General features: G+C 59.6%; 6 protein-coding genes, 1 non-coding gene and 1 pseudogene across 19 annotated transcripts; 4 read left to right on the top strand and 4 right to left on the bottom strand.

Moving 5' to 3' along the window:
* Positions 1-22,632: 22,632 nt before the first annotated feature.
* EPOP (elongin BC and polycomb repressive complex 2 associated protein) lies at positions 22,633-25,680 on the bottom strand. Its single transcript, XM_062216158.1, has one exon. It carries the CDS (start codon positions 25,245-25,247, stop codon positions 24,111-24,113), a length of 1,137 nt encoding a protein of 378 aa, XP_062072142.1. The 5' UTR covers positions 25,248-25,680; the 3' UTR covers positions 22,633-24,110.
* A 13,120-nt stretch (positions 25,681-38,800) lies between these two features.
* Positions 38,801-42,223, top strand: LOC133746818 (myb-related protein B-like; annotated as a pseudogene).
* Positions 42,224-50,809: 8,586 nt separating this feature from the next.
* On the top strand, positions 50,810-68,062 carry MLLT6 (MLLT6, PHD finger containing). Of its 8 annotated transcripts, none has more exons than XM_062175618.1 (20): positions 50,810-50,961; positions 52,086-52,165; positions 52,590-52,644; positions 52,846-52,955; positions 53,795-53,898; positions 54,114-54,207; positions 56,096-56,266; positions 57,125-57,223; positions 59,304-59,520; positions 59,965-60,579; positions 60,909-61,090; positions 61,243-61,351; positions 62,242-62,308; positions 62,480-62,625; positions 62,910-63,107; positions 63,189-63,277; positions 64,052-64,401; positions 64,758-64,848; positions 65,836-66,165; positions 66,699-68,062. In XM_062175618.1, the coding sequence occupies exons 1-20, from the start codon at positions 50,853-50,855 to the stop codon at positions 66,738-66,740; spliced, it is 3,258 nt and encodes a 1,085-aa protein (XP_062031602.1). In that variant the 5' UTR covers positions 50,810-50,852; the 3' UTR covers positions 66,741-68,062. The 8 variants fall into 8 exon arrangements, with proteins under 8 accessions (XP_062031602.1, XP_062031605.1, XP_062031604.1 ...); XM_062175621.1 differs by having other exon boundaries at positions 56,093-56,266; positions 59,304-59,439; XM_062175620.1 differs by having other exon boundaries at positions 56,093-56,266; positions 62,495-62,625.
* A 2,516-nt stretch (positions 68,063-70,578) lies between these two features.
* Positions 70,579-73,387, top strand: CISD3 (CDGSH iron sulfur domain 3). Of its 2 annotated transcripts, none has more exons than XM_062215641.1 (4): positions 70,579-70,652; positions 70,938-70,973; positions 71,487-71,606; positions 72,991-73,387. In XM_062215641.1, exons 1-4 carry the CDS (start codon positions 70,605-70,607, stop codon positions 73,174-73,176), a joined length of 390 nt encoding a protein of 129 aa, XP_062071625.1. In that variant the 5' UTR covers positions 70,579-70,604; the 3' UTR covers positions 73,177-73,387. The 2 variants fall into 2 exon arrangements, with proteins under 2 accessions (XP_062071625.1, XP_062071626.1); XM_062215642.1 differs by having other exon boundaries at positions 70,596-70,652; positions 70,876-70,973.
* A 519-nt stretch (positions 73,388-73,906) lies between these two features.
* Positions 73,907-87,058, bottom strand: PCGF2 (polycomb group ring finger 2). Of its 4 annotated transcripts, none has more exons than XM_062215639.1 (10): positions 87,004-87,058; positions 80,622-80,773; positions 79,804-79,900; positions 79,484-79,539; positions 79,357-79,407; positions 78,422-78,530; positions 78,283-78,337; positions 78,099-78,197; positions 75,826-75,906; positions 73,907-75,442 (listed from the first exon to the last, which is right to left on the bottom strand). In XM_062215639.1, the coding sequence occupies exons 2-10, from the start codon at positions 80,731-80,733 to the stop codon at positions 75,065-75,067; spliced, it is 1,038 nt and encodes a 345-aa protein (XP_062071623.1). In that variant the 5' UTR covers positions 80,734-80,773; positions 87,004-87,058; the 3' UTR covers positions 73,907-75,064. The 4 variants fall into 4 exon arrangements, with proteins under 4 accessions (XP_062071623.1, XP_062071620.1, XP_062071621.1 ...); XM_062215636.1 differs by lacking the exon at positions 87,004-87,058 and adding an exon at positions 86,514-86,620; XM_062215637.1 differs by lacking the exon at positions 87,004-87,058 and adding an exon at positions 86,514-86,617 and having other exon boundaries at positions 78,099-78,194.
* A 2,299-nt stretch (positions 87,059-89,357) lies between these two features.
* Positions 89,358-89,431, bottom strand: TRNAN-GUU (transfer RNA asparagine (anticodon GUU)). Its single transcript has one exon. It is a non-coding gene; the product is annotated as a tRNA-Asn (tRNA).
* Positions 89,432-90,144: 713 nt separating this feature from the next.
* On the top strand, positions 90,145-99,401 carry PSMB3 (proteasome 20S subunit beta 3). The gene is made up of 6 exons (XM_062216293.1): positions 90,145-90,251; positions 90,512-90,696; positions 93,856-93,963; positions 97,255-97,432; positions 98,702-98,796; positions 99,285-99,401. The coding sequence occupies exons 1-6, from the start codon at positions 90,249-90,251 to the stop codon at positions 99,331-99,333; spliced, it is 618 nt and encodes a 205-aa protein (XP_062072277.1). The 5' UTR covers positions 90,145-90,248; the 3' UTR covers positions 99,334-99,401.
* Positions 99,402-100,575: 1,174 nt separating this feature from the next.
* On the bottom strand, positions 100,576-135,213 carry PIP4K2B (phosphatidylinositol-5-phosphate 4-kinase type 2 beta). Of its 2 annotated transcripts, none has more exons than XM_062215512.1 (10): positions 134,990-135,213; positions 118,774-118,871; positions 116,264-116,360; positions 112,506-112,658; positions 111,671-111,817; positions 110,031-110,069; positions 109,463-109,576; positions 104,600-104,858; positions 104,247-104,350; positions 100,576-103,873 (listed from the first exon to the last, which is right to left on the bottom strand). In XM_062215512.1, the coding sequence occupies exons 1-10, from the start codon at positions 135,146-135,148 to the stop codon at positions 103,793-103,795; spliced, it is 1,251 nt and encodes a 416-aa protein (XP_062071496.1). In that variant the 5' UTR covers positions 135,149-135,213; the 3' UTR covers positions 100,576-103,792. The 2 variants fall into 2 exon arrangements, with proteins under 2 accessions (XP_062071496.1, XP_062071497.1); XM_062215513.1 differs by lacking the exon at positions 134,990-135,213 and adding an exon at positions 119,350-119,413.
* Positions 135,214-135,543: the final 330 nt, after the last annotated feature.

Raw genomic sequence — 135,543 nt, 5'->3', positions numbered from 1 at the left:
AGCCGCGGCGCCGGCCAAAATTGTCTTTTTTGAAAGGTGTCTAGTCTGGGCCGGTGCTATGGTTAGCATGTAAAGCTGCTGCCTGTGGTGCCGGCGTCCCATATGTGCGCCAGTTTGAGTCCTGGCTGCTGCACTTCCGACCCAGCTCTCTGTTATGGCCTGGGAAAGCAGTGAAGTATGGGCCAAGTGCTTGAGCCCCTGCATCCACGTGGGAGAACCAGAGGAGGCTCTTGGCTCTTGCCTTAGGTTTGGCCCATGGGGCCGACACTGTGGTGTAGCGGGTAAAGCCACCGCCTGCAGTGCCGGCATCCCATATGGGTGCCAGTTTGAGTCTCAGCTGTTCCACTTTTGATCCAGCTCTCTGCTGTGGCCTGGAAAAGCAGAAGATGGCCCAAAGCCTAGGACCCCTGTACTCGCGTGGGAGACCCGGAGGAAGCTCCTGGCTTTGGATCAGCTTAGCTCCGACCACTGCAGCCAGTTGGGGAGTGAACCAGAGGATGGAAGACCTCTCTCTCTCTCTCTCTCTCTCTCTCTCTCTCTCTCTCTCTGTGTAACTCTGACTTTCAAATAAATAAATACATAAATTTGTAAAATAAAATTAAAAAAAAAAGGTTCGGCCCAGCTCCAGCTGTTGCAGCCATCTAGGGAGTGAACCAGCAGATGAAAGATCTCTCTCTCTTCAACTTTACCTCTCACTGTAACTCTGTCTTTCAAATAAATAAAAATAAAGCTTTAAAAATAAATAAATAAATAAATAAATATCTTTGAAGACAGAAAGCTCAGAGGACCAATTCCCAATTCCTCCAGGCGACAGGGACCTCAAAGAATGCAGACTTAAGAATGGACACAGGGATTCCCATTCAGAGCGCCTGACAAATGCCGGTCACGACGATGGGTTTTCTTGTTGAAGCATCCCAGTGGCTCTGTGAAGTAAATGCCATTGGCCCCATTTCACAGATGAGGAGACTGAGGGACAGCAGGGAAAAGCCCAAGCCTGAGATCACGCAGCTTGCGTGGGGGACACCGATGGCCATGGTCTCCACCCCGGAGGGCAGATGCAACTCAAGGGGCCTGCCTGCTTTTTGCATCTCAGAATTAATGGTTTCCCAGGGTTTCTGTGCACCAAACCCTGGCTAATTTAAGGGACTGTGGGCCCAACAGGGATGTGCTCCCAGAGCATAAACAGAGAAACGGGGGCCGGGAGAGCTGCGCCTTTTGACTTTAAAGGAGCAACATGCAAATCATATTCAAAACAGCATGCAAATGAGATGCAAATTGCATCGGGAATGAGCATCTGTTATTTCTAAGTCAACAGCTCAGGCACTTTTGGGTGAGCCCTTCCCAGCTTTCTTCCAGGGCTTCCTGGAGGTCAGGATCCCTTGCAGGGCCTGTTAACCAAACTGGAGGAGCGGCCTGTGCCTCCCCCCAAGGCAAAGCGGCTGTGGCTGGGAGGGGGAGGGCTGCCTCCACGTGGACAGTGAGTCATTTCTCCATGCATTCATCTGACAGAGGCTTGTAGAAGGGGCTAAACAGACACAGTGGACAGTGGACTCATTATTTCCAACTTCCAGGAACACACCCTCTAGTGGGGAAAGCAAACAGATCAATATGAGTTCTTCTAGAATGTAGACCAGGCTTGCTCACCCCTCAGCCCTGTGGAGGTTCTGTACTGAGGAATTCCGTGCCCCGGGGAGGGGGGGGGGTTCTCCTACAGCTGTTCAGCAGCACCCCTGGGCTCCACCCATTGGATGCCAGCAGCATCGTCTAAGCTGGGACAATCAAATATGTCCCCGACATTGCCAAACGGGGGGAGGCCGAGATCACCCTGGCTGAGGACCATTGCCCGAGACCCTCCGGCTGTGAGCCCTGGAGGGAGCCAACCAGCTCAGCCAGCCAAGGGTTTACCTTCAAGGACCCACACTGTTCCCTACTGTGCAGTTCTGACCATGTGGAGGGCAATCGTTCTCACACATTCATCTGAAAAAGCAAAGGAACAATGTTGTATGTCACAGGTAAAGCGCCTGCAACACCAGCATCCCATGTGGATGCCAGTTCGTGTCCTGGCTGCTCCACTTCTGATCCAGCTCTCTGCTGATGGCCTGAGAAAGCAATGGAAGATGGCCCAAGTGTTTGGGCCCCTGCCACCCACCTAGAAGACCTGGAAGCAGCTCCTGGCTTCAGCTTGCTGCCAGCCCTGGCTGTTGTGGCCATCTGGGGAGTGAACCAGCTGACAAAAGATCTCTCTCTCTTTTGGGGCCAGTGCTGTGGCATGGTGGGTTAATGCCCTGGTCTGAAGCACCAGCATCCCATATGAGTGCCGGTTCTAGTCCTGGCTGCTACACTTCCCACCCAGCTCTCTGCTATGGCCTGGGAAAGCAGTAGAGGATGGCCTAAGTCCTTGGGCCCCTGCACCTGCGTGGGAGACCCAGAAGAAGCTCCTGGCTCTGGGCTTCAGATCGACGCAGTTCCGGCCATTGCAGCCAGTTGGGGAGTAAACCTTTGGATGGAAGACCTCTCTCTCTCTCTGCCTCTCCTCTTTATGTGTAACTCTGACTCTCAAGTAAAAAATAAATAAATCTCGGCCGGTGCCGCGGCTCACAAGGCTAATCCTCCGCCTTGCGGCGCCGGCACACCAGGTTCTAGTCCCGGTAGGGGCACCGATTCTGTCCCAGTTGCCCCTCTTCCAGGCCAGCTCTCTGCTGTGGCCAGGGAGTGCAGTGGAGGATGGCTCAAAGTCCTTGGGCCCTGCACCCACATGGGAGACCAGGATAAGCACCTGGCTCCTGCCATCGGATCAGCGTGGTGCGCCGGCCGCAGCGCGCCTACCGCGGCGGCCATTGGAGGGTGAACCAACGGCAAAAGAAAGACCTTTCTCTCTGTCTCTCTCTCTCATTGTCCACTCTGCCTATCAAAAAAAATAAAAATAAGTAAATAAATAAATAAATCTTAAAAAAAAAAAAGAGGCCAGTGCCACAGCTCAATATGCTAATCCTCTGCCTGCGGCACCGGCACACCGGGTTCTAGTCCTGGTCGGGGCGCCGGATTCTGTCCCGGTTGCCCCTCTTCCAGTCCAGCTCTCTGCTGTGGCCCAGGAGTGCAGTGGAGGATGGCCCAAGTGTTTGGGCCCTGCACCCGCATGGGAGACCAGGAAGAAACACCTGGCTCCTGGCTTCAGATCAGCACGATGCGCCTGCCGCAGCGGCCATTGGGGGGTGAACCAATGGAAAAAGGAAGACCTTTCTCTCTGTCTCTCACTGTCCACTCTGCCTGTCAAAAAAAAAAAAAAAATAGAAAGATCTCTCTCTCTCTCTCTCTCTCCGTAACTCTTTCAAATAAGTAAATAAGTAAACCCTTCATTAAAAAAAAAAAATTAATTCCTTTCCACCAGATGCAACCTAACCCTGCCACCCATGCTGGCACTCAGAGCCTGTGCTGAAATCCAGTTCCACCCCAGAGAGTCTTTTTTTTAATCTGCAGCTATTTATTTTTATTTTTTACTTGAAAGCTAGAAAAAACGATAGAAGGAGAGCTCCCATCCACGGATTCACACCTCAAATGCCCACAGCTGCTGGGGCTGCGTCAGGCTGAAGCCAGGAGCCCGCAACTCCACCCAGGCCCCCCCACCAAGGGTGGCAGAAAACCAAGCACTCGAACCATTGTCACCTGCTGCTCCAAGGTGCTCATTGGCAGGAAGAAGAGTTGGGAATGGAACTGGGACTTGAACCCAGGCTCTCAGATACGGGATGCAGGTGTCTTAACTCCATTGTGCCAAATGCCTGTCCCCATCTAGACAGTCTTAGCAACCATCCAGGACACCCCCGGACCAAGTGGCCCAGGCTGCTGAGCCCTTCGGCTTTGCCTGTCTGCTCTTTTGTGTCCATCGACCCCTCCTTCCCTGTTATCCACTGGGCACCTGCGACACTGACAGCTCTACTTCCATTCCCTTTCATCAGCAGCTCCCAGGAGTTAAACTGGAGTCTGGGGTTGGCATTGTGGCATAGAAGGTAAAGCTGCTGCCGGCGCCGCGGCTCACTAGGCTAATCCTCCGCCTTGCGGCGCCGGCACACCAGGTTCTAGTCCCGGTCGGGGCACCAATCCTGTCCTGGTTGCCCCTCTTCCAGGCCAGCTCTCTGCTGTGGCCAGGGAGTGCAGTGGAGGATGGCTCAAAGTCCTTGGGCCCTGCACCCCATGGGAGACCAGGAGAAGCACCTGGCTCCTGCCATTGGAACAGCGCGATGCGCCGGCCGCAGCGCGCTACCACGGCGGCCATTGGAGGGTGAACCAACAGCAAAGGAAGACCTTTCTCTCTGTCTCTCTCTCTCACCTCACTGTCTACTCTGCCTGTCAAAAATTAAAAAAAAAAAAAAAAGAAGAAGGTAAAGCTGCTGCCTACAGTGCCGGCAAACAATATGCGCATGGGTTCCAGTCCCCGGCTGCTCCACTTCCGATCCAGCTCCCTACTAATGTGTCTGGCAAAGCAGCAGAAGACGGCCTGAGTGCTTGGGCCCCTGCCGCCCATGCAGGCTACCCGGAAGAAGCTCCTGGTTCCTGGCTTTGGACCTGCATATGTTCCAGCTGTTGTGACCATTTGGGGCATGAACTAGCAGATGGAAAAATCTCTCCCTTCAGCTGGTGCCACGGCTCACTTGGCTAATCCTCCGCCTGCGGCGCCGGTACCCCGAGTTCTAGTCCTGGTCAGGGCACCGGATTCTGTCCTGGTTGCTTCTCTTCCAGTCCAACTCTCTGCTGTGGCCCGGGAAGGCAGTGCAGGATGGCCCAAGTGCTTGGGCCTTGCACCCCATGGGAGACCAGGAGGAGGCACCTGGCTCCTGGCACCGGCCATGGTGGCCATTTGGGGGGGTGAACCAATGGAAAAGGAAGATCTTTCTTTCTGTCTCTCTCTCTCTCACTGTCTAACTCTGCCTGTCCAAAAAAAAAAAAAAAAAAAAAAAAAAACTCTCCCTTCTCTGTCTCTCCAAGGAAGGAAGAAGGAAGGAAGGAAGAAAGAGAAAGAGAGAGGAGAGAAAAGAAAAGAGAAGAGAAAAAAAAACCCTAGAATTTACAGATGGGTGTGTTTCAACTGTGCCCTGCCAGATCCTAAGAGTCCTGAGGGGGCTTCTGAAGTCCCTGGGGATGGGGAGGCTTCCAGAAGGTAGGGGGAGAAGAGCAGGTTGTTTTCCTACCCCTGCCCCCACCCCTTGGCCTAGCCAGCTCTGCTTGTCCTGGGTTTGCTTCTGTCTGCTTCTGCATGGTATCTTTTGGAAAGAAAGTCCCCAAAGACATTTGCAAACCGCTGGAGAGCTGGGGAGGTGTGAGCAGAGGGCTCCCCACTTGCAAAGTGTCTGTGCAGGAGTGTGGGGCCTGGTGGTGCCCAGGGTAGCTGCCTGGGGACCTTGTGGCCCGTGGAGGGCCTGCCTTCACACGGCGGCTGAGTGCTCCTTGGGTGTGGGCGGGGTGGACAGCTGAGGCAGACCATAATGCCGCAAGCCAGGGCGCGAGGAGCCCTCACTGCCCCCGTAGTGGAACAGTCACGGCACGGAAGTGACCGAGAGGTAACCGCAGAACCGCCCTGCGTGGCACACGGAGGAGATGGAAGGAGAGCGGATGTGAAGCGGCGTGGCACAGGAGGACGTCCCGGTGCGGGCTGAGGGAGGCTCACCCCCGACCTCCCGCACACCCCTTCCTGGCCCCTGCCCCCACCAGGGCTGAGCGCAGAAGCTCTGCACAGATAAAGCGCCAGGCTTCGCCACTCAAAGCGGCGGTGGGGGCAGGCCCCGGGGCCGCGCCCTGTCCCACTGTCTCTAAGAAGCCCTTTCTGTCCAAGCCTTGCCAGGCAGCTGCAGAATGTATGGGGATCTTGTCTCCAGGGGTCCGGGGGGTGGATCACAGGCCCCTCCGGACACAGGCACAGTCAGGCACTTCATGGCCAGCGAGGGTCCCAGTGAAGGGCCTGTGTCTGTCTGCTCCCCACCCCCCCTCCAACCTGTGTTTTCCCATGTGCCTTTAGGCCAGAGCCTGCCTCTCCCTCTGCTGCCTGAGAGTTCTTTACTGGGGTCTGGGAGCAGAAGGCGCTGCCTTCAGGGCTGGGCGTGGCCTCCACAGACTCCGCCTCTCACTGCCGGGGCAGGGGAGATGCTCATGCCACCCCCCATGCACACTCAGACACACACACCCATCAGCTCAGGAAGGTCCAAGGTCACCGGCACCGCCCAGCTCTTCCCACTCTGCACTTCCTCGTGCTGTGCCCTGGGGATGGATGGGATGCACCTGGCTGGGCATGGGTTCCTCGCCACCTTTCCAAGGAGCCCACGGAGCTTTTCTCCTCCCTGGAAAACCTCCCAGGGCACTGAGGGGCCACTGAGGAAGGGGGCGCTCTCTGTGCGGCCAAGAGGGCCGAGCGCCGTCGTGTTCACCTGCCACTCCAGCTCAATGCCGAAGCTCAGACGTGCAGCCAGGAGCTGGCGTCACCAACGTCACACACCCGGCCCACCGCCGCCACCCGTGAGCAACCGTTCTGGGACCTGACATTTTGACGGCTTCACACCACCGCCCGGAGCCCCAGCCAGAGCGCTTCCTGGATAAAATATTAAACATGCAAATCTGAGACAGCGCCTTAGCGAGAGACAGACTGCACGACCGACCGCAGCCTGGCAAGCGAGCCACACGCCGTCCGGGGGTGGGGGGGGGGGGGAGGTATATATAGACACAGAGTTGGGATCCGTCTGTGCAAAGCAGAGAGCAGCCGGGATGGAAAACTACTGCAGCGGCCTCCAGCTGGGGTGGCCTGAGGTCGCAGGCGGGAGGCTGGTGGGGAGGGGGGTCAGGAGGAGCCCCACGGCTGACCTCAGAGTGGGCAGTGACAAAAGGCCTCTGTGCTTGGGCTCCGTGCGGAGGGGGCCCGAGACTCAGGGCAGGGGAGCAGGCATTGATTTTGGAGAAAGAAGCTGGTTAGGGGTAAGGCCGAGGGAGGAAGAAAAGAAAGAGGAGAGGCCGGCGCCGCGGCTCACTAGGCTAATCCTCCGCCTTGCGGCGCCGGCACACCAGGTTCTAGTCCCGGTCGGGGCACCGATCCTGTCCCGGTTGCCCCTCTTCCAGGCCAGCTCTCTGCTGTGGCTAGGGAGTGCAGTGGAGGATGGCCCAAGTCCTTGGGTCCTGCACCCCATGGGAGACCAGGAGAAGCACCTGGCTCCTGCCATCGGATCAGCGCGGTGCGCCGGCCGCAGCGCGCTACCGCGGCGGCCATTGGAGGGTGAACCAATGGCAAAGGAAGAAGGAAGACCTTTCTCTCTGTCTCTCTCTCTCTCACTGTCCACTCTGCCTGTTAAAAAAAAAAAAAGAAAGAAAGAGGAGAGACGGAGGAGGCAGAGGGCGACCGCAGGGAGAACACCTCAACACACATGGGCACCGGGCCACTGTAACGTGGCCTCGCGTGCTGGCCCTGGGTGTCATGGCGCTCACACGGCGGGTGGGGCCAGTAGCAGGTTAACAAGAAGTTGACAAGGGTGCTTCTTAAACTGGTATGTGTGCAGGAATCGCCAGGGGTCTGGCTGAGTCAGCACTTCCAGCGAGTCTCCATGACGCCGGTGCTGCTGACCGCAGACCCCGCTGAGTGGCCAGGAGCTAGAACAGCACGGAGATCCGTGTGGCTCAGGCATCCAGAGTGTCTTGAAGCCCAAAAGGACGCAAGCCCGTGCCTCCAGGGTGACGGGCAGGTGGAGCAGTTACAGCCCTAGGCACCTCCTTTGGCCCAAGCTGACCTGGAACCACCCAGGGAGCCCACGAGGGATCAGATGCCAAGTGGAGCCCACTTTGGCCCAGAGGGAGACGGAGTCCGCCGTGGCCACAGGGGCCTGGACTACGCAGAACACACTGATGCAGGGGATGTCCACACTGGCTTAGGGAGAGATAGAGCTGTCACCAGGGCTGGGACCCACCTGAAAGAGGGAGTGGAGTGGGGGGGAGGTGCTCTTCACAGAACTCCAGGATGCAGAAGGGAGGGCGGGGAGGCTGGAGGGGAGGGTGGCCGAGGAGCTGCCAGCTCCGGGCTGCTGTGAGCCTGCTGCCGTGGGCTGAGTGCTGCTTGGCTGGGCCCGGGCTTGGAAGGTGCTGGGAGAGGAGGTGCTGATGCTGCCGGCAGCGCAGATGGAGGAGGAAAGTGGGAAGCTGGAGGCGGGGCAGGCACGGGGCCCTGGCACGGGGAAGGTGCTCCTCCCCCCAGGGGGCCTGGTGTTGGGGGAACTCACTGCCCCATCCAGGGCCCAGCATTCAGATTCACTGGTCCCAGCACGGGTGGCGGGCGTGGAGGGTCACGGGGTTAGGGGTCACGGGGTTAGGGCTTATGGTCCCCAGGTGGAGGGAGGTGCAGCCGGCACCAGGGGAAGAGACAAGCAAATGCCCCCCTGGCTGGAGCAGTCGGCAGTCCGAGTCCCTGGAACGGGAGGCCCTCGCCACACTGCCACGTCCCTGGGCAGGACCCCAGGGTCCCCAACCATGGTGGCCTCTCCCAGGGAAGAGGAAAAAAAAACAATGCAGGTTGCACCACCTGAGGACCGTGGCAAAGACACCATCAGTAGCTGGAGCTTGGTGTCCAGACCTTTTTGTTTTCAACATTTATTTTAGCGGCCAGCACTATGACACAAGCAGGTGAAAAGCCACGGCCTGCAGCGCCAGCATCCCGAATGTGAACCAGCAGATGAAAGATTCTCTCTCTCTCTTTTCAAATAAATAAATTCATAAAATCTTTTTTGGCCGGCGCCGCGGCTCACTAGGCTAATCCTCCGCCTTGCGGCGCCGGCACACCAGGTTCTAGTCCCGGTAGGGGCACCGATTCTGTCCCGGTTGCCCCTCTTCCAGGCCAGCTCTCTGCTGTGGCCAGGGAGTGCAGTGGAGGATAGCCCAAGTGCTTGGGCCCTGCACCCCATGGGAGACCAGGAGAAGCACCTGGCTCCTGCCATCGGATCAGCGTGGTGCGCCGGCCGCAGTGCGCCAACCGCGGCGGCCATTGGAGGGTGAACCAACAGCAAAAGGAAGACCTTTCTCTCTGTCTCTCTCTCTCACTGTCCACTCTGCCTGTCAAAAAAAAAAATCTTTTTTAAAAAGAGTCATTCTATTTACTTACCGTGGCTCAACAGGCTAATCCTCCGCCTTGCGGCGCCGGCACACCGGGTTCTAGTCCCGGTCGGGGCACCGATCCTGTCCCGGTTGCCCCTCTTCCAGGCCAGCTCTCTGCTGTGGCCAGGGAGTGCAGTGGAGGATGGCCCAAGTGTTTGGGCTCTGCACCCCATGGGAGACCAGGATAAGCCCCTGGCTCCTGCCATTGGAACAGCGCGGTGCGCCGGCCGCAGCGCGCTACCGCGGCGGCCATTGGAGGGTGAACCAACGGCAAAAGGAAGACCTTTCTCTCTGTCTCTCTCTCTCACTGTCCACTCTGCCTGTCAAAAATAAAAAAATTAAAAAAAAAAAAAGTAGAGTGATGGGGGCTTGGGGGAGAGATCTTGTATCCTCTGGTTTGCTCCCCAAATGATCTCAACAGCCAGAGCTGGTCCTGGCCAAAGTCAGGAGCCAGGAGCTTCTTCCAGGTCTCCCATGTGGGTGCAGGGGCCCCAGCAGTTGGACTATCTTCTGATGCTTTCCCAGGCGCATTAGCAGGGAGCTGGCTGGATCAGAAGCCGAGCAGCCAGGACTTGAATCGGCGGCATTCTGATATGGCAGGCAGCTGTTGCAAGAAGTTTAAGGTGCTGTGTCACGATGCCCGCCCCAGTGCCCATATCTTTGTCTTAACTCAATCTAGCCCTGCTCCCCTGTCTGATGAGACGCCCCCCCCCACACACACACCTGGCCTTTGTCCCAAGGCAAGAGGCTCCTCAGGGACAACCTGGTGTTTCTGCAGCCAGGAAGACGTGGAGGAGGAGGGAGCAGGACCGGCCCTATCTGGCGGGAGGGCCACAACCTTTATTCCAAGGGAGGAGGGACCTTCTGACTAGGGCCTCAGACAGCTGTTGCTCCCCAGGCAGGGACACGGGGCTCCCCATCTCCGCCTGCCTCCCACCCCCCACAGTCCCTGCCCCCAGCTCTCAGTCCAGGGCAGGTGTGTATCAGGAAGAGGCTGGGGGTCCCCGGGACCTCAGGGCCCCCTCCCCAGCCCCTGCCCCTCTTCCCCGACTCAGGAGACTCCACCCTAACTCCATCCTGCCTCCAAGGCGCCAGTGCAGATGGGAGCTGCCTTATATGCCCCCCACATGGCTGCACACACCCAGGGCACACACAGGAACTCGGCCTGCCTTCCCAAACCCTGGCAGCCGCACACACATGCACATCCAGACACTTGCCCTGCTCATGGACACACACACACACACAGGCCCTCAGAAGCCAGACACGGCTCCCCTGGGGCTCCCCCACCCTCTCCATCTCCTGCTGGCCATGAAAGCCCCCAGGAGGCTGTACGGCCAGGCTGCCACTGCCATAGGACAGGGGTCACCCCAGCCTGGCATTGGCCCCCCAATCTGCCCCCATCCTGCCACCAAGCCTGCTTGTGTAGCTGCAGGTGCCTAGCCCCGCATGACAGGAGCTTGTACCTCCAGGGACAGACTCAGGGTGGGGGATACTTCCCATGCATGTTCACCACAGACTCAGGGGCCTGTGCCGGTCTGCGGAGGTGACCACAGAAGGGTGCTGCGAGGCCTTGAGCACGCCGCCCGGCCTCGCTCAGCAGTCCCGCTAACTCCTGGGCCCATCCACTGTCACAGGTGGGGAACACAGTGGCCCTCGGTACATGGCCCAGGGTGGCGACAGAAGTAGGAGAGCCTGTGGGGGTCTCCTCCCTCCATACTGGCCTTTCATTCCCCAGGAATCCTGGCCCCGGGGAGCAGGCAGGGGGCCCAGGAAAGGGCAAAGACGCCCCCACGGGCTCCTGCTCTCCCTGGGAGCACCCCCTGGCCGCCCCCTTCATGTCTCAGGATTCAGGCTCTGAACTCCCAGAATTCCTCTGAAAGCCAAATCCTGCCATCCTCCTGGTCAGACGGGGCGTCCCTGCCAAATCCACCAGTCCCTGGTTCCCAGCGGCTTCCGTCTGTCGAATTCACGCTTGCTCTGAGCTCCCACCATGGCCCTTAACCCAGTCTCCCCCTTCCCCTAGGGAAGCTGGTGGAAGCACTCCTCCCTCTGCCGGCCGCCGTGCACCTGTCTCATGTTCACACACTCTCCCGTCTCGTTCTCAGCGTGGGTGCCTGGGTCATGGGGGTGCCTGGGTCGTGGGGGTGCCTCTCGGGGAGCACACTTTCCCCTCCCAGTCCAGCTGAGCTCTGGGTCCCAGCCCCTGCCCCTCAGCAAGGCTCTCGCTCAGCCACTTCCCAGTGTCCTCAGCGCCTCACTACCAACTCACAGCAACCACGCTGGGTCCCAGACCCCCTTCTACATGCTTTCCCAACCAAGTCCTCAACAGAGATGCCCGCACTTGCTGTGTCCACTTCTTCCCCACCCACTCCACCCCCCGCAGCCCTGGCAGGGCTCCCTGCCTTCCACCTCGCGGCACGCCCCCTGCAGCTCACCTGCTGGTGAACATGAGTTATGTTGTGCTACTGGGCCAGCCTGTCATCATGTGTTTGTTTTCTATGGTGTCAGGGCAATGATGTTTCACTAACAGGCTAATTGGTTGTATTGGTTGGGTTGTGCTAAACTGTATTAGCTCTGTTAGGCTAAGTTGTATTAGTTAAGGCTAAACTCTCATCACAAAGAGATCCCAAAAAAGACGCAGGAAGGTTGGGGGAAGGCTTTTTTTTTTATTTTATTTTATTTTTTTGACAGGCAGAGTGGACAGTGTGAGAGAGAGACAGAGAGGAAGGTCTTCCTTTGCCATTGGTTCACCCTCCAATGGCCGCTGTGGCCAGCGCACCGTGCTGATCCGAAGGCAGGAGCCAGGTGCTTCTCCTGGTCTCCCATGGGGTGCAGGGCCCAAGGACTTGGGCCATCCTCCACTGCCTTCCCGGGCCATAGCAGAGAGCTGGCCTGGAAGAGGGGCAACCGGGACTAGAACCTGGTGTGCCGGCGCCGCAAGGCAGAGGATTAGCCTAGTGAGCCACGGCGCCGGCCAGGGGAAGGCTTTTAGCCCCATCACCCATCAGCTAAGATATGAGTTAAGAGGGCCAACCTTGTTGCTCAATGAATTAAGCCGCCTGCGATGCCGGAATCCCATAGAGGCGCCGATTCGAGTCCCAGCTGCTCCACTTGAGATCTGGCTCCCTGCTAATGCATCTGGAAAAGCAGTAGAAGATGGCCCAAGTGCTTGGGCCCCTGTGCCCATGTGGGAGACCCGGATGGAGCACCTGGCTCCTGGCTTCGGCCTGGCCCACTCCTGGCCTTTGAAGTTACTTGGGGCATGAAGTAGCAAATGGAAGATCGATCTCTCTCTCCCTCTCTCTCTCCCCTTCTCTCTGTAAGTCTGCCTTTGAAATAAATATAAATCTTAAAAAAAAAGATACGAATTAAAATGCCTGAAGCCACATTGACTCCAGCTCTGTGTGTGTGTGTGTTTCTGTCTCTAAAAAAAAAAAAAAAAGAAAGAGAGAGACACACACACACACACACACACAACAGCTTAAAGAACATGGACTATGGGGCCGGCGCTGGGGTGTAGCAGGTAAAGCTGCCGCCTCCAGTGCCCGCATCCCATATGGTGCCGGTTCATGACCCAGCTGTTCCACTTCCGATCCAGCTCCCTGCTGTGGCCTGGGAAAGCAGTAGAAGATGGCCCAAGTCCTTGGGTCCCTGCACCCGCATGGAAGACCCAGAAGAAGCTCCTTGCTCCTGGCTTCAGATCTGTGCAGCTCCAGCCATTAAGGCCAATTGGGGAGTAAACCAGCAGATGGAAGACCTCTCTCTTTCTCTCTCTCTCTGCCTCTCCTTCTCTCTTTGTGTAACTCTGATTTTCAAATAAATAAATAAATCTAGAAAGAAAGAAAGGAAGGAAGGATGGAAGGAAGGGAAGGAGGAAGAAACATGGAGTTGGGGCCAGTGCTATGGCATAGTCGATACAACCACCATCTGCAGTGCCGGCATCCCATATGGACACCGGTTCAAGTCCTGGCTGTTCCACTTCCAATCCAGTTCCCTGCTAATATGCCTAGGAAAGCAGTGGAAGATGGCCCAAGTCCTTGGACCCCTGCATTTGCATGGGAGACCTGGAAGAAGCTCCTGGCTCCTGGCTTTAGTTCAGCCCAGATCTGGCCATTTTGTGGACATCTGGGGAGTGAACCAGCAGATGGAAGACCTCTCTCACTCTCTGTCTCTGCCTCTCTGTAACTCTGCCTTTCAAATAAATAAATAAATCTTTAAAAAGCAAAAGAAAAGACTATGACGTTTCTGGGGCCGGCACGGTGCAGCAGGTTGAGCCCCTGCGTTCTGCCGCTGGCATCCCACACAGAGCGCTAGCTCACATCCTGACTGCTCTCACGCACCTGACAAGGCTGCGGACGATGGCCCAAGCGCTCAGGCCCCTGCCACTCACATGAGAGAGACTCGCGTGGAATTCCCGCCTCCTGTCTCTGCCCTCTCTCTCTCTGAAGCCCTCTCTGTCACTCTGCCTTTCAAATAAATACATCTTTTTTAAAGTATAACACGAAGTTTATTTCCTCGTCCTGTTTCCAGTGACCCCTCTGCGTCAGTGAGGAGTCAGCTCCCAGGGGCTGGGGGACGCCCAGGTTCCTTCCCCGGTGTCCCTGCGCTGCCCCCTCCAGCACTGTTGGGGACTCCCGAGCAGTGCGGGGCGAGCAGGGAGGGGGGGCCAGGTTCCTCGGCCCAGGCAGCCAAGGCCACAAAGACAGTCCCTGGCAGCCCATGGTGGGGGTGGGGGGGGGAGGAGTCCATGGCCTGACCTTGAGCGCATGGGCGGCCGAGGCCCCCTCCCCCACAGTCCTCTCACTGCCTTGAATGGCTTCAGGGCCCTGGGCCCCGCCTTGTCCCACTCTGCACTCTCCCCGGGCAGATTGGGCAGATTCGTCCAGTTTCTGCGAATTCCCCAGCAGCTTAGATCTGGCTTGAACGGCAGGCCCAGGACCCAGGGCCAAAATCCAGCCTCCCGTTGGCCTCCTGCTCGGCCTCACCCTACAGGGGGTCTGTCTCCAGGGCCAGGGCGCCCCCTGGCGGCTCTACTCTGCCCTCCCCGCTGTCCCTGTGCTCACGTAGGCCCTACCCGAGCCCGCATGTCTGTCTCTGTCTCACGGTTTATTTATTTATTTGAAAGGCAGAGAGATAGAGAGAAAGAGATCTTCCATGCCCATTGCTGCGATGGCCGGGGCTGGGCTGGCCCAAGCCAGGAACCTGGAACTCCATCCAGGTCCCCCACATGGTGGCAGGGGCCCAAGGACTTAGACCATCTTCCATTGCTTTTCCAGGCACAGGAAGCAGCAGCTGGGACTCCAACTGGCGCTCCAATATGGAGTGCGTGTCTAAGAGCAGCCTATCCCGCAGCGCCACAGCGCTGTCCCGCCACATCTCCTCCCTTTCCACCCTTCCCTGGGCCACCAAGCCCCGCCTCCCAGCTCTGCCAGCACCGACACCCAGGCCTCCCGCAGCAGCACCGCTGGGCCCAGAGTGCCAGACCCAAATGCTGCCCACGTGTTCTGGCTCAGGGACCTCAGCCCACACACACCCCAGGCTGAGCCCAGCTTTGTCCCCAGGCATTGTCAACCCTGGTATTAGAGCCAGACCCCCAGGAGGCTTCCTCCATGTTTTTATTAAATATTTATTTATTTATTTGAAAGGCAGAGTTGCAGGGAGAGATGGAGAGACAGAGAGAGATCTTCTATCCACTGGTTCATTCCTCAAATGGTTCCAATAGCCAGGTCTGGCCCAGTCTAAGGCCAAAAGCCAAGAGTTTCATCTGGGTCTCCCACGTGAGTGCAGGGGCCCAAGCACCTGGGCCACCTTCTGCTGCTTTCCCAGGCTCGCTAACAGGGAGCTGGATCGGAAGTGGAGCAGCCGGGATTAGAACAAGCGCTCATATGGGATGCCGGCAGCACAGGTGTCAGTTTAACCTGCTCACCGTATTTGGGTGACTGCACCTGCACCCACCACGCCACTCCACACACAGTCGCTCCTGTCCTTCCCACCGGGACCACCACAGCGGTATCCCCGTCAGTCCCCACACCTGCCCCTAATCGCACAGGCACATGGGCCACAGTGGTGGCTGTCACAGTCCGGCCTCACAGCAAGTCCAGGCCTCACCTGGGCCCTGCCCCGCCTCTCCCCGCCCACTCCAGCCTCCAGCCACCCCAGATGGCTGTGACTCCTGCTGTTCCCGCTGTCTGGGGCGCCCTCCCTCCCTCCCCTGTCATCCTTGCAGGTTCCTCTCCAGCGTCACTTCCCTGGGGGGCACTGAGGTCCCCTCACTCTCCTCTCTGTGACAGCTCAGGACAGTCACCATCACCTACACCCAGGGCCAAGACCCTGCCACTTCACCCACTATTATCCCTCCCACCCCCACCTCGGGGCTGACACCATGCCCAGCACAGAGCAGGTGCTCACTTAATAGCCACTGATACATCAGGAGCCTGTCTGACTACTGCCTTCAGGAATAAACTCCCTGATACTTGAGATCTTTTGTGAGCTGGCCCATGTCTGCCTCCTCTCTTGCCACTTGCACCCTTGGAGCCAGTCTGAAACGCCCCACTCGCTCAAGCAAATCTTGGGGTGTTTGCCTGTGCTCTGCCTGCTTCATGCTCTACCCTCAGCACCTCCCAGGCCTTCCTCACGCCCCAAATTCCAAATTCCCACGGCTCCTCCGAGACTCAACTCGGTCATCGCTTCCCCTGGGAAGCCGTCTCCCACGGGCGCATCTCACCACCTCCGCCCCACGCTAGTCTTCTCCCTGGAACTGTTTGCTTCTCTCTCTCTCCGCCTCCCACCCCCCTTCTAGGCTGTAAGCGCTCGGGACGAAATGTGGAGGCTTAGTCATTTATTTCACAGAGACGTGTGCTCTATCCAAGTGCTCACTCCCCAAGTGCCCACAGCAGCCAGGGCTGGGGCAAGGCTGAAGTCAGGAGCACCACCCAGGTCTCCCACGCAATTTCTTTCTTTTTTTTTTTTTAAGATTTATTTATTTATTTGAAAGTCAGAGTTACACAGAGAGAGGAGAGGCAGAGAGAGAGGTCTTCCATCCGCTGGTTCACTCCCCAGATGGCTGCAACAGCCGGAACTGCGCCAATCCAAAGCCAGGAGTCAGAAGCTTCTTCCAGGTCTCCCACACAGGTGCAGGGGCCCAAGGACTTGGGCCATCTTCTACTGCTTTCCCAGGCCATAGCAGAGAGCTGGATCGGAAGTGGAGCAGCCAGGACTAGAACCAGCACTCATATGGGATGCCGGCGCTTCAGGCCAGGGCATTAACCCACTGCACCACAGCGCCAGCCCCAAACACACAATTTATTTCAAAATTATAGAACTGTAAAAAGCACAGTCAGGGGCCAGCACTGTGGCATACCTAGTAAAGCCACCGCCTGCAGTGCCGGCATCCCAAATGGGCGCTGGTTCAAGTCCCGGCTGCTCCATTTCCAATCCAGCTCTCTGCTATGGCCTGGGAAAGCAGTGGAAGATGGCCCAAGTGCTTGGGCCCCTGTGCCCACATGGGAGCCTCGGAAGAAGCTCTTGGCTCCTGGCTTCGGATCAACCCAGCTCTGCCCATGGCAACCGTTTAGGGAGTGAATCAGCGAATGGAAGATCTCTCTCTCTCTCTCTGCCTCTCTGTAATGTTGCCTTTCAAATAAGTAAATAAATAAATCTTCTCCTACGTGGGTGGCAGGATCCCAAACACTTGAGCCATCGCTGCTGCCTCCCAGGGTCCACATTAGCAGGAAGCTGGACCGAGGAGCCAGAGCCCAGGATCCAACCTGGCACCCGAGTGCGGGCATTTTTTTTTTTTTTTTAAGATTTTATTTATTTATTTGAGAGGTAGAGTTAAGGACAGAGAGAGGGAAAGATAGAAAGAAAGGTCTTCTTTTTTTTTGACAGGCAGAGTGGAGTGGATAGTGAGAGAGAGAGACAGAGAGAAAGGTCTTCCTTTTTGCCGCTGGTTCACCCTCCAATGGCCGCTGCGGCCGGCGCATTGTGCTGATCTGAAGCCAGGAGCCAGGTGCTTCTCCTGGTCTCCCATGGGGTGCAGGGCCCAAGCACTTGGGCCATCCTCCACTGCACTCCCTGGCCATAGCAGAGAGCTGGCCTGGAAGAGGGGCAACCGGGACAGAATCCGGTGCCCCGACCGGGACTAGAACCCGGGGTGCCGGCGCCGCAAGGTGGAGGATTAGCCTGTTAAGCCACGGCGCTGGCCCGAGTGCAGGCATCTTAACCTCCAGGCCGAACGTGGGCCTTTCATCATTCCTCACGCAGGTCAGTGAACACGTTAGGAATGTCAGCTCGCCTCACTTCCTCTTCCTTTAAAACTGTGCCAAGCAGCTTTATACATAACGCTAAAAACCTGGAAACAACCCAGGCCCCATCAACCGAACACGCGCTGGGGAACACTCATCTAATACAGCAGAAGACAGCCCTGAGAGTTAACTGCTGCTTCCCCTAACAGCACGGGTGAGCCCCACACGCACATTCTAAACACACATGTTTACTTATTTGAAAGGCAGAGTCTCTCCCTCCCTCCCTCTCTCTCTCTCAAACACACAGACACACACACCTTCCACCTGCTGGCTCACCCCCCCCCCCCCCCGAAAATGGTCACAACAGCCAGGGCCAGGCCAGGCTGAAGCCAGTGTTAGGAAACTGGCACAGTCTTATCTACGGAGCGATCTACACCCTGATTTACATCCTAGGCCCTGGCTCTGAGCCATTGCTGAAAGCCAGGTGGCCACAAGGCCCAACCACCGGTGTCAAGCTCCACCCCCATCCTAATGGGATTCACTGCTCCTGCTTCCGTGCCCACCCTCCCGCAAAGTTTTAAAAGGGCCAGTTCCTGAACACACGGCTCTCTTGGCTCCTCTGGTCTGCTCTCCTCTCCTCCTCTCTTCTCTCGTCTCTCTTCTCTCTGCTCTCTCTCCTCTCTGTCTCTCTCTTATACTCTCCTTCTCTCTCTATTTCCCCTCTTCGCCCCTTCCCTCCAGTCTGCTGGGTTTTCCCCAATAAACCCTTTCCCTCACTCCGGTGTTTGGTGTGTTTTGTGACAGCCTGACAGAAAGACATAACAGCCAGCAGCCTGGAGCTCCATCCAAATCTCCCACATGGGTAGCAGGGGCCTAGGCATGTCAGTCATCATCTGCTGCCTTCCCAAGTGTGTCAGCGGGGAGCCAGATCAGAAGTGGAGCAGCCAGGATTGGAATCAGGGCTCTGACACAGCGGCAGCTTAGCCCATGGCACCACAACGCCAGTTCCCCCACGCACAATGCTGAGCAAAAGTCAAACCCAGACAGGTACATTCTGTCTCTACCAAGGCCAAAGACAGACCCGATGACTGTCCAGTGAGAGAGGAGCCAACGAGGCAGCCATCTCGGGCTGGGGACATGGCCCGGAGTCGGCTCAAAGATGCTTCTCTGTGTGGGTGGAGACCACAGGGAACGCTCACCACGCTGGACTTCCTGTGCGCTTTGTGGCAAGTCACTTCTCCACTATTTGTTTAAATCAATTTATTTGAGAGACAGAGAGCGAAGGAGGTGTATCTCCCAGGCACTGGCTCACTCCTCAGATGAGTGCAATGGCTGCAGCTGGGAACTCCATCCAGGTCTCCCACGTGGCTGGCAGGTTCCCTTGAGCCATCAGCAGTCTCCCAGGGTCCCCTTAGTAGGAAGCTGCAGTCAGGAGCCGGAGCCAGGAATTGAACCCAGGCACACCGACATGGGCTGGGGGAACCTTAACTGCTAGGCTAACAGCCCACCCCAGACTCTATTTTTTTTAAGTGCTATACTTTTGTAAGAGATCGTCCTGGACGAGCAGCCTCCTGTGAGAGTCAAAGCCCCTTGGTTTGAAGTGGTGATGCTGAGGCCCAGAGAGGGTAAGGTGCGCAGCTGGAGTCGTCCAGCGTGGGGGTGGAGCCTCCACACCCTGAGAGGGGAGCGCACATCCTGCTGTTCCCTCACTGGGAGCAGGCTCCGTGTCTTGGGCACAGAGCTCTGTGGTCTCCGTATCGATGAGGGGGTGGGGGAGGTGAGGGGCTACTCCCCCTGCCCCCCGTCACTGGCTGCTGCTGGGTGGGAAGACGAGCAGCGGTGTGGTCATGAGGAACACAGACTTGAAAGGCACAATTCTGCAGCTGAGAGGGCTCAACTAACCCTGGGGGCCTCAGTTTCCACATCAGCAAAATGGGGATAACAGTCCCCACCTCAGACAGCTGCTCAGGATTGAATGAGCGGCGAAGCACAAAGGGCTTAGAAGGATGCCTGGCTCCCTCGCTGCAGCGGTCACTACTGAGGGACAATTCAATCAGAGCTGGACTCTGCTCCTCCACTGGCTGTGTGACCTTAGACAGGTCCATTAGCCTCTCTGAGATCCATTTCCTCATCTATTATCACGAAGGCAAAAGAATGCACCGAGGGGCCGAGCTGTGGCACAGCGGGTTAACGCCCTGGCCTGAGGTGCTGGCATCCCATATGGGCACTGGTTCAAGTCCCAGCTGCTCCACTTCCCATTCAGCTCTCTGCTATGGCCTGGGAAAGCAGCAGAAGATGCTGCTTGGGCCCCTGCACCCACATGGGAGACCCAGAAGAAGCTCCTGGCTCCTGGCTTTGGATCGGTGCAGCTCTGGCCGTTGCAACCATCTGGGGAGTGAACCATCAGAAGGAAAACCTCTCTCTGCCTCTCCTCTCTGTGTAACTCTGACTTTCAAATAAATAAATAAATCTTAAAAAAAAAAAAGAATGCACCGAAAGCCTCTGACACCGACCTCCCGTTCCCTGAGTGCAGGGCCCATGCCTTGGGCTTCGCTGTCCCTCAGCACTGGGAAGCCCGCGAAGGCTTGGGAGAACGAATCTGTTCCCCACCCACCAGTTTCCAGCCAGCGACTCCTTTCTGGTGCTGGCAGACAGCAGCATCTAGTGGACAAGACTGGGAACTGCATGCTGGCCGGTACCACTGGCCAGGCTCCTGGGTCGTGCTCTCAGGAACAAGCCTCTTAAACGCACTGTGCATGGGGCAAGTGTCCATTAGCTCCTTCTGTGTACGGGACACTGATCCAGGACCTAAAACAATGAAGTGAGAGATCCAAGATGACTGTAAGAGGGGCGCAAGAAAAAAAAATAGACACCAAGGATGACAACCTTGTCATTGATACCCTCGCCTTTCATCTTAAATAAATAAACACTGTATAGGTTGACTTGGCGCACTGGACAGTGTTGTCTTAGGAAGGGTTTACAACTGCAGCAGTGATTGGGAAGTGGCTGCCATGTCTCAGCCGAGGCAAAGAAATGAAAGCTTCTCCCAGCACACAGATAGAGAGGGGAGTGGGCAGGGTTGGGCTCCAAAGCCCGGACTCTCCATCCACACTGCACTGTCCCTCCCCTCCAGACACAAAAGAATGACGCAGGTCTAGAGGTGACAGGGGCCACATCCAGCCCGAGAAACCAAAGAGAACTTCATGGAAGAGGAGGTGGTTCAGATGAGCTTTGGAGAATAAAAGTCGAGAAGGGAATGGGTGGCTGGGGAAGGGTTCAAAGCAAAACAATGGCGACAGGGCTGGACAGGAGGGCTTCGGTCACAGAAGGCCTGGCAGGGTGCATGTAATGAAATCAGGGAGCTCACTCAGTAAGAAAGTGGCCCGATCCGAGGGGAGCAGAAAAGAGGCCATAATCCACCAGGCTGCCATAATCCGGGTGGTGGGCTGATTATGAACGGGGAGGGGAGAAGCGGAGGGAGGTCTGGAAATAGGTAGCCGTGGGCTAGATGGGAGACCCCGGCCGAGAATTCAAGGTGTGAGCCTGGGGAGGCAGTGGGACACAGGTGGAGCTGTAACTTGATCCAGGGCATGGGGGTGGGGACCGCTTGGCCTCCGGAGTGGCCAGTGTCCACGTGCAGGGGCGGGAGGGAGAGGCGACAGGGTCAGTCCTGCGGGAGAGTCCCAGCTCCGCAGGGGCAAGTGGATCATCAGCTTCCTGCTCTCTCAGCTTCCTGAGGACAGAAGGGAGCCAGAGAGGCGGGAGGAAGAGGAGGAACCCGGAGAGCCTCGTCAGTGCTCAGCAGTGTCACGGGCCAAGTGCAAGGCCAGGGCCAGGGCAGAGGTGGCCACTGCGTTTGCTGTTGGGCTGCCCCGGAGACCCTGGCACAGGCAGCTCAGAGGGCGGAAGCCAGGCTGCAAATGCTGCGGGGGCAGGAAGTAGGGGGTGAGGAGACAGCCAAGGCTCCCAGGAGGCAGAGATGGCCAGGGGCTGGGACAGCGGTGGGTGGCAGTGCGGAGAGACCGAGACCCTGAGGAAGGACACAAATCCAGAGGCTGGGGGGAGAGGAAAGAGAACCCAGTAAGGGAACTTAGGGACCCAAAGACCTGGCGACTCCACGGTCCTGGTAAACGCTGGAGGAGATGCTGGAGAGCGAGCCCTGGGACTCCTGGGAGGGAGAGCAGCTTCCGGGGACCCTCGTGTATTGGTGGAGAGGAGGAATGTGACATCCTGGGGGTCCACCTGGGGGAGGCTCGGGGTCCAATTTTCCCCTTTCCCCAGGCTGCTCCTATCCAGGGACAGCTATGGCCCAAGCTCAGGAGGGTCCACAGCCCCTTCCGACCTCCCAGGAAACCTAGCAAGCTGTAGCGGGTTAAACAGTGAACCCCCAAAATGTATATCCACATCCCAACCCTGACCCCACAGCCTGCAAATGCGACCTTATTGAGAAAAGCCGGTCTTTGCAAATGTAATTCAATCAAGGGAGCCCGGATGAGCCCCTTCAGGGTGATTGGCTGGGCACCCTCGGAAGAGACAGAGTGGGGCAAGGAAGATGTGGCCGAGAGCCGGGTTCTGTGCTCACAGCTGGGGGCCACCTGGGCCACCAGAAACCAGAAAGGTGAGCCAGGGGCTCTCTCCTGGAGCCTCCGGAGGGCGCGCAGCCCAGCGCAGTTTGCCGGGGCAGCCTGGACTTCTCTGACTCGGCTTCGCCCTGCCCCGAGGGTCTCCAGTCAAACCTGATCCAGTCCCCAGATGGCCAAAAGGTGTGTTTTTTAACTCACCGCCCGACCCTCCTAGGTTCGGGATTAACCCGTTCCCTAGCAGGGGGCACCCCCAGCTTCAAGCTCACCCCCACCCCTCTCCTTCGCCTGCCACCCCACCCCCACTCCAGCCAGGGCTGCAGGGCTGAGGCCCGACATCACCAGGTTACTGAAAGCAAGGAGCTTGGGAAAATTCCTCCGGGCAAACACCACCCCTGCTACCCAGTGGGCCTCCCCTACCCGTGCCTGCCTTCCTCCTCTTCCTCCTCCTCTTCGGGCAGGACAAGCAGCTATCCCCCCCCCCTCCCGGCAGAGAAGGGAAGGCACTCTCTCACACTCTCTCATCCCTCCTCCCACCCTCCTCCTCCTCCCCAGGGCACAGCTGGAGGGGGAGGGGAGGTCAGCAGGGTTCATAAAGGCCAGATGTTAAGGAAAGAGAGAGCAGCGCCCACCGCACGCCCACCACCCCACCCCCACCCCCAGGGGAAGAAAAAGCAAAGGAGACAGCTTTTCCGGCAAACAAAACTTTTGAAGTACAAACAGTTTTTCTCAAGAATCTGCTCTACGCAAACAATAACAACTTTTTACACAGCATTTTCACAGAAAAGGAGACAAGTCCTTCCCCAGGGTCGCGTGAGGGGACCGTTCCCCCCTCACCCCATCTTGGGGGGAAAGGGGGTGCCATTCACCAGTGCGGAGGGCCGAAGGGTCACGAACGCCCCAGCCCTCCTGGGAAGGGAGGCCCAGCGTCCCTGCACACCTGGAAACTCCCCCGGAGCTCTGACCGCACCTGGCTGGGGAGCGAGGCCACCCCATCTGACTCGAGGGTACCCTCCCGGCTGGAGGGCGAGAGCCAGGCCGTCCCTGCCCTCTGCCTGGAAAACAGAACCTCTGACCCCAACCCTAATCCCCTGGCCCTGCCCCCTTCGGATCCATCAGGTCCCTGACAGCTCCCTGGCCGCGGCCACTGAGGGGGCAGCTGAAAGGACCTCAGCCCAGGTCCCACTCGAACCCCAGCTCTGCCCCCTGGAAATCCAGGGGCCCTGTACTTAGGCCAAGAGCAGCTTTTTCCGTCCGCCCCCTGTAAGAGGCCTGAGACTGGGCTCGGCCAAAGAATGGACCGGGGCCTGTGCTCTACCTCTGCCCCTCCCAGCCGAAAATCGGTGGAGACCTCGAAAGGCAACTCGTTTGGTCTGATTTTATTGATTTCTTCCACCTTCCATTACTTTCCCTGGGACGTCTCTAGCCTTTTCCCTAGGCGAGGGCTGTGTTTTGGGTCCAGGACCGGTTCCTCAGCCCTGCCCCTCTTCGTAGGGAGATCGAACAGGGGCTGGGGGATGATTTCTCTAGGTGGAGGGAGGGTCTCTCCCACCCATCAGATCTTGGGAACCAAAAGCAAACAGAAAACTCAAAGGTAAACTCCAAAACCCGACAAAAGGGGAAAGCTGGCGTCTGGGGCTGAAGGTCTCACCAATTCGGGGTCACCTGAACTTGGGGGGGCTAGGAATGGGGCAGGAAGTGGGGAATCTTGCCTTTGCCCAAACTGCCCCTCCCCCCTCAAGGCTCCAGAGGTACTAGGAAGGCCCGAGGGGGAGAGAAGGGTTAAAGGCTTGGGCCATGGGGGTGGGGGATGCCCCAGGGAGCTGCCAATCACCTTCCCACCCCCACCACAGCCCCCACACCCCCAGGCTCGCCCACAGACACAGAAACAACCGGTTTGTCCATCACCGAGGTCCCTCTCTTTTTTGGTCTTTGCGCGGTGGTCTCCTTTGCTACCCCTGGGGTGAAGGCCCTGCCCCCAGAGATCCGAGGGAGAGGGGGAGGGAATGGAATCTGCGTCGCCGGCCTCTTTCGGTTGAGCCCCGGTTCCTCGGCAAAGGGTGGGGGGGAGGGACTGTCATCCCGGCCCCGGTGCTGGAAGATCACGGTCATTTGCCCACGAAACGTGCAGGGGACCGGCAAATCCAAGAGGCGAGGCTCGGCCCGCGGCCCACGCTCAGGGCTCCTCCACGTGGATCCCCCAGGACCTGAGGCCGGGGGGCTCGGGCACAGCGGGGCCCCCTACCTGCCACCTCCACAGCGGGTGGGCAGGCGGAGGCTTGGCGTTCCCCTGCAGGCGGAGCGAAGACGCCGGCCCCAGGTCTCCGTCCTCGCCCACCACCAGGGCCGGCGGGCAGGGGAAGCAGTCGAGGAGGCTGAAGGTGCTGGCGGTGGGCAGCGTGGGCGCGGGCCGGCGGGGCTGCGCGCTGCGCTGGGGGGGCGCCGGCCGCCGGCGTTTCTTGGCTGCCCCCCGCGCCGGCCCCTTGGAGGGCGGCCTCTCGGACCCCCGGCGCACAGTCGGCGTGTCCAGGGCGAAGCCCTTCGCGTAACACCACAATTTCGAGCGGCGGATGAGGCGGTCGAAATGCTCCTGCCGGAGGTCGGCCGGCGCGGCGGCGGCGGCGGCGCTGGCCGTCGAGGGGCCGGCGGCTGTCGTCTCGGGGCCGGTCGGCGGGGCCTCCTCGTCGACGGCGGCGGCCCGGTCCGGCTGGGCGGGCTCCGAGGCCGCCCCGAGAGCCGCGGGCTCGGCAGAGGGGCCCGCAGGTGGCGGCGGCGGCGGCGGCCGGGAACCGCGCTCCGGAGGCGGGCTGGCTGCTGGGCCCGGCTGGGACTCGAGAGCCGAGGCTGGCCGAGGCGGGGCCGAGGCGGAGCCGGTCGGAGACTCCCGAGGGCGCCGGGGCGCAGGGCAGCGGCCCGGAGGTGCGCAGGAGCGAGCGGCGAAGTGCGGGAAACTGCCTCCGCCCTCTTCCTCCTCTCCGCCGCCCGGGCACACGGCGTCGTCGGCATCCTGGCCGGCCCGCCCGGCCTGTCCCCCGAGGTGCTTCAGGCCCTCCGGGGCCCGGCCGCCGGTGCAGAGCCGGGCGCGAGGGCCCAGCAGTACCGGTGCTCGCGGCGGCGGCGGCGGCGGCTCCCCAGGCCCCGGGCCCTGAGAGGGTGCCCGGGGCTTGGCAAGGGCGCAGAAGGCAAGGGCACGCAGGCACAGCGGAGAGAACTCCTGGGTCCCCCGACGCGGCTTCCGGGGTGCGGGGGAGCAGGGCGACCCTCGTGGGGACGCCGGCACTGCCAGGCGGGGAGGGGTGCACAGAGTCTCCATGGAGCAGCCTGGAGAGGTGCCCGCTGAGGGGGCCCCGGTCCCAGCGGCGGGATGCCTCGGCTGCCCGGAGAGCCCACGGGCGTGGCGAACATCGCCCCCCCTGGACGGGGAGGTCTCTGCTCACGGGCGCCCCCGGCCCGCGAGCCCGGGGCCGCGGAGCTCCGGCTCCCTCCTCGATCCCGTCACGCGGCCCTCCCGGCGGCCGGACTCCTGGGTCCCCCCGCGAGTCCCGGCGCGGTCGGCTGCCCTTCCTGCCGCCGCGTCCTCTGCGCAGCCTTGGCGGGAGCCCCTCTCCACTCGCCCGAAGCGCAGAGGCGGGGCGAACAAAGCGGCCGGCGGCCGCGGGAGGCGGGAAGGACCCCGACCCCGGCGCCCGGTGCCCGGGCCCAGGCGGCGGGGAGGGCGCCTTCCGCCCGCTCGGCTTCTTTCTTCCCCGCTGGCTCCCGGAGACCGCGTTATAGAGAACTGCCCCCTCGCTGCCCCAATACCAGCGCCGGCGCCGCGAGCGCGCCGCTGATTGGGCCGCACGGCCCGTGACGCGCACGCCGACCCCACCCCTCCGGCGGCACCGCCCCCGTCCCCATTCCGCACACAGACACAAACACGTGGACCCGGCGCGGCGGCGGCTGGGAGCCGGCGGAGCGGGCAGCGGGCGCGGGTGGGCACGGCCGCACGTGGCCCGGCGGCGTCCCGGGCGGCGCCTTTTACATCCGTGAAATGGGAATGCTGTTCCTCCGGGCTCCGACCTTGGGGGGGGGGGTCCCGGAAAGTGAACCGAGGCGGCGGCGGTGCGCGGGGCGAGGACCCCTGCGGGCAGGAAGCCGCCCGGCCTCCGCACACCGGGAGCTGGAAGGGCTGTTCCTAGAGTGAGGATTTGGGGATTTCACGAGTGTGCGCTAGGCGAACAAAGGAAAAGTAAATTTGGGGGGGAGGGAGTGTCACTAGACCCACGAAGACGAGGCATAGGCTTTGCCATGTACCTGCCCTCTGTCTCTACCCGACCCCGCCTCTGAGGCCCGAGACCGTAAGGTGGACTGAAGCGGCTAAAGGGTCTACACAGACCCTGGCTGTCCCTTGGTAAGAATACAGCAAAGAACACACACACACACCTCCGGGAAAACTCTGATGCAGCTTCCTCCCCCAGGCTCACAGTAAGGGTCTCAGCTTCTGTCTCGGCCACTGTAGGTGCTCGAGAAACATTTGTGGGTAAATAAATCCCCAGGCTGCTTCTTTCTTGAAAAAAATGAGGGGTTGGAGTATGGCTGCTTCTCAACTGTAGAAATACGATGGGTTTGGGGGCTGGAATGAGGGAGGGTGGAAGGTGGGTGGGGATGCCGGGACAAGGGAAGGTTCCCTAAGGGCACCCTGACCGTCCCAGCAGAGATAATGTTCCCATTGTCTGCAGATATTCACTTAGCAAGGGGGAAGAAAGGCCAGGAGGGCAGGCCTCCCCTTTCCAGGCCAGAGGTAAAACCCCCTGAGGCGGGTCTTGGAGGGTGTGGATGCTTTGTTGGTCTCAACAGCCCTAAGGTCATCTGCAGGAGAACCCTCCAGGGCAGCTGGCCTCAGGGGCCTCTCCTGGGTCTGGACCTCTCCTGAGTGCCCCGAGGGCCCTGACCTCGGTCCACACTCACACCCCCCAAAGGACAAGGACATTCATGGCTGCCTGGGTGGGGGGAGGGGACAGACAGGGGTGCCAGTTTCCTTTTGCAGTGGGACAGAGGGCCCTCCATGTCAGTACCGCTGGACTCCAGCACCTGGCAGGGGGCTTGGGTCCCAGCTGCAGGGACCCGCACTGGGAGGTTGCTTCCCTGTTTGGGTTCCCAAGTCCAGGACAGTGTTGATGCAAGGAGACGGCACCGTCGAAGATTTTCCAGTCGGAATAAGTGAGAGGCTGTTACCTAACCAGGCAGAGCCAGCCCCACCCCTACGCTGAATTCAGAGGCCCTCCTGAAGGGTCCTTAATGTGGAGAGCCCCTCCCTGGAGGAGGCACCCTCCCCACCTCCACCTGCCTGTCTTCCAGGCCTCCAATCAGCACCCCCAGAACGCAGCGGGGGCCGGGGGGCACGGTAGCAGTAGGAGGGGTTCCTGTGAGTACCTCTCCAGCTGGACCAGCCGGGGCATCGAGCCACCCTTTTCACGAGACTTGGACTCAGGTGCCACCTGTGCAACCCTGAGCAGACCTCTTGGACACTCTGGGCCTCAGTGTCCCCGTCAGCGAGAAGGGGACCACGGTGGCCTCCCCGGCAACACTGTGAGGGTTTCACCAACATGTGAGTCACCACCGCTCCCCAGAGCAGCCTTCCTGCTGCAGTTCCCACCACATACAGTAGAGGGAGCTCGACCCCGTTCTCAACCTAGGAGGAGGGGCATATGCCCTTCTCAGCAACCTGCCCCGCCCCACCCTAGCAGAAATCATGGGTGCCATCTGACGCCTCCCGTTTAAGGGGCAGGAGGGACCCTAGGGCCCTCGCCCTTCTTTAATCCTTGTGGGGCAGGGGACCCAGTAGGAAGCACCCCAGGGCATTGCACCCCAGATGTCCAGCCCTGCGATCACTTTGGTAGCCATCTCTGTTTTCAGAGCTATCACTCCAACCCCACCACAGCTGTGCGAAATCGGGACTGCCATACACAGCCCATTTTAAGTGTCTGGTTCAATGGCTTGTAAATTTTTTCCCTAAGATTTATTCATTTGAAAGGCAGAGTTACAGAGGGAGAGAAAAGAAGAAGTCTTCAATCTGCTGGTTCCTCCCCAAGTGGCCGCAAAGGCCTGGGCAGGGCCAAGCCAAAACCAGGAGCCAGGAGCTTCCTCCGGGTCTCCCATGTGGATGCAGGGGCCCAAGCACTCGGGCCATCCTCAGCTGCTTTCCTAGGCCAAACAGCAGGAAGCTGGATTGGAAGTGGAGCAGCCAGGTCTCTAACCAGCGCCCATGTGACATGCTAGCTTCGAAGGCATAGGCTTAACCTGCTACTCCACAGCACCAGCACCATAAATAAATCTCTTTTTGGAAAGGTGTATCTGTGCCATAGCATGTCAGTCGTCTCATTTGATACACCACGTTTTGTTTATCCAATCCAATTTGGGTGGTTTCACTTTTTGGTTATTATGAGTAATACTGTTATGGACATTAGCATATATTAAGTGTTTTTTACATAACATATTTTTACATAACATTACATAACAGCAATACTGTTATGAACATTAGCATATATTAAGTCCTTTTAGTGGACATTTTTCTCATGTATCCTAAGTAGGCAGTTTAATTTTCTAGGACATATGTTGTATTTTTTTAAAAAAAGATTTATTTATTTATTTGAAAGGTAGAGTGACAGAGAGAGAAGGAGAAAGAGATATCCTTCATCTGCTGGTTCATTTCTTTTCCAAATATTGATTTATTTGTTTATTTAAAGATTTGTTTTATTTTATTTTATTTGAAAGGTAAAGTTACAGAGAGAGAGAGAGAGAGAGAGAGAGAGAGATCTTCTATCTGCTGGTTCATTCCCCAAATGGCTGCAATAGACAAGGCTGGGGCAGGCCAAAGCCAGAAATTCTACCTGGGTCTCCCATGTGGGTGGCAGGGGCCCAGGGACTTGGACCATCCTCCACTGCCTTCCCAGGTGCATTAGCAGGGAGATGGATTGGAAGTGGAGCCAGTACTGAGATACAGGTCACAAGCGGTGGCTTAACCCACTGTACCACAGCATAGGCCCCAGTACTCTCACGTTTAACTTTCTAAAAAGCTGCCAAGTTGTTTTCCAAACTGGCTGTACCATTGTATATTCCTATTATTGTCGATGTTATAAATGACATGGGGGGGGGGGGCAGGTGTTGCACAATAGTGAGTTAAGCCACAGCTTGCGATGCCCGCACCGGGTGCTATAGCAGAGTGCGGCTGGTTGGAGTCCCGGCTACTCTGCTTCCCATCCACCTCCCTGCTAATGTTCCTGGAGAGCAGCAGGTGACGGCCCAAGTCCTTGAATTCCTGTCACCCACACGGGAGGCTCCCAGCTTCAGCCTGGCCCAGCCCTGGCTGTTGTGGCCATTTGAAGAGTGAACCAGCGAATAGAAGAAATCTCTCTCCCCCTCTCTCTGCCACTCTGCCATTGGAATGAGTAAAGAAATAAACCTTTAAAAAAATGCTATTCTGGAACATTCTCTCAAAATAAAAAAGAAGTTAAGATGTTGCCCAAGTTAGATGGCTAGCAAGTGGCAGCACGAGACCCACGTTGGTGACCATAACGGACTAGGAGGGAAGCCCTTCCTGCTCCAGAGTACGCTGAGCCCCCCCCCCCCCGCCCCGCCCGGCATAAAGCCACGCACTTGCGCACCAGGCTCAGGTCTGGAACATTCTGTTCACGGTGCAGCTTCATCATCTGCCCAGCTCCGTGGCTTTGGCTGCTGGCTCTTACCTCTCAGAGCTCTGGCTTTATCATCTGGAAATCAGGAATAGCATCTTCCCTTGTTTACGGAAAGTTTCAGACCCATACAAAAGCAAACAGAGGAGTAGAAGGAACCTCTGCATACCTAACGCCCCCCCCCCCATCCCTTATCAACTCAGGGCCAAGGTTGTTCCATTCTGACCCCCCACTTCCTCCTCTACCCCCACTTAAAAATTCACCTTTACCAAAGTGTGATTTACATACAATAAAATGCATATTTTTAAAAAGATTTGTTTACTTACTTGAGAGGTAGAGTTACAGAGGGAGGGAGAAACAGAAAGATCTTCTATCCGCTGGTTCACTCCCCAGATGGCCACAACTGCCAGAGTTGAGCTGGTCTGAAGCCAGGTGCCAGGAACTTCCTTTGGGTTCCCCACATGGGTGCAGGGACCCAAGCACTTGGGCCATCCTCCACTCCCTTCCCAGGCCATAGCAGGGAGCTGGATCAGAAGAGGAGCAGCAGGGACAGGAACCAGCACCCATATGGGATGCCGGCGACACAGGAGGAGGCTTAGCCTACTACGCCCTAGTGCCAGCCTCCAAATGCACATTTTTAAAAAAGATTTATTTATCTATTTGGAAGGCAGGGTTATATAGAGAGAAGGAGAGACAGAGAGGTCTTCCATTCGCTGGTTCACTCCCCAAATGGCCACAATGGCCAGAGCAGGGCCGATCAGAAGCCAGAAGCCAAGAGCTTCTTCCAGGTCCCCTACTTGGGTACAGGGGCCCAAGGGTTTCCGCTGCTTTCCCAGGCATGTCAGCAGGAAGCTGGATCGGAAGTGGAGAAGCCGAAACTCCTTCCGGCACCCACATGGGATGCCAACACAGCAGGCAGCAGCTTTATCCAATATGCCACAGCGCCGGCCCCAATACATAAATCTTTAAAAAAGTAAACATAAACCAACATTATTATCAAACCTAAAAAGAAGGAAAGAGATCACTCATCCTTTAGCATCATCAAATAAAGAGTATTCAAATTTAAAAAAAAAAAGATTTATTTTTACTTACTTGAAAGGGAGAGTTGGCCGGCGCCATGGCTCAACAGGCTAATCCTCCGCCTTGCGGCGCCGGCACACCGGGTTCTAGTCCCAGTTGGGGCGCCGGATTCTATCCCGGTTGCCCCTCTTCCAGGCCAGCTCTCTGCTATGGCCCGGGAAGGCAGTGGAGGATGGCCCAAGTCCTTGGGCCCTGCACCCGCATGGGAGACCAGGAAAAGAACCTGGCTCCTGGCTTTGGATCAGCACAATGCACCAGCCGCAGTGGGCATTGGAGGGTGAACCAACGGCAAAGGAAGACCTTTCTCTCTGTCTCTCTCTCTCACTATCCACTCTGCCTGTCAAAAAAAAAAAAAAAAAAAGAAAAAAAAAAAAAAAGAAAGGGAGAGTTAACAGAAAGAGAGAAAGACAGAGAGATCTTCCATCCACTGGTTCACACCCCAGATGGCCACAACAGCCGGAGCTGGGCCAAGCTAAAGCCAGGACCCAGGAGCTTCTTCTGGGTTTCCCACATGGGTGTAGGGGCCCAGGGACTTGAGCCATCTTCTACTGCTTTCCCAGGTGCAGGTGGCAGCTTTACCCACTACACCACAGTGCTGGCCCCTCAGATTTCTAATTTCTTTGCAATTTGTTTAGCTTATTTGAATTAGGATCCAAAGAAGGATTTCAAATGATTCATGTGTCACTTAACTCTTTTCATCCATAAGTTCCTGCTTTACCTCTTTTTATTTTCCCCTTGCAACTTATTTATCGAAGGTACTAGATTGTTCTCCAGTGCATCCCCATGGTGTCATTTAGTTAAGCAGTGTTTACTCAACATATTTAATGAGTGCCTGCTATATATAGGATTGCCAAATGGAGCACAAGAAAAAAAATACAAAAATACTTGTATCCCAAAAAAAGTGATTTATGGGACTGGGTTTGTGGAAGAGCAGGATAAATCGCCTCTTGGGACAACCACATCCCATATCAGAGCACTGGCTCAAGTCCCAGCTGCTCCACTTCCACTCCAGCTCCCTGCTCATGCATCCTGGAAGGCAGCAGAGGACGGCACAAGTGCTTGGGCCCCTGCCACCCACATGGAGACTCTGAGGTCCAGGCTCCTGGCTTTGGCATGGCCCAGCCCTGGCTGCTGTAGGCATTTGGAGAGTGAACCAGCAGATGGAGACCTCCCTGTGTCGCCCTGCCTTTCAAGTGGATGCAAATAAGTAAGCATTTTCCGTGCTGTATTATTTTCTGTAAGTCCAGTTTAACTGGGCATTCTAGGGGATCCTACGTACCAGAGGGATTCTTGCCCTGGAGGCACGGCCCTGTGCAAGGCAGACACTCCTCTTCGTCCCTTCGCGGAGTTTCCACTCAGGTAAACTGGGGGAGCCAAGCCATCCACAGGGTAGCAACGGGGCGAGCATCCAGTGAGAAAGACGGCGTGTCCGAGCTCTCGTCGTCGCTTAGGCGGCCCTCTCCCTTTTCTTCTGTTTCCTCTCTTCCCCGTCCCTGCTCCCCATTGCCCCAGGATGTATTCCTGGCTGCCCTCCTCGGGCTCTGCTTCCCCAGGTGTCCACAGCAGGGTCCTCCATCTACTCCTGGTCACTGAGCCGCGACCAGGGAGCAAGCCCTGTGTGCCTGGCCCCGGGGATTCGGAGGCGACAAGACGCACCCTGGTGGCGGAAGGTGGGCATTACAGGCTAATTCGAGAAGAAGCAATAAAGCGATGACCACGGCCAGCTTACAGGAGGCCTGGCCGTTGTGGAAGGCAGCGTCTTCCCGAGAAGGAGGCATGAGGGAAGGGTTCCAATCGAGGAACCAGCAGAGGCCAGGAATGGGCAAGCCAGTGCCTGTCCGCGGGCCACCAGCCACCCCCCATCAACACCAGGCCCTCCTGATAGATTGAGGGGGCCTGGGTTTGGTCCCTGCCCTCTGCCCTCCCTGTCACTCACCTGTCACACAGCCAGCGACTCTCCCCTTGACCCCGGAGACTCCCGCCCCATCCCTCTCCCCATCACAGCAGACAGCTGTCTACACCCTCTGTCTTGCTGTTCTCACTTCCCACTTACTTCTCAACCCACTTCCATCTGCTTCCACCCCCAGCCGCCACTGAAATAGCTCGTGCTGAGGCCCCAGGGCCTCTGTCGCCTCCAAGCCAGTGGGCTCTCGACACAGGCTCCCGCCATGGGGCTGACCACTTCTTTCTAGAAGCTCTGGGCACTGCGCTCGTCCGCTGTCAGCTGCCTTGCTGTGGCTCCCTCTGGGTCTCCAGTGCAGGCTCATTCTCCCCTCTCCTCTCGCCCCACTCTGCAATGACCACGGGTCCCCCAGGGCTCAGCCAGCCCCTCCCCGCCAGCTCTGACCCAGACGCCCGCAGCTCCCTACAGCAGCACCTCCAGGGTCCCTCAGACTCAGCCTGTCCCAAACCACCCGTGTCCAGGTCCCTGTGCTGCCGGGGCAGGGGGTGGGAATTCTCCCACTTCCGCAGAGAAGCATCATCTGGGTCATGGCGCCACCCTGAGACAGTCCCGCAGGTCTCACACCCAGAGCTGCAAGGTGGACAATGCTGAGCGTTGACTCAAGACCCCTGCACGGTCTCCCCTTGCTCTCGGGATAAAGACCTGAAGTCTGCGCTTGCTCCCAGGTGAGGTTACCTGAGGCTGACAGCCCCACCAGGCCTCCTCCCCCTCCTCCTCCCCCCTCCCATCAGCACCTGCCTCCTGGCGGGCACCAGCTCCTGTTTGCAGCCGCACTGGGTCACCCTTCCTGGGAGACTGCCCAGGTCAGCCCCGCCGGAGCTCCAGAGCCAGGCCTGCTTCCTCCCGGAGCCTGGCCCCCCACCGCTCGCTGTTGGTTGGTTACTGTGATGATCTGTCCACCCACCCCTTCCCTACCTCAGTCTGTCTCATGGGGATAGGGACCACTGAGAATTTTGCCTTAGCTTGGTGACTGGCGCATAGAAGATGATCAAGTGGATTAAAAAAATTTGTGGCCAGTGCCGTGGCTCAACAGGCTAATCCTCTGCCTTGCAGCGCTGGGGCACCGGGTTCTGTCCCGGTTGCCCCTCTTCCAGGCCAGCTCTCTGCTATGGCCCGGGAGTGCAGTGGAGGATGGCCCAAGTGCTTGGGCCCTGCACCCCATGGGAGACCAGGAGAAGCACCTGGCTCCTGCCTTGGGATCAGCAGGGTGCGCCGGCCACAGCGCGCTGGCCGCGGTGGCCATTGGAGGGTGAACCAACGGCAAAAAGGAAGACTTTTCTCTCTGTCTCTCTCTTCTGTCACTATCCACTCTGCCTGTCCAAAAAAAAAAAAAAAAAAAAAAAAAAAAAAAAAAGTTAATGTTTATTTGCAGGACTGCTGTTGTGTTGCAAGGGGTTGGGTAAAACGCTGCTTGGGACCCTGGCATCCCAAACTGGTGCTCCAGTTTGAGTCCTGGATACCCTGTTTCTGATCCAGCTCCCTGCTAATGCACCTGGGAAGGTGCATGGCCAAGTACTTGGGCCCCTGCCACACATGTAGGAGTCCCACACGGCGTTCCTAGCTCCTGGCTTGGGCCTGGCTGAGACCTGGCTGTTGTGGCCATTTGGATGGCATGGGGCATGAGTGGCATGTGGGTGGCAGGGACGAACTTGAACCAGGCACTCCTGTAGTATCCGATGCAGGCATCCCAAGCAACATCTTAACTGCTATGTCAAATGCCAGCCCTTCAAATACATTTTTTAAATTTTTCAAAGATTTCTTTTATTAATTTGAAAGACAGAATGACAGCAAGAGAGGGAGAGAAAGAGAGAGAGAACAATCTTCCATCTGCTGGTTCATTCCCCAAATGGCTTCAACATCCAAGGCCAGGCTGAAGCCAGGAGCCAGGAGCTCCATCCAGGTCTCCCACGTGGGTGCAGGGGCCCACCATCTGCTGCCTTCCCAGGTGCATTAGCAGGGAGCTGGATGGAAGCAGAGAAGGCAGGACTCGAGCCAGGCTCCACTGCAGGATGCTGGTGTTGCAAGAAGCTGCCTAAGGTGCTGTGCCACAACGCTGGCTGCTCAGGGAGATTTTTAAAAACTCTTTATTATATAGTTTTCTTTTTCATTTGAGAGGCATAGACAGACAGATAAATAGGCAGAGAGAAACAGAGTCTGGTTTACTCCCAAACACTCTCAACAGCCAGGTGGCCAAGGCTGGGAGCTGGAAACTCAGTCCAGCTCTCCCACGTGGCTGGGGGGACCTGCTCTCTGGAGCATTCCTGCTGCCTCCCAGAGTCTGCATTGGCAGGAAATTGGAGTGAAGAGCTGGGCCAGGCTTTGTCCAACCGGAGTCTAAACTGTTAGGCCAAACACCCAGCCCACAGACTTTTTTTTTTTTTTTAAGATTTATTTAGTTGTTATTTGAAAAGCAGAGAGAGAGAGAGAGAGAGAGAGAGAGAGTCATCCATCTGCTGGCTCACTCCTCAAATGGATATAACAGCCAGAGCTGGGCCAGGCAGAAGCCAGGAGCCAGGAATTCCATCCAGGTCTCCCACATGGGTGGCAGGGGTCCCACACTTGAGCCATTGTCCACTGCCTTCCCAGGTGGGTTAGCAGGGAAGGGGATGGGACGCTCAGAGCAGCCGGGACCCTAAGCCAGGGCTCTGATGTGGAAGTGCAACATTGCAACCGCAGCTTAGCCACAGTGCCATGCTCTGTAGGCACACTTTATCATCTAAAAAGGCAGAGTGAAGGGAACCCCAACACACCTATCAACTGGATCTAACAATCAGCATCTTAGTATTCTTGCTGAAATACTTTAAAGTGATTTAGAGTTTGTGTCGCAATTTACTCTAAATGCTTCAGGGACTTTTCCTGCTGTTTAGTATGACCACCGCTTACAAAACTAACAGTCATTCCTCAGTATCAAGGAATGTCCTGCCCACATTCACATTTGCTCACGTGTTCCCCTAAAATGCTTTTTTTGCGTTTGGTCTGTTCCCCCGGGAAGCTAAATAAGGCTTGTACATTGCAGTCGACTGGGTCTCCTAAGTCTCATTTAAATCTCCAATAACTTTTCTCCCCCCGTGCCACTGACTTGTTGAATTACCAAAGTGTTTAAATTACAGACATCGTGTCCCACCGTCTAGATTTCTCTGATTGCTTCCTCATGGTGTTGTTTATCCCATATTTCCTGTAAACTGGAAATTAGACCTACAGACTTGATTAACTTCAGGTGGAGAACTCTGCACACCACTCTAGGTGGGGTGGCTGCGACGGCACGGAGGGGACACGCCTGGCACTGGTGGAGCCCACCGGCGACTGCAGAACCTCCTACTGGGGAAGCTGTAGCTCCTTGAGGGCCAGCGAGTATTCTGCAGGGTGAAACCTTGGAATGATTGCGCTATTATTCAAGGAATGATGAACAGGAGAGAGGATGGTGGGCAGAACTCCAACAGCCCGATGGTTTGATAAGAAATTTGGATTTGGGGGTCAGCTCCCTGCTTGCTAATGCATCTGAGAAAGCAGCAGAAGATGGCCCAAGTGCTTGGACCCCTGCACCCACGTGGGAGACCCGGATGGAGTCCCTGTATCCTGGCTTCAGCCTGGCCCAGCTCTGGCCATTGTGGCCATCTGGGGGAATGAATCAGCGGATGGAAGACCTCTCTCTCTCTGTTATTCTGCCTTTCAAATAAATTTTTTAGAAAGGAAGAAAAAATATTTATTTAGATATTTGGATTTGCTCCTGTAGGATGGACAGTTAGGACCACTTTGACGCAGGGGAAGTCACGTGGTCAGTCTCAGTAGGGAAGGTGCGGGGGAGGGAAGGGCGTGGGAACCAGCATTTCCTAGATGCATAGCTCTGCAGGGGTTGGCATCCTTGATCTTAGTGAATCCTCAGCTGTGTCTCATAGAAAATTCTAGAGATGCAAAGTGGAGGCTCTGACCAAGGAGACGGGGCAGAGAATCAGGCAGTGGGGCCACAGGAGGGAGAACCCTCGGCACCTGCCAGCCCTGGCTGGGGCCCGGCTGGTACGAGGAGGGGACGCAGTAGCTGGAGGGTCGGATAATGAGCTCCGGCTCCCAGCTGCCCAGAGGTCTCCAGACCGCTCTCGGGAGCAATGGTGTTTAGAGCATGACAATGTCTAGGATTTGGCTTCCGGCACGGCTCAATAATTAGCGTGAATTCTCTCTCCCTGGCACTTCATTCAAAGCAAAGACACTCTCCCATTCATCCCGAGCAGGCCTGCTTTCTGCGGGGGCTGCAGGCCGGCGGAACCTGGCGTGGTGTGGACTCCGAGGCCAGGGGGTACTGACCTGGCCCCACGCCCAGCCAGAGCTGGCCTTGGGGCTGGCGCGTGGGCTGGGTCCCCCCCCCCAGTCACCACTGGGCGGGAGTGTGGCCCAGAGACCGGCTCCCAGGAGCAGTGCGTGGACAGACGTAGAGAGGAGGACGTGGCAGGTTCTGCAGCGGATGGGAGGGATGCTAGGCGGGGCCGTGTTCAGGATGCGGGGGCACTTGTAGAATGAAGAAGGCGGAGAGTGCAGGACGTAGCGACTGGTTCAGGGGATGGACTGTGCGCAGAGCTGGGGACCTACGGGAGGGAGGGTGCGACTCGGGTGGGAGAGGTGGAGTTGAGTTTCTGACTCAAGGTGTGATCTGGGGAGACCCAGGGAAGGAGGTCAGGGATGGAGAGAGGTCAGGGCCAGGTCACAGGCGCCCAGGTCAAGGTCGGGAGCACAAGCAATGGGGGGTGGGCCTCCTGGCTAAGATGCCTTCATCCCATCTGAGATTCCTGGCTCTGACTCCTTGCTAAAGCAGACCCTAGGAAGCAGCAGTGATGGGTCAAGTTGTTGGATTCCTGTCAACCAAGAGGGAGACCTGGATTGAGTTCCTGAAGATTTGGGGAGTGAATCAATTTTAAAATATTTATTTATGGGCCAATGTTGTGGTATAATGTAATACCGGCATCCCATATGGTTGCTGGTTTGAGTCCCGGCTGCTCCACTTCTGATCCAGCTCCTTGCTAACGCGCCTGGGAAAGCAGCAGAGGATGGCTCAAGTCTTTGGGCCCCTGCACCCATGTGGGAGACCTGGAGGAAGCTCCTGGCTCCTGGCTTTGACCTGACCCAGCCCTTGCCCTTGTGGCCATAGGGAGTGAACCAACTGATGGAAGATACATCTCTCCCGCCCCCGTCATTCTGCCTTTCAAATAAATAAATCTTAAAAAAATGTCCTTATGTACTTATTTGAAAGGCAGAGTGACAGAGAGAGGAAGAGACAGAAAGAGAGATCTTCCATCTGCTGGTTCATTCCTCAAATGGCCTCAACAGCCAGGGCTGGGCCAGGCCAAAGCCAGGAGCCAGAAGTTTCATCGGGGTCTCCCACGCGGGTGCAGGGCCCAAGCACTTGGGCCATCTTCCTCTGCTTTCTCAGGCCACAGCAGAGAGCTGGCTTGGAAGAATGTGAGTGCTGGCACTTGAACCAGCGCTCCAGGATGGGATGCCGGCATTACACTGGTGGCTGCTTCACCTGCTGCATCACTGTGCTGGCCCACAAAGACTAATCTAGAAGAGAAAGTACAAGCACGGAGAGGCCTTTCCAGGGAAAGCCATGCACACCCAGAAGAGGCCAACCACCCCCCGGCTCTGCTGCAGGGGGTGGGAGCCGGAGGAAAGGACCCTCCCACAGGCAGGTGACTGAGCAACAGAGACACGAGGAGCGAAAGGCTGGGGCTTTCCAGAGCCATGGAGAGGCTAAGGAGGACGATGGTGGAGGAACCACCGGTCTTAGTAAGACGCAGCCGTGATTCTAAGCCTTGGACGACTCTGGCTTCTTAGCAGACACGGGAAGCAGAGGAACTGCCCGGAGTCTGGCACGGCAGTGGGAACAGAGCACATGGCACCTGCGGGGCACTCGCAGCAAAGCCATCCAGAGAGGCCCCTGGGGGCCTCTGTTCTGGTCACTTGCCCCCCAGAGCAGAGCATGCGCGGGCCCCGGGCCCATGAGGATAGAGGCTCGGAACCCTTGCTGAGTCCCACATGTGCCAGGCCCAGTCCTAGGCCCCTGAAAACAGCAGCAGAATCCCTAGAGACCTCTGTCTTTGTGGCACTTACACCAGCGGGGAAAGAGTGACAACAGACAACATGGAAGGTCAAGGACAAACGGGGATGGCGCGCATGGCGACGGGGGGTGGGGGGTGGTGGGGTGGGGGTGGGGGGTGGGGGTGGGGGAGCAGGGTGCAATTTTGAATGGAGTGGTCCAGGAATGAAACAAAGAAGGCAGGAGCAAGCCGGGAAGTGGCAAGGAGGCCGGGTGGCTGCAGTGCAGAGAGACAAAGAGTGGGCTTCCCTGGGGTCGTCTCCCGGTGGAGCAGGAGCACTCAGATCCCTGGGTGGGGACAGAGGCGGGGTAAGGAAGAGGCGTGATCAGTGAGGAGGCAGCCACCAGGACCTGGGAGAGAGGACGAGGTGGAGACTGTGGGAAGGCAGCAGATCTGCACGCAGTCTGAGCCAGAGCCGACCGGAAGCGCTGGCAGAGTGCACGTGGGAGGGAATGATGGAAAGACAGAGGTGGGGGAGGCTGCGGGGGAGGCAGCCTGGGGGAGCGGGCAGGGGGAAGGGTGGAGCGAGAGCTCTAGGTGGTTCTAGGGAGACCCAGGACACTCCCCCATGTTTGCAAGGGGCACCCTGGACAGCCAGACTTCAGAGAATGCCCACGACAGGTGGTTCCAGGTGACATTCGGAGAACAGTTTCAGCAGCAGGGCTGAATGTGACAGCCGTTGGTCTCCTGACACAGGACGCAGAGCCTGTGACAGCGAGAGCTGGGCAAGGGGCCCGTCTGGAGGCCAAGGGGCAGCGGCAAGGCAGGGAGAGGTTGCAGACCAGGATCGGGTGGTTCCACGGGAGGGAGGGGAGCTGGACCCCAGCTGAGGCTCGGCTAGACAAGAGGAGGGTCAGGCTCGCGGCACTGAGAGTCTGGGACAGAGGAAAACCCAGAGGTGGCCAGGACACAGGGGGTGTAGGAAGCCCGGTTTGCGACTCCAGGATGTTGAATGCCAACCCAGGCATCATCCTGAGGGCCTTTTGTGATGCGGCCATGTGGGAGTGAAGCAGTGGGTGGAAGATCTCTCTGTCTCTCCCCTCTCTCTGTAACTCTGCTTTTCAAATAAATGAATAAACCTTAAAAAGAAAATAGGGGGCCGGCACCGTGGCTCACTTGGTTAATCCTCCGCCTGCGGCACCAACAACCCATATGGGCACTGGATTCTAGTCCCGGTCGCTCCTCTTCCAGTCCAGCTCTCTGCTGTGGCCCGGGAGGGCAGTGGAGGATGGCCCAAGTGCTTGGGCTCCTGCACCCACATGGGAGACCAGGAAGAAGCACCTGGCTCCTGGCTTCGGATCGGTGCAGCGGCCATTTGGGGAGTGAGCCAGTGGATGGAAGGCCTTTCTCTCTCTCCCTCTCTCTGTCTGTAACTCTAACTCTCAAATAAATAAATAAAATCTTTATAGAGAACTGAATTTTTTAAAAGAAAATATATGTGGCTTCTGTGCGTACAGTTCCTTAGGCAGGTGCCATAACCTATAGATGCGCTGAGTGTAGCCCAGGGCCGGAGCAGCCGGAGCAGCCAGAGCAGCGTCCTGACCCCAGCCCCGCCCCCATTCCAGGCTCAGCCGGTGGGCAGGGGGAGAGAGCAGCTCAGCCTGGGCTGGGGTGTGTGTGTGTGTGTGTGGAGTGTCTCTGCAGAGGCACGGCCTGTTCTCTCTACAGAGGAGCTGGATGAGCTGCTCTGCCAGGACACCGACTCAAGATGCGCTGCAGCAACGGAACAGCAAGTGCAAGGTCACACAGACCCACCGGGAGGAGCAGCAGCTGAGGGCCCCAGTGTGGCAGTTCAGACAGCAAGACTGGCCAGCCACTTTCCTAACTGCGCTGACCATCAATGCCAGTACTGGTGGCTGAGAGTTTTGAATCCAGACCTTGTCAAGGGGCCCTGGGCCAGAGAGCAGGACCAGAGCTGGTCAAGAAGTATGGCGCGAAGCAGTGGACATTGACCGCCAGGCACCTGAAGGGCCAGCTGGGGAAGCAGTGCCGTGAGCGCTGGTACAACCACCCCAACCCTGCTGGACCGCATCACCTGTGAGGCCCATAAGGTGCTGGGCAGCCGCTGGCCCGGATCACCACGATGCTGCCTGGGCGCATGGACAGTGCTGTGAAGAATCAGGGGACTCCACCCTCAAAAGGAAGGTGGACACGGGAGGCAAGTCCAGAACTGCAAACCCGTGTACTTGCTGCTGGAGCTTGAGGACAAGGAGAGCCACCAGGCTACAGGAGGCCAGGCGATCCTGTGACCAGCTGGCCCTCAGCGCCCCCTAAAGGAGGAGGAAGGCAGTGCAGAGCCGGAGCTCGTCCCTGCACAGCCAGAGGGCACAGCGTGCAACTCCAGAGCCCTCCCAGGAACTCCCCGGGTGCGAGGACCAGCAGGACTCCCGTCGGAGAGAGGATCCTGCCCTACAAGTGGTGGTAGAGGCTGCCAACCTCCTCATCTCTGCCGTGGGCCAGCTTGTCCAAAGCCCTGAACCTGATCGAGTCGGACCCCGATGCTTGGAGCGATCTGAGTAAATCTGACCTCCCGGGGAGACACCTGCAGACGGCAGTGTCCACAGTAGCCCAGTACAGCCTCACGCACCACCCCAGCAGCAGGCACTGACACTCTGTCAGCCGGTGAGCCCTGGGGCCCGATGTGACCGAGTACCACCTGGAAGCCACGCCATCTCGGACCTGAGCCGCAGCAGCCGGGACGAGCTGATGCCTGTCTCCCCCGGCACAGGCACACCACCCTCGGTGCCCAGGCGGCAGAGGAAGCAGTGAGTGGCCCTGTCCCCTGTCACGGAGAGCAGCGCCAGCCTGTCTGCAGACTGCAACAGCCGCACACCCAGGACCACGCCTGTCCAGACGCTGCCCTTCTTGCCCTCCCAGTGTCTGAACTTCCGGAACAAACAGGACACCTTGGACCTCGAGAGCCCCTCACTGACGTCCACCCCTGTGTGCAGCCAGAGCTGGTGGTGACCACGCCCCTGCACCAGAAACATACTCTGTGTGACCCCAGATCAGAAGTACTGCATGGACAACACCCCCACATGCCCACCCCCTTCAGGAACGCCCTGGAGAAGTACAGCCCCCGGAAGCCCCTGCCGCAGACCCTGCGCTGGATGAGGACCGTGCACTCGGAAGCCAGAACTGAACTCACTGTCGAGGGCAACTGAGGCCTGAGAAGCAGGAGAGGAAGCCTGGGCCGCCGCAGAGCCCCAGCAAGAAAGTGCGCGAGCTTCTGGCTCTGGACGTCGCGGACGAAGATGCGAGGCTGGTGACGTCCACGATGCCCCAGGGTCTGGCTATGCCAACCAGCGTCCCCTCCGGCTCCGCAAGCCACGTCCTGTCCGGAGGGCAACGGCCTGCTCAGCCAGGGCTTCCTCCAGGCCAAGCCTGAGAAGGGGGGCGGTGCCCACACCCCTGACTGCACCTGGAAGATGGTGGCCCGCGGGGGACCAGGGACCAGTGGTCAGTGCAGGAGAAAGCCCGGGGTCCCTGAAGCCCAACCTCATCCTGTGGTGCTTACAGGGGCTGGGGGCTGGGAGCACCCTCAGGTGAGCGCCTGCAGGGATCCTTCTGCCGCCAGCCTCTCCCCAGACTGCTCAGGTCGGGGCAGAAGAGCCACACACTATGCAAAGCCAGCTGTGGGCAGCTCCCAGCGCTCACAGAACAAAGTCCCACTCCGGGCCTGCCTGTCCCCTCCCCAGCGTCACAGAGAGCCCTGGTCAGGCCTGGCCTCCTCTCAGACCCCTGCTGAGGGCAGGGAATGTGGCCAGGGGTGCTCCTTTCCTTGTTCAGTCCCGGTTGCTTCATTTCCTTGAAAGAATAAACTATTTTATTCCATGTTTTTTAAAAAAGAAAATATATGCTATGCAGTAGGAGTATTCACACACACAAACACACCTGTGCCCAACCTTGCCCCCCCCTTCTCTCTGGGGAAGCAGAACACCCACTCTGGTTCACCTGCACTCTCACGCCCAAGGTGGTTTCCACTAAAACACACTTCTCCCTTCCGATCCTGTCTCCCTCCAGCTCACACCCAGCCCCTAGCAGGGATGATCTATACCCTGCCTCCACCATGCTGGACCAGTTTCTGACACACCTGCCCTACGGACTACACTCCCTCCTCCTTTTTTTTTATTTTTTAATTGTTAATTTTAATTGTTAAATTTTGTTTAATTGTTTTATTTATTTGAAAGTCAGAGTTAGAGAGAGAGAATCTTCCATCTGCTGGTTCACCCCCTAATTGGCCGCAACAGCTGGCACTGGGCTAGGCTGAAGCCAGGAGCTTCATCTGGGTCTCCCACGTGGGTGCAGGGGCCAAGGACTTTGCCAGGTGCATCAGCAGGGAGCAGCGGGGGTGGATCCCGCACCCAGATGGGATGTCAGCACTGCAGACAAGCGGCTTACCCCACTGCACCACGGTGCTGGCCCCCTCCTTCCCTTTTTCCTGGAGCTTCTTCTAGCCTCCTCCTCCTCTGTATCCTTCTAGTGCCCTGTGCTCGGCTCCCCCCACTGTGCTATTAAATGTTGTGTTCCCTGGGCCTGGGCCTGCACCTGCAGCCTCCCAGCAGGCCCTCCCCTGCCTCAGGGCTCCAGTTACCACCCACTGTTAACAGTGCTCAAAGCCATCTCAGAATACTTTTCTTCAGAGTATCAAGGGTATGGCAGAAAAAGTAGACATGAATAGAACACATTATAATTTTTCAGGCAAAACATGTATTTGGCCCCCTCCAAGGACTGAACCTCTAACCCAGCAATGCCCATGCCAAAGTCATTAGCTTTGCTGAGCCTGCTCCTCCTCCCTTCCTCGGGACTGCAGGTAACACAGAAGCTGGGGCTCGTCCCACCCCATGACCGCCCCTGCCAATGATCCCCTTCTCCCGATTTCACCCCCTAGGCACCCCTCTCCAGCCCACCATCCACATCCACTTCCTCACTGCCAGAGACATTCAAACAGCCACTCAAGTATTTCCTGAGCACCTCCTATGCACCAGACATGGATGCAAATGCTTGAACATGACACAGAAATCACTGCCCCACGAAGTTGACGTTCTAGCGTTTGCCATCATTCCCAAAGTCACTCTGCCTGGCACCTCACACCAACCATAGCAAACTTCCTAACACGTGCACGTGCTCAGCATCTCCCCAGGACCCCCATCTCCTAAGGTCAAGTCTGGGCCCTGTGTGATGCCCGCTGATTGCTCCTGAACATGTGGCACGTGCTGGATGACCAGGCCAGGGTTATCTAGCAAATTCTGGCCAGCTTCAAGTCACAGCTCAGACCCTGAGCCCTCCAAGGAGCCTTGCCTGAGGGTCCCAGGCAGGCTCAGGACCTCCTGTCCAGGGCCCCGCCTTTCAGGGTAACAGATCATTCTGCACTGTGGCTTGTCAGCTGGCCACGCACTTTCTTCTCTCCCCCTGCACCTGCAGAGCCGAAATCCGTCTTCCTGCTTTCTGCATCCCCGGGGCCTGCCCATTCATTATCTGGCACATGGCAGGGGTCAATAAATGGCGACTGACCAAGGACATGGCCACGAGTCACAGCAGTGCCACAGACAGGGAAGAGAACCAGCTCTGAATTGGACCCAGGAAAGCCCCCATCGAGATCACCTGGACCCACCTCAGGGACACCCTGTTAAAAGCAGGGTGCAGATCCTGCTTCTGCACCCACCCTCTGGCTGCATGCTCTTTGGGGCTCCCTGAGCGTGTTTCTCCCCTACGCAATGGGAACAGGAATAGAAACCTGTCTGTTGTTGGGAGGAGCACATTATACGCGTGGTAAGTGTCCAGCATGTGAGCATCTTCTGCACCCCACCCCCGGCCTCTGGACCCACTGTCCCCCAGAGCCGTCTGCACCATACCCCCCCACCACCACCCCGCCACCCCCGCTTCCCACCTCCCAGGCTGTGCTCCGCCCATGTCCTTAGCCTCCGCCCCCGCCAGGGCCTGCAATTTTCCAGGCTGAGGTCATCAGCATTAGTCTTGCCTCCCTTGACCTCTGGGTGGTGTGTGACCCCAGCGCAGCTTCCTCCTCCTGAAATCTTCCTGACGTCCACAAGGGCGACCCTGCCACCCGGGCCGGCCTGCTCTGCGGCCTCTCTGGCCCAGTCTCTGTTGACCCAGGCCCCAACAGTCAACTGGCTTCCGACTAGCACCGGCCCCTGTGCCAGATGCTCTGCGCCCCCACCCTGCTCACAGAAGACCCACCCACCAAATCCCCAGGGGGCACCTAGGAGTCATCCCCTCAGCAGGGCTTTGTCAAGCAGACCCTAACCCATTCATTTTTTTTAAAGGCATTTTCTTTTTTCTTTTTTTAATTTTGGACAGGCAGAGTGGACAGTGAGAGAGAGGGAGACAGAGAGAAAGGTCTTCCTTTTGCCGTTGGTTCACCCTCCAATGGCCGCCGCGGTAGGTGCGCTGCGGCCGGCGCACCGCGCTGTTCCGATGGCAGGAGCCAGGTGCTTCTCCTGGTCTCCCATGGGGTGCAGGGCCCAAGCACTTGGGCCATCCTCCACTGCACTCCCTGGCCACAGCAGAGAGCTGGCCTGGAAGAGGGGCAACCGGGACAGAATCCGGTGCCCCGACCGGGACTAGAACCCGGTGTGCCGGCGCTGCACGGCAGAGGATTAGCCTACTGAGCCACGGCGCCGGCATTTAAAGGCATTTTCACTTAGTCGAGAGGCAGAGAGACAGACATATGACAGATGGACAGAGAAAGTTCCCATCCCTGGCTCACTCCCCTCAAAGCTGTAACAGACAGGGCTGGGCCAGGCCAAAGCCAGGAGCCTGGAACCCCATCCAGGTCTCTCACATGGGGGGCAGGGACCCAGGCAGCTGAGCCATCACCTGCTGCCTCGCAGGGTGGGCATCAACAGGAAGCTGGAGTCCCGTGGAGAACCTAGGCGCCCCCTGCCCACTGATATGGGATGTGGGCGTCTTAACTGCTAGGCCAAATGCCTGTCTCCCCTTCCCCGTTCCATTCTTAACATCTCATCTGTGGCTGGCGCTGTGGTGTAGCAGGTAAAGCCGCCATCTGCAGTGCCAGCATCCCATATGGGCGCTGGTTCTAGTCCCGGCTGCTCCTCTTCTGATCCAGCTCTCTGCTATGGCCTGGGAAAGCAGTAGAAAATGGCCCAAGCCCTTGGGCCCCTGCACCCACCTGGGAGACCTGGAAGTAGCTCCTGTCTCCGGCCATTGTGGCCATCTGGGTAGTGAAGCAGTGGATGGGGGACCTCTCTCTCTCTCTCTGCCTCTCAAATAAATTTTTAAAGCAAAAAATCTCATCTCAACCTCCTCCTGTGTGCCCTGCTCCGTCCCCTGTCGCTGCCAGCTTGCTCCCACCCTTGGCCCGGGCTCTGTGAGTCTCCTAACCCCACACTACGTGTGGACCAGCCGCACAGCAGCCCCTGAAATGCTGGATCTCAGATCAGCATCCGCATTTGAAGGAGACCCCTAGGAGATTCCCATGCACCTCCCAACCCAGACCGCCCTCCAACCCTCACCAGTCCCCAGGTCCCTCGATGTTTCCTGCCTCTGTGCTGTCCCCGTGGCCCTTTCTTCTGCCATGTGGTCACCACAACACACAGCTTCACCACACACACCACACTGTTCCCCACCTCCATGCCCTGGCCCAGAATGCTCTTCTGCCCACTGTCTGCCTGCACACCCCCCCCCCCAACCCCATCAGCAGTCACTTCCTTCCTGCCCGTGGTTCCCAGCACTGCCATCTCCCCAGGGCCTGGAAGTTCTCTGTGTGCCCATCCCCCTCCGTCCTCTGCCTATCCCCATGTTCAGGCCCTATGAGTCAATGTCGCTGAAGGACTGAACCACAGAACCACACGGCCCCCACCGGAGCTATCACAGGGCGGTTGCAGGTCGGAGCTGAGGAGGAACTGGCAGGAGGGGAACGGAGCAGGGCGAGTGTACCAGTGGTGTCACCCCTCAGCCTGGAAACTTCCCCAGCGCAGTCAGCAACCCACAGAGCGTTAACTCCAAGGGGACTTTCAAGACCTGGTCACCCACCCAGCACCACAGAGCCAAACTTCTTTGCCCAAGGACATCCTGCTGGCTAGGGGCTCGGGGCAAAGCTGGGGCAGATGCCCACCTCATCCCACGAACTTCCTCCCTTCCTCCCCACCCTAACTCCCTGGAGAAGCTACGATGCCCTAAGGGAGTCAAGGGAGCCCCTTAAAGCACCTGCTGGGGGGGGGGGCTTGCCAAAGCCTAGCAAGCCGCAGAAGGAAGCGAGGACCCCCATTCTACAGATCGCCTGACTGAGGCCGGCTACCCGCAGGGGCAGTTTGACACCGAGTGCTGTCTTCTTCCTGCAGAAGCCAAAAGTCCCCCAAGTGCAGTCACTGCCGACCACAGTCAGGACCATCCAGCTCCTCCGGCGAGGGGAATCCCCTCCCGCCCCCCAGCTCTTTCACACAGGCCTCCATCCAGCTCGCAACCGCGGCCGCCTTAGGAAAGAACCTGTCCTCCCACGGGCGAGCCAGCCAGGCCTGCTGCGGAGACCACCGCCGAGTCACCACCTTGGGCGGGGAAACCACCCTTCCCCGTGCGGGCACTCGACAGGCGCCGGCTCAGCTCCACCGCGAGGCGGGGGCTGCGGTCGGAGCCCCAGACCACACTCCGCCACCTTCATATCGGAGCCGGGAAGCGGCAGGGTTGGGGCAGAACCCGGCTGCGTCCCACTCCAGCGCTCCGCCCTCCGGCCACGCCAGACCCTCCCCCCCGCCAGGTAGACCACCTGAAGCCCCTCGCTGGCTGGGCTGCCTCGGGAAACTCACTTAACCTCTCCGAATGCGCCCAAGGTCAGAAGCTGTGCTTTGGCGGGAGAAAAAACCGTATGCAACCGAAACGCAAAGTCCAGGGCGCGGGCACGGTGCGCTGCTCCGAACCCGGAGCCGGCTAAGGGCGAAGAAGCACGGTCGCGCCCCCCCACCCCCCGCCGCCGCGCCCCGGCCCCCGGCTCCGGCGACACCGCGCGCCAGGCCAGCCAGAAGCGAAACCCCATCACCCTGCAGCCTCCCCCGCTCGGTTCCGGGAACCGGCCGGCCAGACTTCGCGGAAACGCGCCGGCGGCAGCGCCCCGGCCCTGGGACCGTCCCTCCGCGGCGCGGGGGCCGGCGCGGTCGGGCCCGAGCAGCAGCGCGACGCGCGCTTCCGCCCCGCTCGGCTCCGCCGGCGGCCCCACAATCCCCTTCTGGCTCCGGGGACTGGCGGGGCGGGGCGGGGCGGGGCGGGGCGGGGCGGGCCGAGCGTGCGGAAATAATTTTCTGTTTGGCCGCGCCTGCCCTCGTCCCTTCGCGGCGGGACGCGGGAGCGGGAGCGCGCTGCCCCGGCACGCTCGGTGGGGCAGGGCTCCCACGCCCACGGTGGGCCCCTGCGCTCCACAGAGGGGCTTTCGTTCGGCTTCGCTGCGGCCCGCGGTAGAGGGGCGTCCCTGCCCCACGTACAGAAGGGGACGCCGAGTCTCGGAGGGCGAAGTCGCTCGCCCACAGCCGCGCGGACCGCAGCAGGGCTCCGTCGCGCCCGGGGGCGCGCAGTGGACTCGATCCACTTGTTGGTCAGGTCCTGCCCCTGCTGCTTTTTGAGGACGGGCGCTCGGGGCACAAACGCTGGAAGCCGGAGAATGAGCTCCACAGCCCCGCCTGGGTGCCCGCAGCGAACCCGAGCCCGCGGGCCGCCGGCTGTCCTCGGACCTCGGCGGGGCACCTGCGCGGACGGCCGGGCCCCGTGCGGGACCTCGACCAGCGCGCGCTGGAGGAGCCCCACGGGAGCGCAAGGACCGGGTTCGAGTCCCGGCGCAGCGACCCTCGGGCTGTGAGTCCCTTCATCTGTGGGAACCTCCGCTGCTCCATCCACAAAATGGGGCTATGGACACCCACCCCAAAGGGTCTGGAGCGAATTAAACGAAACACTTCTGCGAACACCGGACGCACTAGCGTCGTGGCCTGCCCATCCCGCAAGCCTAGGGGCGCACGGGGCACGGGGGTGCCCCCGAACAAGGGCTTCCCGGACCCTGCTCCCAGGTCGCACACCCCTGGGACCTGGGGGCCTACGGGCCTCCTGGGGGACCCCTGTCCAGCGACACCAAGAACTGCAGCCGCTTTGGCGGCCGTCGGTCCCAAGAGCAAATATTCGCGTTTTCCGGAACGGGTGTATGGCCAGGGCTGACATTTTTGCGTTTGGTTTTCCGACAGTTTGATTTTTGCCCTAAAGGTAATTCGTTAGAAACTCCTAAATCAGACTCTCTCCTCCGTGTCCTGCTCACGTGCGCACTTGACGAAGCTGACCAAGCTACGGGCGCCTGGCCATCCTCGCCGGGATCCCGGCCCCTCCTCCAGGCACGGGAGCCCCAGGCAGAGAGGTTTCTGCCGCTCCGCCGGCGTAGACAGGTCTCTTCGTCCCGGCAGCCCTCCGGGATTCCCCTGGTCGGCCAAGAGGGGAAGGGGGGTGGGGAACAGGGCCTGGAGCCCGGAGTTCAGCTGCCCAGACTCCCGCCTCGCGAGGATTAAGGGAATAAATCCCCGACGCCACAGACCAGGTCAAGGACAAGTTCTCCCCCGCACCCCTCCCCCCTCCTGGGCGGGGATTCACCCCCCCCCCCGCCCGGATGAAAGGTACTAAAGAGGCGCGGGTAGGGGGCGGCGGGCCCTGGCCCCTTGATGTTCCGGTTGAACAGGTGCTGGTGAAAAGGAGGCGGGCGGGCCCGGCGGAAGGGCCTGCCGGGGGGCCGCGCGCCGAGGGGGGCGGCCGCCCCCAGCCCCCGCCGGTCCCCCTCCCCTCCTCTCTGCCCCTCCCCCCAGGAAGCGTTCCCGGCCGCTAGGGCTTTGAAGTGGAGCCGAAGCCCCCAGGGTCGCCTGCTTCCCTCCAGCGGGTGCGGGCGTGCGTGACCTCTGGTCCCCTGTAGGAAGCGAGTGGGGGTCCGACCTCCTCCCCCGGCCCATGTCGAGCCGACGCCCCTCGGCTCTTCCCCGCCCCACCCCCGAGGCCTGATTTCGGAGACTTAATTCTCCGGGGCTCTGTGAGCCGCGGCGACGTCTGTGTGTGTGTGTGGCTGGGGCGCGGGGTGACTGCCGGTCCCAGGCCCCTCACCGTTGCTACAGGTCTCTAACCTGCGCGTCGCCGGGGGCCGGGCGGCCCTGGTGCTCCGAGGGTCCCGGTCCCCAGTGCGTGCGCCCGAGCCTGGGAACTCCACGGGAAGCCCCCCTGCGAGGGCACGAGGAGATTCACGCGCTGTCTCAGCGCCTAGCACTAGGAAGCCACAGCGATAAATAAATACTTGTTGTGTGGCCGTGTGTGAGTGTCTGCTCTACAGAGTGGCCCCGGCAGAAGGAGCCCCCCACCCCACCCCAGACACGGGGGGGCGAGAGGCCCACGCAGCCCAGTTCATTCTCGCGCCCCTTCCCCTGGGGTTTAAGGACAGCCCCAGGGAAGAAGACCTGGGTGGGCGGACAGGGGCTGGAGCATCGCAGACCCCGCGGCCCGAGACGGAAGAGCAGGGGGTGCGGGAGCGGGCCCGGCGGCCGCCGCCGCGAGCCAAAAAGCGAAAAGGAAAGCAGGAAAAGCCGCGCGGAGCGAACGGGCGAAAAGCTCCCTACCAAGCCAGGCTTTGTTCCCTGAACCTAAGACTTTACCCGGCGGCGGGCGGGCTGGGAGCGAGCGAGCGAGCGGAGGCGCGCGGCCATGGCTGCCGCGGCCGGGCAGGGGGGCCGGGGGGGCGGCGCGTGAGCGGGCGGCGCGGGGCGGGCGGGCGCCGGGATGTGCCACTCGGCGCCTCCCCCGCCGGGCCCGGGCTGCGCGGCGGCCGGGCGGCCCTGGTAGCGGGGCCAGCGGCGCGGAGGGGGCGAGCCCGGCGCGCGAGTCTCATTGTTGGGGGGGGGGCCCGTCGGGGCATGAGGGCGAGAGCACGGCGGGGGGGGCGGCCAGACAGAGCGAGCGAGGAGGAGGAGGAGGACGCCGAGGAGGAGGAAGGAGGAGGCAAAGAAAAGAAGCGGCGGCGGCGGCGGAGGAGGGGGCGAGGAGGCGCGCGGCCCCCCGCTCCCTCCCTCCCCCCCTGACCCCCGACCCCCGCCGGCCGGCCCCCCGCCCCAGCCCCGGAGGGAGCTCATGGGAGTATGAAGGAGATGGTAGGAGGCTGCTGCGTATGTTCGGACGAGAGGGGCTGGGCCGAGAACCCGCTGGTCTACTGCGATGGGCACGCGTGCAGCGTGGCCGTCCACCAAGGTACGGGGGCGGCCGGCGGGGGGCGGCGCGCGCGGGGCGCCCCGGGCCGCACCCTCCCGAGACCTCCCGGGGCTCGCGCGCCCCTCCCCCACCCCACCTGAAGGCGCGGGAGGCGTGGGGGAGCTGCCCCCGCCGGGTCCCGGAGGCCCGGGTCCGGCATTGTTTTCTTGCCTATTGTTCCAGTCCCGCGCCCCCCACCCCAAGTTGAGCGAGTTTGGGGAGAGTCTGGGGAGCGGCGGGCGCGGGGTCCCGCGCCCCACACCGCCCCTGCCCGGGCCGCCGGGGGAATGTTTACCTGCGAGGTGTCCCCTCCCGCCCGGTTATTTTGGTCCGGGCTCCCGAAGGAAGAGGTCAAGGGGGGGTCATCCCCCCTCGCTTCCGGAGGCTGGGAGGAGCGGAATTGGGGAGGGAGGAGAAGGGTCCCGGGGGAGCGAGGACTCCCGGACGCCCCGGGGGCAGAGCGGAGCGCAGGGAGGAGAGGTGGTGCGGGGGGCCGGCGCGCGAGGAGCGAGGTTTGGAGCTTCCCCCGGCAGCAGCACATGGTTCGGGAGTTAACTCCTTGAGGAATCTTGCCGAGGGCCAGGCTGGCATCTCCCGCCGGGCTGGCACCGCCAGCTGGGCCCTCCTTCCCGGGACAGCCCTCTGCTGCGGCGGCTGCCGGCTCTTCCCGCCACTCTCCTCCGCTCCCTCCGCGCACTGCACCTGCCCAGGGCCTGGACTTCTGACCCCTACCTGTGCTAGTGGCAGAGGATGGGACTCTTGGACCCCCGACTTCCCCACTTTGTCCCTTACTGGCCCTTTAAGAATTGATGCCCCCCCCCCCCACTCCAACCTCATAACAACAAAACGTGTCTGACTTTGCTGTGGTTGTTTCTGGGTTCCGGGTGCTGAGGGCTGGCAGGGGCTGGGAGACAGGTCCCGAAGGGTGTGGGGGAGGATCTTCTGGAAGTTTAAGGTCAGGGACTCAGACTTCCCGCCCTGTGTGGAGTGCTTGGTTGTGTGGCTGAAGGCTGGTCTTGTGCTGTTGGGCATTGCCTGGGGGCTGCTGCCCAGTGCACTGACCCCCAGAGAGGGGGAAAAGCCCCTGTCTGCCTGCTGACTCTGCTCTCCCCCCCCCCCCCCAGCTTGCTATGGCATTGTCCAGGTGCCAACGGGACCCTGGTTCTGCAGGAAATGTGAATCCCAGGAGAGAGCAGCCAGGGTGGTGAGTCCCAGCTGCCCCCCGTTCCCCGCCCTCTCCTGCACACCTGAGCAGCTGGCTGGTCCACTGGAGCCCAGGGACTCTTGAGACTGAGGCTAGGGTGGGACTTCCTGTCTCCTGCACACCTCCCACCAGCCCCATCTCTTCCTGGGCTCATCCCTTCCTCCGCCCCACCTCTGGTGTGCGGTGGGGGGACACTTCAGGGGTTTTGTTTGTTTGAGCTGCGGCTGATGCAAAGTTCCCAGCCCATGGGAAAGCAGAGGGACCCTCGTGTGCCCACCACACTCGGCCTTCGTGATTATCACCCGGTGGCCAGTCCTGCTCCCCTCCCCTGCACCCGTCACCGCGGTGGTGGGCCCTCTGATCCCGTGCAGGGAGGGTCCCGTGCGGCACATCTCCCACTTCCTGTGACCCCTTGCATTGGCAGAGGTGTGAGCTGTGCCCACACAAGGACGGGGCGTTGAAGAGGACTGACAATGGAGGTGAGGGCTCCTAGAGCTCAGCCGTGGAGGCAGAGGCGCACAACCCCCCTCCCCACCCCCCGCAGGGTCTGGGAAGGCAGAGTGGGCTGGGGTAGAGGCGCTCTCCTCCCCTGGGGGCTGGCACCGGTGTGGGGGGTGGTCTCAAGGGGTGGGGTCTCAGGCTCGCCATCCGCAGCTGAGGCTGGCCCTGCACCGCCCCAGGCTGGGCCCACGTGGTGTGTGCCCTCTACATCCCTGAAGTGCAGTTTGCCAACGTGCTCACCATGGAGCCCATCGTGCTACAGTACGTGCCTCATGATCGCTTCAACAAGGTCAGCACCCCTGCTGGGCCCCAGGCCAGGCTCCGCCCTGGCCAGCCATCCTTGGGTCTCTCTCCATGCAGTGTAACTTGATTCTGTCCAACCAGCACTTTGTGGGAACTCCGGGCGTGGGCAGGTACCCACCATGGAACCAGGCTTCTGTCCACAGACACACACCTGCTTTGTGGAACTCGAGCCAAAAAGTAGCTTCCCTCGCAGTCCCCACATTCATTTCCTGGAGACAGTTTCTTGTGTACTTACTAGGCACACAAAGGTGCCAGGCACACGGTGTTCTGTGGCAGTCACAGTGCATGTGCTGCCCCCCGCCCCAATGGCACCCATAGTCTTCTATGGGAAGATCATCGGTCTCACTGAGCAGGCAAAGAGCCACTTGTGACGTGTGCAGGGAAGAGCCAACAAGGCACTGGCTTGCTGTCCATTCAGGTGGTCAAGGTCAGAGATGTTGGGGTCGAGACCTGGGAGGTGTGAGGCCAGTGGGGTCCCTGTCCCCGGGCAGAAGGGACAGTCTGTGCAGAGGTCCACAGGTGGAAGTGAGCTTGCCAGTGACCAAGGCAGACATGGTCCCGGGCTTGCCAGTAGACCTATGTCAGCTCCTTAAAATTGAGTACAATTTAGAATTCAGTCCCTGGGGCTCACTGACCCGTTGCCCGCGTGGCTAGCACCTGCTGTCCTGAAAAGTGCACGTTTTCCACTATTACAGAAAGTTATCTTGGCCAGCACTGGCCCAGGATGGTGGGGCGAGGGCCGGGTTGTGGGGGAGGACTGAGGGTTCCTTAGGCAGCAGGACAAGGGCGCCCCGGAGGAGGGGACAACCGAGCTGTATCCGGCAGACCTGCTACATCTGCGAGGAGCAGGGCCGAGAGAGCAAGGCGGCCTCGGGAGCCTGCATGACCTGTAACCGTCACGGGTGCCGGCAAGCTTTCCACGTCACCTGGTGAGACCCCTGCGCCCGGCCTGGCCCCCTCCCCCGCCCCGCTTTGCCACAGGTGGCCGTCCTGCGGGCTCACCCTAGCGGCTGTCTCTGGCAGTGGTGCCGGTGCCTTCCTTGGATGGCCCCGGCTTCACCTGGACACGGGTCCCTGGGGGCGGAGGCAGGTGGCTGGGCTGGCCTGTGGCCACGCCCTCCTCAGGCTCACCTCTCCCGGTCAGTGCCCAGATGGCAGGCCTGCTGTGCGAGGAAGAAGTGCTGGAGGTGGACAACGTGAAGTACTGTGGCTACTGCAAGTACCACTTCAGCAAGATGGTGAGCCCCTCTGCTGGGGCGGGGCACCGTGGGGGGCTGGCTGTCCGCTGAATGGGGAAGAAAAGAAAGGTTGGCTCCGCAGATGTGACAGCTCAGCCGAGCAGGCCACAGCACAAGACAGCCCAGCCCTGCCCGTTTGTCAGTCTGGAAGGCTTCAAGGAAGAGGTGGCAGAGATGAAACTAAGGCAGCGTGTGAGAGAGGTGCTAGCCTCCCCTGAGTTTCCTTAACGTGCTGCTGGCGGGAGCTCTCAACTCAGGGCTGTAGCTTTCCCATTTTATAGATGCGGGAACTGGAAGGTGCACTGAGGCTCCAGAAGCTGTCTCTCCGCAGGTGGATGGGGTTCAGAACAGGCATTTGGTTTCAAAGCTCCCTGGAGAGCCTGTGGAGCAAGTGCAGAGGGGCTGGCGAGGACGCAGTCCTGGGAAGAGAAAGCATGTGCGATGTTTGGTGGGGACAGGCAGGAGGCTTAGACAGGCCCAGAGCTTCAGAGGCCCAAGGGGATGCTGGCGAGGAGGCTGTCGCGAATTCGTGGAGAGACTTGCGTGTTCCAGAAGCCGGGAGGGAGGCTGCGGCTTGGACCTCACCCCCAGGCCACAGAAGTTGTGAGCAGGAGGGTAACATGATCAGATTTGTTTCTAGGAAGATTACCCTGGCAGCCGCTCTGAAGCGGATTGGAAAGGCCCAGGCCGGCGGCTGGGAGACAGCTGCGAGCAGGGGGACGGAGGGAGGAGGCACGATGCTCGCACTGTGTCTAGGTAGCCTCTGCCCAACTGTGGGGCTGGCTGTGAAGCAGCGAGTGGGTAAAGCCAGAAGCCGTGGGGGTGCCGTGGGTGGTGCGCTGCTGGCTTCTGCTGGCGGGTGGATGTCCTGATTCACATCCCTGCGGTCCCCGCGGTCCCCCCATAGCCCGTTGCTCTGATGCGGTTAGCTCCGCTCTCTCATTTTCAGAAGTGTGCTGGTTTGGGTCCCAAGGTGTGTGCTCGCCTTGGTTTCATGGTTTGATGATGACTTAGGACCAGCGAAGGGGCTCGATTTGATTTGCAGGAGGTGCGCCGTGGAGAAGATCTGATTGGAAGGATGTCAGGCCACAGGCAGGGCAGTGGGAGCAGCCCCAAGTCCATTGTGCATTGTGGCTGAGGCTGGAATCCCCAGGGTGCCCACAAGGACAGGGTGGGCCCGAGAGAGCACGTTTGGTGTTCACAGGGCAGGAGGGTGCCCAGCACTGGGGAGCCATTGGGTCAGACCAAACTGAAACTCCCCCTGGGGTTTGGCAGTCGGGAGGTGGTTGGCGACTTTAGAGGGAGCAGCTGCAAGCCCGGGACGGATGAGGCTGCCTGCCCAGGCCGGGAGGGCATTGGTGGTCAAGGCGAGGAGCAGGCAGGCCCTGGCTCCAAGAGGGAGCAGGAGGCTGGTTTGGGGTGTTTTTGGTGGTGTTTCTGCCTTGCCTTCTCTGGGTCAAGGGCCGCACATCTCTGGGGACAGGTGGAGGGGAAGGGGAAGGACCGGAGTCAGGAGAGGAGAGGGGGAGTATCAGTGAAGGATGGGATGTGGGGAGCCCTGTGCCCCAGGGAAGGAGGGTCATGGGCTGTGGCTCAGTGTGTTCAAGACAGGCCAGGAGGGCATGGTGGGAAGGGTGGCAGAGAGGGCCCTAGGCCACCTCCACCCGGGTCCTGCTGGGGGCCTCCCCTGGGCCTCGGCCATGGACTGGACCCTGGCTGAGCCAGCTAGGGCCGCTCTGGGCTTATGCTCTTTGGCTGAGCAGTGCGACACCAAAGGCACAGGTCTGCTCGGTGCTGGGCGGGGCCGATGGGGCGGCCTCGGAATCACTTAGCCTGAGCTGAACGAGAGGAGGGTTGGGCAACTCCTCTCCCTGCTCTCCCCCAGAAGACGTCCCGGCCCAGCAGTGGGGGAGGAGGCACGGGCGGTACAGGCGGCGGCGGCAGCAGCAGCAGTACAGGGGGAGGCAGCGGCTTCGTCACTGGCAGGAGGAGCCGGTCAGCCTCGCCGTCCACCCAGCAGGAGAAGCACCCCAGCCACCATGAGCGCGGCCAGAAGAAGGTGAAGCCCTCCCTGCGCCACTCCTGCCCACACCCCTGAACACCCGCACCAGCTCCCTCACCTCCCTGCCCACACCCCTGCACACCCGCACCAGCTCCCTCACCTCCCTGCCATGCCCCCTGCACACCCACACCAGCTCCCTCACCTCCCTGCCATGCCCCCTGCACACCCACACCAGCACACTCACCTCCCTGCCACGCCCCCTGCACACCCACACCAGCACCCTCACCTCCCTGCCCACACGCCTGCACACTCACACCAGCACCCTCACCTCCCTGCCCACACCCCTACGCACCCACACCAGCACCTGCCCCCACCTTTCCTCTGAGGTCACTGTGGAGCAGGAGGGGTCCAGGGAGTGAGATGGGGGTGTAGGGAGTGAGGTGGGGGCCTGGCTTCCCTGTGTCCACGTGGTCCTCCTTGTTTTCCCTGGGACGTGACGGTGTCCCCAGAGCCCCCGATACACAGGCGTGCATGTCCACAGTCCAGCTGTGTATGCTGGCCCAATTGGTGCCTGTGTCCCCTCATGCCACGTACCCTAGTGTCCCTGTCTCTCTGCACGGCTCCTGATCCCAGACGGACCCCTTGGCGGGTGCATGCTGCCATTTGTGCTCCTCTGTGTCACTGGCATGATAGTGGGACAGGCTAATTTTAGCAGGCAGTGAGGACGGGGAGGGGCACAGTTGACAGTCAGAGGAACTTGCCTGGGCCACTCCTGTCCAGCTGGAGCCCCCAGCCCTCCATGGGGTGTGATGACTCTCACCAAGGCCCATCTGAGAGAGTGCCTGCACACCTACCCCTCATGCTGCCTTCAGACAGCCCTCCAGCAACAATGTCTGCCCACTTCTCCCTCCCCAGAGTCGAAAAGACAAAGAACGCCTTAAACAGAAGCACAAGAAGCGGCCTGAGTCACCCCCCAGCATCCTCACCCCGCCTGTGGTCCCCACTGCTGACAAGGTACTGCTGCCCGCGGGTAGGAGGGAGGGTAAGCCAGGGACCCAGGCACTTGTCCCATGGCTTCAGGTCCATATCTCCCCTTGCCCCCCCAACTCCTCTTTCCCAAAGGGGCCTGTACCCCTCATGACCAGCCGTGACAGTGGGGTACCCCTGCCTGGTGGCTGCCAGGGCTCCTGTGGCAGTTGGGTGCAGCACTCAGGCCTGTCCTCTAAGTTCTTGGGGCCCCCAGAGATAGGCAGAGGCCCCTATCTCCCGTCAGGACGGCGCCCAAAGCCTGTCACCTAGCCTAGGCCCCAGCCATGCAGGTTGGAAGGCCGAAGGTGCTGGCCAGTGTGGCCTTGAGGGGAAGCCCTGGACAACATCCCCCCACTTCCCCGAGCCCCACCTTCCCCGGCAGGGGCAGGCACGTCAGGCCTGTCTCTGGAAATGGGCAACATCTGGGTAAGCAACAGGCAAGCCCGACCCTAGGCCAGGGAGTCGCTAATCCAAGCCAGAGCAGCCCTCCCTGCCCCTCCCTCCAGCCTGCCCTAGGCATAGGAGAGCCCCAGGGGCCTGGAGACAGGCTTCCTCCTGTGCCATTGCAGTTCAGCTCACCTCCCAGGGTTGGCAGAGCCCTGGGCATCTTAGCAGGAGGCTCAGGTATCAGGTTTCCAGGGTGATGTTACTGTGGCAACTGCCCGAGTCACCCTCTCTCCTCCCCGCCTCCCAGGGCTCACCTGGCCCAGCTTGTCATTCATGTCCTCTGACCCTTCCAGGGGCCTGCAGGCAGGTGGGAAGATTGGGAGTTCCTCCAGGACAAGCTGTCCCTGGGATGTGCCCAGCACTCTGCCCACCCGCCTGTACCCACCCCGGCCTTTTGGCCACCCTCCCTCCAGCCCCCCTCCTCCCTTGCTCTCAGAGCCACATCTGGCTCCCTTCAGAACTCCAGCTGTTGAAAAGAACAAAGAGGAAGACAGAGAGCAGGGCTCCGCCCAGGGAGGGGCAGTGTAGGGTAGCTCTTTGTGTCCCCACAAGCGTCCTCCTCGGGCTTGCTGATTCAGCACAAGTTCCCAGTACCTGGTCTCCACCTGGGGGAGCAGCCTCCCTTCAAGAACCCAGGCGTGCAAGGGGGATGTGGCGAGTCATTCACTTAATCCTCAAAATGATCCAATGAAACAGGTGTTTTATTAACCTCATTTAGTAAGAGAAGAAGCTGAGGCACAGAGAGGTTTAGTAATTTGTGGAAAAGTACCCAGCCAGTCAGTGGTGGAGCTGAGATCTGATGCGGGGCCATCTGGTTGGAAGGCTCGGGCTCCCGACCGCCGCCTTCAGCGCTGTGGCCTCTGACCGAGCCTGGAGCCTGCCCCCTGGAGCTGGCATTCTGCCCTGCTGACTCCTTAGTGTGCCATTTGCCCCACGGGTGGGGGTGAGATGCCACCCAACAGGGCATGAGCTCAAGGGCTCAGCGCCTGCCCTGCCAACCCCTGTGGCCCGGCTCATCCCGCCACCACCACCACCCCAGCAATTAGTGGCGGCCTGGCACGCAGGGACAGCCCGTGGCAGGACACAGTAGGGACTAGAAATAAGAGGACAGAGTGACTCATGCCACCCCCCACCCCCCAGGACCTAGGGAGGCTTTGGGGTAGAGGGGGTTTTGGAGCTGGCTTATGGCAGCAGCGAAGTTTCCCAGGGAGAGGAGGGCCGGGGCCTTGTGCAGAGGGCACGGTGCAGGCCAGGTCAGGCTGGTGTCCAGGAAGAGCATAGGGCAATTGGAGAGGGTGCAAAAGCCAGGCGGCCACAACTTCCAGTGCACAGGGAGGGAGGGGTAGCACAGGGGACCCACGGCTGGGTCTGCGCAGCTTCCCAGCACTGGGCCAACCTCAGGGGTCCCCAACTATTTAGGAAGGGAGGAACAGCTGAGCAGCGCATCAGTGCAGGCTCTGGACCATTCCCATCTCGCCTGCCCTGCCTCGGGGACTGGACGTAGCTCCCTGGGTTCAGCGCGCTCTTGCGGGCTCTCCCCAGCTTCCCGGTCCAGGGCTCCCAGGGCCTCACTCCCGTGTCCAGCCCCGGCTGAGCCATCCCTGCCCTCCCCGCCCAGGTCTCCTCATCGGCTTCCTCCTCCCACCATGAGGCCAGCGCTCAGGAGACCTCGGAGGGCAGCAGGGACTCGAAGGGGAAAAAGTCTTCCAGCCACAGCCTGAGTCACAAGGGAAAGAAGCTGAGCGGTGGGAAAGGTGTGAGCAGTTTTACCTCCGCCTCCTCCTCTTCCTCCTCCTCCTCTTCCTCCTCCTCTGGGGGGCCCTTCCAGCCTGCAGGTGAGTGGGGGCCTCCTGGAGGAGGCTGGGAGCAGGGACGGCCTTCTGCCCTGCGCTGTCCGAGCACGGGCCCTTGCATGTTGGTCGGAGGCCCGCTTACAGTAGTTCAGGAGAAAGATGAGGGACCCCCACTTGTGACTCCTCTGCGACCCTCCCCCTCAGGCCCAGCCCTCCAGCCCCACCCCTGTCAATCAGACCCCGCACTTGAGCTGCCAGCAGCAGCGTTACCACGGCCTCCAGTAATGCAGGGAGGCAAGTAGCGTGGGAGTGAACTCTCTTGCCGTTTTATTACAGGTGGGAAAGGTGCTGGGGCAGGGGACCCTCGTCCCAGGACAGGAACGCAGCAGAGCTGGGACAGGAAACCAGGCCGCAGCATTCCGCACAGGGGAGTGGGGGTGCTGGAGCCCGGGGTCCAGCTGAAATTCCCTCTCCCTCTGTGCACAGTCTCGTCCCTGCAGAGCTCCCCTGATTTTTCTGCATTTCCCAAACTGGAGCAGCCGGAAGAGGACAAGTACTCCAAGCCCACGGCCCCCACCCCTCCAGCCCCTCCCTCGCCCCCAGCCCCTGAGCCCCCCAAGGCTGACCTCTTTGAGCAGAAGGTGGTCTTCTCTGGCTTTGGGCCCATTATGCGCTTCTCCACCACCACCTCCAGCTCGGGTCGGACCCGGGCCCCCTCCCCTGGGGACTATAAGTCTCCCCACGTCTTGGGGTCTGGGGCCTCAGCAGGCACCCACAAGCGAATGCCTGCGCTGAGCGCCACGCCCGCACCTGCTGAGGAGATCCCCGAGGCCGGCCTGAAGGAGAAGAAGCACAAAGCCAGCAAGAGGAGCCGACATGGGCCAGGCCGTCCCAAGGGCAGCCGGAACAAGGAAGGCCCCGGTGGCCCGGCTACCCCCTCCCTGCCTGGGGCCCAGCTGGCTGGCTTTACGGCCACTGCGGCCTCGCCCTTCTCCGGAGGCTCCTTGGTCAGCTCTGGCCTGGGTGGTCTGTCCTCCCGCACCTTTGGCCCTTCTGGAAGCTTGCCCAGCCTAAGCCTGGAGTCCCCGCTGCTGGGGGCAGGTTAGTGGCCCCTGGAGACAGTGGGCATCTGCAGGCTCAGCCAATCCAGGGAAGGGACAGAGGCACAGACAGGCATGTCTCCAAGGCTCTCCCTGATGCCAGTCTCTGGCGAGGCCCTGGGGAAGTTGGGGTCGGCTGCCAGCAGGACTGATTGAGGAGAACTCAGAAACACGGAAGCCAGGTCTGGGCAGGACGTCTGTCAAGCAGGTGTATGGGGTAGACAAGGGCCATCTCTGAGTAGGAGGATTAGACAGCACGTCTGTGGCCGGATCCGAGGCGCGCACGCCCGGGAATGGAAGATAACACTGGGTTCCTTTGCCTCCCTCTAGGCATCTACACCAGTAATAAGGACCCCATCTCCCACGGCGGGGGGATGCTGCGGGCCGCCTGCAGCACCCCGCTCTCCTCCAGCCTGCTGGGGGCCCCAGGGACCTCAGCCCTCCCCCGCCTCAGCCGCTCCCCATTTACCAGCGCCCTCCCCTCCTCCTCTGCTTCTATCTCCACCACTCAGGTAAGGCCTCACTAAGGGGCAGGTGGGGGACAGGGTGCTGGGCGTGGGCCTGAGAATGCCCTCTCTGGGCTGTCTTCACCCCCACCCCAGGACGCCCCGCCGTGCTCTGGACTCTAGAGTAATTCCTGGCTGGATTCTCCCCCTCCCCTCAGGTGTTTTCTCTGGCTGGCTCTACCTTTAGCCTCCCCTCTACCCACATCTTCGGAACCCCGATGGGTGCCGTTAACCCCCTCCTCACCCAAGCCGAGAGCAGCCACACAGGTATGTGAGTCTCGGCCCCAAGGACTCCCGTCACCTGCCTGTGGCCCCAGAAAGGATGGGAGGGCTTGCTGGCTGCCCCGCCCCCTGGCTGTTACCCACCCTGCCCATGCAGACCCCAGATCTTCACATTCATCCAGGGAACACTTTTACCTTCCAACACAGTGCTGGGGCAGAGCAGGGCCCATCCCACAAAAGAAAAAGGCAGAGGGGTCCATGAGTTGCCCAGGCCAGTGGAGCGGAAGTGGCAGCACCAGAGCTCACATTCGGGTCTCCTGACTGGAGCCGCCGAGTTCTCACCCTTTTGGCATGGCTGGACTCCGCCCTTACCGGGGAATTAAGGGGGCCGGCCTCAAGGTCCCGCCCTCTCCCTGGAGAGTCTCCCCAGCCCCAGAGAGATGATTGGTGCGGAGACACCGCCTGTCAGGCTAGGGGATGGGGCCTAGAGCCAGGCCGCCGGTTCAGATCTAAGACCCAGAGAAGTAGGGTGATTTTCTCAAACTGAAATCGGATTGCAGGGCGCAGCCAAGTTTCGACTCGTGACTTAGGAGTTCGTGTATAACGTCTAGTAGCTGCAATTATTAAGGGCTTGCTGAATGCCCGCTGACCCCTTCAGCCACATGCTTAAGACCTTGATGTCTTACAGTCACTTCCGAGAGTTTAGTTAGCAGCCTGAAGTCACACAGCTCTCCTGACCTGGCATTTCTGTCAGTCTGGCTCCCCCGGGTAGCGGGGGCCTGTCTGCCTGGACAAATGGCCGAGGCCGCTGGGGCTTTGCCCCCCAGACGCGGGGGTTTCCCAGCACGGCTGTCCGTCTGGGGCATCCTGGGGAGGGAGGGTCCTTCCCGGGCGGGAACCCTCCCCTGCTGACCCCTGCCCTCCCTTCTTCCAAGAGCCAGATCTGGAGGACTGCAGCTTCCGGTGTCGGGGGACCTCCCCCCAGGAGAGTCTGTCTTCCATGTGAGGGAGGGGAGGGGCGGCGGCATGGGAGGGGGGTGGGGAGGAGGAAGACCCGCCCGGGAGAGGGAGAGCGACCGAAGGGGCCGGCCGGAACCCTGCGGGCGGGGGGCGGAGAGCCCTGGAGTTGGGGGCTCGAGGTGAGCCTGAGCCCGGTTGCCCTTCTGACCCCAGGTCCCCCATCAGCAGCCTCCCCGCACTCTTCGACCAGACGGCGTCCGCACCCTGCGGGGGCGTGCAGCTGGACCCCGCGGCCCCGGGAACCACCAACATGGAGCAGCTGCTGGAGAAGCAGGGAGACGGGGAAGCCGGCGTCAACAGTGAGGAGGGGTGGCCCAGGGCTAGGGAGCCCGGACTTCCCCTCCCTCCCCGAGGCCCCTGACCGCTGAGGGGTCCGCAGGGTCTGACCTCTAACCCCTGCTGGGCTTTGCTTCTGGCCTGGCTTCCTCTGCGCCCTGCTTGGGCCTCGAGCCTCGGGCCCCCGGGATCCCGCCTCTCGAGCCCACCTGCGTGGGCAGGCCGGGCCAGGCGAGCGCTGCTCCCAGGCCCCGCCCCGGCCCCCGGCCCCGCCCCCGGCCTCAGCCTCCCGCGCCCTCTCTCGCAGTCGTGGAGATGCTGAAGGCGCTGCACGCGTTGCAGAAGGAAAACCAGCGGCTGCAGGAGCAGATCCTGAGCCTGACGGCCAAGAAGGAGCGGCTGCAGATTCTCAACGTGCAGCTCTCCGTGCCCTTCCCCGCCCTGCCTGCTGCGCTGCCTACAGCCAACGGCCCGGTCCCGGGGCCCTACGGCCTGCCTCCCCAAGGTGAGGGGACCCGGCCAGCCTGCCCGCGGGGGCCGGGGGCCGCTTCGCACGGCTCCGCTGCTGACTTCCACTCTCCCGCAGCAGGCAGCAGCGACTCCTTGAGCACCAGCAAGAGCCCTCCTGGGAAGAGCAGCCTCGGCCTGGACCACTCGCTGTCCACTTCTTCCGAGGTGAGCGCCGCGCGGAGAGGCGCGCGGGGGGTGGGGTGGGGGGGTGGGCGGGGCAGGCGGCCTCCTGGTGGCTTCGGTACCCTGGCTCAGCAGCCAGTGCGCAAAGCTGGCGCGGCCCTGCCCCTGTGAGCCAGGCGGGGACCAGGGCCTCCTGTGTGGGTCCCCCGGGTGGTCAGGGCAGAGCTGTCAGAGCAGGCTTTCTGAAGGCTTTATTACAGCGCCTCACACGAAGCAGCTGCTGCGTAATTGGTGGTGGTTGGAGTAGCAATGGCTCTTATTATGTTGTGGTTCTTACTGGACTCAAACAAACTGGGCTCCTGCTCTCCGTCTGCCACCAGCGAGCTTAGTTAGTCTTCCCAGTCGCTGTGTGGAGCGGCTACCGCCGTGGTCCCCGATGGGTGACAAGTGAGTAGATTCTGGCAGGGGCCGCCCCAGGCTGCCAGGCTGTAGCCGCGGGGCCTGGCCTGGGTCTTCCCTCCCAGCTGTCGTGCTCTTGTTTGCGGAGTTACTTCACCTGTCCGGTGGGAGTGAGGGGCAGCACCTGCTGTCATCACAGTCCCTTGTGCAAGGAGACAGGGGTGCTGGGGCCCCGGGAGTGGCTCTGTGCGGGTGGGACTCGTGAGGACCCTGGCTTCTTAGCCCTCCGCCCCTGCCCTGGCTTCTCCCTCCAGGGTGCCTGCGGGTGAGGCGGGGGTGGCTGTGCTTTGTGAGAGTGCTGGTGGGTGCTGGGCCGGGGGCCTTCTGCCTTCTGACCCCTCCCCCCTCCCTCCCCAGGACCCACACTCAGGCTGCCCGAGCCGCAGCAGCTCGTCGCTCTCCTTCCACAGCACGCCCCCACCGCTACCCCTGCTCCAGCAGAGCCCCGCTGCCCTGCCCCTGGCCCTGCCCGGGGCCCCGGCCCCGCTCCCACCCCAGCCTCAGAACGGGCTGGGCCGGGCACCTGGGACAGCGGGGCTGGGGGCTGTGCCCATGGCCGAGGGGCTGTTGGGGGGACTGGCGGGCAGTGGGGGCCTGCCCCTCAATGGGCTCCTGGGGGGGTTGAATGGGGCTGCCGCCCCCAACCCTGCAGGCTTGAGCCAGGCTGGCGGGGCCCCCACGCTGCAGCTGCCAGGTTGTCTCAACAGGTGAGGGAGAACTCGGCTCTGGGGGAGGAAAGGGGGAGGCTGGTGCCAGGAGGGATTCTCCCCAGAACCCCCCCAAGCCCCAAAAAGGAAAAACGTCCTGAGACCTTAGATATGTAAGCCTAGGCATTGCTGTCCAGGGACAGGAACCTGCTCCCCTCCCCCGCCCCCTCTCCCTCTCCGGGTTTTCCTGCCGGGCAGTTTTTGTACCCAGCAAGTGTCTTTCCAGTTCCCTTGGTGCCCTTGGAGCTCTGAGATCTCATGTCCCCCCTCCCCTTGCCTGGGTCCGAGGGAGAAGCTGGAGCGGTGGGGGAGGAGTGAGTCCCTGTCTTCCCCATGCTCTGTGCCCCCCCCCCCAGCCTCACGGAGCAGCAGAGACATCTCCTGCAGCAGCAAGAGCAGCAGCTCCAGCAGCTGCAGCAGCTCCTGGCCTCCCCGCAGCTGACCCCGGTAAGGGGCCCCCACACCTCTCCTTGGTTGTCTTGGGGGCCCTGCTGCCCTTTGCCAGCTCTGCCTGGAAGGGCTGACCTCTGAGGGTCTGGGGAGGGAGGGGAAGCTCCAGCTGGGCTGCCATGTGCCATGGAGCCTCTGGGACTGGAGCTGGGCCCCTGGGGAGCGAGGGTGGGGACAAGGACAGCTGTTGTGCCCTGGGCACACGGCGTGGCATGCTGCGGTGACTTCAGGGGAGAGGTTGTGGCGGGCGGCAGATTCTCAGTTACGGAGCGCTTCGGTCCCAGGCCTGAGGTCTTCCCGAGGACCCCAAGGTCTCGTGCAGAGGGGCTGAGCAGGTGACACCCCCCAGCCCAGAGCAGCTTCTTTGGGGTCTGTCTCATCCTGCCAAGATTCCTTTTGGAGAAATAGACCTTTACCTATTCGTCTTGAGGGAGCTGAAAAACTAGAAGGAAACACTTTTCAGAAAGATAGACAAGAAACTAAGACAGCTGGTTACGGAGAGGGCCCAGGCAGGCCTGGGAACTGGGGGAGGTTGCTTGAAGAAAGCTGTACATTACTGTGCTCTCTGGAACGTTGAGAGTGCTTTGCACATTGAAAACAAAAATGAGCGACTTAGGTGAATCGAAGGAAGCAAGGGGGGAGGATGAAACTTCAGTGTTTTTCACCTTGAGGTGGTGACACCCCAGGGACACTTGTGGTTGTCATAGCAACTGGTGGACTGATTCAGTGGGTGGGGCCAGGGATGGTAGCACCCTGCACTTGGCCAGCTGTGCCACATCTGACAAACGCTGATGGGGTGGCCACCATTTTCTTGTCCAAATGGGGAGACTGAGGCACCAACTGGGAGGTTAGAACAAGAACCTCAGCTGTCTCCTGGTGTCTTGCTTCACACTTCCACGGGGATGGGGCTGGGCCAAGCAGGACAGGCGGGACCAGGGGAAAGACTGCAGGGACCCGGGCCCACGCGCAGTCTGACCCTCGCAGGAACACCAGACTGTTGTGTACCAGATGATCCAGCAGATCCAGCAGAAGCGGGAGCTGCAGCGGCTGCAGATGGCCGGGGGCTCCCAGCTGCCCATGGCCAGCCTGTTGGCAGGAAGCTCCACCCCACTGCTGTCAGCGGGCACCCCTGGCCTGCTGCCTGCTGGAGCCCTGGTGGCTCCCTCCCTTGGCAACAACACAAGTCTCCTGGCCGCCGCAGCTGCGGCCGCAGCAGTAGCAGCAGCAGGCGGCCCTCCAGTGCTCACGGCCCAGACCAACCCCTTCCTCAGCTTGTCGGGGGCCGACGCTAGTGGCAGTGGCCCCAAAGGAGGGGTGAGTAAGGGGTCGGGGCCTTCCTGGTCTCCCTTCTAGAGTGGGCAGAGTTGGATCATCAGGTTATCAGATGGGGAAAGGAAGCAGCTCCCCTGTCCCCCACGGGCCTTGCTACAGACCCCAGGGCCTCTGCTCATTGCACATGGCACCTTCCTCCAGAGCCCAGAGAGAGCCAGTCTGTGCAAGGGGCAACAGTCAAAGGGCCAATCAGGAAAGAACAGCCTCTGGGAAGACCAATTAGAAAAAGCCATTTCCTTCCCTAGCAGACCAATTAGAAAACAGGCCTCCCTCCCTGTTCCCGGGGCGCTGGCCTGGGCTGGCCCTTGTGTGTTTGCTTCGGTGTCCTTTTGCAGGGTAGGTAGCTTTTCCACCCAACCTATTGACCCAGGCGTGCACCTGCTAGAGCCCAGGCCAGAGACTCCAGTCGGCTGGCCTTTGGCACCCTGCAGCAGCCTTCTTAGCCCAGGAAGCTCTTAACTGAGCACTGGGGCCAGACACCTCCCACACTCCACCCCCCCTTCCTCTCTTTCCAGACCGCTGACAAAGGAGCCTCCGCCAACCAGGAGAAAGGCTAAATCCACACTCAGACACATACACACACACACACACATACCCCTGGCCCCCAAAGTGGAGCAAGCAGATCGTGGCCTGAGGGGTCGCAGCTGGGAGCAGGCGCCAGCACCCAGACACTGGAGAGCCCCGGCCCAGAGCTGTTCCTGGCCGGGGGCTGAGAGCGGAGCCCCTCCCTGCTGCCATGTCCCCGCCTGAGAGGCTCAGAGGGAGGTCAGGCTCCCAGCCTGCCTAGGCACTCTCCTCCCAGGGAGCAGAGTGGGCCGTGGACTTGCCATGTAAAATGGGTCAGCACTTGAATGGGGCGGAGCGGGGACTAGCCCAGGGCCTGAGCTGGCCGGACTTAACCTGCAGCTTCCCCCGGTCCTGGGCAGATGGCAGACAGGCTCCCTTGGACTGTTTCCGGGCCTCCCTCCTGCCGTGGGGGTCACAAGCTGAGCTTGTAAAAACCCACAGATGGAGGGGGGCTGAGCAAGGGGCAGGAGGAGTGATGGGGAGGCCCAGGTGTGGAAGGGCCCTGCCTTTCTTTGGTGCCCCGCCCATTGTTTGCACTATTGGCTTGAGGAGTGCGGAGGGTGGGGGGAGATGGAGCTGCCTCTCAGTGTGAGTGTGTGTGTGTTTGTGTGTGTGTGTGTGCGCGCGTGCGCGCAAGCATGTGTATCTATCTATCTGTCTCCCATGGGCCTGTGGCGGCCGGCCAAGGGCAGGGACGGGAGCAAAGGTCCGATGAAGCAGCATGGGCATGTAGGGTGGGGCGCCTTCCCCGCCTCACCAACTTTGGTCCCTTTCTGGGGCAAGAATGGTTAACGAAAACCAGAACAGTACTCCAGTATTGGAGAGTAACTGGGGGCTGGGGGCTTTGAATCAGGGTACTAGCCGGCCTTCCCTCCCCCAGACCCACTTGGTCTCAGGGCCCCCTCAGGGCCCCCCTGCCCCCGTTGGTGTTTGGCCCTTCCCTGGCATAAGGGGAGCCCCAGGGATTGGGGGAGGGGGTGGGGAGGTAAAGTGCCACTTCTTTTAGCAAAAGTGTCCCTCCCACAGCTAGCCAGCCCGCCTCCCGCCCCGTCATGCCCCTCATCTCCACTCACCAGGGAAGCCCCTTCAGCTGACCTGATGGCTGTCGCCTCGTCTGCCAGCCATCGCCCAGGAGGTGCAGTGGGCAGTTCCCACCTGCAGAGCACCCCTGCCCAGGGCTTTTGGGGGTGGAGGCTGGGGGCAGCCTGTGTCCCTGGGTCAGCTGCACTGGGCAACCCTCACTTCACGTCCATCTCTTTGCATGTGTGGGTTTTCTTGTGTGTGTTTCTGTTTAGTTTTTTTTTTTTTTTTTTTAATAAAGAAAAGAAGAGGTGTATATTTTTGGCAATGACAGAAACGTAGTGCAGATATATTTTTGCCTGTGCTGCTCAACCGTTTTTTTCTGATACTGAGAATAATATTAATATTCCTGTTGATAAGACTTTGTAAGGGGCTGATGATGGAGGGGGAGGCCAGAAGCAATTTCTTAGGCACTTGCAAGGGCTTTGGGGAGGGGGAAGCTGCTGTGACAACCTCAGAAATACTCACTCCGTAGTAATGCTAAGTATCAGTTAGGAAGACCTGAAAGACTTCAGCATTTACTCATCTTGATTAAGCTCTTTGACTCCCTGCCCCCAAGCCACTGGAAAAAACAGCGGGAGCCTCTGGTCTTCCCAGCAGTGCCCCTGCCTGAGGCTGGCCCCTGCACAGCAGGAAGTGAGTCCAGTCCCGCCCCTGTGGGCCAAGTGAGAGAGCGCCCTGGCTCCCAGCCTCTGCTCCTGGGGTGCTCACCTCCAAGAGTCTGTTGCACAGCTTTCCCAAGCCCCCCGAGTTTCCGAGGCTGGGGTGCTGGGGCGGGGGTCAGGTGAATCCAAAGAAGGGGCTGGGATCTCACCCTCTCTCAGCCTCAGCCCCCTTTTTTGAAAGAAAAAAAAAAAAGAAAAGTTTGGCCGGGGGTGGGAAGAGACTTAGGTTTCTAGAGCTCTTGTCTAGGGGAAGGGGAGGATGTGGGTTGCAGAGCGGAAGTGGGGTCCGAAAACAGACCACGTGACTGGAGCTCACATCACCCTCAGCAGGGGGTGGGCGTGGTGTGCCTGTGGAGCCCGAGTCTGGCCAGGGGGCGCCTGAGTGTCCTGGCTGGAGGGGCCTTGGCTTTAGGGGTGGTTTGAGCCAGCTCCTCGCTTCCCAGGTGGCAGCGCCAAGACCAGCCTCAGGACCCGGCCTCCGCGTGGCTCGTGTGTGTCCTGTGTGTGTGTGGGTGTGAGTGTAGGGCTGTGCCCAGGGTGAGAGCGTGTTTGTGTCGCGCTGTCAGCGCAGAGCTGTCGGATCCTCTCCATAGACATGACACTTTAAGGGTTGCCTTTTTTTTTTTTTTTTTTTTTCCAGTTTTTTGTTTGTTTAGTTCTTGGGTCTACTGCCACCTCCAGGCGCCCACCCCAGCCTCCTGGAAGGGCCTGGAGGAGGGAGGGTGAGCCCCTACGCCTCCCTTTCCCAGGCTGGCGTTCTGAAGGCAGCTCCTAGCAGCTACCTGGGCATGCAGGGGGCCCGAGCTGAGTGGGTAGCTGGCTCCCACTCCTTTATCCCAGTTGAGTCCTAGGGAGAGGCTCCCACTTGGAGTGAGGGAACATGGGAGGAAGACAGGGCCCAGCAGCCCTGGCTCCCTCCAGCCACATCGACCTGGATTAAATGGGCGGCGGCAGCTCCCGGCCACTTGGTCTTGATCTACTGAGAAGCTGGGGACTCGTCCCCTTGTGCTCACTTTCTTCAGCCCGACCTGGGCCTGGGGTGGTGGGACTGGAGACCTGAACCCCAGGCCCACCCCTGCCATCCCAGCCTGTCTCCATGTAGCAGAGCCTTCCCAGGGGAGCAGGGAGGGGAAGCCACAGATTGCAATCCCAGGGGCCCTTTTGCATTCTTTCTAAGACCTCCTTTATATCCTCAGCCCAAAAGGCAATGCCCCTGCCACCTCCAAGCCTGGAATTGTGCATAACCCGGATCTTGTATCTTTGTATAACGGATGTTATTTGTACGAAGGGCAGTTCGTAAACAGCACTTGTTCTTTTAATAAAAGAATGTTTTACAAAAAAAAAAAAAAGACTGGCTTTATCCTTTTTTTTTTTTTACATGTTTAAAATTTTTGTTTTCATTTTACTTGAAAAGCAGAGATTGAGACAGATCTTCCTTTGGTTGGGCCACTCCCCGGAGGCCGGCAGCAACCAGGGCTGGGCCAGGCCCAAACCAAGAACCCCGAACTTTCTCGGGGCTCCCAGTGGGTAGCAGGGACCCCAATACTTGGGCCACCACCTGCTGCCGCCGGGAGCGCGGCTGGCACGGCCAGAGGGCACGCGCACGTCCCTAGCGGTGATTTAACCCCGACTGGCTTTAGTGCAGGGAAAGGGGGGTGGGCGGCCAGCTGGGGCAGCCTGGGGTGGGGGGCGCGGGCGGGGGCACGGCCTAGGACACTTCCTTCGCACCACGAACAGTGGCTCACGAGCCCGAACGCCCAGACGCCGGGGTGCGTGTTCAAGCCCCAGAGGCCGGAGCCCCACCCCAGGACCGTAGCCTGCAGGCCGGCCCCGGGCGATGGGTGCCCCTCCCCGCCGGCTCAGAGCCCCGCCTCGGGCTCCGCGCAGGGAAGCGGCCCCGGGAGGGTGCCGCTCCCACGGCGGTGCCCCGGCGAGGCGCGGGCCGGGAGGCCTGGGCAGCAGCTCCGGAGGGGGCGTCAGGGGAGACTCGCGCCACACCCGGGGCCCGCAGCCTCTTCCGGGCCGAGACGGCGCGGGGCGGGCCGCGGGGCGGAGGGAGCCGGGAAGGTGACCTGGAGGGGCGGAGCCGGCGCAGAGCGGAGCGCGGCCATGGGCGGCGAGTGGGCCTTGCTGCGGCCGGCGGCGCGCGGCGTCCGGGTGAGCCCCCTCCCCGCCCCGCGTCCCCATCCGCCCCTCCTGGCCTGGGACCCGCGCCGGGCGCCGGGCTCCTCCCGCGGCGCTCGCCTCGCTGCCCTCGGCTCGGCGCGCTGCCCTCAGCAGCCTTCGAAGCGAGCGCCCACCGGGTGTCCGGACTTCCCCAGCAAGTCTCCTCCTCTTGGACCTCGCTTCCGATCCTCTTATTTCTCGCATGGCCCTGTAGCCCTCCTCCTTCCGCTGTTTCTGTTGCCAACCACCAACTCATGATGCCTGCGTGCCTTGCAGATGCTGAGCCCTAGGCGGGACATCTCCTCCTGGCTGGTAAGCACTCCCTCCCTTCCTCCAGCCCGTTCTCCCCGCAGGCCCCAAACCACCAGGGCAGAAGCCAGGGAATTGGATCCGCAGGGCTGCTTCCCAGTGTCCAGCCTCCAGCTCCTTGCCTCCTGTTCCCGGATGGCTGCAGATGGGTGGGGTGGACCTAAGGGCACAGGGCAGGGAGCCAGGTTTTTGGCAGGCGGGCCAGCAGTGCCTGGCCAACCAAACCCCAGGTGCAGGTAGTACCTTAGGCTGCCAGGATCCCAGTCCTCCCCCCCTAGCACCCAGGAGGGAGCCAGGCTCAAGGGAAGGCGGCTGGATCCTAAAACCCGAGTGCCTGGTGGCAGATCTCTGGGTCCTCAGGTGTCTCCGGGGCAGCGTCCTTGCGGGTGGCATCAGATCAGCCTCCTGCAGAGCCTGCCACACCTGGGCCAGTGGGAGACCAGACAAGGCTGTAGGCAGGAAGGTGCTTCCGTGGGCTTTTGCTGACCCTGAGCCCTTCATCTTCCCTGGCCACAGGCCCGATGGTTCCCCAGAGTCCCAGCCAAGCCGGTGGTGGCCCAGAAAGCACCCATCAAGGTGGAGCTGGTGGCTGGGAAGACCTACAGGTGGTGTGTGTGTGGCCGCAGCAAGAAGCAGGTAAGAGACCTCTTACCACTCCTGGGATGCCTCTGGGTGGGTCCCCTGCCACCCACCATGCTCCTCCTGTTCCCACACATACCCGGGGAACACTGAAGGGGCGGGGGGGGGCAGTGCCCCCAGCAGGGCCCGGGCTCCTTTTTCTGTCTCTGCCTGTTGAAGGGAGCCAGAGAGAGCTCCAGCCCGAGCACGGCTTCTCTGCTTGTGCTCCCTCCTTAGAGCGGTGCCCCGGCTCTCGGGCCCTGAGTGGCTCACCTGTGTCCTCACTCTCTTGCCTCCTTCCAGGAAGTGTCAGGGCCCAAGGTTCCCAGGCCTCAGATGCCAGCGCTGGGCAGGCTTTGCAGGGCCGCATCTGCTCCCCAAGCTCCCCAGCCTCCAAGCTGCTCCGCACAGCACCCAGCCCTCCTCGCGGTTCACGTGGCGTTCTGGGGTGCCTGCTGCAGCCTGCTGTCTTCTTGGCTTCCTCTCCCTTCTGCCGCAGGAGCCTTGCCTGTGTGCTTGGCCTCCAGGCGAGGAGAGCTCCAAACTCCTCCAAACTGCATTCCTCCAAGCCACGCGGTGTGGTGTCAGCAACCCCAGGGTTCGAGTCCCAAGGATTTGCTGTGGCCTTGGAGCCGGTCTTCCTGAGCCTGGAGCAGTGCTAAAGGCGTGCCTGCCAGTGGCACGCAACCCTGCCGGAGTGTAGTGCACCTGCCTCTCTGCCTCCTGTCCCTTGGTGCAGGCTGCTGCTGATTCGCACACTTCTCTCCCTTTTCTTCCTATCCCACCTTGACCCTGAAGGTGAAGGTGCCTTGGCTCCAGCTGTGCCACTAACTGGAACCTGTTCCATGACCCAGGGTGCCCAAATAGCTTGGGGATGAACCGTGGAGATCCCCCAGCCCCAGGCAGCCAGTGGGCAGTGACCAGTGGGACTTCCCCTTCTGCCCGGCACCGCCCATCTGTTGCCTGGTGCTCCCATGGCCTTAAAGCGCTGTGATGTACCCACGTGCTCTCCAAGCCACAGAAGTTTTTACCCCGGGATCATGGGGGAAGGGAATGGATTCACGGAAAAAGACACCTTAAGTGTGAACTCTGCTTGTGCCTGCGGTCTCACTTCACCTTCACAATTCTGGGCTGTGGCCCTGCTGGGATGACTCCTGCTTCCTGAGCTCTTACTGCCACCAAAGTGCATAATGACCTAATGACCGCTGTTTAGTTTATTTCCTCCTGACTGCTCTGCCGCCCCTCCCCCACCCCACTCCACCCCAGGAGAGTTCAGAGGGAGATCAGTGAACCCAGGCGGCCCCTGCCACGGTGCTCGGCTTCTCCGGGCTCTTCCACACCTGCCCTGTCCCATCCCAGCAGGTTGGGTTAGGTCTCTGACTCCATCTTTTTCCCCCACCAGCCCTTCTGTGATGGCTCCCACTTCTTCCAACGCACTGGCCTGTCCCCACTCAAGTTCAAGGCCCAGGAGACCCGCATGGTGGCCCTCTGTTCCTGCAAGGCCACCCAGAAGCCCCCATACTGCGATGGAACCCACAGGAGTGAGCAGGTGCAGAAGGCGGAACTGGGCTCCCCACTGAGCGGATAGCTGCTGCTTAGCCCTGGGGGCCTCAGTGTAAGGCTCTTTGCCCTGGGGACTCCAGAAAGGATCATCCAGGGACCCTCGGGCCGCCAGCTGGCTCACGGAGGAAATGTTCCCCGTCCCCCTAGGTCTGTAGCCTGGGCAGCGGGAGTGGGCTCACGGTTCGTCGTCGTCTGCTGGCCTAGAAGATGGCATTAAATGAGTGTGCCCACCCCGAGCAGCGGTGTTGTGATCACGGGCACGAGGCACGTGCCTCCTGCCTCAAGTGCTTCTAAAAATCTTTATTTTCGTCTGCTTGGAAGGCAGAGCAACACAGGGGGAGAGAGGCCTTCCATCCACTGTCATTCCCCACATGCCTGTAACAGCCGGGGCTAGGCCAGGCAGAGGCCAGGAGCCAGGAGCTCCACCCCAGTCTCCCACGTGGGTGCAGGGGCCCAAGCACTTAGCCATCTTCTGCCGCCCCCAGGTGCATTAACAGGGAGCTGGATCAGAAGTGCCATAGCTGGGATGCTGATTCGAACCAGCGCTCCAGTACAGGATGCCCACGGCCTTAACCCGCTCTGCCACAATGCCAGCCCCCTTCCCCACACTGTGAGCTGAATGGGCTGAGGGCAGCTGACTGGCCACAGGGAGGACAACTGAGGTTCACTCCATACAGCCCCCAAGGCAGGCTGAGCCCAGAGATAGGCTGCAGGGCCCACCCCCTGTCCCCCACCAAGAACTACAGGCTCTACGGAGTATGCAGCATTTATTACAAAGCCAGGAGATACAAATGTCCCAGAGCAGAGGAGGGTACAGTCACAGGCCCTCAGACACAGGACACGGTGCAAACACAGACAAGCCCACTGGGGACCCCAGCCACACACAAAGGCCAGGGTGGGGGGCTCGGGCCTTGCTCCTCCCCTCCTCGAGATATCTGTACATTTCCAGGTGGGGAACCGCTGGAGCCACCCCTAGAGCCTGGGCTGGCAGCTTTCTCTCACCTTGTGCTTCTCGATGCCTCTGCCCCAGTCTCCCGCCTTGGCCTCACTGAGGGTGGGGAGGGGGCTGGAGGGCTGCTCGCCTTGGGTGAAGTCTGGGGTCTGTGCTTATCTGAGGCTAACGCCAGCCCCACCCTGCACTCTGGGCCCCCAGCCCTCCTAGTGCGGGGTCCTGGGCGAGGGAGGTGCGGGCTGAGGCCTCCAGGGCCTGAACTTCTCTCACACCATACCGATGCCAAGGCCACACAAGCAGGGGTTGGAGGAAGAGGCAGAACTGTCTGTTCTCTACACAAAGTTTCCACTGCCAGAGGAGGAGGTGAGGGAGACGCCATCTCCACTGCCCACTTGCTCCTCAGAACCAGGGGCCAGCTGCACCTGGGAAAGGCACTGAGCGATTCTGTGGACATTCAACACGGGCGCCGGGCAGGGCCGGGCCGGGCCAGGGTGGTGGCCCAGGTGGGAGGGAGGCAGGGCAGGCCCCACCACACAGCCGGTCAGAGTGTGCCTAAAGCTTTGGGGGCTGCAGGGGGAATGCCCCATGCCCCCATCTGCCTTGGGAAACAGCGGGTAGGGGGCATCCCTTGACTGGGGCTCCTGGGGGCCACCTCCAGCACCCCCTAAATGAGAAGGGCAGATCAGAGACCCCCTAAAATGAATGGCCCATGCCCCCCACCACACACACACATACAGTTTGTTTCCTGTGGCATTTAAATTAATCTGGTTGGTCCATAGAAAATAAGTATGTATATTTGGGTTTTCCTATGTACATATATATATAGATTTATTTATAAAACCCGCCCCTCACCCCTATGGTGGAAGGAGCTGGGGAAAGTAAAAGAGGTGGAAAAAAGGGCCCAGAAAAAGTGGAGGGAATGGAGAGGCATGGCTAGAAAGGAGGGAGAGGGTCCCTTTCCTCAAGTTAAGGGGGGCACAGGAGCTCCGTTGACAGTCATCTTGCGCCCCCTGCTGGTGGAGGAAGGGGCCTGCAGGCAGTTCGAGGTGCCCCCGTTGGCAGCTGCGGCGGCCCCACTGGCAGCGGATGGGGCAGTAGGGGAGGTAGGGTGCGTGGCCGGGGGGCCGTGGGCGCTGGGAGAGCCATGGGAGGGAGTGGCTGGGCTGGGCAGGGAGGAGGAGGTGGCTGGCAGGGTGGCAGGGCTGGGAGCCTTGTCGCTGACTGACTCACACTCGGATGCCCCGCTGGTATTGGTGCCCTCGGAGGGCGTGGGCGCCGAGGGCAGGGTGAGCCGCTTGCAGGCTGGCTGGACACGGTACTTGAGGGGCAGCGGGCCGTTCTGCGGGGAGAGAGGCGGGGGAGGGGAGGATCAGGAGAAGCCTCCCAGCTCCAGCCCACAGCGGCCAGAGTGGAGAAGAGGGATAGGCGAGAACTTGGGGAGAGACAAAGGCAGCAGGGCCACAGACAGAACAGGGACTGGGAGAGATGAAACGCGGCAAGCAAGACTGCCTCCTTGGCTGTCACCAGACCCCATTTCTGATGCCAATCAACGCTCAGGATCTGCCCAAGGAGCCGTCTGCCCGTTTCGGGGACAGGTCATCAGCGAGGTGCAGGAGCAACCTGGTGTGGCTGGGGAGGAGGTGGCCCATGGTGTCCCTCTGGCTACAGCCCCGTGCCAGGCCCTGCAGGAGTGGCCGCCCTGCCCCACCCTGCCTGGCTCACCCGCCGCCACGGGTAGATGTAGGCGATATCCATGAGCGTGTAGTATTCCTTCAGTGGCTCGTCCTCGTATAAAACCTCCACCTGGGGGACGGGAGCAGATGAGCCATGAGCCCGGCCCAGCACGAGCCATCTGGCAGAGCGGTCCCACTGTGAGTCTGGGGGTGGGAGGTGGGGGTTTCATGGCAGATTTCACTTCCCTATCAGAACCGTCCCGGCTGGCACCATGGCTCACTAGGCTAATCCTCTGCCTGCGGCGCCAGCACCCCAGGTTCTTTTTTTTTTTTTTTTTTTTTTTTTTATTTTTGACAGGCAGAGTGGACAGTGAGAGAGAGAGAGAGACAGAGAGAAAGGTCTTCCTTTGCCGTTGGTTCACCCTCTAATGGCCGCCGCGGTAGCGCGCTGCGGCCGGCGCACCGCGCTGTTCCGATGGCAGGAGCCAGGTGCTTATCCTGGTCTCCCATGGGGTGCAGGACCCAAGCACTTGGGCCATCCTCCACTGCACTCCCTGGTCACAGCAGAGAGCTGGCCTGGAAGAGGGGCAACCGGGACAGGATCGGTACCCCGACCGGGACTAGAACCCGGTGTGCCGGCGCCGCAAGGCGGAGGATTAGCCTGTTGAGCCACGGCGCCGGCCAAGCACCCCAGGTTCTAGTCCTGGTTGCCCCTCTTCCAGTCCAGCTCTCTGCTGTGGCCCGGGAGTGCAGAGGAGGATGGCCCAAGTGCTTGGGCCCTGCACCCGCATGGGAGACCAGGAGAAGCACCTGGCTCCTGGCTTCGGATCAGCGCAGCGCCGGCTGTAGCGGCCATTTGGGGGGTGAACCAATGGAAGGAAGACCTTTCTGTCTCTCTCTCACTGTCTAACTCTGCCTGTCAAAAAAAGAAAGAAAGAAAAAAAAAACAAAGAACCGTCCCAGTGTAGCTACTGAACACCAGGTGGGGAGGGGTCTGAGTAGTAGACCCCCCACTGCTGACTGCCCCCCTGCCATTCAGCTGTCTGGGCCGTCACCTCTGGCTACACAGTGCAATCACCCAGGGACCTTTTAAACACACGGATGCCCTGGCTGGCGTTTTTGGCCTAACAGTTGAGATGCCCGTGTCCTACACTGTAATACAAGGTGTTGATTCCTGGCTCCAGCTTCCTGCTAACGCAGACCCTGGGAGGCAGCCGTGACGATGGAGTAATTGGGTTCCCATCTGGATGTGGCTCCCAGCTCTCGGCCTGGCCCAGCCCCTGCTATTACGGGCATTTGAGGAGTGAACCAGCAGAGAGGAACTCTGTTTCTCTGTCTCTCAAATAAATACGTTTAAAAAGAAATATGGGCCAGCACCGTGGCGTAGCAGGTAAAGCCGCCATCTGCAGTGCCAGCATCCCATATGGGTGCTGGTTCGAGACCCAGCTGCTCCACTTCCGATGCTATGGCCTGGGAAAGCAGTAGAAGATGGCCCAAGCTCTTGGGCCCCTGCACCCACATGGGAGACCCGGAAGCAGCTCCTGGCTCCTGGCTTTGGATCAGCCCAGCTCCGGCCATTGTGGCCATCTGGGGAGTGAACCAGCAGATGGAAGACCTCTCTCTGCCTCTGCCTCTCTAACTCTGCCTTATAAATTGATAAAGCTTAAGGAAAAAAAAAAAAAGATACGGCTGTTCCTCTCTTACCCCTAGAGGTTCTGATTTAGTGAGATGTGAGGTCATTCACAGGATTCCATTTATCATTTCTTTTCTTTTTGGAAGGCAGAGACAGAGTTAGAGGTAGAGATCTTCCGTCTGCTCATTCCCTCCCCAAATGTCCATAACAGCTGTGACTGGGCCAGGCTGAAGACAGGAGCCCCGAACTCCATCTGGGTCTCCCACATGGGTGGCAGGGACCCAAGTCCTTGAACCTGCTGCCTCCCCTGTGCCGCAGTGCTGGGCCTGACATGTGCTGTTTAAATGCATCTGTCCTGGCCCGTGGCCTGTGGCCCATGGCCCGTGGTGTCAGGACACCTGGGAGCTGGTGAGGAAGGCTCAAGCTACTGCCTGGCACTCTGCTCCACCCAGCTCGGCAAAGGACACCCACGGACGCCCTGCCATCTGGGGACTGACTCCTGGGGCTCCTGCGGGACTTCAAGCCTCCTGGGCCCCAGGCAGCACACACATGCCTGCCACATTCTGAGTGTGCACCCACACCGGCTCCTGTGCCAGGCACTTCCGCACGTGGGCTTCGACAGCACAGACCCGCCCTCACGTGGGCTCAGGGGCACAGTCGGGCCGGCCCGCGCCCGCGCACACACACACCTTGTACTTGCTCGGCACGTCCATCTTGTTGCGGAGGAACTTGGCAAGATGCATGACCGTCATGGCTGCCGGGCACCGCAGGAAGCGCACCCCCGTCTGCTGGGGCAGAGGCGCCGTGGGCGGGGTCTGCCCGGCCGCCTCCCCGGGCCACCCCGGGCCACCCCGGGCAGACCCCGGCACTCACCTTCTCCTTGTCCCCATCCCCGTTCTCCACGGGGCCCTTCTTCTCCTCTCGGTCCCTGGGGGAGGAGAAGGCACAAAGCTAGAAGACCGGGGGCAGGCAGGACCCCTCCCGGGGAAGGGCTGGGCCCGGCGGGACTTGCCTGCCCCCTTCGTAGAACTCGATGGACAGGCTGACGATCTCGTCGTCGCTCAGGGCGCCTTTCTCCTGCTCCAGGACCTCGCCGCGGTCCTCGTGGGAGCCGTTGGGGACTGCGAAAGCGGGGAGCTCAGAGGGGCCGTGTGGCTCAGAGGTGAGCCCGGCTGCCGCGGGGAGGTGGCAGGGTGGCAGCCGCGGTACGCGTGCGCCCGCACACTCACCCTCTGTCCGCGGGCACGCGCGCCCGCACACTCACCCTCTGTCCGCGGGTACGTACGCGCGCCCGCACACTCACCCTCTGTCCGCGGTACGCGTGCGCCCGCACACTCACCCTCTGTCCGCGGGCACGCGCGCCCGCACACTCACCCTCTGTCCGCAGGCACGCGCGCCCGCACACTCACCCTCTCACCGGGTACGCGCCCGCACACTCACCGTCAGCAGGTACGCGCGCCCGCACACTCACCCTCTGTCCGCGGGCACGCGCCCACACACTCACCCTCTGTCACCGGGTACGCGCTCCCACACACTCACCCTGTGTCCGCGGGCACACGCCCGCACACTCACCCTCTGTCACCGGGTACGCGCGCCTGCACACTCACCCTCTGTCCGCGGGCACGCGCGCCCGCACACTCACCCTCTGTCCGCGGGCACGCGCCCGCACACTCACCCTCTGTCCGCGGGCACACGCGCCTGCACACTCACCCTCTGTGTACGCGCGCCTGCACACTCACCCTCTGTCTGCGGGCACGCGCGCCCACACACTCACCCTCTGTCCGCGGGCACGCGCCCGCACACTCACCCTCTGTCCGCGGACACGCGCGCCTGCACACTCACCCTCTGTCACCGGGTACGCGCGCCTGCACACTCACCCTGTGTCCGCGGGCACGCGCGCCCGCACACTCACCCTCTGTCCGCGGGCACACGTGCCCGCACACTCACCCTCCGTCAGCGGGTACGCCGCGTAGAAGTCCCGTCGTCGCTTCATCTCATCTGCAAGCAGAAGCGGGTGAGAGGGCAGCCGGCGGGGGACAGCCCAGTGGGCAGGAGGAGGAAGGGGCACAAATACCTTTAAAAAGCCCGGGGACCAACTTGTAGACAATGTCTTGGAGGGTTTTGTCAGACCTGGGAAGAATGGACAGGGACCTGTCAGCGGCCACCTCCCCGACCCTCCCCAGCCTCTTCCCGAGACCCAGCGTCCAGGCGTGGGGTCCCTGCAGCTCCGGCATGTTCCCCTCTACGATTTCTCAGTCCACCACAGCTCGATGCTCCTGGAAGCAGGCGAGGGGCCCGCGTCTACACCTGTGCTACCGCTGCAGGAGGCTGGGGAGGGTGTGGGGACGGAGAGACACCAGCCCAGAGGCCGGCTGGGTCAGGGGTTGTGCCCACCTGATGCTCAGCAGCGGCCGGGTCTTGTGGACCTGCACGTCACACATGGGGCAGTATTTGTTGGTCTCCAGGTAGCGCACGATGCAAGTTTTGCAGACTTGGGTTGGGGGGCGGGGTGGAGAGAGAGGAGAGTCAGAAACCCTAGCTGAGGGGAGGATGCTATCACGCAACGGGTTAAAGGCCCGGCCTGCGGTGTGGGCATCCTATGTGGACGCTGGTTGGAGCCCTGGCTGCCCCACTGGCGATCCAGCTCCCTGCTAAAGCACCCAGGAAGGCAGTAGAAGATGGCCCAAGTGCTTGGGCCCCTGCACCTGCATGGGAGACCTGGAAGAAGCTCCTGGCTCCTGGCTTCGGATCAGCTCAGCTCCTGCCGTTGTGGCCATTTGGGGAGGGAACCAGCGGATGGAAGACCTCTCTCTGTCTCTGCCTCTCTCTCTGTAACGTTTTCACCAACATTACAGTGATGTGTGTTTTGTACACCTGGCAGCTGCCTCTTACACAGCCTTGGGAGAGGGCGGATCTGTGTGTGTGTGTGTGTGTGTGTGTGAGTGCCAGACAGGCCAGTGGTATCCTGTGCAACACATAAAACAAGCCCCAAAGCCCCAAACCCCCTGAGTGCAAAAGTGCAAGCAAGCGCCAACCCACAAGGCTGCTCCTCAGGTCCCCAAACCCACAGTGCAAACCACCTGCAGGGGGCGTGACTCGGCCAGAGTCCAGAGAACGGGGCCTTCACTGCGCCTGTCACCCCCCGCAGCAGCCCATCTGTGGCCCAGGCCACCAGGCTGTGTCTGCCTCCCTGGGAGACCCGGGCCGCTCACAGGAATGCAGGCACTCCACGATGGTGGTGGCGTCGATGAAGTACCCCCCACACAGGGCACACATGAGGTGAGGGTTCAGCTCCGTGATTTTGATGCGTGTGGTCCGATGCATGATGCCGGGGTCAGGGGTGGGGGGACCCGGGAGTGTCACCCTGGGAAACAGAAGTGGAATCAGAAACCCACAGACCCAGCAGCTCCTCTGAGCCCCACCCACCCGGTGCAGCAGCCTCTGTCCATGCCCTGGGTCCCTCTCTGCTTTCAGGGTGGGGGTGTGTGTGCACGTGGCTGGTTCCCTCTGGCCTTCTGGGTTCACAGGGTGCCAGGGGCTCTGGAGAGTCCTGCAAACTTGAGCAACAAGGGCATGTTCTATCTCAGCAGTAGCAAGAAAGACTGAAGTTAGATCATAGGAAGAACTACTCAACTCTCCAGAGGAGGTGGGGAGGCAGGCAAATGGACAGGAACAGGGCTTTATTTATTTATTTGACAGGCAGAGTTAGACAGTGAAAGAGAGAGACAGAGAGAAAGGTCTTCTGCCAGGTTCTAGTCCCGGCTGCTCCTCTTCCAGTCCAGCTCTCTGCTGAGGCCCGGAAAGGCAGTGGAAGAGCCCAAGTGTTTGGGCCCCTGCACCAGCATGGGAGACCAGGAAGAAGCTCCTGGCTTCGGATCAGCATAGTTCCAGCCGTAGCGGCCATTTCGGGGGGTGAACCAGCGGACGGAAGGTCTCTTTTTCTCTCTGTCTCTCTCTTTCTCTGTAACTCTTCCTTTCAAGTAAATAAAAAACCAAATCTTAAAAAAACAAAAACAACTCCCCAGTCCCAATCCACATTCACTTAAGTACTCAGACATTTAAGAAGCATCAGGAACTACACTTAGATAAACATACAACTGCCCTGAACTCCAACACCAAGGAATACAAGGGAGGAAGCATAAATTAGCCCCGCAGCCAGGTGCCAGGCCTCAGACTCAGTCCCTCCGCTCCATCCACGCCTCCTCCAGGAAGCCTCCCTGCACACCTCATGGGCACAGGCTGCCCTAAGCTTGCAGTCAGCGCGTGTTACTTGTCCTCTGGCTCCATGTCCAGCATAGGCCCCAGAGCACCCCTCTCTAACACCTGCTGGGTACAGGTGGTGCCCCAGAAACCCACTGGTTTCCCTGCCCGAGACCCAGCACTGAGGATGGGAACACGTAGCTCCAGCCCGATCCCCAGCTCAGACCTGGCTCTGTGGGCAATGGTGGTCAAGGAGCCGGCGGGGAGGAGGGGCGCAGGAACGCCTCCCAGCTCGGCCCCAACGACAGCGCACTGTGCAGGTGCCCCCGGGCACACGTGTGTTCCATGCACAGGCAGACACCTCCTCCCATGGGCACTGCCACTCTTCCCCGTCTCTGCCTGCCGACACCTCTACCACCTGTCTGTGGGCTGTCCAGTGAGACCACAGGCTCTCAGAGATGCCTACCGACGCCAAGCAGAAAGCCCTCTGTCTGCAGCTCAGCCAAGCACCCAGCCAGGCCCTGCCGTGGCCCAGGGAGGCCAGCCTAAGCCCAGCCCTGGATTGGCTGCAGCGCCCGCTTCTCGGTCCCTTGATGAAACCTGCACCTGGAAGGGAGGGCGCCTCCCTCCTTCCTTTTCCTGGAGTAAAAGCCAGGGGCGGGGTTGGGAGGGTGGCCAAGCGCCAAGAGCTCCTTTAGAACATCCTCGCACCCTTCTCTCCCTTCCAGAGGATTTCTAAAGCCACCACCCTGGGTTTTCTAGGACAAGAAATTCACAGCCGGGATCAGCAGTTTCTATAGAGACCCCAGGATGAGCCTGGCCAGGGCCCAAGCAGCCAACAGAGGCCCAGGGCACCTGGCCAGAGACAGAGACACAAAGGCCACATGTGGGAGAGACACCAAGCTGCAGGGCAGACACGCGGGGAACAGGTGGGTCCAAGGGCAAACCCAGAGCCCCGACAGAGAGGCAGTGACCCCCGCGGCCAGGGCCCTGCCTAGGGTGGCCTCAGCTGGCCCTCCATGCACGGGTCCCCCTTCACAATCACGCAGAAGGCTGCTGTCTACTCTGCTGTTTGGTCGTTGCCATGGTAACCCTGTCCCTGGCAAGATGCCCAAATATCATTACAACCATCCAGTGGAGAGGACGCACTCCAAGCGGCTGCTGTGTCTCGGCGTGGGGAACAGCCAACAGCTGTGTACGTGCCGTCTGGGCCACCAAAGACACTTCCTGTGACTGTGTGTCCCTGTGCCTGTGTCCAGGAGTACCCGTGTATGCGGGCACACACAAGCCAGAACAAACTGCGCTGGGGTCTGAGCACACTGGCATCCAGGTTGCTGGGGGCACACCTCACACCCCTCTCTGCCGCCCTCTCGCACACGTGCACACAGGTGCACAAAGACACGCAGGCTCACCATGCTGCCATGGGCACCTTGTTCACACACCCGCTGTGTTTTCCAGAGCAGACACTTGCTCCTAAGGGCCACCCACACGGGAGGCCCACACCACACCTGGCCACACCCTCACCCTCTCCTTCCCCAGGAAGGAGGGTAAAGGGACAAAAGAGCCTGGTGTTTATTGAATGAAATGCTCCTCTTCCACCCCTGTTCCCTCCCTCATCCTTAGGGGCCTCTGAACCTCACCCTCTGGGGCTGGGGGTGGGGAGAAGCACTGATTGGCTCCTCACCTGATCGCCATGGTTACCTGCAGGGCCCTGCCAGCAGGTGCCAAGAGCAACTGTAAACAGGAGCTCCATTTCCCCAGAGCACCCCCTCCCCATCTCCCTCACCCCTGGAGCACTGGGGGAGAACCTTCTTGGCACCCAGTTCCTGCCTAGCTGCAACTGGCTGGGGTGTTGTGGGAAAGAGGGACCGAGTGACAGAGAGAAGAGGCTAGGAGATAGGAGAGAGGCAGGGAGAGGCAGACACCAGGAAGCAGAAAGGGAGCCCGGGGCCGCTGGGAAGTGGTTTCCTTGGAGCTGGCAGAGGCCCATCCCGGGTATACCCCCAGTGGACCTGAGCTGTCTCCACCCCCGGAGCATCCTCACCTCCACCAGGGGCCACCCTTCCCTATCTTCTGCCTCCAGCCATTGTCACACCTAGGGCCCCTGCAGCCCCACCTCTGGCTCCAGGGGCAGGAAAGGAGGCTTGATTCGCACCCAGCACCCCATCCCAACTCCCCTTGCCACCCAAGCCTGGCGGTTGCCTTTCCCTATCCTCAGAGCCCCCTCTTGATGGAGACCACTGCACCTCTCCATTGTAGCCAGCCTCTTCCTGGAAGGGGCCCCACAAGTTAGGCCTCTGCCCACCAGAGACAGAGCTGCTCTGATGGCCCAGTGCTCCCTCCTGCTCCCGCCCCACCTACCCCTCCACGCCCCCACCGGACAGTCTCCAGGCCCTGGAGGTCACATCTTAGGTCTGGAACTGCCCCAGGGGGGAAGTGAGCTTAGGAAACACCTTGCCCAGGCCTCTGCTTCCACAGACTCAGAGAGCCGTGGCTTGTCCAAGCTCACACAGCAAAGCAGCAAAGTCCCGGGACAAGGAACTGTCCAGCCAGGTGGGAGGGTGGAAGGGCAGCCAGCCGCCCAGAGCGAAAGGCACACAGCCTTCTGTGGGGGTGGGGGGTCCAAACACGACCATCTCACCTGGAAGCAGAAAGAGAGGCCAAGGCTGCTCACTGTACCCCACTTCCCCGGGACAGCTGGGGAGACTGAGGCTGTGTGAAGGCCCCTGGGCCAGTGTGGTGGCAAGCCTCAGACCCTGGCCCGACTCCGAGCCTCCCCAGCAGCACAGGCCCTGTGTGTGTGTTTGGGGCGGCAGGGGTGTGCTTGGGACCTCTCAACTTTCCCTGATCCTGGATGCTGGCACACACACGCCTGGGCCCCCCGAAGCTGCTCCCTGAAGCACTTCTCAGCCATTTAAGATCAAATAAAGACAACACCCCCCCACACACACACACACACGCAGAACCAGACACACCCCCTCCATCTCTCACAAAACACACAAGGCCAGACAGACCCGACACAACACATACACACACACACACACACAAACGCCAGACAGACACCTGGCCAGAAACACAGGGCTGGACACACCCCACCATACGCACAGCCAGGCCTGAGCGAGGCTGTCCCCACTCACCCCATCTTGAAACACACATCCTGACATCCCTGAGAGCAGAGCTGCAGAGATACACCAACCTTTTGTGCATCCCTGGTCCAACTAAGCAGCTCGGCTCCCAACCTCCGCCCAGGGGCCAGGGGCTGGAGGACTGCAGCCAGCACCCGACCTCCACAAAGAAGCAACCTCTTCCTGTCCGGGCTGTCCATCCCCATGGCAACAGCGCCATCAACCAAGATCTCCAGGCAAGAGTCCTCCTGCCTGCCCACCCCTCAAAGACTTCAACTTGAACCCTACAAGCTACACATGGGCTGAGCCCTGGGGTCTGTCCCCTGTCTCATTCCAAAGACAGCTTCTAAGGCCCCCACCCTCGACCCTAAAGCAAGGGAACCCTTGGCAAAACCTCCCCCACCATAAAGCGGCAACAGAGCGGGCTTTATGCGCCTTGCCGGAGTGAGGACCCTTTGGAACAGACTGGAGCCGGGAGCCGGGAGGAATTCACTCCCAAGCACAGCCACAAACTGCGAGAGGCCCAGCGCAGGAGGCGTCAGGACAGCCGAGGCAAGGGAGCCCGGGGGGAGACCGAGGCAGCGGTGGGGCACAGGCCGCGGGGAGCGCCGGGTAACATCAGTGTCGGTAGGCAAATCCACCTCTCCTAGGGCGGTGCCCCCCGCCCCCAAGCCCACCCGAGCAATCCTGGGCAGAGGGGGCCGCGGCGGAGAGGGAGGGGCGAGGGTGTCGGCGCGCCTGGGGTCCCAGGGCTTGCTCCCCGGTGGGCAGGCACCGCCGTGTAAGTCTACACCCTCCGCCCGGGCTCCCCTGGGAGCCTGGGTCCAGGGCTCAGGGACCCCAGTTACCGAGTGGCCACTCCCACCTTCCCCCGAGCCAAACTTTCGGCGGGGCCCGCGGCGGGGTGTTCGGTGGAGAGCGGTTTGCGGGGGGCGGGGCGCCCCGGGCTGGGACGGGGCAGAGCGACCGGCGGGAAGGGCGCCCTCCGCCGGCCTCGGGCGGCCCGGGCGCGCGTCCCCCTCCTCCCGCGCCCGCGGTACCCCAGTGCCCCTGGGGGAGCGACCCCTGCCCAGACCTAAAAGGGTCGCTCAGGTAGAGCCGACGGCTGCTCTGGCTCGTGGGGGAGCCGGGGAGGGGGGGCGGAGATCCAGCCCAGCGCGCACCCCCGAAAGCCCTCATGGCCGCCCGGACCCTCCTCCTCGCCACCTCGGGAGCAGGGGCTGCCAGGGGGCTGCTGCACAAAGAGGTGGTGGTCGGAGGGAGACGCCAAATCGTTAAAGGGGGAATCCGCTTCGGCCATCTTGGAAGGGAGGAAGGGGAAAAAGGGACAGAAAAAAGGGAGAGAGGCGGACGGGGCGGCCAGGGTAGGGGCGGCGGGGGGAGCGCGAGCAGCGGGCCCGGCTCGCAGCCCCCCTCCCGCAGGGGTTCGCAAAGAGGGTGGGCCGGCCCCCATCCCACTCCCCATTTGGTCCCAGGGCAAGAGAAGCGAGGGAAGGGGGGGATCGCGTCCACTTACCTGGGTTCGGGGTCCGGTGGGTCTCGGGGAGGGGGGGATGGGAGGGAGGGAGGGAGGGGAGGGGAGGGGGCCGCGGCGTGTCGCTCGCTCGGGCGGCGGGAGGGGAGAAAGCTACGGTAAGAAAGGAGTTTGTGAAAGAGGCTTGGGGTGGGAGGGAGAGAGGGGAGGGGAGGGGACGGAGGGGGAGGGGACGGCCCAGAGTTGGGGGGGAGACAAAATGGCTTTTTTCCTCCAGACAAGAGTAGGTCCCGCCCACTACTCACCCACGTGACCTCATTCCTTCAGGGTGTTTGCGGAGGGGGGGCTAGCGCGACTGCTCCCCCACGGGGTGCTGGGCCCCCCCAAACATGGACAAGACCCCTCATTCCCAAACAGCCCCTGAGACCCTGGACCCTCCGTAATTAACCCCTCCCCCAAAATACGTGCGTCCCCACCCCCCGCTGACCCTACGCTCCCCACCCCTAGCTGGGGTGCCTGGAAAATGCTGAGATGAGGCCGGGGCCGAAACGTGGCTCGCGGCCCCCCGCCTCGGTGTCGGCCAGAGGGCGCCGGGCTCCGGCGGGGGCCGCGACGCCTCCAGCCGGGCGTCCGGCCTGGGTTCATTCACTCCGAGGGACACTGCCTTGAAATTAATAACCGCGTCTGGGAGCGAGCGGCCGGAGCGCGTGTGCGCCCCGCGCCCTGCCCCTTTCGGCCGCTGCACCCCGGGACCCCAGCCGGGGCTCCGTCTGCCGGGGTGGAGGCCCCGCGCACCGGGCGTGCTCGCGCGGAGAGCCGGAGGCAGCTCGGGGCGGCGAGAACAGAAGACGGGGACGTGGTTCTGGGACACGATCACGCCGCCGAAAGCAAGAGGCCAGGAGGGACCCAGAAGCGGGCCCGCGCTTTTCCCCCCATTCTTGCGCGATGCCCGCAATTTTCGCTCGCGCTCTGCGCTCGGCGCGGTTCGTGCGCGTCGTCCGCGGCCGCGGCGGGAGGAGCCGGACGAGCGCCTGGGAGGCCCGGGCCAGCAGCCTCCCCGATGGTGACTCCCGGCTCCACCCAGCCCTTGGGCTCAGGTCCCCAGGGGCCCCGGCCGGGGGTGGGGGAGAGAGCGGTGCGGTGAGGCTGGCGCCGAGGAAGCGAATCGATCCTGCGTGACGGCGACGGCCGTGGGCCTCATTAGCAGGTCGATCCGCCCATCCGTCATTCGCGATTGGTTAGGGGTGGCCACCATGTCCGTCGCTCCGGAGAGCCGGGCTATCCCGCCAGAAGCGCCATGGAGCGCCCTGAGGTTGGGTGGCTCCAGCTAGGAAATTAGGAAATGAATCTTCGCCAAGTCTCCGATCGCTCGCCGCCAAGGCAGCCCCGAAGCTGGGGCCCCCGGGCTGACTGCTTCCACCCTCTGGATGGCGACCAGGAGACCCACGTACCCTGGCCGCCAAGTGACCCCAGCGTCGGCCTCCAGCTCGCACCGGCTGGGGTGGGGGCAGGGAAGAGGGGGAAAGGCGAGGGAGATTTCCGCCCAGGAGGTGGTCGCTGGGCCGGCTGGGGGGAGGGCCCCTGGAAGATCAGCTCACCTGCTCCCCAGACTCTGCCAGAAGAGACCGCGAGTTCACCCGTCCCTGTGCAAAGGGAGCTCTTGGCATGGACACACCTCCTGTCCCCAGGGCTAGGGTGTCGCCTGCGTCCAAGACATCAGCTCACCCTGTGGGGAGGGGAGCTCGGCGGGGAGTCCAGGTCCTGGACTCCCTTCCGGCTGGAAGACCCCCAGGAAGAGAAACCTGTGAAGGTTCTGCAGAGGTCTGGGTCCCATGCCCCATCCGGCCGGCATCCTCGAGGGGACAGCAGTTTGTGGACAGGGGACTTCCTCCACACCCCCTCTGCCCAGCCCCAACCCGCGTTAATCCTGGAGGGCTGTGGGAAAGGGTCATCAATCTAAGTGATCCCTGCAGCAAGCAGCTAGAGAAAAGGACCATGGGAAAGACCCCACTAGACCCAAATACCAATTTGATGATTTCCATCCCAAACCAGAAGTCTTCACACCCCTAGCCTTTGGGGTTATCAGAACCTTTTGACACAGCCGCTGGGAAGTCTGCTGATACCCCAGAAGCGCCTGTCCTGTGCCAGCCTGGACCACTGCGCTTTGGCATTCACACCCTTAGTTCCCACAGTCCCCGGTGTCCCTCCAGGCTCGTCCCCACCAGGGTGTGAGCGGAGCTTAGGGGTAGGTGAGCATCCAGAAGAGGTTCCTTGCAGCGGAATCTGGAGAGGTCCAGAAGAATCCTCTTCCTCTGTGGACGCCAGGAGGCCGGGCGCCCTCTCCACCCTGTGTCCCTGTCTCCTGGCTGACCACTCGGAAGCCCTTGTGTCCATCACTGACTAGAGAGCCCCCAGAGGGCAGGACCCTGGGGAATCTATTTCTAGTGCCTGCCAAAAACCAGAGACGGAGAGTAGGATTCCTTCTAAAATGGTAACAATGGCAGGAGGGGCGGGGTGGCTCCTCGGTGCCTCCACCTTTGCTTTCTCCCTCTCTCCGAAGGAATGTCCTTTGTCCCTCTCTAGGGCTACTGCCCCTTGCTGTGAATTTCTAGAGAAACTTGTGGCTGGTTTCCTTTCCCTCATTAAACGCTGCCCTGGCTTCACTTCGGGGTGCTCCCGCAGTGCCCCCTCGCCTTGCACCCTCACCACTGCCTTCCTCCTCCCTCACCTTTGTTTCTGCCTCCCCCAGGTGGTGTCTGCCCTCCCCCTCTTTCCCTCCCCGCTGCAGTATTTCCAGACTGTAGCATCGATTGAGGCTACGATGGAAAACTGTCCAGCCTCCCCCGCAAATACATTCTTGATCCGACGACAAATGCCTCCCGAAACGTGGTGGCCCACGGGACAAAACCTGCCCTAGGCTTCTCCGCGTCCAGCTTGGGAGCAGCGTGCTGGGCAGCCGGTGACCGGCCGCGGAAATGAACCCATCAAAGGTGCAGAACAACGGATCTTCAACCACAGCGATCCGCTGAATAGACAGACTGCCGCCTTGTCGTCTCAATAATAAATGGACTTCTGAGCGGTTGTTATTTAAAGGAAAAAAAAAAAAAAAAACACAAAAACAGTGGGGAGAAAAAAAAAAAAAGCCCGAGCGTCCCTGGGTGGGCTCGAACCACCAACCTTTCGGTTAACAGCCGAACGCGCTAACCGATTGCGCCACAGAGACGGCGGCGGTTGGTGGCGGGACAGAGAGCCAAGTCAACAGGAATGAGCCCCGGCCGGCGCGCGAGCCGCGACCTCCGCCCCCGAGCTGGGCCGGGGTCGGCGCGGAGGGCGCCTTTCTGGGGCTGACTCTGCGGAGGGCCGGCGCGGGCTGTCCTCCGGCCCTACTTTATCTTTTAGAGTGACCCGGGACTAGGGGACACACGAAGTGGACCTGCAGGGGGCCCCGAAAAACGCAACCATCTCCGGCCGCCGAAGTCCCCCTTAGCACCTGGACCCCCACAGCCGCAGAGACGCCCCCGCCCCTCCCCAGCGCCCCTGGGCCCCTCCGTGGGCTCCCCGCGCGAGTGTCGATCGGGACTTTTGTGGGCCCGCGGACCCCCAGTGCCCGGTATGCGGCAGATGTAAGGGTTTAGAGAGACAACTCCAGCACCCTGAACGTCGCCACGGGGGCCTCCGGCGGGGCCTGCAGCCCCTCGAACCCAGCTCCTCCGCCAGCCCACGTGCACACGGCTCCGGCCCCTACACCCGGCGGCCGGGAGTCGGAGTCCGCCGAGATCCCGACATGCACGGCGACGCAGGGCTCTTCCGCACTCACGGTGACTTTTCACTTTCCGTTTTCCCCGCCTCCGTCTTGGGTTCTCAACCAATTGGCTTTGTTCTGGTGACCGACAGGCAAGTACAGCCAGTAGAAATTCGAAATGGCCAGGAAGCGTGGGCCCATCAGCCAATGGGGAGAAAGCTTCGATTCTAGTGCCGAAGGCCGGATCGGCTTTACTGGAATTGGCGGCTGCGACCGTGGGTCCTAGCACACCGCAATCATGGTGAGATGGGGACCGCGGAGAAGGGCGCAGGGTTACGGATTGAGAAGCGGGCTTAGCTGAGGGGAGGGTTGAGGGCGGAGATGGAAGGAAGCGGCTTCAGTTTGAACGGAGCGGGCGGCTGAGGGGCCCAAGGGGCGAGTGCGGCCCCTCGCTGCCCCGGGGTGGACGCGGAGGAGGGCGGGCGCCTCGGGATCCGGGGCTGGGCTGCGGGCGGTGGCCGCGTTGGACCCTCGTGCACCCCTCCGCTTTGTCTGTCACAGTCTATTATGTCCTATAACGGAGGGGCCGTCATGGCCATGAAGGGGAAGAATTGTGTGGCCATTGCTGCGGACAGGCGCTTCGGGATCCAGGCCCAGATGGTGACCACAGACTTCCAGAAGATCTTCCCCATGGGTGACAGGCTGTACATCGGCCTGGCCGGGCTCGCCACCGACGTCCAGACGGTGTAAGTGTCGGGGGTCCCCGCGCACGCCCGAGCCACTCCTCGGACCCCTCCCGCTGGACACCCCCAGGGAGGCCCGGACTTTGCCAGACGCTATAGCCATACGGAGCTGCGTGGTAGCCGGCTCTTGCCAGCATTTACTCTGGGAGGGGCTCTGTGGATCCTCAGCTCCTTGTTGCTGTCCCGTTTTGCAGAGGGGGAAACTGAGGTCTTGCCAAGGCCAAAGTCTGTGTTCAGTCCCCCAGATAGCGTCAGATCTACTTGGTAGACAAGGCAGGCACCCGGAGAGGTTACCGACCCCGGGTGAATTTGATGTGGAAACTGCCAAGTGTGTTAGGCAGCTGCCAGTGGGTATAGGGTTGGAGAGAAGGGGGAGTGTGAGAAGTGAGACGGGTGCTGTTCTGAGGGTGCCGGTGTGCAGACGACGCTGCTAATGGCCGGGAAGGGACTTGGGGGAGTTGTCACTGTGTTGGTGGCGACCTACACTTCCCTGTTATGGACCCAGAGTCATTTTTAAGACGTCTGTTTTCTCGTCTCTCTGAAATTCATTTTACCTGCACTTACAAGGACCATGCCTCTTTCTCTCGTTTTTTAAATTTAATTAAACAATTGTATTTGGAAGAGAGATCTTCCATCTGCTGTTCATACCCCAGATGCTTGCAACACCTGGGGCTAGGCCTGGGCCAGGCTGAAGCCAGGAGCCCAAAGTTCAATCCAGTCTCCCCCGTGGGCGGCAGGGATCTAGGTACCTGAGCCTTTTTGATGTCTTCCAGGGTGTGCATTAGCAGGAAGCTGGAATTGGAAGCAGAGCCAGGATTTGAACCCAGGCATTTCCGTGAAGACTGTGAGCATCAGGGCCAGCGCCGTGGCATAGCCGGCATCCCATGGGGTGCCAGGTTCAAGTCCAGCTGCTCCACTTCCAATCCAGCTCTCCACTAATGAGCCTGGGAAAGCAGCAGAAGATGGTCCAAGTGCTCGGGTCCCTGCCACCCACGTGGGAGACCCAAAGGAAGCTACTGGCTTCTGCCTGGATCTCTGACCAGTCATTGCAGCCCTCTGAGGGGTGGACCAACAGATAGAAGCACGCCCTATCTCTGTCTCTCCCTCTCTCTCTCTCTCTAATGACTTTTGGATAGACAGATAAATCTTAAAAAAAAAAAAAAAAGAAAGAAAGAAAAGGATACAAACATCCCACTGCCTTAGGACCACCATCAGCCCTTGATGTCCACAGTTCCCACCTGTGGAGCCAACAAATTGAAGATCGAAAATACTTTTTTTTTAAATAAAGATTTGTTTATCTATTTGAAAGGCAGAGGCTTAACCTGCTGCGCCACAGCGCCAGTCCCAAAAATGCTGTTTTTGTATTGAACGTGCACAGATTTGTTTTCTACGTTGTTGTCTAAACAGTAAGGTGGAGCCGTGTGCGGCGTATCTACCTTGCGTTCAGTGTCTTCAGTCGGCACGAGGTGAGCTCACGTGTATGGGAAGCTGGGCCTGGGTTGTGTGCAGATCCAGCGTTCTGGATCCTGGACTTGCGCGTGCACAGGTTTTCGCGCCCGCCGGGATCCTGGAACAGATCTGCCCTCGATAGCAGGGGCACCTGTGTTAGCATCTAGACCAGGGCCTGGCGCAGAGGCCGCCCCGACCCCTGCAGGTCGACTCCTGCTTTGCGCTGTCTGCTGAAGTGCGGAGTCAAGAGAATAACACGGGAGGAGAGAGGATGCTTTGGTTTTGGCCCCGATCTTGAGGGGGTGAGCAGGCCCAACGAACGTCTTGGGAGCAGAACCGGAGAACCGGAGAGCATCGCAGATGTGTTCAGTGTGCGGGGGCAGCTACAGGTGGAGAGCTGGATCTTACGTTAGCAATGGGGAGACCAGAAGGCCGAGGGGGAAGGAACTGGGGAGAGATTTCTTTTAGATTGACTGGCTGATTGATTTAAAAGCCAGAGCAGGGGCTGGTACCGTGGCGTGGTGGGCTAAGCCTCCACCTGCAACACCAGTGTCCCCATCTATGGACACCAGTTCCTGTCCTGGCCGCTCCTCTTCCAGTCCTGCTTGCTAATGCTCCTGGGAAAGCAGTGGAAGATGGCCTGAGTGCTTGGCCCTGCACCCACTTGGGAGACCTGGAGCAGGCTCCTGGCTTCAGATCGGCCCAGCTCCTGGCTGTGTGGCCATTTGGGGAGTGAACCAGCAGATGGAAGATCTCTCCCTCTGTCTTTCCCACTCTCTGTAACTCTACCTCTCAAATAAATTTTAAAAAAAGGGAGAGACAGAGACCATTTTCTGGTTTACTCCCAAATGGCTGCAATAGCCAGGGCTGGGCCAGGCCAAAGCCAGGAGCTTCCTCTGAGTTTCCAGCATGGGTGGCAGAGGGACATTTGGGGACACTAGGGCTGTCATCTGCTGTCTTCCTAGGAGCTTTAGCCAGAAGCTGGATTGGAAGCAGACTGGCCAGGACTCCAACCCAGTGCTCCAGTGTGTCATGCTGGCGCTGGGAGTGGCTGCTTAACCTGCTGTGTCACAGCGCTGGCCCCTGGAGATTTCAAGGATATATGTCACAGGTGGCAGGTGCTGCCAGAACTGGTGGCCTGAGGAGCAGCAGGTTCTGGGCTTAGCATCTCCTAAAAGGCAGAGACTGGTTCACGAATGTGGGAGGAAACTTGTCAGAAACGGTTCTCGCTCGTTCCCAGGAGGCTCCGAAGCCTCAAGGACCCAGCCCACCCTCCCTCCTGTCCTGGTGGAGCTGGCGAATAACAGCTTCCGGTTCCGGGCAGCAGAGTGGGGCGGGGTGGGGGGACTCCCACCCGCAGTCCCCGCCCATCTCTTTACCGGGTCCCATTCTTTAGGGGGTCCTCTGACTGCTTCCCTGGGGGCAGTGACTGCTCATTTCACCAGGCCTCAGTTCCTCACCTGTGAAATGAAGCCAATGCTGTCTCAGGCCCGTTGTGCCGCCATGCAGTGCTTTGCCTCCGGCAGGTATGGCCTTGGTCACTGTGTGGGCCCATCTGGGGCCATGGCCCTGGTCCCGGGACAGGTGCGGCCTTTCCTCTCCAGCACCTGCCAGGCTGTTGGCACGGGGGCGTGAGCACCATGACGCTCCACAGAGGGGCCACCAGGAGACCTCCCGCAGGGACCCACTCCTCCCTTCTCTCCCCCGCCGCAGTGCGCAGCGCCTCAAGTTCCGGCTGAACCTGTATGAGCTGAAGGAAGGCCGGCAGATCAAGCCTTACACCCTCATGAGCATGGTGGCCAACCTCCTGTATGAGAAACGGTGAGTGTGCCGCCGCGGCCTCGGCCGACTCGGGGACCTCTGGGCGGCAGTGGCCACGTAGGGTGGTGGTGCTGTCCATGGGACGGTGTCCTTAGGTTGTGGTCTGTCTGCCCTGGGCCTCCCTGGAAAGAGTAAGGAAAGACCGGCGCCGGTGTTGTTGTACTGGGTTAATCTGCTGTTTGTGACTCCCGCAGCCAGTTCCGGTGCTGGCTGCTCCCCTTCCAATCTCCCGCGAACGCGCCTGGGAGAGCAGTGAAAGACGGTCCAAGTGCTTGGGCCCTTGCACCTACATGGGAGACCTGGATGAAGCTCCTGGCTCCTGGCTTCAACCTCGTCCAGCCCTGGCTTTTGGAACTATTTGGGGGAGTGAACCAAGAGATACAAGATCTCTCTCTCTTCCATTCTCTTCATCTTTCATATAAATGGGTAAACAAATCTTTAAAGGAAGGATTGACTTCAGAAGGCAAAGAATGCAAGGAGATCTTCCTTCCGTGGTTCACTCCCCAGATGTCTGCAACAGCCCAGGCCAGGCCAGGCTGAAGCCCAGGGCCTGGAACTCCGCTTGGGTCTGCCACGTGGGTAGCAGGGGCCCAAGTTCTTGGGCCATCACCTGCTGCCTTCTCAGGTGTATTGGAAGCAGAGCCATGGAGATGCCAGTATGGGATGCCAGCATCGCAGGTGGCAGCTTAACCTGCTGTGCCGCAACACAAGATTTTTTTTCAAAGGTTTTGTTTTATTTGAAAGGCAGAGTAACAGAGAGAGGAGACACAGAGAGATCTTCCATCCACTGGTTTGTTCCCCAAATGGCTGCAACAGCTATGGCTAGGCTGGATGTCAGGAGCCTGGAACTCCATCTGGGTCTCCCACGTGGGTGCAGCATCTTCTGCTGCTTTCCCAGGCACATCAGCGGGGATCTGGACCAAAAGCAGAGCAGCCAGGACTTGAACCATCATGATAGGATCTGATAGGAGATGCTGGTGTTGCACGAAGTGGCTTAACCAGCTGTGCCATGACACTGGCCACAACAAAAGATTTTTTTAAACTGATTTGTATGGAAGACAATCTTTTTTTTAAATTTTTTGACAGGCACAGTGGACAGTGAGAGAAAGAGACAGAGAGAAAGGTCTTCCTTTGCCGTTGGTTCATCCTCCAATGGCCGCTAAGGCCGGCACACTGCGCTGATCCGAAGGCAGGTGCCAGGTGCTTCTCCTGGTATCCCATGGGGTGCAAGGCCCAAGCACTTGGGCCATCCTCCACTGTACTCCTGGGCCACAGCAGAGAGCTGGCCTGGAAGAGGGGCAACCCGGACAGAATCCGGGGCCCCGACCGGGACTAGAACCCAGTGTGCCGGCGCCGCAAGGTGGAGGATTAGCCTATTGAGCCACGGCACCAGCCGACAAATCTTATAAAGTTGTAAAACGTAACTCACATTTAGGTATATATTTAACGGCTTATGCTTATTGAAAGGAATAAAAATACTTTGAGGCCAACCTGAGAAATTCTGGATTTTTTTTTCTTTTTTTAAAAAAGCTTCATCAGCTGGGTCAGTCCCCAGATGCTCGCATCAATCTGAGCTGGACCTGGCTGGAGCAGGAGCCTGGGACTCCATCCAGGTCTCCCATGTGGTGTCGGGCACCCAAAGCACTCGAGCCATCACCCGCTGCCTCCCTCCCGGCACATGCGTTAGGGAGCTGGGGCCAGGCCCTGCACTGTGGGGTGGCAGCGTCCCCGGGGCATCTTAACCAGCGCACAGAAGGCCTGCCCCAAGTGTTGGCTCCTTAGTTGCTATGGTCTCAGGCGCTGAGCCCGATTGAAATCATTGATTTTCCAGCGTGGAAGACTGAGGCAGTCATTGGCAAATCTGAGCGATCTGCAAACCCCTTTTATAGGAAAATACTTCTCTCCTGGACCCCAGAGAGACCATCCAGGCACCCCTGTTCATGAAACTCTGTGGGGGTGATGGTAGAAATTGTTATCCAGACAAAACATCTTACCCTCAATCTCTTTTCCCACCTTAAAAATATTATTTAGGAGCTGGCACTGTACACAGCAGGTTAAGCCACCTGCAACTCTAGCATCCTGTATCGAGCGCCCGTTCGACTCCTGGCAACTTCTCTTCCAATCCAGCTCCCTGCTGATGTGCCTGGGAGGCAGGGGATGATGGTCCCAGTACTTGGGTCCCTGCGACCCATGTGGGAGACCAGGATGAAGTTCCCAGCTCCTGGTTTTGGCCTGGGACAGTCCTACTTTTTGCAACTATTTGGAGAGTGAACCAGGGGGTGGAAGAGCTCTCTGTCTCTCCTCTCTGTTGCTATGCCTTCCAAATTAATAGATAATAAATCTTTTTTTTAAAAGCTTTTATTTAATAAATATAAATTTCATAGGTACAGCTTTTGGATTATGGATGTAAATACATCTTTAAAAGAAAAATGTTGAATTCTTTTTAAAGAACTGTAGCTGAAGATCAGGCCCTTAGGAGCCACTGTGTGCCTCTTTACTCATGCTTTCTGTTGGGGGCAGCTGCTCCTAACTGAGCACTTAAGGTGTAAAAACCCCTCGTTTTGCTGCTTCTCCTGTGCACACAGTGAGGGTAAAGCTGGCTCAGAGCATCGCTCCTTCCTTATTTTATTTATTTGAAAAACAAAGTTAGAGAGAGAGGTAGAGACAGAGACACAGGTCTTCATCTGCTGGTTCACTCCCCAGATGGCCGTGGCCGGAGCTGAGCCAATCCAAAGCCAGGAGCCAGGAGCTTCTTCCGGGTCTCTCACGTGGGTACAGGGGCCCAAGCACTTGGGCCATCTTCCACTGCTTTCCCAGGCCGTAGCAGAGAGCTGGGTTGGAAGAGGAGCGGCCAGGACTAGAACCAGTGCCCACCTGGGATGCCAGCGCTTCAGGCCAGGGCGTTAACCTGCTGCGCCACAGCACGGGCCCCAACACTGGCCCCCTTAAGTCCTTTTTCTAAAGGCGTGGAGATACAGCTGTTAGGAATGGAGAATGCAGTGGTGTAGGATTTCAGATTAGGACAGAGAGGATCGGAAGAAAGCAGAATTCCCAAAGCCAGGAGCAGGAGAAAGGCGTCAGGAACGAGCAGCATGGGAAGCTGAGCGGCAGAGGAAGGGGGCGCCTCAGGCTCTGAGCGTGGCCAGGGCCCGGGGTCGGGGTGTGTGTGTGTGTGTGTGTGCAGAGAGAGCTGGCCCTGGGAAAGGCTCTCCCCTCCCTCCGCGTCCCAAAGGGCCTGCTGTGGGTGCGCACCCCTGAGTTCCGGTTTCTCTCTCGGATTCCGCTGCATAGGTTTGGCCCCTACTACACGGAGCCAGTCATCGCCGGCTTGGACCCGAAGACCTATAAGCCCTTCATCTGCTCTCTGGACCTCATCGGCTGCCCCATGGTGACTGATGACTTTGTAGTCAGCGGCACCTGCGCGGAACAGATGTACGGGATGTGCGAGTCCCTCTGGGAGCCCAACATGGTGAGTTGGTGGCTTGGAGAGGGCTGGCCCACCTGGGCCCAGGACAAGGTGTGTTTCTGTGGGAGGCACTGGGGAGAATGGCACAGGGAGGAGGGAGCCTTGGGAGGACGTCCTGGGCTCCTGCTGCGGGAGCTGGTCGCCCCCAGGGGGCAGCACTTGCTGTTAGGAAACTCCAGCCATGGTTGTGGCAACGCCCCCTGGTTCCTTAGGTTAGGTCTACAAGGCTCTGCTGTCACTGTTCACGGGCCAGACATGACCAAGGTGTGGGGTTAGGTGCAGCTCAGCAGAACGAGCTTTGGGCCAGGTTGTCTGGATTGGAAGCCCAGATCCAGCCCCCATTTAGTTACTGTTCTAAGTTGCTTGACCCCGTGCCTCTGTCACCTGCCCTGTAAAATGAGGACAATAATAGACGCTACCTTAGAGGGAGCGTTGAGCTGCACACGTTGAGTTCTGCCGTTATCTTCACTGATGCTGGCGCTAGGAAACCAGATGGTTGTGTCATCAGGGCTCACTGCCGTCTGCCGAAGCAAGCCTAATGGCTAAATACTCACGGGATACACAATGTCCCAGGAGTGGGAGGGAAAAGAAGGCCTGGAGGCAGCAGGAAGGGCCTGGACAAACGCTCAGGCAGGGCCTGGAGAGCTGGGCGTGGCTGCAGGGTGCGGGGATGAGGAAGGTGGAGGGTAGGGTCCATTCCCAAGGGCCTTGAACACCGTGCCAAACTGGGTAAACTCTTCCCTTCACTGCAAGGAACTTGAGCAGTGCAAGGCCTGCAGGTGGCTGTGAGGTGCTGAGATCCTGACCCAAGAGAGAAGCGCTGGGGCCATGGGAAGGCAGCCAGAGTCAAGAGGACTAGGTCACTTTAAGGAGAAATGAGGCGGCCGAAGCTACTGAGGACAGCTGAGCTGCCTGGCGGGACGACCGCAGCCGAGGGTGGGGCAAGGAACAGGCTTGGGGGCTGTGGGCTCATACTGGGACGAGCCGAGTATTGGGAGACCTGTGGGGCATCAGGAGGAGGCATCAGGCCGCTGAGCGGCACTGAGCGCCGCGGAGGAGGAGGGCTTCGCTCCCATCCCGTCCCTGCCTGACAGAAGCGAGGGAGGCCGGGGAAGGTGGGGAGGGTGCAGCCCCCTGGCGGCTGAGGGAGGGCATTCCCGCATCCGGGGAGGCACATGGCAGGGGCCAGAGCCTCACAGCAAAGAAGGGGGAGGAGCTCGAGCGAGCTGGGGCCGAGGCCGTGGGTTTGAAAGGGCTGTGCTCTGCGGGCAGGACCCGGAACACCTGTTTGAAACCATCTCCCAAGCCATGCTGAATGCGGTGGACCGGGACGCGGTGTCAGGCATGGGAGTCATCGTCCACATCATGTGAGTACGGGCGCCAGGGCGGCCTCTCCCCTCCGCCACAGCACCCCGGCCTCCCTGAGCACGGCCACGGGGGCCCCGAGCCTGCCCCTGCCCTCCCCGGTGTCTCGGGAGCTGTGTGGGGCTGAGCCACGCGGAGAACACTGTAGGTGGCCTGCCCGCTGTTCCAGGCGCTCCCCAGTCTGGATCCCAGCACTGGGCAGCCACATGAGCTCAGGGACCATTTTTCCCACCCCCAGCCAACTCCCTCTGTCCCCTTACTCATGGGGGCTGTCACCAGGCACCTGACTGGACGGAGTGCAGAACCACCTCCCTCCCACTGGGAGCCCCGGAGCCTGGGCTTCCTCCCCCACTTCGCTTGTGTCCCTGGGGTAGAACGTACCACACCCCCTCACCCCAGGCCTTAGCGCTCCCCTTGCTCAGCGTGACAGCTGGAGGCCCGAGGCATGGCCCAGCCTGGCTGTAGCGTTGTCTCCTGATTTCTTCTGCAGCGAGAAGGACAAAATCACCACCCGGACACTGAAGGCCCGGATGGACTAACCTGTTCCCAGCGCCGCTTTGTTTTCCTTTTCCTTTTGTTTTTATAAAATAAAGCAACCTGTCTTTCACTCCTGCTTCCTGGCCTTTGACGCGCTCGCCCAGCGCCCTCTGCAGCCACTCCAGGGGGCGTGTCCTCGCGCTTCGCGCTCTGCTGCCAGGGGACAGCGGGGACAGCGAGCCGGGCAGTCCCCGGGTCTCAGGCAGACCGGGGTCGTCCCTGTTTAGGGATGAAGGGCAGCTCAGTGACGTGTCCAAGGCCACTTTGGTGAAGCGGGAAAGCAGGAGGCAAACCCAGGTGCCCCGTGGTCCCAGAGCTTGGAGCCCGAAACCCTGACACCTTGTCTCAGCTTTGGGTAGACGCTGGGCGGCACGCAGGCAGCCTCTCGAGCGGCGCTTCCCAGCCCCCCTGAGACCCCGCGAGCCTGCCCAGACTCAGCTTTAACTGACCTTTGTTGGAACACCTGGGCAGCCAGCAGTCACCGAGTGGAGTAGCTCCCCAAGTAGCCACTGCAGGCCCCCCGCTGGGCTCGTCTGGGCCAGGAGAGCTGGGGTGGGCCTGGGAATTCACCTTCCTCTTTGCCGGGTGCTGCCGACCACTGCCAGTCGGGCCTGTACTTTGAGAGCACAGAGATGCCCAGAGGTGACGTACGCACATCTGAGTCACATAGGTATGGCCTGGCTGGCGTCCTCCGCAGCTGGAGAAAGGATGGGCAGATGTCCGTCCCCCATTTTCTTGGCAAATGACAGCTAACAGCAGATGGGCCCAGGGCTGTGATTGATTTATTTGAAAGCCAGAGTGACAGAAACAGGGAGAGACAGATCTTCCATCCATTGGTTCACTCCCCAAATGCCCACAACAGCCATGGCTAGGCCAGGCCGAAGTCAGGAGTCTCATCCAGGTCTCCCATGTGGGTGCAGGGGCCCAAGGACTTGAGCCATTCTCTACTGCTTTCCCAGGCCATAGCAGAGAGCTAGACCGGAAGTGGAGCAGCCAGGACACGAACCAGCACCCATATGGGATGCCAGTGTCACAAGCAGTGGCTTTACCTGCTGCAGCACAGCGCTGGCCCCTGGGCTGTGATGTTAACCACTGCTCACTAACTGCATTAAAGATGGGGTTCCTGACTGCCTGCTTTCTCCTCGTACACTGATTAGCCCAAATCCCCTTTAAAACTGGAACCAAAACCTTTCCATTCTGAAAGCAAAAAAACCACTCATTTCCAAAGGACACACACGAGGTGTACACAAAGCCGTTTCCGTTTTATTTTTCCTCGGGTTGGAGATTCATCTTCACATGCATGCATTTGGAAACAGTAACAAGAGTCAGCACAGACGTTAGACAAGCACAGGGGGTCGAAAATTCCTATTTAAAAAATGGAAATTGCCGTGGGGAATGGAGAAGTCGCACGTGTGGTGGGGCTGTGGCTGCTCCTGCTCCCATCGCATCCGGTGACTGCAGTGCTGGGTGTGGGCAGGGGGCTCCCCAGGCTCCTTCCTGGGTCTTGCAGCATCCGCTCTTCCCCTGGGGGCCAGGCTCTGCCCCCTGCAGGTGGCTGGTGGGTTTGGGGGCGGTTGTCTGTGGCTTCCCTTTGAGGACGGCCTCCGCACATTAGGCCAGAAGAGGTCCGTTCCTCGGCCCCCGACACCGACCCGCTCAGATGCTGGAGAGGCTTTCTCCCAAGCTGCACTGGTAACAAGTGGCGGGGTGGGAAGTCCTGGTCTTCGGTCTACCTCCCTGGGGCGGCCGCCACAGACCAGAGAGAGGAGTCCAGTCTCACCTGAGCACTCCCAGGAGACCTGTGTGAGGCCTACAGCGCAGGCCAGAGGAGGAAGAGGAGGCGGAAGAGCTGCCTGTGGTGGGAGCCTGCGCAGTGCCACCGAGCACAGCCCCGGCGACTCGCGACACCTGCCACAGACCTGTAACCCCTGAGCTAGATACGGAGAGAATGAGCACTGCTTCCACGCGTGCTCCTGGGACTGCTGGCTCCCCAGCGCCCCGGGGCCCCCCATGCAGAGGGCAGGGAAGGAGCTGGTGCGGGGACCTGGAGACCCAGTGGTTATCTGACAGGAACAAGGGCCAGAGGCCTTTACCTAGTGGTCTGATGGCTGGGGACGAGGGAAGTTGCGACTGGATGCTACCCCAGAAGTGGCAGGGCAAGGGGCTGGGAGAAGAACCCTGCTCTTATGCCCACCCAGGCCTCACTTGTCACATCCTTATTCTTAAACCTTTGTTCTTGGGGACCCAAAAGGATTCTGGGATGCCACAAGGCCACCCAGCTTTTTCACAGGGCCCCGGCGGTGAGGTTGGGGAGCTGCTTCCTGGCACACCTTCTGCCCAGAACGGGGGTGGTGGGAAGACGGGACAGAGCTAGGGGCGGGGACCGGTTCACTGCCCCTCACTGAGCCTGCAAGCCTAGTAGAACAGCATCATGTCAGAAGAAGCAAAAGAAAACTTGGACACAGCAAGATAAGTAGCTTTTCAAGGTGAACGCCAAAGGAATCAGAGGGCCAGACCCAAGGTTTTGAAGATAGCACAGAAAATGACCTTTAAAAAATAAATCTAAAACCCACCAAGCCACAGCTCACATGTTGCGACCCAATCAACAATACTGTCAGAAAACCAGAAAGAGCACGTGAAACCGAATGCTGCCTCTCAAAATGTAAACAATATACCGAACAATGACGATGACGAACCTCAAGGTCAAACGGGTGAGATGCCCGCTAGCGTCTGTAGCCACAAAGCTTGTCAGCGCTTGGCAGACGTGACGGCGAGGGGCCCGCTGCCCGGCGGAGGCGCCGCGGAGACGCCGGGCCTGACGGGAGCAGATCCGCAGTCCCGTTCTTGATCACCAGGTGGGGGAACGTGGAGTCTGAACGCTCGTCTGCGGACCTGTCTCCTGGCTCAAGTCGGTTTTCCCCACGAGCCAGGTCCCGAGTTGTCCCACAGGCCACGTGGTGGTCTTGCGGCAGTGGTTTCTGCCTTCCAGAAGGGTCCCCTGAAGCTGGCAGCCCCAGGAAGTCCAAGCCCAGGAATGCCGTCTCCGCTCTTTCTGGACATAGTGCTGCGAGCAGGGCTCCCATGTTGCTCCTGCCCCCCAGGCTGAGCGGGGCCAGTGTGGAGGGGGCCACCAGAAACCTACCTACTCCTTCCAAACGTGCCACGAGCCACCTTCACACCTGCGGGGTTATCTACAAGTTTGATCCCATCTCACCCCAAATCTCCAGCGCCTGCTGTGGGGGAGGAGACGCAGGATCCCCCCCTGCAGCTTCCTCTCCCCGCTGGACCACACCGCCGAGGGCAGCAGGATGACACGTGCGGCCCAGTCGGAGCCTGGGCAGCAGGCGCTGAAGGTGGGCGAGCTCCTGCCGGAGGGGTGCAGATCTGATGCAGTCCGGGGGCGAAGTCACACTCACACAAAAGCCTCCAGGGTGGCTTTCCTGGGTCACAGTACGCAGAAGCCTGGGCACCATGCTCCAAGGCCGAGGGGGCCTTGCTGGCCATGACTGCAGGACAATGCCCGGTGCCTCCCCGGCGGTCCTGGGGCTCGGGGTGGTGTCTGCAGAGCTGCCCCAAGCTCAGCGGAGGCGGTGCCTGGGAGCAGGGGAGGACGCGAGTGGAGGGCACAGAAAGCTCATCTGACACTCATCACTTCCGGGGCCTTCCCCGAGGGTCCTGGTGCATCCCAGGTGCTTTCTGGTTGCTTGGAACCCAGCGGGAGGCAGGCTTGACAGAGAGGAGCCCAAACTCCAGGCGCCAAGGAAGTCCGGGCTTGGGTGACAGCCACGGACTTCTGGAACCAGCTGTCCTCGAGCCACGGCTGCCCTGACCTTCCCTGTAGGTCTCTGATCCTGATCCGAGAGGCCCGGGGCCCAGCTGGAGTGCTCCTCTGGGAGGACAGGATGAAGGGGGCACGCAACATGTCACTAGGGTCTGAGACAGAGGAGATGGTGCAGGGCCCTCCACGCAGCCACGCAGCCCAGAGCCGCCGCAGCAGGTCCCTCCCTCCCAGGGGCCTCTGGGCTGGCTCAGTCCAAGGCCTCTGTAACTGAAGCGAGCTGGGGGGTGGGGGGGCAGGGTGATGACTTACATCATTATAAATAGCAAATGCGGAGCCACAAAATTCCAGAGACAAACCCTCTATAAACCGGAAGTTTTGTCTCTGGCTCCCAGGTATCTTACAAGGCTACAAGGTACCAAAAAGGAAGCCCCTTTTAGCTCGGGTCAAGTGGTGGGGGCAGGTCGGGAGTAAGCAGAGGGCAAGGTCGTGCCCTGCGAGCAGGTGCACACGCAGCACGTCCCCTGCGCCCCAGCTGGGCTCTCTGAGTGTCACAGGCTGCAGTCTCCTTGGGAGAGGCCTCCCGACCCCCTGCTGTGCTCCCCACCCTCCCACCTAGCCCCGGTGCTCCCGCTCCCGCCCCCACATCCGGCTCTCTGGCTCTGGCCGCAGGCAGAGGGTAACTATGTCAGGATGTTGGACATGAACTCGTTGAAGCGTTTGGAGTACTGCTCAGGGTTCACAGTGGAGATCTCAGCCCCTGCCTGCAACACACAAGACTCGGTCAGTTCCTTGGCCAGAGGTGAGGATGCCCTGCCAGGGGGAGCCAGACCCCTGTGTGGAGCTGACCCCTCCCCTGCTGCCCCCACCAGGTGGGGCAGCTGAAAGGCAGGGGTGGGGGGACAGGGAGCAGAGGTTTGGCTCCCTGGGAAGTGGGGGGAGCAGCAGCAGCAGCGGTGGGGGTCTCCTGAGCACAGCCCCAGGGGGAAAGGGCCCGGGGGCCCAGGCAAGCAGTGGCGCAGTGTGGGGGGCGGGAAGGCAGGCAGGAAGAGTGGGGCCTGCGAGCCCCGGGTCCAGGCCAGGGAGGGCCAGTGCAGGCCCCCTGCCCTCAGCCGGCCCCAGCAAGGGGAGACTCACCCCGTGCTTCACCGTCTTGGCGGCGTGTGCAGCTTTCTTCTTAGCGTCATACGGCGTGAGGATGTCAATGATGGCCATGAAATAGACCTCCTTCTTGGGGGCACCTGGCGGGAGGGCGCAGTGGCAGCGGGAGGCAGGAAGCAGCTGGCCCCCACCCCCAGCCCTGGGAGAGGCCGGTCAGACCCTCCCCCTTTCAGAAGCTACCCCGTTTTGTCCATCCCCGCACCAGAAGGGACCACGCCTGGCAGAGAGGCAGCACCAGGGCCCAAGTTACCAGTGGGGACCCCGAGAAGAGGCTCAGGCCCACACACGGCTGTCCAGGCAGCGAGCCGCGCGGGGCAGCTCCTACTCACTTTCATGGCTTTTCATGGCGTACACGTCCACAGAGGGATCGAACTCCCCGGGGCCGAAGAAGCGGGGCGCGCTGAGCAGGTTGCCGGGGCTGTCGGGAGGGGTGCCGTAGGAGCAGAGCAGCGCGCCGCCCACACCGTCGTTCTCGCACTCCTCATCCTCCGCGCGCTCCTCCACCTCCATCTCCTCCTGCTCCGCCCGGTCCACGTCGTGGATGCCCACCAGCAGGCTGTAGTCCATGATCTTCAGCTGCGCCAGGAACTAGGGCGGGGCACGGACAGGAGGGGAGGAGGCGGTTACGGGGCAGCGCTGCGGTGCACTCCTTCCTACTCGCCTCCCGAGACCCTGATAGGACAGGGCTAGGCGTAGGCAGGCGCCAGGGCAGAGGGACCCGCCTGGAATGGCTACCATGGAGGCCTGGCGGAGAGGGCGGGATGCGTGCCCCGGGAGACCCGACGTGGGGGTCTCCACCCACTGAGCCTACGCTGAAGGCACTGGGCGGCACTCAGGCCATCACTCAACAGATAAAACATCAGTGCACTGCGTGAAGTAGGGGCGCAGGGTCGTTCAGCTGTCTGTGTGTGTGTGTGTGTGTAGGTTGCAAAGTGAAACGCTTCTAATTGGAGGTCATGGGCAATGTTCAAGAAACTGCAGGGCCGGCGCTGTGGCGCAGCGGGTTAACGCCCTGGCCTGCAGTGCCGGCATCCCATCTGGGTCCCTGTGCCCACATGGAAGACCGGGAGGAAGCTCTTGGCTCCTGGCTTCAGATCAGCGCAGCTCCAGCTGTTGCGCCACTTGGGGAGTGAACCAGCAGAAGGAAGACCTCTCTCTCTCTCCCTGCCTCCTTTCTCTGTGTAACTGTGACTTTCAAATCAATCAATCAATCAATCTTTTTTTTTTTTTAATAGCTTTTTTTTTTTTTTTTTTTTTGGGACAGGCAGAGTGGACAGAAGAGGGAGACAGAGAGAAAGGTCTTCCTTTTTGCCGTTGGTTCACCCTCCAATGGCCGCCGCGGTAGGCGCGCTGCGGCCGGCGCACCGAGCTGATCCGATGGCAGGAGCCAGGTGCTTCTCCTGGTCTCCCACGGGGTGCAGGGCCCAAGGACTTGGGCCATCCTCCACTGCACTCCCTGGCCACAGCAGAGAGCTGGCCTGGAAGAGGGGCAACCGGGATAAATAAATCTTAAAAAGAAAAGAAAGGCAGAAACTGCAGGGCGGCGCTGTAGCCTAATAGACTTAGTCTCTGCCTGCAGCGCTGGCATTCCTTATGGACACCGGCTGGTGTCCCCACTGCTCTACTTCCCATCATGCCCTGGCTGTGGCCCAGGAAAGTAGTAAAATAGCCCAAGTCCTTAGGCCCCTGCACCTGCGTGGGAGACAGGGAAGAAGCTCCTGGCTCCTCGCTTTGGATAAGCCCAGCTCCACCCGTTGCTACCATCTGGGGAGTGAACCAGTGGATGGAAGACCTCTCTCTCTGTCTCTCTCTAACTCTGCCTTTCAAATAAATAAATAAAATATTAAAAAAAAAAAAAACCTGCAGGGGTGGGCTCTGTCCCACATCCCACATTGGAGGCCAGCTGAGTCCCGGCTTTCCTGCTTCTGACCCAGCTCCCCGCTAATGTGCCTGGGAAGGCAGCGGAGGATGGCCCAAGTACTTTGGTCCCTGTCACCTTTGAGGGAGACCGGGATGGAGTTCCAGGCTCCTGACTTTGGCCTGGCCCAGCCCTGACTGTTGAGGCCACTGGGGAGTAAACCAGTGATGAAAGACCTCTGTTTCTTTCAAATAAATAAATAAATAATAAATAAATCTCAGAGAAAGAAAGAATTTCTCCATCAGGTTCTATATCAGCTAAGGTAAAATGGAGAGGAGAGGAAAGAGGAGCAGCGCCTATGCAGGGTGGCCAGGGCCAGCCGACATCCTCACCCCGCCCCTGAGGGCCAGGAGGGGCCACGTGGAGTGGGGTGAGAACGTGGCAGCCCACGCCTGCACCCTGGGATGCCCCTTGGAACGCCTCACCGAGTGCTGTCCCCGGGGCAGTGCACCAGGTCTCCTCGCCTGTATGAAACAACCCAGGACGGCAGCGGCGGGCTGGCATTCCAGCATACCTAACGGCAAGGCCAGCCTCCAGCGCCCTCAGCCACGCCAGGCAGACCTGAGCCCATAGCACCAGGCACAAGTCCTCCTCCCTCCAGTGAGGAAGAGGACGCTCCCACCTGCCGGCTGGATGGACCGATGGATGGACAGACGCTGGGCACCGGGTCCCAGCTGGCCGGCAGCAGATCTTGTCAGCCCTCACAATCCCCCGAGCCAATTCCTCATCCTCTAATACACCTGCTGGTTCCGTTTCTCAGGGGAACCCTGCCAGCCAAGCCAAGTGTCTACTGCCAGATCAATGCAAAACACATGGAGTATTATTCAGCCTTAAGAAGGAGAACGAGGGGCCAGTTCTGTGGCATATCAAGTAAAGCCATCGCCTGCAGTGCCGGCATCCCATATGGGCGCTGGTTCAAGACCCGGCTGCTCCACTTCTGATCCAGCTCTCTGCTATGGCCTGGGAAAGCAGTGGAGGATGGCCCAAGTCCTTGGGCCCCTGCACCCATGTGGGAGACTTGGAAGAGGCTCCTGGCTCCTGATTGGCACAGCTCCAGCCATTGTGGCCAATTGGGGAGTGAAGCAGATGGAAGACCTCTCTCGCTCTGCCTCTCCTTCCCTCTCTGTGTAACTCTGACATAGGCCACAGCTTGAATGAACTCCGAGGACGCCACGCTAAGGGAAATAAGGCCATGGTCACATGGATCACTCACCTGAGGCTCCCGGGGAAGTTAACTTCAGAGACAGAAAGTGGAATGTTGGGGTCAGGGGCTCAGGGAGGGAGAAGGCGAGGTGGTGGTTCAATGGATACAGAATTTCAGAAAAAGTTTCTGAAAAAGCTGAGACGGTGAGGACGGCTGCTCAACAGTGTGAATGTGCTTGGGCTGGCGCTGTGGTGCAGCGGGTTAAGCCATTGCCCACGATGCCAGCATCCCTGTGGGCGCTGGTTCAGGTCCTGGCTGCTCCATTTCCAATCCAGCTCCCTGCTGATGCACCCAATGGGAAAGTAGTGCAAGATGGCCCAGGGGCTTGCAGCCCTGCCACCTGGCTCCTGACTTTAGGCAGTTTGGGCCATTTGGGAGTGAACCGGCAGATGGGAGGGCTCTCTCTCTCCTCTCCTTTTTTCTTTCAAAAACAAAAACAAAAACAAAACACAGACTGTACTTAATGCCGTTGAATTGTAACCATTTAAAAATGGTTACAGGGGGCTGGCACCTTGGCTCAACAGGCTAATCCTCCGCCTGTGGCGCCGTCACCCCGGGTTCTAGTCCCGGTCAGGGCGCCGAATTCTGTTCTGGTTGCTCTTCTTTCAGTCCAGCTCTCTGCTGTGGCCCAGGAGGGCAGTGGAGGATGGCCCAAGTGCTTGGGTCCTGCACCTGCATGGGAGACCAGGGAAAGCACCTGGCTCCTGGCTTCGGATCAGCGCAGCATCAGCCACAGTGGCCATTTTGGGGGTGAACCAACGGAAAAGGATGACCTTTTTCTCTCTGTCTCTCTCTCTCACTGTCTAACTCTGCCTGTCCAAAAAAAAAAAAAAAAAAAAAAAAAGGTTACAGGGGACAACACTGTGGCATAGCAGGTAAAGCCAACACTTTTAACACCAGCAGCATCCCATGTGGGTCCTGGTTTGAGTCCCGGCTGCTCCATTTCCAATCCAGCTCCCTGCTAATGTGCCTGGGAAGGCAGTGGAGGACCGTCCAAGTCCTTGGGCCCCTTTACCCCCGTGGGAGACTCAGATGAAGCTCCTGGCTCCTGGCTTCAACCTGGCCCAGCCCTGGCTGCTACACCCATTTGGGGAGCGAACCAGCGGATATAAGGCTTCTCTAAGGGCCGGCGCTGTGGCGTAGTGGGTAAAGCGGACGCCTGCAGTGCTGACATCCCACATGGGTACCGGCTCGAGTCCCGGCTGTTCCACTTCCGATCCAGCTCTCTGCTATGGCCTGGGAAAGTAGAGGATGGCCCAAGTGCTTGGGCCCCCACACCCACATGGGAGACCCGGAAGAAGTTCCTGCCTCCAGGCTTCAGATCAGCATAGATCCAGCGGTTGCGGCCATCTGGGGAGTGAACCAGCGGATGGAAGACCTCTGTCTCTCTCTGCCTCTGCCTCTCTGTAACTCTGCCTTTTAAATAATAAATCCTTAAAAAAAAAAAAAAAAAAAAAAAAAAAAGACTTCTCTCTCTGTTTCTCTCTCTTTCTGTACTTTCAAATACATAAAAATAAATCTTTAAAAAGAAAGATTACGATGATAAATATGTTATGCAGTGTACATTTTAACAAAAATTTTTAAAATAGTCATTTTAAAGTTTGTAGAGTTTGGTTTTAATGAGCAGAAAGACTCCCAGTTCATTAAAGAGGGCCTGGGGCAGGGGCGGCCGGGACGGCACAGTGGCCGCTTGGTGGCCGTGCTCCCGAGGTGCCCCTGGGCAGGCTCTGGGTATGGGGAGCCCAGGCCAGGGAACCTGCTGGCTGGGGGCCTCAGCAGCTGGTTTCCCGCCACTCTGAGGAGCGGAGAGATGGCCCTGCCACTCCAGGACCAGCTCTGGAAAGGAAGTGTGAGGGCGCTGACCTGGATCCTGGATGAGTCGGGAGGAAGCCCTGCGAACCGAATCAGAGGCCTGGGGGCACCAGCGCTGACCCCAAAGCACCGGTCCTGTGCCCTGGCTGAGGTGCTCACCAGAGGCACTGCTCGCCCACCACCCTTGCTCTGTGTGCACTCCCGGGGGCAGCGGGTTCCACTTTCCCTAGGGGTAGAGACCCTGCGCCAGGGGAGTACCTCCACGTCTCGCTTCAGCTTCTCCAGGAAGTTCTTCTTGCTCTCCTCCCCCACGTGCAGCTTCTGCCCCTCGTTGAGGAAGTCATTGTCTTTGAACGTGGGCAAGTCCTTGGCCTGGAAGAGCAAACCGCGTCAGGCTGGGGGGAAGGGCGTGGACAGCGCCCGGAAAGGGGAGGGTGTGTGGCCCACAGGTGCCCGGCCTGGAAGCAAAGGCGCGGGGCGGGCAGGGCGGGCAGATTCGCCGTGTGTGTCTGAGAGTGAGGTCTGTCCAAAAAGACCCTTCCCTGCTGGGCCTCGGCCACCCCCGGGCTCGGGCAGCCACAGGCAGATTCAGACTGGAGTCTGCGATGGAGTCTCCATCCCTGCAGGCCCTGAAGCTCCCGGCGAGGGCACGGGCAAGAGGCCCAGGCCAGGAGCAAGTGGGCGTTTGCCACACAGAGCATTTCACGGTGACAGACTGCATGTCTGGGAGCTGGGTAGGGGGCAGCGGAGGCGGAGGGGCAGGAAGGCTGAGGGCAGGTGTTTCCGGCTCCACGCGACCCTCCCACTGTGCTCGGCTCCAGTGTACCTTCTCCTTGTCGCTGGCTTCCCTGGCAACGGTGGAACCCTGAAAGAGTAAGGGCCATCAAGAGACATCCAGTCCAGGCGACTCCCAGCAGTGTGCCCCATCTCCCGGGAGAGCTCGCAGATGACCTGAAGCTGATGGGAGGCAGCAACTTCTCCTCCCTCTGCCCCAGCCCACCTGAGGGCCCTGCCTGCTGCCCACGTGGCAGGCCCCGGAGAACAGGACCACACTGGAGACTCCGCCCCAGCCCGCAGGGAACTCTCCTTCCAGCAAGGGAGCTGGCACTGAGCGGAGGTGATTCACGCATTGCCACGGTGCTGAGAGGTGCAAGCAAACAGGACGCTGAGAGCGTGCAGGGGCAGTGGCCGGGGCCGGGGCCCGCTTCCCGGAAGAAGTGGCTGAGCTCAGAAGAGGGAGGACGCGGGCGTGTGGCGCAGTGGGTTAACTGTGTCCGTGATGCTTGCATGCCGTATGAGCGCCAGTTAGAGGCCTGGCTGTTCTGCTTCTGATCCAGCTCCCTGCTAATGTGTCCAGGAAAGCAGCAGAAAATGGCCCAAGAGCTTGCGCCCCTGCCACCCATGTGGGGAGACCTGGATAGAGTTCTGGGCTCCTGGTTTCAGCCTGATTCAGCCCTGGCTCTTGTGGCCATTTGGGGAGTGCATTAGCAGATGGAAGACCTCTTTCTCTCTGTCTTTCCCTCTCTCTGCCACTCTGCATATCAAATAAATAAAAATAAATATATTTGCTTTAAAAGTAAGGGGCCGGCACTGTGGCATAGCGGGTAAAGCCACGGCCTGCAGTGCTGGTATCCCATTTGGATGCTGGTTTGAGTCCCACTGCTCCACTTCCGATCCAGCTCTCTGCTATGGCCTGGGAAAGCAGTAAAAGATGGCCCAAGTCCTTGGGCCCTTGTACCAGTGTGGGAGACCTGGAAGAAGCTCCTGGCTCCTAGCTTTGGATGGGCGCAGCTCCGGCCATTGTGGGCAATTGGGGAGTGAAACAGTGAATGGAAGACCTCTCTTTCTCTCTGCCTCTCCTCTCTCTGTGTAACTCTGACTTTCAAATAAATAAATAAAGCTTTAAAAAGAAAAAAGCACAAGTAGGAAGCAGTTAGGTGGGGGCAGGATGGGGGTGTGGAGAAGGCAGGACTGCTGGCAGGGAAGTCCCGGGGGAACGCGCACAGGCCCCACAGGAACGGGAAGGAACCACACGGCTGCCGCAGAGAGGAGCGCACACTGGCGTGAGGTGACCAAAGTCACAAGGCCAGGCTGACAAACAACGGAGCATCCTGGTTCACAGCCACAGATGTGTCCTTCTCCACGTCGAGAAACGCACTTGTGCCGCCAGCCCGCAGGGGCCTGGCCAGGGGCCAGGACGTGCGTCAGCAGGCCTGGGCCCACCCTGCTGCCCTGGTGTGCACGACCCACGGGCAGGGCTGCAGAGCGCCTACGGCTGGCTGTGCGCCTACAGCTCCGCTGGGCTCCAGGGCCTCCTCGCTCCCGTCAGCCGGACCCGCAGAAGCCCTGGCCCGGCGAGAACGTGGCTCTTCGACTCCAGCCGCCCGTGCAGGCCGACCTGGGGCCCCGGCTCTCCCAGCTGAGTGGAAGTGGGGGGTCACAGCCCTCTGAGGCAGAGCGCCTTACCTTGAGGTCATACTTGCGGTGGACAGTGAGCCGGTGGCTGAACACGTTCCTGGTGACGACCATGTAGGTCTCCATGCCGTCCACGGTCAGGCGGTACATGCCCAGGAACTGCGGCAGCAGCGTGTTGCCGTGACACTCCACTATGAACTGGAACGGAGAGGAGGGAAGGCGGGGAGCTGAGCGACGTGAAGGCGGCAGGGTGGGCGGGGCATTGCCCGGGCGGAGATGCCCACTGGCTCCCTGGCATCCCCAGCTCCGGACTGCTGGTTTCCACGTGGGACCTGTGAAGTGGCGGGCTGGCCTGGCATGGCAGAGCGAGGGGACAACTGGGGACAGACAGTCCCCCCGAGCTCCTGCTCCTGGGACCCCACCTGACCGAAAGAGGACCCCGCTGCAGGACTTGTAGCTCCTCTGCCGGCCAGAGGGGAGAGAGCCAGCAGGCTGCGAGGGGCCGCAGGGGCAGGGCTGGGACCCCGCTGTCTGGGAGAAGAGAGCGGCTCCGTACCCACGCCACGCCCCCAGCACCACCCATTTCCCCCACTGCACCTCAGGGCCCCTGAACTGAGGACCCAGGATGGCTCAGGACAGGGACCCCTGCTCTCGCTGTCACAGGTTCCACTCTCTCAGAAGAAATGGGCAGAGGCCAGGGTGTGCACACTCGGACCACAAACAGCTGTCCCACGGGGCCTGAGCCAGCGGCAGCCGCATGTCCCCTCCTCTCCCTTCGAGAGCAGGACTCTACCATCACCAGAGAGGGTCCCCCACGCCCGTTACAGAGCTGGGAAGCCCACTAGGGACTCCCCTCTCCCTCCTGCCAGCCTGGGACTCACCATACCTGGTGGTATTTCTTTAAGATGTTGTGCATCTCGGCCACGTCCTCACTGGACACAGTCTTGATGACGAAGCGGCGGTCGTAGGTGGTGAGGAAGCGCGTGCCGCAGCGGCCCTGGCTGTCGCTGTTGATGGGGGCGCTGCGCGTCACCGAGTTCTGGGGGCCAAGACACAAGCACGGCTCTTGGGAGGGGAAGGCTGGCTCCGAGCCTTCTCTCGTGGGCTGCAGCTCTTGCAGGCCGCCGCTGCGGGGACAGAGCACCCCGGCCAGGACAGCATCCTCCCCCTGTCCCACGGCGTGCTCCCAGCTCGCCCGAACCTTCCCCAGGGGTCAGGAGTCGCCGCTCACCACCTGCCCCAGTGCCAGGCTGGGACAGGCGGAGGACTGAGAGCTTCCCTGGATGCTGACCCCAGACAGTGACTCCCACAACCACCAGCCTGCTGCCGCTGGTGGGGGCTGTGGGGCGACCTGGGGTGGGTGAGACCCTGGGCCACCCTGCTGAGCACAGGAGGCAGCCAGAGCTGATTTCCCCACCTCCTGAGGTGACAAAGAAGTGGTGCTCCCCACTCGGCGGACACGCAAACCCCAATGTCTCACGTGGATGCTACTTTCCGGGTGCGAGGTAGGCACCGGCGGTATCTGCAGTGGGGGTCTCAGGGAAGGGGTAGATCTGCTTGCATGGCTGGGGTGCAGCCCCAGGGATTGAATCACGGCGGCTTTAAAAAGAGAGGTGCGTGGACACGGAAGACAAGCTCACTCCCTGCCTTCTTCTGCTTCCTGGCTTGCCACAGACCCTCCCTCGGCACGCAGCCCCCCAGCCCCTGCCTTCATCAGCCACCACACCGACAGGGCTCCCAGCGGCGGGCTCTGAGACTCCAAAATCATGAGGTGAAATAAACCTGCTTGTGGCCTAAGCAGCTTCTCTCTTCTGTAGTCACGGAAAGCTGACCCACACGCTTAGGACAGGAACTCCGCGAGAGGCCTAGCGTAAGAAGTACCGGGGGCTCCCGCTGCGGTGCACACGGCAGGTGACGCCGCCACCTGTGACACTGGCACCCCGTATCATATTGGAACAGGGGTTCAAGTCCTGGCTGCTCTGCTTCCCACCCAGCAGCCTGCTAATGCACCTGGGAAAGTAGCAGATGAAGGCCCAAGTGCTAGGAGCCCCTGCCACCCATGTGGGAGTCCCAGATGGAGTCCCTGGCTCCTGACGTCAGCTTGGTCCAGCCCCAGCTGTTGTAGACATTTGGGGAGTGAACCAGCAGAGAGCCCCCCCCTCCTCCTCTCTCTATTGCTCTGCCTTTCAAATAAGTAATTTAAAAAAAAAAAAACAAAGCGGCCGGCGCCGCGGCTCACTAGGCTAATCCTCCGCCTTGCGGCGCCAGCACACCAGGTTCTAGTCCCGGTCGGGGCACTGATCCTGTCCTGGTTGCTCCTCTTCCAGGCCAGCTCTCTGCTGTGGCCAGGGAGTGCAGTGGAGGATGGCCCAAGTCCTTGGGCCCTGCACCCCATGGGAGACCAGGAGAAGCACCTGGCTCCTGCCATCGGATCAGCGCGGTGTGCCGGCCGCAGTGCGCTACCGTGGCGGCCATTGGAGGGTGAACCAACGGCAAAAGGAAGACCTTTCTCTCTGTCTCTCTCTCACTGTCCACTCTGCCTGTCAAAAATTAAAAAAAAAAAAAAAAAAAAAAAAAAAAACAAACACCACAAAGCAGGGGCCAGCGCCATGGTGCAGTGGGTTAATCTTCCACCTGCGGCGCCGGCATCCAGTATGGGAAACGGTTCTAGTCCCGGCTGCTCCTCTTCCAATCCAGTTGTGCTGTGGCCTGGGAAAGCAGTGGAGGATGGCCCAAGTGCTTGGGCCCTTGCACCGCATGGGCGACCAGGAAGCATCTGGACCCTGGCTTCAGAACGGCGTAGCTCCAGCCGTGACGGCCATTTGGGGAGTGAACCAACGGAGGGAAGACCTTTCTCTCTGTCTCTCCCTCTCACTGTCTGAGACTCTGCCTCTCAAAAAAAAAAAAAAAAAAAAAAGCAGCAGCAGCAGTGGTGGGAAGAGGCCTTTGGCACAGTAGCTAACACAGGGCTTAGAACACCTGTACCCCCTAATGCAGAGCTGGGTTCAAGTTCTGGCTCCACTATCGATTCCAGCTTCCTGTCAACGTGCACCCCGGGAGGCAGCAGGTGACAGTTCAGGTGCTTGTGTTCCCCCCACCCTGTGAGAGACCTGGACTGAGTTCTGGGCTCCTGGCTTCAGCCTGGTCCAGCCCCAGCTATCTGGGGGCATTTGGGGGTGAACCAGCAAGCCGGAAGGTCTCTTTTAAACAAAAACAAATAAAATATTTTTTAAACAGTGTAAAGCAGTGATGTCCACAGTCACCTCTCTTCCCTGTACCTACGATGCCGCTGGAAGACTCTGGCCAAGGTGGGAGCTTGGCCCTCGCCCCTGGCCGGCACGCTGCTCCTCGCCACAGCCCCTGTGAGAGCTTCGCTGGTGCTGTCCCTGCTCCCCCTCGAGCCCCACTCCCATCAGGATCCGAGAGCAACGGAGGCTCAAGAGGGAGGCGGGGGACAGTGTGAGTCAGCCAAGATGACACTGGCCATGGCCTTGGGGAGGCAAGGCTGTGGGGACCCATGACGACCTGCTCCCAGAAACGCCGCCTGGCTGTGCCCCCGCCCCTGTCTTCCTGAGAACGCTGCTCCACTTGACCGACGGCCTGCAGGAGCCGGCAGCGGCACCACCCTCGTGGGGGCGCCACCTTCAAGGAGCAGCTTCAGATGCAGAAACCCTGGCCGGGCCACGTGGCTGAGTGCCCAGCCTGGCCCGGCCCGCCGTGGCTCACGCCTGCAGCCGGGAAGGCCGACAGCCCTCGCCCTCACCTCCGTCCTGGGCGTGGTCGCAGGTGGCTGCCCACAAGGCTACCAGAGAGAATGCGGACTTGGGGAGGATGTGGTCAGATGGCCCAGGGGAGGGGCTGCAGCGGCGGCAAGTTCGCGGGGCTCCCCTCAGCTCAGGATCCAGGTTAGGGCAGCTGGAGGGACTTTCCTGGCTCCCCCCTTCCTCTCCTCCCCTGCCCCGCCCCCCAAGCTCCTGGCCGTGGAGCAGGGTGCAGGAGAGAGGGAGAGGACTCTCCTCTGTGAGGGTCTGTGGCACCTCTGCCCCCAGGCCACGGGCCAGGTATTCTCACAGCTCAAGTGGGAACTCTCCCACTTTCAGCCCCAGGCTTCACCTTCAGGGTCAGAGGGCCCAGAGAGAAGTGCTCAGGGCAGACGCGTCACAGGTGGACTCAGACCCAAACACCCCGACCCGGGACTGACTCCCAAAGGCCGACGGCATCCATGCCCCCAGAGGCGGCGCTGCCAGGCCTGCCAGGCCTACCCGCCTCCCACCCCCAGGAGAAGGGAGGAGTTGGCGAGGTGACACTCGTACCTGGCAGGAGGTGACACTACCCTTGCGGTTGTCCTTGTCTATCTGGCTTATCTGCTTTAAGAGGCCTCATCTCTCGCTGGCAACAACTCTTTCTTAAGTCAAACTACGAAGGAGAGGTTCTTCGGCCTAGACTGGGGACGTCAGACTAAAATGAAGCAGCTCCCGCAGGCCCTTGGCTCCCCGGTTCTCCCGCCTGGGCCTGCAAGGCCCTCACCCCCCGTGACCCCCCCAGCACTGGGTGGAGGCAGGGCTGCCTGGGGGCGGGGAGGCTTTTTCCTCCACTGGCTCTGGGGCTTCCGGACCCCACTGAGTTGGCCATGACACCTCGTACCTGGTAGTCCTGGTCATCGATCCCAAACCTCTCCCGGAGATTCCGGAACACCATGGGGCAGTACTCCTTAAACTTGAAGCGGCTCGGCAGGTTCTCCCTGGGGAAAAGCAGAGACACGACTCTGAACCGCCCCTGGCGCACCTGAATTCGGACGCCGGCCCCCAGACTGCCTGGATCTCAACACCTGACCGTGCTTAAAGGTCGGCGTCCAGGCCCCTGCACAGCTGGGTCGCTCCAGGTGATCCAGAGCGTGTGAAAACCGACAAACTCCAGCTCTCTTGCATTCACTTTGTGGGAATTAACCCAGCTGTACCCTCAGGATTTGTGCACTTTTCTTTCCTTTTGTTTTTGTTTTTAAAATTTATTTATTTATTTGAAAGGCAGAGGCGGGGGGTCGGGGAGGTCTTCCATTACCTGGTTCACTCCCCAAATGGCCGCAAAGGCTGGAACTGCACTGATCCGAAGCCAGGAGCCAGGAGTTTCTTCCAGGTCTCCCATGCAGGTGCAGGGGCCCAAGCTCTTGGGCCATCTTGTACTGCTTTCCCAGGCCATTGCGGAGTGGAGCAGCCGGGACTTGAACCAGCGCCCACATGCACCCTCAAGATTTGCGCACTTTTCTGAGTGTACTATCCTCCAGGAAAACTTCTGTCCCCTGGGACGTGGGGGCGAGCGCGGGCCCCAGTGTGATGCGGGCTGCAGCCTGCCCGGACTGCTGTAGGGCGCCCCTGCTCTGGGCACGCTCCCACAGAAATATCCACCCTGGCTTCCACTGGGCTGTGGTACTCCCCATTAGAGGGGCCTCAGCCAATGGAGCCACTGTTCTCTCACAAAGCCCGCCGGGGGTCTGCTGGCACCTCTCCCCACACTCCCCACTCCTCACTCCAGCTACAGGCTCCCCAGGAGGAGAGAGAACGACCTTGGAGTGAGGGCTGCTCCATTATCTCTACAACAGCCGCCTTCTCAGGGACCCCCTTCCAGAAATATCTCAACGACAGAAATCAGAGGAGCAGCTTCTCTGGGCGGGGCCTGCCTGCCACTCACCCCGCGTCCCAGGAAACAGTGCTGCTGTCTGTTAAACAGTAAAGGAAAGACGAGGGAGCCGTCCGAGCCTGGGTGCTCTGCTTCGGGCCGGGACGTCGGGCTGGGCAGCTGCACGAGGCCACGGGCCTGCAATGGCAGCGGGGCAGCAGCACTCAGAGCGTGGGCGCTGGGGACAGAAACACCCCTGCTGGCTCCGGGCTTCGGATCGGCGCAGCTCCGGCCGTTGTGGCCAATCAGGGAGTGATCCAGTGGATGGAAGACTCCTCCCTCCCTTCCTCCCTCCCTCTCTCTCTCTCTCTCTCTCTGCCTCTCCTTCTCTCTGTGTAACTCTGACTTTCAAGTAAATAATGAAATCTTTAAAAAAAAAAAAAAGAAGAAGAAGAAGTGGCAGCCATGGTGGGGCTGGCGCTGTGGCACAGTGGGTAAGGCCGCCGCCTGCAGTGCTGGCATCCCATGTGCGGTGGGCCCGCGCTCACTCTCACCCCCCAGTGGGGAACAGTTTGTTTTCCTGGACGGAAGTTTCACTGAAGGACAGTACACTCAGAAAAGCACAAAAATCATGTAAGTTCTTGAGGATACCGGTTCGAGTCCCAGCTGCTCCACTTCTGTCTGATCCAGCTCTCTGCTATGGCCTGGGAAAGCAGTAGAAGATGGCCCAAGTCCTTGGGGCCCTGCACCCACGTGGGAGACCTGGAAGAAGCTCCTGGCTCCTGGCTTCAGATTGGCCTACCTCTGGCCATTGCGGCCATCTGGGAAGTGAATCAGCAGATGGAAGACCTCTCTCTCTCTCTCTCTCTCTCTCTCTCTCTGTGCCTCTGTCTTTCTATAACTGCCTCTCAAAAAAATAAATAAATCTTTAAAAAAAAAAAAAGTGGCTGCCATGGAGACATGACTTTCTATGGGAGTGAGGCCACTAGGGACATCCTCCCATCAAGCTTCTCCCGTGGGCTCCATCTGGGCACAGTGAGGCGGTGGGGATTGTGGGACAGGCAGGACCCACGTACAGAAAGGAGGAGGGGGCAAGCGACAAGTGCTGCGGCGTCTCCATCACCACCTAGGACAGCCTCAGACACGATGTGAGTCCAGGAAGCCACAGGGCTGGAAACGGGAAGTCGCTGTGGGCAGTGCCCTGGGCGCCAGCCCCAGCCTGAGGCTCCCAGCGCAGCCAGACAGCAGCTGGCGAGGCCGCATCCTTCCTCAGACTGAGACCACGGCAAGGCTGCTGCTCACCGCCACCTGAGCTGGCCCGAGCTGAATCAGCCCGGGCACAGCCCATCCAGGCGGCACAGCAGAGAGGAGACGACAATGCCACGAGGAGAGGCCCCTACTGCACGCATTTTCCCGGTCGGTCGGTTGTACAATCCAGGCGCTGCCCTCCCACCCTGCCTGGCGCCGGCTCAGTCCCAACCACGCAGGTGCAGTTGCGAGCGGGCGCGGCGCTCTCTGGCTGCTGGGTCCCAGCAGCTTACTTGTTGAAGAGATGATTGTCCACCTTGATCTTGCTGTAGGCTTTGAAGTCATCCGGCATTAGCATGACGGGGACAGGGACATTGCTCAGCTCATTGATCTGCAAAGTAAGGGGACAGCGAGATTCTCAGCCAGGAGGCCCCCAGCCTCAGAGGGACACGAGGCCACGATGTGGATGCCAGCAGCAGCCCACAGACTCCCTCCCTGCCCTCTCACCTTCTAAGTTCCTAACCTCACCTCCACCTAATAAGATCTAGCTCAAAAAGCACCTCCTCCACGGGGCCTTCCAGGATTCTACAGATCTTAAATACCCCCTCCCAGCTTCTATTTCCCGCTTCCACCTTTCGGCCACTTCCCCGTCTCCCTTGTTCCTACTGCCGTTCATGCTCAGGCCCTCACGAGCCTGCCAGGCTTCGGGGAGGCAACACCCTGTTACCGATCCTTCCAACCAGAGACCACCTCACTAACTTTGGGGGGCTCCCAGCTGCTTGGCCCCCATGACTTGCATACAGCAGGCACTCAATAAACATTTCTCTCAAATGCAATAACAAATGGACCAAAGAATAAATGCCTCCCACCTAAGCAGGTGTTAAGGACTTGGAACATCTTCACATAAACCGTGGGTCGAGTCAAGAAACCAGCTCGGGTCAGGGACAAACCTGGATGGCTTTGTGTGGGCCTGCAACACCTGTCTCCGAAGGAAAGGATTCAGTTAAAGCGAACACAAGTGGTAGCCATCTGGCCACCGGCCACCGGGACCCTCCATTCCTAATGCTACATCCTGGCTTACGCTGAAGCGGGCAGACGGGCGGGCACAGGGCGTCCGGTCCTACTGCAAACAGCCTGTCTCATTGTCTTTCACCCCACTTCAGGGAGCTGCAGCAGGGCCAGAGAGAGCTGGCTTCCCATTGGTACGGAGCTGGGAGGGCAGATCCTGCCCTGACCGTCCTCAGTTCAGTCAATTAGTGGTCTAATTAGCCGCAGATGTCCTCTCCCACCACAGCAGCGTAGCTGACCTCTGACCCTCAGCCCAGTTGCCACTAATGCATTCTGGATTTACCAAGGAACCCTCAGTCCTGACTTAATGGGGTGGGGGGGGGGGGCGGTCTTGTGTCTCCCACATACTTTCCTTGCAAATCCTATTATCTCCATGAGGCCCCATGTGGCAGCGAGGGACTAACCCATAGCCATTAGGACTCCTCCAGAGCACAAGTGGGAGAAGTGGCATTTAATTTGCTACTCCTTTGATGTTCCAAGCCTGGTTTGTTTAGAAATGTCAGAGGGTGGAGGAGTCCAAGTGAATGCAGTGTGGGAGCTGAGGAACATACGTTCCCGGTCACTTGGGGAGAAATTAACGAAGGCGAGGGAGCCGTGGAGAGAGGACCGCGGCACAGCTGACCGGCACAGACGCAGGGCGTGTAGGACTCCAGCTCTCTGAAATCCCAGGTCAGGTACCCACAGTGACGGAAGTTGGATAACAGTATGGGCAGGATGGGGGAGCACGAGCATAATGGGCCAGGAGCCGTGTGACTCCAGGGTGATGGAAACGTTCTGTGTGGTCTGGGTGTGATGGTTCCATGGGGATTTACATTTGTCAAACGCCTCGAACTGTACACTTAAAAATATATACGTTTTGGGGCCCAGGATTGTGGCACAGCAGGTCGCAGCTGCTGCACTTGAAATCCAGCTCCTTGCTGATGGCCTGAGAAAAGCAGCGGAAGATGGCTCAAGTGTTTGGTCCCTGCCACCCACCTGGGAGACCTGGATGAAGCTCCTGGCTCCTGGATTTGGCCTGGCCCAGCACTGGCCATTGTGACCATTTGGGGAGTGAACCATCGAACAGAAGACCACTCTTTGTCTCTCCTTCTCATTAACTCTGACTTTCAAAATAAATAAATCTTTAAAAAAAAAAAGTGGGGACCAGTGCTATGGCATAGCAGGTAAAAGCTGCCGCCTGCAGTGCCAGTATCACATATGGGTGCTGGTTCAAGTCCCAGCTGCTCCAATTCCAATCCCGCTCTCTGCTAATGCACCCAGGAAAGCAGCAGAAGATGGCCCAAGTCCCTAGGCCCCTGAACCCACACAGGAGCCCTGGATGAAGCTCCTGGTTCCTGGCTTCAACCTGACCCAGCCCTGCCCATTGTGGCCATTTGAGGAATGAACCAGGGAATGGAAGATCTCCCTCTCTTTCTGTCTCTGCCTCTCCCCCTCTCTCTCTCTCTCAAATAAATATATAATTTTTTTTGACAGGCAGAGTGGACAGTAAGAGAGAGAGACAGAGATAAAGGTCTTCCTTTTCAATTGGTTCATCCCCCAATGGCCTCTAAGGCCGGCGCACTGCAGCCAGCACACCGCGCTGATCCGAAGCCAGGAGCCAGGTGCTTCTTCTGGTCTCCCATGCAGGTGCAGGGCCCAAGCACTTGGGCCATCCTCCACTACACTCCCGGGCCACAGCAGAGAGCTGGATAGGAAAAGGAGTGACCAGGACAGAATCCGGCGCCCTGACCGGGACTAGAACCCAGGGTGCCGGCGCTGCAGGTGGAGGATTAGCCTATTGAGCTGCAGCGCCAGCTATAGATTTTTTTTTTAAAGTAGGCATTTTGGGGCCAGCATCGTGGCACAGCAGGTTAAATTCCAACTCTCAAAGCCAGCATCCCATACAGGAGTTGCCGGTTTGAGCCTCAGCTACTCTACTTCCCACCCAGCTTCCTGATAAGGCAGGCAGCAGATAATGGCCCAAGTGCTTGGGCCCCTGCCACCCACAAGGGAGACTGGGAGTCCAGCTATTTGGGGAGAAACCAGTGGACAGAAGATTCCTGTCTGTCTTCCCCTCTTTCTGCCTTTCAAATAAATCTTTTTTTCTTAGAGTATGCATTTTATTGCATGTACATTATTCCTCAAGAAACTTGATTTTAAAATTCACCCAAGGGACCGGCGCTGTGGCCCAGTAAGCTGAGCCTCCGCTTTCGGCGCTGGCATCCCATATGGGCTCCGGTTCAAGTCCTGGCTGCTCCACTTCTGATCCAGCTCTCTGCTATGGCCTGGGAAAGCAGTGGAGGATGGCCCAAGTCCTTGGGCCCCTGCACCCCCGTGGGAGACCTGGAAGAAGCTCCTGGCTCCGGCTGTTGCAGCAATTTGGGGAGTGAACCAGCAGATGGAAGACCTCTTTCTCTCTGTCTCTCCCTCTCTCTGTCTGTAACTCTGCCTTTCAAATAAAAAAAAAAAAATCTTTTAAAAAAATTTACTCAATGGACCGGCGCTGCGGCTCAATAGGCTAATCCTCTGACTGCAGCGCCGGCACACCAGGTTCTAGTCCCGGTCGGGGAGCCAGATTCTGTCCCAGTTGCCCCTCTTCCAGGCCAGCTCTCTGCTGTGGCCCAGGAGTGCAGTGGAGGATGGCCCAAGTGCTTGGGCCCTGCACCCCATGGGAGACCAGGAGAAGCATCTGGCTCCTGCCTTCGGATCAGCACGGTGCGCCGGCCGCAGCGGCCATTGGAGGGTGAACCAACGGCAAAGGAAGACCTTTCTCTCTGTCTCTCTCTCTCTCTCTCTCACTGTCTGTAACTCTGCCTTTCAAATAAAAAAAAATTTACTCAATGGGCCAGCGCTGTGCCACAGTGGGTTAACACCCTGGCCTGAAGCCCCGGCATCCCATATGGGCACCAGTTCAAGACCTGGCTGTTCCACTTCCAATTCAGCTCTCTGCTGTGGCCTGGGAAAGCAGTAGAAGGTGGCCCAAGTCCTTGGGCCTCTGCACCCACATGGGAGACCTGGAAGAAGCTCCTGGCTCCTGGCTTTGGATCGACACAGCTTTGGCTGTTATGGTCAGTTGGGGAGTGAACCATCGGACAGAAGACCTCTCTCTCTCTCTGCCTTTCCTCTCTCTGTATAATTCTGCCTTTCAAATAAATAAGTCTATGATGCCCTTCACTATTTAAATCTTCCCCAAAGCCAGAAAAAGCAATTAAAAAAAAAAAAGAAAGAAAAAAGGAAGCCTGCCAGCCCCACCCATTGCACAGGTGCTCCCGGGGAAGCTGCCACATCTATGCCTGCAGAGGAAGCCACTCCACTCCCAGCTTTTCTGCCAGTGGTCCCGCTCCCTCCTCCCTGGCACTTCAAGCCAGGCTCTGGGTTACAGGGAAACAGAGACAGAGGCTCAGGGCTCTCGGGCAGCTCGGCCTTTCCTGCCCATCCCTTCGCGCAGAGAAGCACGGCCCATGAGCGTTCATGCCCACACGCCACAGTATCTGCTACCCATCTGGGCTGGCTCGAGATGCCTGCTGGCCGGGGCTTGATACCAGGGGAACTAGAGAAGATGCCTGAGGGGCACCATCGCCCCTCGGCCAGGAGGAACGAGCGCAGACTCCTCAGGACCACTCCGCGGGTCATTCTGTTGCGTGGCTCAGCGCAGCACGGTTGAAATGGCTGCGAACTGGTCCGCTTGCAGCTCTCACTTCATCTTTATGCTTGATTTACAACCCAACAGCAGGAAATCCTTAAGTCAGATAGTGCTGGAAAACCCACGCAGCTCCGCGGGACAGACCCACCTGTGCTTCCTGCTCACAGGTGGATTCACTCTGGGCATCAGCTCTACTGTCTGGTTTTTCTCAGTTGTACTAAGTTTTCTATCCTCAGAAAGTTCTATTCAATTTTTATTATTTTTATTTTTTTAAAATTTTTGACAGGCAGAGTGCACAGTGAGAGAGAGAGAGAGACAGAGAGAAAGGTCTTCTTTTGCCGTTGGTTCACCCTCCAATGGCCGCCGCGGCCGGCGTGCTGCGGCCGGCGCACTGCACTGATTCCAAGGCAGGAGCCAGGTGCTTCTCCTGGTCTCTCATGGGGTGCAGGGCCCAAGCACTTGGGCCATCCTCCACTGCACTCCCGGGCCACAGCAGAGAGCTGGCCTGGAAGAGGGGCAACCGGCGCCCCGACCGGGACTAGAACCCGGTGTGCCGGCGCCGCAAGGCAGAGGATTAGCCTGTTGAGCCACGGTGCTGGCCTCTATTCAATTTCAAGTGAGCACGCCTTACTGAAATACCTACTAAATGCTTCATCTGTGTTGAGTGCGTTTGGGGGAGGGGCACCGGGGAGGTGGGCAGCACCTTCTCTCATCAGGGAGCTGAGACACACCTATGACAACACTGTCTCCCAAAGGTCACAGCAGTACACAGGCCGGGCACTGTGGCCCCTGGCATCCCACATCGGAGCGCAGTTCAAGTCACGCTCTGCTGCCCACCCGGCTCCGATCGGCGCTCCCGGGAGGGCAGCAGATGGAGACCCAAACACTTGAGTTCCTGCCACACACATGGGAGACCTGGGTGGAGTCCTGGGGTCGTGGCATATGGCAGAGGGCAGTACGGTCAGAGGGTCACTCCTCACCGACACAGAGCAGGCTAGAAACAGGGCCCCTAAGCCTCTTCCGGCACGGCACTGCCGAGAGCATCTGACGCCAGAGGAATCTGCAGATCATGTTACCCCCTGCTTAAAACTTCCATGGCGCCCCACCCACCGCAGGGCAAAGCTGTAACTCCTGGCCTGGCACTCAGAGCCCTTCCTGACTGGCTCAGGCTCTGCTCTGTGCCCGAAACCATGCCAGGAGCCGAGGATACACCGCTTAGCTGGGAAGACAGACAACAAATAACATACACAATGTGATGAGTGCTACAACTGAGTTCTGCACCAGGGGGTGGTTGGTTCTCCTGGGCGGGGTAGTGAGAGGCTCACTGCTACAGGGCGCTACAGAGACTCTGAGTCGGGCCTGGGAGGGGAGTCCTCAAAAACAGCAGGGAAAGGGAGCCCCAGGCCCCAGCAGCCCAAGCACGCCACGGAGTTCTGATTTCAGGAATGGGAAGCATGTGCTGGGGTGGGTGTGGGAACGAGGGGCAGCAGCACAGGACAGGAGTAACGAGGACTAGAGGGAGACCACAGGGGGAAGACAGGTGAACAGGCCAGCACGTTATCAATATTTAATAATAATTTAAAAAGCTGCTTCTATTTGTTGAATGCCTATTAAGTGGCTTTACAATGTATCCTTATATACCGGACATCACACACGCATGTGTTCTGTCCCGTGCTCTGACTCCTAATAGCTCACAGTCGCACAGAGCACCAGCGTCTGATTTCGCGAAACAGCTCCGGAGGCCGGAGGCCGTGGCTCCCTCACTGAAGGTCACACCGACAGCCGACGCAGAGTCAGGGCCTGAGTCAGTCTGCTTTGGGTCCTGGCTCCTGACCCAGTGCTACGGGATCCTTCTTAGGGGCAGCCACCTAGCCTGAGGCAGCGTCCCCTGGTCTCGCACCTGTCCTCCCAACCCTGCACGGAAAAGTGCTATGCTTGTTTTCTATGAAATGAAAATGAAGAGCAGCTGAAAAAAAAATATGTACTGCTCCAAAGCCTACTACGAGCAAGGGGGAGAGCCTGGGTTTGACTTAGGTGTATCCATTGTCTGATACATTTGGATTTGACCTTGCAGGCAACAGGTAGACCTCTTGGGTGTACATCTAGGAATTCACACAGAGAGGTGATACAGAAAGGTAATGTTGGGATCATTAAGTAAGGATTGGAAAAAGGCAAAAAATGAGAAGCAGCAAGACCGTGGGGCCGTTGCAACAGCTCATGTGACAGACTGTGGCAGTAAGAGAGAAGGGACAAAGCGAGTCATCCAAGACCTGCTGAGGGATTCTCTGTCTTCCGCAGGCTGAATTAAATTACTCACTCCTCTGTGTGTCCCTGCGTTCTGATCTCTCACTCCCTTGGGTAATTATTTGTTTACATATCTTACCTCCCCACTAGGCTGGAGATCCTGGAAGAGACTTTATCTGATCCATGTGGAGGTCCCTAACACGCAGTAGTTACTCAATAAACACTCATGGAAAGATGGATGGGGAGAAGAAGGAGCTGGGAGCTGAAGGAAGGTTAGCAACAGGACAGAGAAAGCAAACTGCAGCAAAAAAAGGTGTGACTACAGGGGCCACTGTCGTGGTTGAGGGCATTGCGGCTTAGCCGGCTCTAGTTCGAGTCCCGGCTGCTCCACTTCTAATCCAGCTCCCTGCTAAGGAGCCTGGGAAAAGCAGCAGAGGATGGTCCAAGTGCTTGGGTCCCTGCCACCCACGTGGAAGACCTAAAAGAAGCTCCTGGCTCCTGGCTTCAGCCTGGCCTGGCCCCAGTAGTTACAGCCACCTGGGGCATGAACCAGCAGATAGAACTCTCACTCTCTCTCTCTCTCTCTCTGTGTGTGTGACTCTTTCAAATAAATAAATCTTTAAAAACAAAACCACAAAAGGCTGTGGCTCCCGTGGTGCTCTCCGGAGATGTACCTGTCCCCTCCCATCTCTGGCATGTTTTCAGGGCTGGCAGCAGCACACACTTGTGGGATGCAAGCTCTCTCAGCTATCAGGCAAAGACCCCGTCATAAGGAAGGTAAGTCAGTTGTGTCTCATGTCCCCTCAGAGGATTCTGGGTTATCTGCATGATCCACGCCAGGAGCCGTACGCATAAACAAAGAGGAAACCGAGCTGAGCAAGGAACGCCTCGCAACAGAGTCCACCCTGCGCCAGTCCTCCTGCAAATGAGAATGCCGGCACCGCTCCAGTCTGGGGGTTCTCAAGTCCAGGAGCCTCCACTTCCCTGGGTGACCTTGGTAGCAGTTCCCAGCCAGGAGGCATGAGCTAGGCCTGCAGGCTTCCTGACCTGGCTTGGGCTCCCCCAGCGGCTCAACGGTGCACCAGCCACCGTTGTGGCCATTTGCTTCCAGCCACGGTCAGCAAGAGTGCTGCCGAGAAACACACGCCCAGGACCAAGGAGGTCCAAGCAGGACCGGAGGCTCCGAGAGGAAAGCAGAAGGAAGCCACAGGAGACAAGAATCCCGGCCTGCACTGCTTCTTTCTTCTGCTCCTGTCTGAATCCCACAGTCCTCTGCGAGGCAGGAGGGCTGCTTCCCATGCAAGGGCCTCACTGGAGTGGGAACATTTACTAAACACTGTTTCACTTTACTTGAAAAGCAGAGAGAGGGGCTGGCACTGTGGCATAGCAGGTAAAGCTGCCGCCTTTAGTACCAACATCCCATATGGGCGCCAGTTCCAGGCCTGGCTGCTCCACTTCCAATCCAGCTCTCTTCTATGTATGGCCTGAGAAAGCAGTAGAAGATGGCTCAAGTGCTGGGCCCCTGCACCCAGACCCAGAAGAGGCTCCTAGCTCCTGACTTCAGATTGGCGCAGTTCCGGCTGTTGTAGTGAACTGGGGAGTGAACCAGTGGATGGAAGACCTTTCTCTCTCTCTGTATAACTGACTTTCTAAATAAATCTTTTTTTTTTTTTTTTTTTTTGACAGGCAGAGTGGACAGTGAGAGAGAGAGACAGAGAGAAAGGTCTTCCTTTGCTGTTGGTTCACCCTCTAATGGCCGCCGCGGTAGCGCGCTGCGGCCGGCGCACCGCGCTGATCCAATGGCAGGAGCCAGGTACTTCTCCTGGTCTCCCATGGGGTGCAGGGCCCAAGGACTTGGGCCATCCTCCACTGCACTCCCGGGCCACAGCAGAGAGCTGGCCTGGAAGAGGGGCAACCGGGACAGGATCGGTGCCCCGACCGGGACTAGAACCCGGTGTGCCGGCGCCGCAAGGCAGAGGATTAGCCTGTTGAGCCACGGCGCCGGCCTCTAAATAAATCTTAAAAAAAAAAATAGAGAAAAGGAAGGAAGGAAGGAAGGAAGGAAGGAAGGAAGGAAAAAGAAAAGAAAAGAAAAGCAGAGAGAGAAAGAGACAGACATCTTGCATCCCCGTTCACTCCCCAAATGCCTGCAATAACCATGGCTGCGCCAGAGTGAAGCCAAGAGCCTGGAACTCAATCCAGGTCTCGCACATGGATGGCAGGCCCAGCACCTGCTGCCTCCCAGCGTGTGCTTCAGCAGGAAGCTGGATTAGAACAGAGGGGCAGGGGCAGCATTGTGGTGCAGTGAGTTAAGCCACCACCTGCAACACCAGCAACCCATATGAGCACTGCTTCCAGTCCCGGCTGCTCCACTTCCAATCCAGCTCCCTGCTAATGCACCTGGGAGAGCAGCAGAGGATGGTCCGGGTGCTTGGACCCCTGCACCCACCTGGGAGACCTGGATGGAGTTCCAGGCTCCTGGCTGGATGAAGCTTCAGCGTGGCCCAGCCACAGCCACTGTGGCCACTTGGGGAGTGACCAGCGGATGGAATATCTCTCTCTCAATTCTGCCATTCAAATGGTAGGAGTAAATAAATCTTAAAAAAAAAAAAAAAAGAAGAAGCCAGGAGCCAAGAGCTTCCTCTGGTCTTCCAGGGGCCCAGGACCAGGGCCATCCTCGACTGCTTTCCCAGGCCACAGCAGGGAGCTGGATCAGAAGTGGAGCAGCCGGGACCAGAAATGGTGCCCATATGAGATGCTGGCACTATAGGCGGTGGCTTTACCCGCTATGCCACAACGCCGGCCCTCTAAGCAGCATTTTTTTCTTTTTTTGACAGGCAGAGTGGATAGTGAGAGAGACAGGGAGAAAGGTCTTCCTTTTTGCCGTTGGTTCACCCTCCAATGGCCGCTGCGGCCGGCGCACCGCGCTGATCCGATGGCAGGAGCCAGGTGCTTCTCCTGGTCTCCCATGGGGTGCAGGGCCCAAGGATTTAGGCCATCCTCCACTGCCTTCCCGGGCCATAGCAGAGAGCTGGCCTGGAAGAGCAACCGGGACAGAATCCAGCGCCCCAACCAGGACTAGAACCCGGTGTGCCGGCGCCGCAAGGCAGAGGATTAGCCTGTTGAGCCACGGCGCCGGCCCTCTAAGCAGTATCTTAATTGTGTGCAGATGCCCACCGCGCACTAAAGATTTTTAAAGCAGCAGGACAAGAGAAAATGTAGGTAAAGGAGGTTCTGGGCCTGTATTAAACAGACTGTGGGCAGAATGGGGGTGGGACACAGGAGAGGAGCAGAGCGGCACTAAGAAGGAATCAGGGCATGGCTGCTCTGCCTGGCAGTTAAGGGTGTCACCTGGGACACTCAGACCCCCTCTGCTGCCCATCACTGCTAACACACACCTGAGAGGCAGCAGGTGATGTCTCAAATACTTGGGTTCCTACCACTCACGTGGGAAACCCAGATGGTGTTCCTGGCTCCTGGCTTCAGCCTGGCCCAGCCTCAGCTGTTACAGACATTCGGGATGTGGATCAGTGAATGGGAGCTCTCGCTCTATCTTCGTCTCTATCTCCTCTGTCTCTCTGCTTTTCAAATGAATAAAAAATAACAGAATAAATCTGTATTTCACACCAGATAAAGAAATTATTGATCTACATAAAAGAGCGAAGCCTATAGATCCTACAGCACTGTCCACGAGAGCCAAATTCACTGACAAACGGACAGAGAACAGAGGCACATACCTACAGTGGGACATTACTCAGCCTTAAAGAGGAAGGCAGTTCTGTGACACGTGACAACACAGATGAGTCCTGAGGACATTACACCAGCCAGCGGAATACCAAGACTGCACGGCTGCTCTCACACGAGGTACCTAAAACGTCAAATTCACAGAAGCGAACAGCGGAACGGTGGCTGCCAGGGGCTGGGGCAAGGGCAACGGGAAGAACCAAAGGCAGAAAGCCTCGGGCCACCACGACCGCTCCAGAGACAGTAGCGCAGCACTGCACAGACACACGCCGCCGCGGCACATCCACGGGCGTGCTGACCACAACCACTCTTCTCCAGAGTTAACACTGTCAAACCCTCTGAAGGAAACACAGGAGTCATCTTTCAAGACCCTGGCATTAGGCCACACATTTTTAGATATGACATCAAAAGCAGAAGCAGCAAAAGCAAAATAGATACACGGGCCTTTGTCAAGACGGAGAACCTGAGCTTCGAAAGGTACCACAAAGAGAACGACATATTTGCAAACCAGATGTCTGACAAGGGACTTTGTATCTCGCATATATAAAGAACCCTCCAGTTCCATAATAAAAGACAAATGACCAAATTTTAAAATGAGCAAGAGAAAATTGGGTGGTTTTTTCTAAAAAGATTTATTTACTTACTCGAAGGTCAGAGTTACAGAGAGAAGGGGAGAAACAGACGGGGCCGGCACTGTGGCAAAGTAGGTTAAGTCTCGACCTGCAGTGCTGGCATCCCATAAGGGCACTGGTTTGAGTCCCAGCTGCTCCACATTCGATAGAGCTCCCTACACTGTGGCATGGTGGGTAAAGCCACCACCGGCACCTGGGCCCCTGCACCCACATGGGAGACCTGGAAGAAGTTCCTGGCTTCGGATCGGCCCAGCTCCAGCCATTGTGGACATCTGGGGAGTGAATCAGCGATTAAAAGACCTCTCTCTCTGTCTCTCCCTCTCTCTGTAACTCTCGCAAATAAATAAATAAATATGGCCGGCGCCATGGCTCACTTGGCTAATCCTCCGCCTGTGGCGCCAGTACCCTGGGTTCTAATCCCAGTTGGGGTACTAGATTCTGTCCCGGTTGTCCCTCTTCCAGTCCAGCTCTCTGCTGTGGCCCGGGAAGGCAGTGGAAGATGGTCCAAGTGCTTGGGCCCTGCACCTGCATGGGAGACCAGGAGGAAGCCCCTGGCTCCTGGCTTCGGATCAGTGCAGCGCACCGGCTGTAGCAGCCATTTGGGGAGTGAACCAACAGAAGGAAGACCTTTCTCTCTGTCTCTCTCTCTCTCTCTCTCTCACTGTCTAAGTCTGCCTGTCAAAAAAAAAAAAAGTAAATAAATAAATAAATCTTTTTAAAAAAAAAAATCACAGTGACATATGGTTTTACGCCCACTAGAATGTCTATACTGAAAAAGTCAAGGTGGGTGAGCATTTAGCCTAGTGGTTAAGGTACAGGCTAATGGGCCTGTACCCCATACAGGAGTACCCGGGTTCCATACCTGGCTTCCAGCTCCAGCTCCTGACCCCAGCTTCCTGCTAATATGTGCCCTGGGAGGCAGCAGTGAAGATTCTAGAAATTGGGTCCAAACCATCCACATGGGAAACTGGACTGAGTTTCCATCTCCCAGCTTCTACCTGGCCCTGGCCCAGTCCCAGCCATTGTGGGCATCTCAAGAATGAACCATCAGATGGGAGGTCTTCTTTTTTTCCTTAAAGATTTATTTATTTATTTGAAAGTCAGAGTTACACAGAGAGAGAAGGAGAAGCAGAGAGAGAGAGAGAGAGAGAGAGAGAGAGAGAGAGAGAGAGGTCTTCCATCTGCTGGTTCACTTCCTAGTTGGCTGCAACTGCCGGAGCTGCGCCGATCTGAAGCCAGGAGCCAGGAGCTTCTTCCAGGTCTCCCACACAGGTGCAGGGGCCCAAGGACCTGGGCCATCTTCTACTGCTTTCCCGGGCCATAGCAGAGAGCTGTTTTGGAAGTGCAGCAGCTGGGACTAGAACCGGTGCCCATTGGGATGCTGGCACTGCAGACAGCGGCTTTACCCGCTATGCCACGGCTCCAATAAATACATTTTTTGAAAGCCAGTACCAAGTGTGACAAGAATGTGGAGAAACTGGAACTCTCATACAATGCTGGTAAAAATGTAAAATGGTGGGGCTTGCGCTGTGGTGCAGTGAGTTAAGGTGCTGCCTGTGGGCCGGCATCACACTTGGGTACCAGCTGAAGTTTGGGCTGTTCCACTTCCGATCCAGCTCCCTGCTAATGGCCTGGGAAAGCAGTAGAAGATGGCCCAAGTGCTTGGGCCCCTGCAACAATGTGGGAGACCCAGATGAAGCTCCTGGCTCCTGGCTTAGGCCCAGCCCAGCCCAGCCCAGGCTGTTTTGGCCATTTGGGGAGTGAACCAGTAGATGGAAGCTCTCTGTTTTTCTCTGTCTTTCTCATTCTCAGTCTCTCTCCCTCTCTCTGGAACTCTGCCTTTTTTGTTTTAAAGATGCTATTTATTTATCTGAAAGGTGCCAGCCCCTGTACAATGGGGCAGCTGCTTTGGAGAACAATCTGACAGTTTCTCAAACGGCTAAAAATATGAGTGGAAGGTTTCTACCAACTGCTGCTGCCCCTCTGACAGCCGTGGGGAGGCTTCACCCACACCTGGTTCTTAAGACGGCCACAGGTGTCAGGGCAGGTCTGCCGCCCCTGGTTTCCACGCCCCTCCCTAACCCCAGACCCTCTGAACGGTACTGGTACTTCATCCACCAAACCACTGGTTTTCTCTCTTTACTACTTATCCCCTGAGACAGGTGGAGAGTCCTCTGATTTTCCTCCTTGTTTCCCACGTACTCTGTCCACAAAATCCCTGGGCTGCATCTCTTGCCCACGCAGAGGCGCTCCTGGGCTAATACTCAGTGCAAAGGCCTCCCTTTTTCTAGCCAGGAGCAATCTAACCACCTCATGCAAAGGTAACCAACCGGCTTTGCTACAGATAAAGACATAACCATCCTTTACATCTGATACACTGTTAGCCCCAGACCAGCAGGCCGAAATGCCTACAGGGTAAGAAACCAGACAATCGGGCGGTGCTGTGGAGGTTAAGCCTCCGCCTGTGGGGCTGGCATCCCACATGGACGCTGGTTCAGTGTCCTAACTTCTCCCTTCTGATCCAGCTCCTTGCTGATGCCCTGGGAAAGTGGTGGAAGATGGCCCAAGTCCTTGGGCCCCTGCACCCATGTGAGAGACCTGGAAGAAGCTCCTGGCTCCTGACTTTGGATCAGCCCAGCTCCAGCAGTTGTGGCCATTTGGGGAGTGAACCAGTGGATGGAAGGCCTTTCTCTCTGTCTCTCCCTCTTTCTCTTTGTAACTCTGCCTCTCAAATATTAATATTAAATATTTAAAAAGGGGGGGGGGGTCATGGCACAGCAGGTTAAAGCCCCAGCCAGGAGTGCCGGCATCCCATATGGACACTGGTTCAAGTCCCAGCTGCTCCACTTCTGATCCAGCTCTCTGCTATGGCCCGGGAGAGCAGAAGATGGCCCCTCCCGCATGGGAGACGCAGAACCAGCTCCTGGCTCCTGGCTTCGCATCAGCTCAGCTCATTTGGGGAGTGAACCAGCAGATAGAAGAACTCACTCTCCCTCTGGCTCTACCTCTCTCTGTAACTCCTTCAAAAAAAAAAAAAAAAAAAAAAGAGAGAGAAAGAAAATAAAAGAAAGAAAGAAAGAAAAAAAAAACCAGAGAATCAAAAGAAAACCTGGCATCTGAATCCATAGATGGCAAGAAGTTGCAAAAGCAGGCTTATGACGGGAAAGCAGCATCGAGAAAGGCCAGCGATCCACCCAGAGCCATGTGGGCCTGGCTCCCTAGAGAACTGGCAGATTTTACACTCTCTTCTGGGCACCAGTCTGCATTTCCCAGCTGGGACTGCTGCACTGCTAGGCCTTACAGCAGGCCAGGAGGAAGCAACAGAACATGAGGCAATGACCTGCCCGGCGCTGGGGCACCCCCGTGCACGGCACAACCCCCAGGCTCATGTTGGGAGGCGGGTATGCGTCTCATTCAAGCCAGTGCCTTTCCAGCCGGCCCCTCAAACAAACTTTCACAAAGTTCTCCAAGAAAGAAGGGGGGCCCTTGTCCGAGAGAGCAGGAGCTCAGATCCCCGCCCGGGTACCATTCAGAGGCCTCCATCTGATGCCCTCACTTGGGCAGACTCCCCGCCTGCCAAGCAGCAAGCCAGGCACCACTCACACTGCCAGGAGCCGGCAGGCACGGGCACGCACCCGGAGCACACTTGTTCTGTGACAAGATCACCTACCCCGGGCCTTGGCTAGGAGAGAGAAAAGAGGAACAGGAGGCACGGAAAATAAGAGCTGCCACTCATGCCCCACGCGCTGGACAGCTGCTGCACCTCCTGCTGTGGCCCCAGGTTCCTTCGGCTGCCCCACTCCTGACTCCCAGGCCTCTGCCAGTGCTCTGCACGGACGGGGTGCTTTCTAGTGAGAAGCAGGAGGTGGAACGGAACCAAGGAGTGACTTCCAGAGAAGGACACAGGGGTCACATTTTGATGACCCAGTTTCCCTGCAGATGTGGCCAAATGACCCCTGGGGCAGCAGGAGACCAGAGGAATGGCCTCCGCTGGCCCGAGCAGCTCCTCGGGGTCTGCACCACGCCAGGGGTGGTCCTGGCCCTGCTGGGACCCTCAACACCCCCAGTGAGGATGCTGAAAACAGTAACGTACCCCAGACCAAGAAACACACGCGTGCTTTCCTGTATCAGACGGCAAGATCTGAAACCTCAACTCAGACCACGCTGCCCTGATCTCCAGCCAAAGGCACCTCTGGCTCCTCCAGCCAAGTCCAGTCCCCGGCCCCTTTGTCATCACTTAGTCCTGGCAACTTCAAGTGCTCGGAAAAGACAGGGAGCCTAACAAACTGAAACCCACAGGGAACCCCAGGTTCCTTTTCCTCACTCCGATCCTCTCACTTGGAGAAATGGCAGGAGGCAAGGAGCCACTGGTGGGAAGAAGAAAGACACCACCACCACCACCACCACCACCCCCCCACCACCACCCCAGCAGCAGACCGGCAAAGCCACGCAGCTCCGATTCCTGCCAGGGCTGCTGGACAACCTCCAAGCACCCCAAGGATCCAAGCCCCTTGCTCTGGTCCAGGGCCACGGTCACCACGCATCCTCACGCCCCTGTGGAGCCTACACATAAGTCAACGTCTGTGAAGAGAACCCCACAGAAGGAGGGCACCGCACCTCTAATAGGAATAATCTTCCCGATACCAGGCCTCCACTTGCCTCCAGTGTAACACCCCCTCTCCTCCCCAACCCAGGGAGACCCTGGCCAAGGAGGCCTGTGCTCCTCCAGCCCACGGTCTTATTCAAGAAAAGGAAACCCAGAGAGGGCTTCCCTGGGCAGGGGGAGGAGGCCCAGAGGGTGGGACGCTCGGAGCAGCCACACCAGCCCAACGTCCGGGACCACAGAATATTCCGGCAGCCACCGCCACTTGCCCTGTCAGCTGGACATGAGCTGGCAGCCGGCTCCGAGGGACAAGGGGGAATACCCATGCAGCAGCCAGGGTGAGGCGAGGAGAGGCAGCGGGGAGGAAGGCCTTCCCGCCGCGCTCCGAGGGCTGCCCGGGGCGCGCACACCAGGCGCAGGAAGCCAGAGGGGCTGCGGGCAAGGGGAGGACGCGACCGCACACCGTGGAGACACCAGGCCGCGCGTGGCGTGCGGGGAGTGCACAGGCCCGACGGCGTGCAAGGGCGGGGCGAGGGCGGACCGCCCGGCGGCGGCAGGGCCCGCGGGGCGTGGGGGCGCGCGGGGGAGCTGGTTACCGTGTGGTTCACCCCCCACATCAGGACGCTGAGGATCGGCTCGCTGGCCCGGAACAGCTTCACTTTCTGGCACACGAAATGCTTCTTCTTGGTCTTGGTCTTGCTGGCGCTGAGCGGCGCCACCGCCACCGCCGTGGTGCTGGTGCAGTTGGACGACATGCCCGGGGCGGCGGCGGCGGCGGCGGCGGCCGAAGGGGGGGCGGCGGAGACGGCGCACAAGCCAGCGGCCCCAGGCCTCCCCCGGACCGATCCCCACCCCCGCTGCCTCACCGCGCCATGGTCGCGCCCGTCCCGTTACCTCCCCACCCCGCCCGGGTGGTTGCGTCCGCCCCACGCCCCGCCCTCCCCGCCCCGCCCCAGGGAGCCGGCCGGTCCGCTCCGCAGCCCGCCCCGCAGTCACCAAGCCCTGTCCCCCCGCCGGAGTGGTACTGCCCGTCCCCGCCAGCCCCTCCTCCCCGGGCCTGACAGGAGCCGGGCCGGCCTGCGCACGCCTCAGAGCCCCGCGCCGGAGCCGGAAGGGGAACAGAGAAGGGCAGGTGTCGCTGTGTACTGCG

This window comes from Lepus europaeus, chromosome 18 (genome assembly GCF_033115175.1).
Source record: "Lepus europaeus isolate LE1 chromosome 18, mLepTim1.pri, whole genome shotgun sequence".
Lineage (NCBI taxonomy): Eukaryota > Metazoa > Chordata > Mammalia > Lagomorpha > Leporidae > Lepus > Lepus europaeus.
The sequence above is the reverse complement of the archived record's forward strand: the minus strand, read 5'-3'. Positions and strand labels throughout refer to the sequence as shown.

Bases quoted from the DNA above. Each gene is read 5' to 3' on its own strand.
- EPOP (XM_062216158.1), bottom strand. From the start codon at position 25,247: ATGGAGACTCTGTGCACCCCTCCCCGCCTGGCAGTGCCGGCGTCCCCA.
- MLLT6 (XM_062175616.1), top strand. From the start codon at position 50,853: ATGAAGGAGATGGTAGGAGGCTGCTGCGTATGTTCGGACGAGAGGGGC. The intron at 52,166-52,589 runs GTGAGTCCCAGC...TTGCATTGGCAG, and splicing joins AGGAGAGAGCAGCCAGGGTG to AGGTGTGAGCTGTGCCCACA. The intron at 61,352-62,241 runs GTATGTGAGTCT...CCTTCTTCCAAG, and splicing joins AGCCGAGAGCAGCCACACAG to AGCCAGATCTGGAGGACTGC.
- CISD3 (XM_062215641.1), top strand. From the start codon at position 70,605: ATGGGCGGCGAGTGGGCCTTGCTGCGGCCGGCGGCGCGCGGCGTCCGG. The intron at 70,653-70,937 runs GTGAGCCCCCTC...CGTGCCTTGCAG, and splicing joins CGGCGGCGCGCGGCGTCCGG to ATGCTGAGCCCTAGGCGGGA. The intron at 71,607-72,990 runs GTAAGAGACCTC...TTCCCCCACCAG, and splicing joins GTGGCCGCAGCAAGAAGCAG to CCCTTCTGTGATGGCTCCCA.
- PCGF2 (XM_062215636.1), bottom strand. The intron at 79,540-79,803 runs GTGGGCACAACC...CATTCTTCCCAG, and splicing joins CGGCCGCTGCTGAGCATCAG to GTCTGACAAAACCCTCCAAG. The intron at 78,531-79,356 runs GTGAGTGTGCGG...CCGCTTTCGCAG, and splicing joins GGCGTACCCGCTGACGGAGG to TCCCCAACGGCTCCCACGAG.
- PSMB3 (XM_062216293.1), top strand. The intron at 93,964-97,254 runs GTGAGTGTGCCG...TCCGCTGCATAG, and splicing joins AACCTCCTGTATGAGAAACG to GTTTGGCCCCTACTACACGG. The intron at 97,433-98,701 runs GTGAGTTGGTGG...CTCTGCGGGCAG, and splicing joins CCCTCTGGGAGCCCAACATG to GACCCGGAACACCTGTTTGA.
- PIP4K2B (XM_062215512.1), bottom strand. From the start codon at position 135,148: ATGTCGTCCAACTGCACCAGCACCACGGCGGTGGCGGTGGCGCCGCTC. The intron at 116,361-118,773 runs GTAAGCTGCTGG...GCTTTTCCCCAG, and splicing joins GACAATCATCTCTTCAACAA to GGAGAACCTGCCGAGCCGCT. The intron at 103,874-104,246 runs GTGAGTCTCCCC...TGTGTGTTGCAG, and splicing joins CCAAGACGGTGAAGCACGGG to GCAGGGGCTGAGATCTCCAC.